At 42.5% G+C, this 121,120-nt stretch overlaps 1 protein-coding gene across 1 annotated transcript; it reads right to left on the bottom strand.

The window, feature by feature from the left end:
• Positions 1 to 6,846: 6,846 nt before the first annotated feature.
• Positions 6,847 to 84,149, bottom strand: CCN4 (cellular communication network factor 4). The gene is made up of 5 exons (XM_056522797.1): positions 83,949 to 84,149; positions 14,728 to 15,004; positions 12,747 to 13,004; positions 10,320 to 10,513; positions 6,847 to 7,644 (listed from the first exon to the last, which is right to left on the bottom strand). The coding sequence occupies exons 1-5, from the start codon at positions 83,994 to 83,996 to the stop codon at positions 7,345 to 7,347; spliced, it is 1,077 nt and encodes a 358-aa protein (XP_056378772.1). The 5' UTR covers positions 83,997 to 84,149; the 3' UTR covers positions 6,847 to 7,344.
• Positions 84,150 to 121,120: the final 36,971 nt, after the last annotated feature.

Here is a 121,120-nt window from a genome sequence, read left to right as displayed (position 1 = left end):
AGAACAGTTTGTTCCAACCGCTGAGCAGCGGAGTACCCCTTTAAAATGCATATATTAACTAAACTGCTTAAAACCAAACGGATTAAGCGTACAATTTACCGTACTTCCAAAAATTATGAAGCGCTATTTGTTATAGCCCCTAATATGTCAACTGAAACTTAGGTGTATGACAAATAGTGATATGATTTACTTGACATTATTACTCATTTTTATTTCTGTCTATTTCAGAGCACTTTTTTTGCGTGGGACCAGTCATGATGCCTGACCCATCAGGACCACATTTTTTTTTTCATCTTCCACAGAAACAGCCATGTATTTCTTCATCAGCATAGCAACATTTATGCATTTTTTCATTAGCACTTGGGTCATTATAGTTCCATATAATGGCTCCATATCTTGACACTCCGGTGTGAATGATCAGTATACCGTATATGTGGGTACATCTTTGACACTTCCCCGTTTTAGCGTGGGTCATGGAAATGTGGACATATAGGGGCATCCCTGGACGAATCACCTAGGGAGACTACTAGTCCGGTGCCAGGTAGATCTATGTCCATGGACCATACCCTGTGGCACATCCCAAAATCAGTGGCGTCGCTAGGGGGTGGCCAGAGGGGGCCGTGCTCCCCCTTGTGCCCCCCCAATTTAAAATAAATAATGCTGTCCCGACCAGTGGTGGATCCAGGGGGGGTACAGTGTGTGGCAGTGTTATATTCATTGGGTACAGTGTGTGGCAGCATTATTCAGTGGGTACAATGTGTGGCAGTATTATATTCAGTGGGTACAATGTGTGGCAGTATTATTCAGTGGGTACAATGTGTGGCAGTATTATATTCATTGGGTACAGTGTGTGGCAGTATTATATTCAGTGGGTACAGTGTGTGGGCAGTATTATATTCATTGGGCACAGTGTGTGGCAGTATTATATTCATTGGGTACAGTGTGTGGCAGTATTATATTCAGTGGGTACAGTGTGTGGGCAGTATTATATTCATTGGGCACAGTGTGTGGCAGTATTATATTCATTGGGTACAGTGTGTGGGCAGTATTATATTCAGTGGGTACAGTGTGTGGCAGTATTCAGTGGGTACAATGTGTGGCAGTATTATATTCATTGGGTACAGTGTGTGGCAGTATTATATTCATTGGGTACAGTGTGTGGCAGTATTATATTCAGTGGGTACAGTGTGTGGCAGTATTATATTCATTGGGTACAGTGTGTGGCAGTATTATATTCATTGGGTACAGTGTGTAGCAGTACTATATTCAAAGGGTAAAGTGAGTTGTAGTATATTCGGAGGGTACAGTGTGTCAGAATTATATTCAATGGATATGGTGTTTGGCAGTTTTATAATAATACTTGTTTTCATATAGAGGATCAGAATGTGCTGACATAGTGAGGAGACGTCTGGGCATCAAGTTCTTCAGTGAGAATATTTAGCTGGACTCGGCGGTATGTACCATCTGAATTAGATAAGGAAAGACTATAGAGAAGACGTCACCTGTAGTCACTGATATCATTGTGTATTGTCTTGACTGTCCCATCAGAGCTGTAGTCACTTGTAAGTTTTGCAGTAATGATGGGTGAAACAACAACTCCCAGCATAACCTCACCACTACTTAGGTCATACTGGAAGCTGTAGTTTTAAATTGTAAAAACTTCTTTAGCGCTTTCCCATTCTGTTGCAATTGGTGTATTTGATTATTATACTGGATACATTTAATAATATTGTAAGTTCTCTAATCTCGAAATTCTCTAATAGTGCCCCTCCCGAGACTAGACTCTGGATCTGCCCCTGGTCCCAATACTAGTATCGGGGCCAGGGGCGGACTGACCGGCTGGGTTAAGAGCCCGCTGCAGCTGTTGGGTATATCCCTGTGATACTCCTGGTCTGCATATCATTAGCAGAGACAGGCAGAGCAGGGATGAAGGTACCTGATGATGGCTCCGCCCCCAGCACTGGAGAGTATGGGGGCCGAGAGCTGACAGGCCTCTGGAACACAGAGCAGCTTCATGTGAGGTGAGTGATGTCCTGTGTCCTCCCTCTCTCCCCCCTGATCAGCAGTATATCCTGGGGCTGGGTCATGTGTATAGTAGCAGTCCAGAGGGGTCACTTGGACTGGTTTGAGTGGCATTGGGGCTGCTCTGCCAGTGGGTCGTTTCCCCCCCGTGGGCACTGGTGTCGCGGCGGTGGTGGTCACCGCACGGTGCTGCGCCATTTTATGCTAGGGACGTTAGGAACCCACTCTAAATCGGTGGCCTTGACGTGGCGAGTGGGCTTGTACTTTTTGATCAAAAATGTATAATAACAACCTGTTAGTTTTTGATATTATGCTGAGAAGCAATCAGATCATTATACAAGATTGTAGATGTGCGACCATGTCTGTCTTTTACCCGAATTCACACTGCTAGTTTATCATTAAACCCCATTAAATCACATGTACAGGATCTGCTGCATATTTTTGGTGCATATTTTGTGCAGCTGATTTTGCAACCCATTAGCTTCAATAGGTAGCAAAATCAGCTGCACAAAATATACAGCAGATCCTGTACATCTGAACGTACCCTAAGGGCTCATTCAGGGGTGGATCCACAGTGTATTTTACGCTGCGGATCCCCCGACAATGGACCCTACAGTGCTGCCTCCATCTGTGCCTGCTCATAACAGCAATCCTCCGCTACGAGCAGACGCGCTTTGATGTATATACTCGCACACATCATGGCCGCTCCTCCTGGTCTCTGAGCTAGGCCGAGAGCAGCCGCGATGTGTGCGAGTATAGACATGAAAGCGTGTCTGCTCGTAGCGGAGGATTGCCGTTATGAGCAGGCACAGATGGAGGCAGCACTGTAGGGTCCATTGTCAGGGGATCCGCAGCGTAAAATATGCTGAGGATCCGTCCGTGTAAATGAGCCCTAAGGACACAAGGCGTATGTGTACGCACGGTGCCTGCTCCTACTGTGTTGTATAAATCATTAGCTAGAACCCTCGGCTAATGCCAGACATCACCAATCAGGCTGATGTCCGACATAACCCTTTAGATGCCGCTATCAAAGTTGATGGTAGTGTCCAAAAGTTTTAACGCCTTAAGGACCGAGCGTTTTTCCGTTTTTGCACTTTTGTTTTTTCCTCCTCACCTTTTAAAAATCATAACCCTTTCAATTTTGCACCTTAAAATCCATATTATGGCTTATTTTTTGCACCACCAATTCTACTTTGTAGTGACAGCAGTCATTTTACCCAAAAATCTACGGCAAAAAAAAAATCATTGCGCAACAAGAATGTATCAAGATTTTAAATAAAAATGTTTAAAACTTTTTAATTAAACATGTTCTGCACAGTGTGTGTGTATGTATACATATATATATATATATGTATGTATTTATTTATGATCTATATATATATATATATATATATATATATATATACACACATGTTTTAAAATTGCCCCCCCACTTTTGTCACTGGCCCCCCATGTGCCCCCCCCCCCCCCCCCAAAATATGAATGCTGGAGACGCCACTGCCCAAAATACCCTATACGCATGGGAATGCTGTGTCTTTGCCCCGGATTGAATGATTCATTTGTGTTGGTGGAGTGCAAGTATCTCCCTTTAATATGGTATTCAAATTGTCTTGTCTACAGAATTGCGAAGATATCATTAACCTATTTTTACATTACATTGCACGGATCTATTCTTGCCCAAGATGCTGTTTGTTCAGATGCCTGACAACCAATATCTGACCATTCCACCGGTGCAATACCTCGCGTAACACATACTATGGTTTACTATGGGCGCTGAATGTTTGTAGCACGCGCTATTTCTTTGTACACCCAGTGGATTCTCTATTCTTCCCTCTGATCATACGCTAGTTGCGGCACAGCGCTCTTCCCTTGTTGCTAAGGATGCGTTGTAGCGCCATACATGGACTCGCCCTCGGACCCGGAAGTTAGCTGTCAGACCGCAGCTTCCTGGTATACCACGCCGATGCTGGCATCCTGGATCGGAGGCGTCATGACACGGTCCTAGAAGGTAATCAATGGCACCTGGAGCAGGGACACTATTATATTGTCAGCACAATATGAATCCTCTATGGCATATGGATAATTTATGTAGGTGAAGCACTGTACTATGTATACTACGCACGGCGATTGTATGCTTATATGAACAGTGATTCTTGTTTTGATTCTGCATATATTACATTTTGCCTTTGTTTTCATATGCTAAATATGTATCTGTGATGTCACCTAATTGAATAGGGGGTGTCTATAAATGCCCAACAGATATCACTTGTATTCACTTGAAAAAGCCAGCGTGAGACTGGTGAAACGTCGTCTGTTACACGTCATGGAATAAACTTTGACAGGATTCTATTCCTGTAAAAAAAAAAAAAATTGGAAACAAATTAAAAATTTAATAAATTCTGATTTTAAAAAGATCTGATTTTTTAAAATAAATTTTTAGCAAATTAGAACTATTTTTTACACTTTTTTTTTATTTTTCGTTATGAATAATTGATCTGAGAAGGTTATCACAAATGTTTAAATGTGCTTTCAAGGTGTTGTCAGGGTCTATATAAAAAATCTTGTGTGCCACAAATTACCCATCAATCCACCAAAATAATCGGAAGTGGAAAAAACCCCACTAAATTAAAAAAAAAAAAAAAAAATAAAAACCCTACATTCTGAGTAATACCGCCATACTTTTATTGAATATAAAACCTCTAGACAGAGATCAATATTTCCTCCCAAGTGATAACAATGCAGTTACATCCAGTGGCCACAGGGGGTGCCTTCTCTGATCAAGTACTGTTAACATTGTACTACTGTTTTGCAGGCTGGGACCGGGAGTTCGAGGCCAATTGATGGTCAGGGACTGTACTCTTTCTGTATAGAGAGTTGCTCCTGTCCATGTTTGTGAGGGTAGTTGTTGAGAAAAGTTTTTGAATAGTGATGTTTTAAAGGGGTACTCCGGTGGAGAACAATTTTTTTTCAAATCACCTCTGTCCATGTCAGGAACTGTCCAGAGCAGGATAGGTTTGCTATGGGGATTTGCTCCTACTTTGGACAGTTCCTGACATGGACAGAGGTGTCAGCAGAGAGCACTGTGGTCAGACAGAAAAAAAAAATTCAAAAAGAAAAGAACTTCCTGTGAAGAATACAGCAGCTGATAAGTACTGAAAGGAAATCGGTCAGCAGTGTCATCCACACTAAAGCCCTCACACAGGCTTTTAGTGCGGGTGATGCGGATCAAAACGATATGGCGTCCAGATTCGCCCAGCTGTTCCGCCTCAATTCGCCATTTTCTTTTTATGCAAATGAGAGCCTTGGGGCATGGGCGGAGCTCCGAACCGAGTTAGGGGCACACTGATGTAATTTTCTCCGGGTAGGCGCTCCACCCTGCTCATCAATATTTATGACCCTCCTCCCTACTCTTGCGCCCCCGTGTTAGTGTACGGCATATGCGCAAGAACAGGGAGGGGGGTGGAGCACCCGCCCAGTGAAGATGGGTCAGTGTGCCCCTAACTCGGTTCCGAGCTCCGCCCTTGCCCCAAAGCCCTCATTTTCATAAAAAGAAAAAGGCGAATTGCGGCAGAACGGCTGGGCAAATCTGGACGCCGTGAGTATCGTTTTTATCAGCATCACCCGTGATACAAGCCTGTGTGACAGCTTCAGTGCAGATGATACTGCTGACAGATTTCCTTGAAAGGATAAAGATTCTTAAATCGAAGTAATTTACAAATCTGTTTAACTTTCCGGCATCAGTTAATTAAAATAAATAAATAAATAATGTTTTCCTGCGGAGTACCCCTTTAAGAACTGACTAAGGCAATGGGCAAATCTTTAAGAAGTGGCAGATTCAAGCAGCTAGAAACGCCTAGGTGGAACAAGCTGTGCCAGGAGGTAGACACCCACTGTGACACGGTAGGATTGGTGACCGCTATCTGCCCCTTTGAGTATCTCATGGTTCCTCAGCTCTGGTAGAGAACCAATCATAAGAGAGCCTACAATTTTGTTGTACAACCGTGGTCTCCAAACTGTGGACCTCTAGGTGTTGAAAAACTACAACTTCCAGCAGGCCTGGACAGCCAATGGCTGTCAAGGCATGCTTGAAGTTACAGTTTTGCAACATCTAGAGGTCTACAGTTTGGAGACCAATGATGTACAACATTTAAGAGTTTTGTACAACCAAGCAGTTACCTCTAGAGCCAGTAGGGGGCGGCCATTGCATACTTATTCATACAACTCTCTCCCTAAATTGATGATATCATATTGCGTTATAATGATGTCTGATGATCACCACCCATCGATGGTCACTTTAGGTCCGCTCCTGGAACCCCAAACAAGTCCGCACACAAAGAGTCAAACAAAATAGATATTTTTTTATTTAAATTAATTTACATAAAGTCATTGACAAACAATTACCTTATCTCCTTATTGCCTTCAAAATAATTCCTAAACGAACAGAATCCATGTTGGAAATTATGATTTGACAAACAGATGTTGAGTTGACTTAGGCCTCATTCACATTGGACTCCGCTATTCGGAGTTCTGTCGGCAATCCCGTCAGGATTTTATGGGAGAAAAAAATAATGCATGCACAATTTTTTTTCTCCTCTAATCTACCGGATCCCCGACGGACCCCATTTAAGTGAATGGGGTCTGTCGGGACCCGGCAGTGTCCATTGTGTTCTGACCCGTTTCAGGGTTCATTCTGCTCAAGAAGAAAAAAAAAGAGCCAAATGGAACCTGAATGGGACGGAAGACAACGTCAACAGGGACATGCACAGACATTTTGGGGGGTAAGGGCTCAAGTAAAAAAAAATAGGGCACTTAATGAAAAAAATGTTTTTAAAAACCTTCCACATGTTAACACATCACAATTTCTGGGTTAAGGGCCCTCCGGCAGTCATGTCAGCTGAATAGGATCCACATCTCCCCACGGAGGTCCCAATCATAGGGTAGGTGAATTAAAAGGGCAGGGGTTCAAGCCCCCTTTTGAGTCTATATGTGCACGTCCCTGAACATCAATGTGAACCCAGCCTTACGCTCGAAAATAACAAAACTCTGGTCGGCCTAGATTTACAATATGTTGCTTGAAAGGAGATAATAGAAGGCGACAAGGAGAGAACAGGGCACTTATCTTCTATCATAATATCTTCATATAAAAGTGCCGTATGTCTTTTAGGTAATACCAATAAGTTAGGCAGTGGGTTATAAGTCGCAACTCTGATCCTGAGACTCAATAATGCACTTTACGAAGGTATAGCACCAAGATCAACATAGCATCTATGGATCCTTCAGGACTGAGGCACCACAGGTCTTCGTTGTCTCTCGCTCGGTTCCTCAGTTCACAATCTCAGTATAGTCATGGTAGCTTTCCAGATCTGCAAAAATGTCATTTGGTCGCCGGCAGTTCAGGTTACAAAAACAAGCATTGATCCACATGACGTTCCAGGAGACCCCGGTCCCGTCCGGGCAGTCAAACTCGACTCGGATGGTCTTAGACTTGTATGGAGTGCAGCACCTGTCATCCGAGCACACACCACAGTATTTGGGTCTGTAGGCTTTCTTACTCACACAGCCTGAAATAGTGAAGTTTTTTGGTTTGGGTTCCCGGTAGACTGCCAGACATTTTTTACCGGGCTGGAAGAAAGAAAGAAATATTGTTGTAAGTGACCATGTTATAAAATATATAAAAAAGCTCCATTATGATCTCCTGCTGTCCTTCTTCTATGGTGGGTGCAAACGTTGGGCTGTGGGGGTCCAGTGGACATCAAATGTTCCTTGAGTGGATGGAGAGGCAGCGCGCATGCTTGGCCACCACTCTATTCACTGTCTATGGGACTTCCTAACATAGATGGGTTCAGTGCCACTCCACTCACTCTAGGGACATTTGACTAATGTTCTTGTGATCAGTGGGGGGGTCCCAGTGGTCGGACCTCCACCAATCATCTAGGTATACCCTCTGTTTTGGGATAACCCCATTAAGAATTAGCCTAGGTTTATTTATTTAGTCCACCTTCACGATAGTGATCTCCATTAATCTCTTGAGGATGTCCAAACGTAGAAATGGACAGTGCACCTGCCTGGACCTGTACCATGCCATACATTTACGTCCTGTTAGTGCATTTGCTGAGCTTGCTTCATAAATAGTGAGTGATGGCTATCCACAGCAAACAGTCACTATTACTGACCATTATCATGCTGATGTTGGTCATGTAAAGCCCCCTTCCCCCACGTCCACAGCATGTTCGCAGGGTGCCCATTGGAAGCCAGAGGCCTGGGCCTCTGGGCTTGCCACTTGGCGATCTGCTAATACAGTTTGCCTCAGGCAGCCTGTACTAGAGGAACACTGATCTAGCTAATCAATGCTATGCTATGTTCAGCATAAGCAATCTACAAAGTCCCCTCGAAGAACTTTAAAGGGATACTCCACCCCTAGACATCTTATCCCCTATCCAAAGGATAAGATGTCTGATTGTGGGGGTCCCGCCGCTGGGGACCCCTGCAATATAGCATGCGGCACCCACCTGTTTCTGCTCCAGAAGCGCTGGCGGGTCAGGGTCCCGACCACCGAAACGGAAGTCCATGATGTCACGACTCCGCCCCCGTGTGACGTCACGCTCCATCCCCTCAATGCAAGTCTATGGGAGGGGGCGTGACGGCCGTCACGCCCCCTCCCATAGACTTGCATTGAGGGGATGGAGCGTGACATCACACGGGGGCGGAGTCGTGACATCACGGACTTCCGTTCCCGTGGTCGAGACCCTGACCCGCCAGCACTTCTGGAGCAGAAACAGGTGGTTTTCCACTTGTTTTTTTTTTCTGGCAGTTTTTGGATTTCTGCCACTGCAGTTTTTGAGCCAAAGCCAGAAGTGTATTCAAAAGGAATAGAACATATAAAGGAAGGACTTACACTTCTCCTCCCTTATGGATCCACTTCTGACTTTGGCTCAAAAACTACAGTGGCAGTTTTCCAAAAACTGCCAGAAAAAAAAAAACAAGTGGAAACATAGCCTAAAAAGTGTTAAAAAAATTTAAATTATAAAACAATCCCCTCCCATTAAAATTCAAATTGCCCAAATTTTTTTTTTACAACCAAACATATTTGCTATTGCTGTAATTGTCTAACCTATTAAAATATACTAACATTATTGATCCCGTAACGTGAACCGCGTAAAAAAAAAAAAAAAAAAAAAGAAAACATCAGAATTGCTGATTTTTGGTCTAATCATGCATCTCAAATGAATTTAAAAAAAATTCCATCTAAGCCAAATAAATCTACAAATAAAGGTACAAAAGTAATTCCTTAAAACAGCTCCATAGATGGGAAATTAAGAAAGTTAACTTTGACTCTTTAAAAGTAACAAAATAATACAATAGCATGTAACATGGATATAATTGTAATCGTATTAATCAACGGTGCATTTTGCCGTAAAATGCACCGTGTAAAAAATAAAAAAAAACTACAATTATGTTTCTTTTTATTTTCACTCCCCCCCCCCCCCCCCCACAAATTACCGTGGGTACTGCAAATAAGCCCTCATATGAATCTATGGATAGAAATATAAAATCATTGTATCTCTTAAAAGGCGAGGAGGGAAAAAAACGAAACCTCAAAAATTAAACTGACTGTGTCCACAAAAGATTAAAGGGGTAATCCGGCCCTAAGACATCTTATCCCCTATCCAAAGGATAGGGGATAAGATGTCTGACCGCAGGGGTCCCGCCAATGGGGACCCCCGCAATCTTGCATTCGGCACCCACCTCTTTGAGCTGCACGCCATGCTGCCAGCTCACAAACTGCCGGGTGCCGACCACAGGGCCGGAGTATCATGATGTCACGTCTCCGCCCCCATGTGACATCACCCCTGCCCCCGCTATGCAAGTCTATGGGAGTCTAAGATTGCAGAGGTCCCCAGCGGCAGGACCCCCCGCGGTTAGACATCTTATCCCCTATCCTTTGGGTAGGGGATAAGATGTCTTAGGGCTGGAGTACCCCTTTAAGCAAATAAACCTGAAGTCAATGAACTAGAGGAGGATGGAAAGGTTAAACATTTAGGAGTTGCATGAGCTCAGAAGAAATCTTTTTTTTTTACCCCGGTAAAAGCGCCACTCGTGTCTATGGTTGTGTGTGGTACTACAGTTAAATCCCCCTCAGGTCAATAACTTAAAGCTGCAGTGTCAGACAGAACCCAAGGACAAAAGTTGACATGTTTTTCTTAAACTCATCCAACATTTCAGGGACCTTTTATTTTGGACACCCCCCTTCCCCCTCCCACTCCTTATTCCATAAATAAAGCTCTGGTGCCTCATACCCGGAAATGCTTGGTTATGTCCACGTCGCAGGGCCTGGTGTTGCAGAGACGGCTTTCCTTCAAGAGCTTACACTTGTCATTGTCGTTGGATATGCGTGTAGATATTCCCATTCCGCACGTCTTTGAGCACGGGCTCCACGGCGTGGTCTGGATGATGCAGTTATTGTGCCACGATTCACTTTCTCCACCATAAACTGAAAGACAGAACAAGTAACACAAAGACTGTGAGACATCTCCAGAAGACCATCTCCAGAAGACCATCTCCAGAAGACCATCACCAGAAGACCATCTCCAGAAGACCATCTCCAGAAGACCATCTCCAGAAGACCATCTCAAGAAGACCATCTCCAGAAGACCATCTCCAAAAGACCATCTCCAAAAGACCATCTCCAGAAGACCATCTCCAGAAGACCATCTCCAGAAGACCACCCATATCCAGACCAGTTCAATCATATATTGGGCATGCTCGCCAGTCGCCACCTTCTTTGAGAAGACCAACCCCTCCAGAAGACAGAACTATTTGCTTACAGGTTGGATATGGAGAAGATTTCACCAGCTGGTATTTAAAAAAAAAAAAACTCGGTCACATGCTGAAATGAATGCGCTATCCACATTATAAATCTACAGCATATCAGTATATGTTTGCAATATGCTGTGGATTTATTGCGGATTAGCAGACTTCCCAGGATTTCCCGTCCTCATATCTCGACCTCATATCCCGTCCTTATTTCCCACCTTCATATCCCGTACTCATATCTCATCCTCATATTCTCTTCTCATATCCTGACCTCATATCCCAACCTCATATCCCCTCCTCATATCCCGTCCTCATATCCTTTACTCATATCTCCTCCTCATATCCCGTCCTCATATCCCCTCCTCATATCCCGTCCTCATATCCCATCCTCATATTCTGTCCTCATATCCCATCCTCATATCCCGTCCTCATATCCTGTCCCCATATCCCTACTCATATCCCGACCTCATATTCCATCCTCATATCCCGTCCTCATATTCCATCCTCATATCCCGTCCTCATATCCCGACCTCACATCCCGTCCTCACATCCCAACCTCATATCCCGTCCTCATATCCCCTCCCCATATCCCGACCTCATATCCTGTCCTCATATCCCATCCTCATATCCCGTCCCCATATCCGGTCCTCATATCCCATCCTCATATCCCGTCCTCATATCCCGACCTCATATCCCGTCCTCATATCCCATCCTCATATCCTGTCCTCATATCCTGTCCCCATATCCCTACTCATAACCCGACCTCATATTCCATCCTCATATCCCGTCCTCATATCCCATCCTCATATCCCGTCCTCATATCCCGACCTCATATCCCGACTTCATATCCCACCCTCATATCCCGACTTCATATCCCACCCTCATATCCCGACCTCATATCCCACCCTGATATTTCATCCTCATATCTCGTCCTTATATCTCATCCTCATATCCCAACCCTGATATTTCATCCTCATATCCCTTCCTCATATCCTGTCCCCATATCCCTACTCATATCCCGTCCTCATATCCAACCCTGATATTTCATCCTCATATCTCATCCTAATATCCCATCCTCATATCCCATCTTTATATACACGCTAGAGTTAATTTTGAAGTGCCTGGGATCTGAGTTATCTCAGATCCCAGGTTATTGTAGTGGGGTGTTGGCCATGCATTACAGCTGGCACCCACTGCCAGATGAGGAAGCACAGCCAGAGTGTCCATGGCCTCAACTGAACCCATTATTACGTACGTCTTATAGTGGTTAGAAGACCAACATTAAGATTTACCTGAACACATAGTACTACTAACATAATAATAATATTAATAAGAATAATAATCATAAAGACAACAACACTAATAATGATAATAAGAATAATAAACGTTTTTTACTTAGGCAGATGATGATCAAGCAGAGAATCTTTGCAATGCCGATCCATTTTCTATTATCCATATAACTTTACCAGGAGATATTTATTATCATTAACATTTTAATAAGATTAATTTACTCGGTTTTATGTGGATATCTAATGTATTTATGACATTTATTGAACAGAGAATGTGGCTGAAAATGTAAACAACTGTAATAAATATTTCTAACACTAGGTGGAGCTGTAGATTGTTGTGCACTATACTTGCTGGATGTTGGTCTTGGACATAATAATAGCACTCCAAGTGGTCACTCGTGGTATTGAAGGTAAAAAAAATATATATATTGTCTAGACCAGTGTTTTCCAACAGGGGCACCTCCGGCTGTTGCAAGACTACAACTCCCAGCATGCCCGGACAGCCGAAGGCTGTCCGGACATGCTGGGAGTTGTAGTTTTGCAACAGCTGGAGGTACCCTTGTTGTGAAACACTGGTCTAGAAAACATAATGAAAACATTTTTTTTTATCAGCAAACAGACCTGGAGAGGCGATGTGTCGCGGAGACGCTTTCCTAAACCTCTTGGAATCGTCGCATATCCATTGCTCGCAACATTTTCCCGCCATTTTCACCCGTTTGGGGTTCTGACACCACACCAGCGGGGGGCGTGAGTTCATACAGAGAGGGACGCAGCCTATGTCCCCGTTAAGGCAGGTGCAGTTGAATTTGCAATTTGGCTGAAAGCTCTGGCCGTTGACATACCGCACACCGTTCAGTAGACAGCCGATGCCAGTCATCTCTACAAATACACCGCAAAAGAGGAAAGAGTACGGTTAAAATCTTTATCGTCCATGTTCCCATTGTCATCAACAATTATTAAAGGGATTATCTAGGAACAGAAATATTTAACTTTTTTTTTTTTCTTACAGAAACAGCGCCACTCCTGTCCTCAGGTTGTGTGCGGTATTGCAGCTCAGTTCCTTTGAAGTGAACTGAGCCGAGTTGTAATACCACACACAACCTGAGGACAGGGGTGGCGCTGTCATTGAAAGAAAGCAGATACACACTGAGATCTACACCAAGTATTTGACAATTTCTAAGCATAGGACAAAAATTGGAACCTTGGAGGCCACGCCCCCTTGCACCAAGCCCCACATTTTTTTTTTTATTATTAATCATATTCTATTAATTGTTTTTTTAGAAAGTGACATAAGCAACTTAAAATAAATATTATTATTATTAACAACAACAACGGTAACAATAGCAATAACAACAATAATAATTATTATTTTTTATAATAATAATAATTATTATTATTATTGTTATCGTTGTTATTAATAAGAAAAATAATAACGTTGTTGTTATTATTAATAATGATAATAATAATAAATATTAATAACAACATTTTTATTATTATTATTATTATTATTATTATTAACAACAATAACGCTAATGATAATAATAATAATAATAATAAAAACAATGATAATAATAATTATTATTATTTGACTTTTTATTTTTATTTAAATTACTCCTAGGTGCAAAATTTATAATAATTCCTTCAAACCAGGGTGCCTCCTGCTGTTGCAAAAGCTGAAGGAACCCTGGTTGGGAACAAAGTGTTCTATAGATTTGATTTGGTGACACCTAGAATTATTTATGTTACAATAAATAAATAAATAAATATATCAATAAATACACAAATAAATAAAATAAATATATCAATAAAGAAATACATACAGAAATAGTTAGAAAATTATATAAAATTAGAAGAAAAAAATAAATAAAAATATAAATAAATAAATGGTGTTCAAGGATAAAAAAAACTAAAAGAATTAGAAGAATTGATCACATGACTATTACAAAAAAAAATTAGGTTGATAGGTCCTAGCCTCATTTTCATATACTAGTAATAATATGAAAAACAATAAACATGGTATGATAAAACTTAAATGGGCACTGCCTTTAAAAAATGAATGGAGGGGGATGATGTGACATCACTAGGGGGTGTGGCCATGACATCGCATCCTCATCTTGGAGGCAGCGCCCGGCACAGAATATACCCCTGGGGGCTGCACCGAGATCACGGGTGTCCCCAGTGGGGGGACCCCTGCGATCATACATCTTATTTTCTATCCTTTGGATAGGGGATAAGATGTATAAAGCCGGAATACCCCTTTAAATAGTTTCCTATAAACCTATACACTGTATCAATCCACTCAGGAATGGGTGAAAAAAAATCTGACCCTAACTCCCTTTGTACACACGGGTGGAGAATTCATTTCCTGTTCACCCCCAGACTCTGTGGTTACTTAGGCAGGAAATTATGTCAGTTGATTGACAAATGCAAGGAGGAGTCTAGGTAGTCAGGAACTGACACTTTAATAGGAATTTAATATGGTCTGACCCTCGGACACTGAGTAAAGGACTACCATAGAGTCATAGAACGACACACTAGCGCCCTCTTCTGATTCCCTTTGTTTTTAAAACAGCAATGAATGATGAATGTAGGAGATACTTACGTCCACAGACACCTACTTCGTACCTCGGCGTGTCCCTGCTGTAGTCACAGTATAACCCCTTATGCGTGTCACATGTATCCGCCTCTGTACAGTTTTCTCCCAACTGTTTTGCACATGTCTTACAACAGTCACAACCGTCTATGACCAGGCTGACCCCGGGTGGGCATATGGGTGGGTCTGGCGGGCAATCGCATGGCCATTTGCAGTACTGAGTCCTAGTGTACTCTTCGGAGACAGCAAGGACAGGTGGCGTTGTGGTGGTGTTTTGTAAAAGGACCTGCAAATAAGGAGACAAACATTTCCTTTACCATATAGGTTAAGCACACTACTGTTTTTTTTTTAACTAAGAAAACATAACAATCAAACAATAATATGTAATCCCCTTGAATTATTGTTGTATATTATGCTGTAATTACATGAAGTGTCCAGTAGATGGAGGACTGCACAAGCAAATGTACTGAGCAGTGACTTAAGCTGGGGAAGGAGGAGTTTTCTGGACATGTGCTCGTGGCCATCTAAGTATTTTCAGGTCTAGCACAGCAAGCAGAGACAGTGGACACAGAGGGACAGCCTGTGAGGGCTCCTCGATCAAGTGCTGCAGAAGCTAACAGGAATCTGCTTGCAGGATACTGCCTGTGAGGGACTGTCGATACTGCCTGTGGATACTGCATGTGAGGGAAAATGATCCGAGGGTTCAATGGTGGTGACCAAGGCAGTCCAGGCATGCTAGGAGTTGTAGTTTTGCTACAGCTAGATGCACTCTGATTGGGAAACACTGGCTTATCCTGTGGACAGTAAAAAAAAAATGAAAAAAAGTCCCACATTGTGTCTCGTATTTCCTCCTGCTTTCCATAGGCTGAAATTATCCCAACTTCCTATCTGGTTAGGACTCTCTAGCTGGGAATTCAGACAACTCTGTCTCACGCCCACTATGTGGGAGGAGTTATAGCCAACAAAGTGAAGTGGGAGGAAGGCAAAGTTGGCTGAATTCCCGGCTAGAGTTTCCTGACTCCGATTATCCATGGCAAACCAAATATACTCATAGGAAGAAGCAGCACTCTGATATACAGAAATGGTCTTATTGTGTGATTGAAGCTTTGTCTGTACTTGATGCGTGAATAAACTATGATTCAAACATGTAGGAGTGCTGGTTCTTCCTATGAGCATATTTAAAATCAGTATGACAGATGTCCCAAATTCTAAGCTTATATCTACTTGGAAAACTGTTTTTCCTCATCAATCTAGGCACATTACCACATTATATATTTTTTTTACATTTCTGAATCCTTCCCTTATTGAAGCAGAGTTTGTGAAACCCAGCCCTGGACTGGGAGCAAACTTCTGACCCTAACTCCTTCAGTACGCATTGGTGGAGCCCCCCTGCCCTGTTCACCCCCCAGGCTCTGTAGTTACTTAAACAGGAAGTGATGTCAGTTGATTGACGGATGCAAACAAAGGACTAGGTAGCAAATTTACAGGAATTGACACTTTAAAATGGATCCTAGACATCTTATTACCTATCCAAAGGATAGGGGATGAGATGCCTGATCGCGGGGAGCCCGCTGCTGCGGACCACCGCGATCATGGCTGCCGCACCCCGCTGTCATCACTGCACAGAGCAAACTCGCTCTGTGTGTAATGATGGGCGATATAGGGGCCAGAGCATCGTGACATCACGGCTCCGCCCCTAAAGAAATCACGGCCCGCCTCCTTAATATAAGTCTATGGGAGGGGGCATGATGGCCGCCACACCCCCTCCCATAGTCTTGTATTGAGGGGCGGAACGTGTCATCATGAAGGGGGAGCCGTGACGCCAAGATGCTCCGGCACCTATATCACCCATCATTACGCACAGAGCGAGTTCGCTCTTTGCAGTAATGACAGCGATCAGACATCTTATCCCCTCTCATTTGGATAGCGGATAAGATGTCTAGGGGCGGAGTACCCCTTTAAGAGTCCTACAATAATGGGCATGCTTACCATGGATCTGTGCTTGTATTGGTGGTAACTGGCCATGTCCTGTGTCCCCCACCACGCTAATGGTTTGTTTTTAGGAACTGGTTACTTCCTGTTTATGTGGCCTCCCTCAGATTACAATCCCCAGGATCCTTTGCTTCAAGGTGAGAGGGGACTTATTTCCCTCCTACACATAGGTGACCTCATAGGTGACCACCCATTGCAGCACAGCACAACCTGACACACCAGCTGTGGATCTGTGTGATGATGAATCCACATGTGCGCCGCTAATGTCATCAGGGGGCCTGGTTCACACACAACAGATGAAGCAGCCAAGCCCCCTTTAAGCACCTGACTTGTGATGTATTGTCTCGGGCTGCACAGCCAGCTGGGAAAGGTCCGAGACACCACTAATTTTGTAGGCTGCAGAAAACAAACTTCCAGGGAAGAGAAAGACAAAGAAATGTGATACCAGCCACTAAACACAGGTAAGTGAAGTATATCATGTATAACTTTGCTGTCCCTGTCTTACATTAAAAAAACAAACAAATAGAAAGCGCGGAATACCCCTTTAAAGGGGTACTCCACTGGCCAGCATTCAGAACATTTCATTCCGAACTATGTGTGCATGTTGCGGGGGGTCAGTCCCGCCACTCATGACGTCACACCACACCCCCTCAATGCAAGTCTATGGGAGGGGGCGTGGCGGCGGCCGCCACGCCCCTTCCCATAGACTTGCATTGAGGGGGCGTGGTGTGATGTTGAGTACGCCATTAACTCCGCCAAAAGAATCAACATTTCATTCTTTTGGCCGGAGTGAATGAAACGCTCATTCTTTCAGCAGGTGACTTTCCGCAGCATCATTTTCCGCCGCTGAAATTCCGCAGTATGAATGGGGGAACGGAGGACCCATTGGCACCCATGATAAATTATTGCAGCGGAGATTGCGTAGACAAGAAATTAAAAAAAAAAAACGCTCTCCTGCACTGACAGCAAGCGGAGATCTTGAAAAAAAACAAAAAAACTATATAAGTAGATTATAAACTTGTCATCACACAATGATTAGGCCTCATGGACACGTGTCCGGCTGAGCGGTGTAAATCCGGTGGCGCGGTTCGCTGGCGTCCAGCCGGTATCAGGATGAAGTGTTAACTTCTGCGCTAAGCTGCATAGAGCGACGCAGGAAATGGCCCATGTATATGGGATTATGGGATCTGTCATCTGTTCCCAGATATCCCCCCCCAGTGGTCTAGCACAGCGGTCGCTCTTTACACCCTGGCAGCGCTGTGCTGCCCCCTATGTACAGTCATATTAATAATAATGTAGTCGGTGACACATTCCTCCTCCTGTACATTCCACACACGTGAAATCATCCGGAATCACTGACACGATGACATCCCCAAATAATAGAGATGAGGCCTATCCAGCGGAGCAGTGCAGTCCAGGCAGACCATCCCCGCCCGCCCCCAACTACTCCGCACAGCTGCCTGGTCTAATAGACAAAGAGAATCCCAAAAATATCCAAAAATGTCATGAAGGGGGGAGGGGGGGGGGTAATCATTAGAAGGGGGCTGTAGAACTACAAGATTCAGCAAAAGCGTGACAAGCTGTTTCTTAATGTACTGTCAGTATTCAGATGAAGCAGAGCTCTTTGTGTTTTGTATGTAGCAAAAGTGAGTTTGTCATTTAGCAGTTTATTTCTCTTTTGCACATGTAGCAGAGGTGAGTTTCTCATTTACCTGTTTTTTTTATTTTTTATTATTTTTTTTGCATATGTAGCAGAGGTGAGTTTCTCATTTACCTGTTTTTTTAATTTTTTATTATTTTTTTTGCATATGTAGCAGAGGTGAGTTTCTCATTTACCTGTTTTTTTAATTTTTTATTATTTTTTTTTGCATATGTAGCAGAGGTGAGTTTCTCATTTACCTGTTTTAAAAAAAAATTCTTGCAGATGTAGCAGAGATGAGTTTGTAATTTAACATTTTTTTTTTTTTGCAGATGTAAGTTTGTCATTTAAAGGGGTACTCCCGTGGAAAACTTTTATTTATTTATTTATTTTTTTTTTTTTTAAATCAACTGGTGCCAGAAAGTTAAAAAGATTTGTAAATTACTTCTATTAAAAAATCTTAATCCTTCCAGTACTTTTTAGGGGCTAAGGAAATGCTTTGCTTTTTAGATTTCTCTGATGTCATGGCCACAGTGCTCTCTGCTAACCTCTGCTGTCCGTTTTAGGAACTGTTCAGAGCAGCATATGTTTGCTATGGGGATTTTGTCCTGCTCAGGACAGTTCCTAAAATGGACAGCAGAGGTCAGCAGAGAGCACTGTGGTCATGGCATCAGAGAAATCTAAAAAGTAAAGCATTTCCTCTGTAGCATATAGCCCCTAAAAAGTACTGGAAGGATTAAGATTTTTTTAATAGAAGTAATTTACAAATCTGCTTAACTTTCTGGCACCAGTTGATTAAAAAAAAATAAATAAAAAAAAAACAAGTGGAAACTTAGCCTTAAAGGGGTACTCCCCTTTAAGGCTAAGTTTCCACTTGTTTTTTTTTCTGGCAGTTTTTGAGTCAGAAGTGGATCCATAAGGGAGGAGAAGTGCATGTCCTTCCTTTATATGTCCTATTCATTTTGAATACACTTCTGGTGAGTTTATCATTTAACTGTTCCTTTTTTTTTTGCAGATGTAGCAGAGGTGAGTTTGTCATTTAAAGGAGTAGTCCAGTGGTGAAAAACTTATCCCCTATCCTAAGGATAGGGGATAAGTTTGAGATTGCGGGGGGTCCGACCACTGGGGCCCCTCACAATCTCCTGTATAGGGCCCTGACAGCCCGCGGGAAGGGGGCGTGTTGACCACCGCACAAAGCTGCGGCTGACACGCCCCCCTCAATACAACTCTATTGCAGAGCAGGTGTAGAGGAGGTGAGTTTATCATTTACCTGTGTTTTTTTTTTGCAGATGTAGCGGAGGTGAGTTTGTCATTTACCTGTCTTTTAATTTTTTTTTGCAGATGTGGCCGGGCTGAGTTTGTCATTTACCTGTCCTTTTTTTTTTTTTGCAGATGTAGCAGAGGTGAGTTTGTCATTTACCAGTTTTTTTTTTTTTGCAGGTGTAGAGGAGGTGAGTTTGTCATTTACCTGTCTTTTAATTTTTTTTGCAGATGTAGCAGAGGTGAGTTTGTCATTTAACAGTTTTTTTTTGTTTTTTTTTTGCAGGTGTAGAGGAGGTGAGTTTGTCATTTACCTGTTTTTTTTTAGGTTTTTTTTTTGCAGATGTAGTAGAGGTGAGTTTGTCACTTACCTGTTTTTTTGTTTGTTTTTGCAGATGTAGCGTAGGTGAGTTTGTCATTTACCTGTCTTTTTTTTTTGTTTAGTTTTTTTTTTTTTTGCAGATGTAGCGGAGGTGAGTTTGTCGTTTACCTGTTAGTTTTATTTTTTTTTTAGCTTTTTTTTTTGCAGATGTAGCGGAGGTGAGTTTGTCCTGTTTTTCGCTTGCTTGAGACCTCAGATAAACTAGCAGGTTTACATGTTGTTATGTGGAATAACAGATGATGTGGTGATGTTGTTGAGTAGGACAAACTCAGCTCTGCCACATTTAGTTGCAGCAGGGTAAGAGTATTGTAAAATAATGCAGTTTATTTACATGATGTAAAATGACAGGTAACACGCTGATTATTTACTGTACACCTAACTGCAGCATTTAACTTATGTTTATGTAGAATTACCCTATGTCAGTGTTTCCCAACCAGGGTGCCTCCAAAGGCTGTGGGGGCATGCTGGGAGTTGTAGTTATGCATCCTGGTCGGAAAACACTGTCTTATGTCCTCTACTCTGGTCACATCCAGAGCTGCATTCACAATTCTGTTTCACGCTTCGTTCTTCAAATCTTATTGTCAACCCCTGTTATTATAGGCAGTGTTTCCTAGCCAGGGTGCCTCCAGCTGTTGCAAAACTACAACTCCCAGCATGCCCGGACAGCCAAAGGCTGTCCGGGCATGCTGGGAGTTGTAGTTTTGCAACAGCTGGAGGCTACCTGGTTGGAACTTGACAAGAGGGACTTGAATGTGTGATTACATAATAACTCATACAGTACACTGCAATACTAAGGTAATGTATTGCAGTGTACTGTGAAATTACTAAACATCTGCTGTCCGGGCATTCAGGGAGTTTTAGTTTTGCAAAAGCTGGAGGCACACTGGCTGGGAAACACTGCATTATATTATTTTCTCAAGGTGTAGATAAGTGACGTGGTTGTGGTTGCTTCATTCTCTCCATTATTAAGACATGTGATGTGGCAGGACGGACATCTGGCCGCAGGATGTGAGAAGATCATGGATGAGCAGGTGTTTGGCAGCCATAGTATAGTGTGAATATGACCGCAGACTGATACCGAAGCCTCGCTGGATCATGTCATTATGTAATGCTGGAAAAACAAGATTCTCATCTCCCATCAAATCCCCTACAGCCACTTGGCAAATCATTCTGTGGGATAATGCTGACATCTAGAGCGGCCTGTGCCCCATCCATGGAGCAACATAAAAGGAGTAAGCACAGAGATGGACTAAGGACTAAGTCATAGCTGGGCTTCATAATAAGGAGGATGAGGGCTAAACTGAGGGCTAATAAAAGCAGGTACTAAGGAGGACAAGTGCTGGACTGAGTACTAAGGAGGACAAGTGCTGGACTGAGTACTAAGGAGGACAAGTGCTGGACTGAGTACTAAGGAGGACAAGCGCTGGACTGAGTACTAAGGAGGACAAGCGCTGGACTGAGTACTAAGGAGGACAAGTGCTGGACTGAGTACTAAGGAGGACAAGTGCTGGACTGAGTACTAAGGAGGACAAGTGCTGGACTGAGTACTAAGGAGGACAAGTGCTGGACTGAGTACTAAGGAGGACAAGTGCTGGACTGAGTACTAAGGAGGACAAGTACTGGACTGAGTACTATGAAGGACAAGTACTGGACTAAGTACTAAGGAGGACAAGTGCTGGACTAAGTACTAAGGAGGACAAGTGCTGGACTAAGTACTGAGGAGGATAAGTGCTGGACTAAGTACTAAGGAGGACAAGTGCTTGACTGAGTACTAAGGAGGACAAGTGCTGGACTGAGTACTAAGGAGGACAAGTGCTGGACTGAGTACTAAGGAGGACAAGTGCTGGACTGAGTACTAAGGAGGACAAGTGCTGGACTGAGTACTAAGGAGGACAAGTGCTGGACTGAGTACTAAGGAGGACAAGTGCTGGACTGAGTACTAAGGAGGACAAGTGCTGGACTGAGTACTAAGGAGGACAAGTGCTGGACTAAGTACTAAGGAGGACAAGTGCTGGACTGAGTACTAAGGAGGACAAGTGCTGGACTGAGTACTAAGGAGGACAAGTGCTGGACTGAGTACTAAGGAGGACAAGTTCTGGACTGAGTACTAAGGAGGACAAGTGCTGGACTGAGTACTAAGGAGGACAAGTGCTGGACTGAGTACTAAGGAGGACAAGTGCTGGACTGAGTACTAAGGAGGACAAGCGCTGGACTGAGTACTAAGGAGGACAAGCTATGGACTGAGTACTAAGGAGGACAAGTGCTTGACTGAGTACTAAGGAGGACAAGTGCTTGACTGAGTACTAAGGAGGACAAGCGCTGGACTGAGTACTAAGGAGGACAAGCTCTGGACTGAGTACTAAGGAGGACAAGTGCTTGACTGAGTACTAAGGAGGACAAGTGCTGGACTAAGTACTAAGGAGGACAAGTGCTGGACTGAGTACTAAGGAGGACAAGTGCTAGACTGAGTACTAAGGAGGACAAGCGCTGGACTGAGTACTAAGGAGGACAAGTGCTAGACTAAGTACTAAGGAGGACAAGTGCTAGACTGAGTACTAAGGAGGACAAGCGCTGGACTGAGTACTAAGGAGGACAAGCGCTGGACTGAGTACTAAGGAGGAAAAGTGCTGGACTAAGTATTAAGGAGGACAAGTGCTGGACTGAATATTAAGGAGGACAAGTACTGGACTGAGTACTAAGGAGGACAAGTACTGGACTGAGTACTAAGGAGGACAAGTGCTGGACTGAGTACTAAGGAGGACAAGCACTGGACTGAGTACTATGAAGGACAAGTACTGGACTAAGTACTAAGGAGGACAAGTGCTGGACTAAGTACTAAGGAGGACAAGTGCTGGACTAAGTACTGAGGAGGATAAGTGCTGGACTAAGTACTAAGGAGGACAAGTGCTGGACTGAGTACTAAGGAGGACAAGTGCTGGACTGAGTACTAAGGAGGACAAGTACTGGACTGAGTACTAAGGAGGACAAGTGCTTGACTGAGTACTAAGGAGGACAAGTGCTGGACTGAGTACTAAGGAGGACAAGTGCTGGACTGAGTACTAAGGAGGACAAGCTCTGGACTGAGTACTAAGGAGGACAAGTGCTTGACTGAGTACTAAGGAGGACAAGTGCTGGACTGAGTACTAAGGAGGACAAGTGCTGGACTGAGTACTAAGGAGGACAAGCTCTGGACTGAGTACTAAGGAGGACAAGTGCTTGACTGAGTACTAAGGAGGACAAGTGCTTGACTGAGTACTAAGGAGGACAAGTGCTGGACTGAGTACTAAGGAGGACAAGCTCTGGACTGAGTACTAAGGAGGACAAGTGCTTGACTGAGTACTAAGGAGGACAAGCGCTGGACTGAGTACTAAGGAGGACAAGCGCTGGACTGAGTACTAAGGAGGACAAGAGCTGGACTGAGTACTAAGGAGGACAAGTTCTGGACTAAGTACTAAGGAGGACAAGTGCTGGACTAAGTACTAAGGAGGACAAGTTCTGGACTGAGTACTAAGGAGGACAAGCGCTGGACTGAGTACTAAGGAGGACAAGCGCTGGACTGAGTACTAAGAAGGACAAGTACTGGACTAAGTACTAAGGAGGACAAGTGCTGGACTAAGTAGTAAGGAGGACAAGTGCTGGACTGAATACTAAGGAGGACAAGTGCTGGACTGAGTACTAAGGAGGACAAGTGCTGGACTAAGTACTAAGGAGGACAAGTACTGGACTGAGTACTAAGGAGGACAAGTACTGGACTGAGTACTAAGGAGCACAAGTTCTGGACTGAGTACTAAGGAGGACAAGTTCTGGACTGAGTACTAAGGAGGACAAGTTCTGGACTGAGTACTAAGGAGGACAAGTGCTGGACTGAGTACTAAGGAGGACAAGCGCTGAACTGAGTACTAAGGAGGAAAAGTGCTGGACTAAGTATTAAGGAGGACAAGTGCTGGACTGAGTATTAAGGAGGACAAGTACTGGACTGAGTACTAAGGAGGACAAGTACTGGACTGAGTACTAAGGAGGACAAGTGCTGGACTGAGTACTAAGGAGGACAAGCACTGGACTTTGTACTATGAAGGACAAGTACTGGACTAAGTACTAAGGAGGACAAGTGCTGGACTAAGTACTAAGGAGGACAAGTGCTGGACTAAGTACTGAGGAGGATAAGTACTGGACTGAGTACTAAGGAGGACAAGTGCTTGACTGAGTACTAAGGAGGACAAGTGCTGGACTGAGTACTAAGGAGGACAAGCTCTGGACTGAGTACTAAGGAGGACAAGTGCTTGACTGAGTACTAAGGAGGACAAGTGCTGGACTGAGTACTAAGGAGGACAAGTGCTGGACTGAGTACTAAGGAGGACAAGCTCTGGACTGAGTACTAAGGAGGACAAGTGCTTGACTGAGTACTAAGGAGGACAAGCTCTGGACTGAGTACTAAGGAGGACAAGTGCTTGACTGAGTACTAAGGAGGACAAGTGCTTGACTGAGTACTAAGGAGGACAAGTGCTGGACTGAGTACTAAGGAGGACAAGCTCTGGACTGAGTACTAAGGAGGACAAGTGCTTGACTGAGTACAAAGGAGGACAAGCGCTGGACTGAGTACTAAGGAGGACAAGTGCTAGACTGAGTACTAAGGAGGACAAGCGCTGGACTGAGTACTAAGGAGGACAAGTGCTGGACTAAGTACTAAGGAGGACAAGTGCTAGACTGAGTACTAAGGAGGACAAGCGCTGGACTGAGTACTAAGGAGGACAAGCGCTGGACTGAGTACTAAGGAGGAAAAGTGCTGGACTAAGTATTAAGGAGGACAAGTGCTGGACTGAGTATTAAGGAGGACAAGTACTGGACTGAGTACTAAGGAGGACAAGTACTGGACTGAGTACTAAGGAGGACAAGTGCTGGACTGAGTACTAAGGAGGACAAGCACTGGACTGAGTACTATGAAGGACAAGTACTGGACTAAGTACTAAGGAGGACAAGTGCTGGACTAAGTACTAAGGAGGACAAGTGCTGGACTAAGTACTGAGGAGGATAAGTGCTGGACTAAGTACTAAGGAGGACAAGTGCTGGACTGAGTACTAAGGAGGACAAGTGCTGGACTGAGTACTAAGGAGGACAAGTACTGGACTGAGTACTAAGGAGGACAAGTGCTTGACTGAGTACTAAGGAGGACAACTGCTGGACTGAGTACTAAGGAGGACAAGTGCTGGACTGAGTACTAAGGAGGACAAGCTCTGGACTGAGTACTAAGGAGGACAAGTGCTTGACTGAGTACCAAGGAGGACAAGTGCTGGACTGAGTACTAAGGAGGACAAGTGCTGGACTGGGTACTAAGGAGGACAAGCTCTGGACTGAGTACTAAGGAGGACAAGTGCTTGACTGAGTACTAAGGAGGACAAGTGCTTGACTGAGTACTAAGGAGGACAAGTGCTGGACTGAGTACTAAGGAGGACAAGCTCTGGACTGAGTACTAAGGAGGACAAGTGCTTGACTGAGTACTAAGGAGGACAAGCGCTGGACTGAGTACTAAGGAGGACAAGCGCTGGACTGAGTACTAAGGAGGACAAGCGCTGGACTGAGTACTAAGGAGGACAAGTTCTGGACTAAGTACTAAGGAGGACAAGTGCTGGACTAAGTACTAAGGAGGACAAGTTCTGGACTGAGTACTAAGGAGGACAAGCGCTGGACTGAGTACTAAGGAGGACAAGTGCTGGACTGAGTACTAAGGAGGACAAGTGCTGGACTAAGTACTAAGGAGGACAAGTACTGGACTGAGTACTAAGGAGGACAAGTACTGGACTGAGTACTAAGGAGCACAAGTTCTGGACTGAGTACTAAGGAGGACAAGTTCTGGACTGAGTACTAAGGAGGACAAGTTCTGGACTGAGTACTAAGGAGGACAAGTGCTGGACTGAGTACTAAGGAGGACAAGCGCTGGACTGAGTACTAAGGAGGAAAAGTGCTGGACTAAGTATTAAGGAGGACAAGTGCTGGACTGAGTATTAAGGAGGACAAGTACTGGACTGAGTACTAAGGAGGACAAGTACTGGACTGAGTACTAAGGAGGACAAGTGCTGGACTGAGTACTAAGGAGGACAAGCACTGGACTGAGTACTATGAAGGACAAGTACTGGACTAAGTACTAAGGAGGACAAGTGCTGGACTAAGTACTATGAAGGACAAGTACTGGACTAAGTACTAAGGAGGACAAGTGCTGGACTGAGTACTAAGGAGGACAAGTGCTGGACTGAGTACTAAGGAGGACAAGTACTGGACTGAGTACTAAGGAGGACAAGTGCTTGACTGAGTACTAAGGAGGACAAGTGCTGGACTGAGTACTAAGGAGGACAAGTGCTGGACTGAGTACTAAGGAGGACAAGCTCTGGACTGAGTACTAAGGAGGACAAGTGCTTGACTGAGTTCTAAGGAGGACAAGTGCTGGACTGAGTACTAAGGAGGACAAGTGCTGGACTGAGTACTAAAGAGGACAAGCTCTGGACTGAGTACTAAGGAGGACAAGTGCTTGACTGAGTACTAAGGAGGACAAGTGCTTGACTGAGTACTAAGGAGGACAAGTGCTGGACTGAGTACTATGAAGGACAAGTACTGGACTAAGTACTAAGGAGGACAAGTGCTGGACTAAGTACTAAGGAGGACAAGTGCTGGACTAAGTACTGAGGAGGATAAGTACTGGACTGAGTACTAAGGAGGACAAGTGCTTGACTGAGTACTAAGGAGGACAAGTGCTGGACTGAGTACTAAGGAGGACAAGCTCTGGACTGAGTACTAAGGAGGACAAGTGCTTGACTGAGTACTAAGGAGGACAAGTGCTGGACTGAGTACTAAGGAGGACAAGTGCTGGACTGAGTACTAAGGAGGACAAGCTCTGGACTGAGTACTAAGGAGGACAAGTGCTTGACTGAGTACTAAGGAGGACAAGCTCTGGACTGAGTACTAAGGAGGACAAGTGCTTGACTGAGTACTAAGGAGGACAAGTGCTTGACTGAGTACTAAGGAGGACAAGTGCTGGACTGAGTACTAAGGAGGACAAGCTCTGGACTGAGTACTAAGGAGGACAAGTGCTTGACTGAGTACAAAGGAGGACAAGCGCTGGACTGAGTACTAAGGAGGACAAGTGCTAGACTGAGTACTAAGGAGGACAAGCGCTGGACTGAGTACTAAGGAGGACAAGTGCTGGACTAAGTACTAAGGAGGACAAGTGCTAGACTGAGTACTAAGGAGGACAAGCGCTGGACTGAGTACTAAGGAGGACAAGCGCTGGACTGAGTACTAAGGAGGAAAAGTGCTGGACTAAGTATTAAGGAGGACAAGTGCTGGACTGAGTATTAAGGAGGACAAGTACTGGACTGAGTACTAAGGAGGACAAGTACTGGACTGAGTACTAAGGAGGACAAGTGCTGGACTGAGTACTAAGGAGGACAAGCACTGGACTGAGTACTATGAAGGACAAGTACTGGACTAAGTACTAAGGAGGACAAGTGCTGGACTAAGTACTAAGGAGGACAAGTGCTGGACTAAGTACTGAGGAGGATAAGTGCTGGACTAAGTACTAAGGAGGACAAGTGCTGGACTGAGTACTAAGGAGGACAAGTGCTGGACTGAGTACTAAGGAGGACAAGTACTGGACTGAGTACTAAGGAGGACAAGTGCTTGACTGAGTACTAAGGAGGACAACTGCTGGACTGAGTACTAAGGAGGACAAGTGCTGGACTGAGTACTAAGGAGGACAAGCTCTGGACTGAGTACTAAGGAGGACAAGTGCTTGACTGAGTACCAAGGAGGACAAGTGCTGGACTGAGTACTAAGGAGGACAAGTGCTGGACTGGGTACTAAGGAGGACAAGCTCTGGACTGAGTACTAAGGAGGACAAGTGCTTGACTGAGTACTAAGGAGGACAAGTGCTTGACTGAGTACTAAGGAGGACAAGTGCTGGACTGAGTACTAAGGAGGACAAGCTCTGGACTGAGTACTAAGGAGGACAAGTGCTTGACTGAGTACTAAGGAGGACAAGCGCTGGACTGAGTACTAAGGAGGACAAGCGCTGGACTGAGTACTAAGGAGGACAAGCGCTGGACTGAGTACTAAGGAGGACAAGTTCTGGACTAAGTACTAAGGAGGACAAGTGCTGGACTAAGTACTAAGGAGGACAAGTTCTGGACTGAGTACTAAGGAGGACAAGCGCTGGACTGAGTACTAAGGAGGACAAGTGCTGGACTGAGTACTAAGGAGGACAAGTGCTGGACTAAGTACTAAGGAGGACAAGTACTGGACTGAGTACTAAGGAGGACAAGTACTGGACTGAGTACTAAGGAGCACAAGTTCTGGACTGAGTACTAAGGAGGACAAGTTCTGGACTGAGTACTAAGGAGGACAAGTTCTGGACTGAGTACTAAGGAGGACAAGTGCTGGACTGAGTACTAAGGAGGACAAGCGCTGGACTGAGTACTAAGGAGGAAAAGTGCTGGACTAAGTATTAAGGAGGACAAGTGCTGGACTGAGTATTAAGGAGGACAAGTACTGGACTGAGTACTAAGGAGGACAAGTACTGGACTGAGTACTAAGGAGGACAAGTGCTGGACTGAGTACTAAGGAGGACAAGCACTGGACTGAGTACTATGAAGGACAAGTACTGGACTAAGTACTAAGGAGGACAAGTGCTGGACTAAGTACTATGAAGGACAAGTACTGGACTAAGTACTAAGGAGGACAAGTGCTGGACTGAGTACTAAGGAGGACAAGTGCTGGACTGAGTACTAAGGAGGACAAGTACTGGACTGAGTACTAAGGAGGACAAGTGCTTGACTGAGTACTAAGGAGGACAAGTGCTGGACTGAGTACTAAGGAGGACAAGTGCTGGACTGAGTACTAAGGAGGACAAGCTCTGGACTGAGTACTAAGGAGGACAAGTGCTTGACTGAGTTCTAAGGAGGACAAGTGCTGGACTGAGTACTAAGGAGGACAAGTGCTGGACTGAGTACTAAAGAGGACAAGCTCTGGACTGAGTACTAAGGAGGACAAGTGCTTGACTGAGTACTAAGGAGGACAAGTGCTTGACTGAGTACTAAGGAGGACAAGTGCTGGACTGAGTACTAAGGAGGACAAGCTCTGGACTGAGTACTAAGGAGGACAAGTGCTTGACTGAGTACTAAGGAGGACAAGCGCTGGACTGAGTACTAAGGAGGACAAGCGCTGGACTGAGTACTAAGGAGGACAAGCGCTGGACTGAGTACTAAGGAGGACAAGTTCTGGACTAAGTACTAAGGAGGACAAGTGCTGGACTAAGTACTAAGGAGGACAAGTTCTGGACTGAGTACTAAGGAGGACAAGCGCTGGACTGAGTACTAAGGAGGACAAGCGCTGGACTGAGTACTAAGAAGGACAAGTACTGGACTAAGTACTAAGGAGGACAAGTGCTGGACTAAGTAGTAAGGAGGACAAGTGCTGGACTGAATACTAAGGAGGACAAGTGCTGGACTGAGTACTAAGGAGGACAAGTGCTGGACTAAGTACTAAGGAGGACAAGTACTGGACTGAGTACTAAGGAGGACAAGTACTGGACTGAGTACTAAGGAGCACAAGTTCTGGACTGAGTACTAAGGAGGACAAGTTCTGGACTGAGTACTAAGGAGGACAAGTTCTGGACTGAGTACTAAGGAGGACAAGCGCTGGACTGAGTACTAAGGAGGACAAGCGCTGGACTGAGTACTAAGAAGGACAAGTACTGGACTAAGTACTAAGGAGGACAAGTGCTGGACTAAGTAGTAAGGAGGACAAGTGCTGGACTGAATACTAAGGAGGACAAGTGCTGGACTGAGTACTAAGGAGGACAAGTGCTGGACTAAGTACTAAGGAGGACAAGTACTGGACTGAGTACTAAGGAGGACAAGTTCTGGACTGAGTACTAAGGAGCACAAGTTCTGGACTGAGTACTAAGGAGGAAAAGTTCTGGACTGAGTACTAAGGAGGACAAGTTCTGGACTGAGTACTAAGGAGGACAAGCGCTGGACTGAGTACTAAGGAGGACAAGCGCTGGACTGAGTACTAAGAAGGACATGTACTGGACTAAGTACTAAGGAGGACAAGTGCTGGACTAAGTAGTAAGGAGGACAAGTGCTGGACTGAATACTAAGGAGGACAAGTGCTGGACTGAGTACTAAGGAGGACAAGTGCTGGACTAAGTACTAAGGAGGACAAGTACTGGACTGAGTACTAAGGAGGACAAGTACTGGACTGAGTACTAAGGAGCACAAGTTCTGGACTGAGTACTAAGGAGGACAAGTTCTGGACTGAGTACTAAGGAGGACAAGTTCTGGACTGAGTACTAAGGAGGACAAGTGCTGGACTGAGTACTAAGGAGGACAAGCGCTGGACTGAGTACTAAGGAGGAAAAGTGCTGGACTAAGTATTAAGGAGGACAAGTGCTGGACTGAGTATTAAGGAGGACAAGTACTGGACTGAGTACTAAGGAGGACAAGTGCTGGATTGAGTACTAAGGAGGACAAGCACTGGACTGAGTACTATGAAGGACAAGTACTGGACTAAGTACTAAGGAGGACAAGTGCTGGACTAAGTACTATGAAGGACAAGTACTGGACTAAGTACTAAGGAGGACAAGTGCTGGACTGAGTACTAAGGAGGACAAGTGCTGGACTGAGTACTAAGGAGGACAAGTACTGGACTGAGTACTAAGGAGGACAAGTGCTTGACTGAGTACTAAGGAGGACAAGTGCTGGACTGAGTACTAAGGAGGACAAGTGCTGGACTGAGTACTAAGGAGGACAAGCTCTGGACTGAGTACTAAGGAGGACAAGTGCTTGACTGAGTACTAAGGAGGACAAGTGCTGGACTGAGTACTAAGGAGGACAAGTGCTGGACTGAGTACTAAGGAGGACAAGCTCTGGACTGAGTACTAAGGAGGACAAGTGCTTGACTGAGTACTAAGGAGGACAAGTGCTTGACTGAGTACTAAGGAGGACAAGTGCTGGACTGAGTACTAAGGAGGACAAGCTCTGGACTGAGTACTAAGGAGGACAAGTGCTTGACTGAGTACTAAGGAGGACAAGCGCTGGACTGAGTACTAAGGAGGACAAGCGCTGGACTGAGTACTAAGGAGGACAAGCGCTGGACTGAGTACTAAGGAGGACAAGTTCTGGACTAAGTACTAAGGAGGACAAGTGCTGGACTAAGTACTAAGGAGGACAAGTTCTGGACTGAGTACTAAGGAGGACAAGCGCTGGACTGAGTACTAAGGAGGACAAGCGCTGGACTGAGTACTAAGAAGGACAAGTACTGGACTAAGTACTAAGGAGGACAAGTGCTGGACTAAGTAGTAAGGAGGACAAGTGCTGGACTGAATGCTAAGGAGGACAAGTGCTGGACTGAGTACTAAGGAGGACAAGTGCTGGACTAAGTACTAAGGAGGACAAGTACTGGACTGAGTACTAAGGAGGACAAGTACTGGACTGAGTACTAAGGAGCACAAGTTCTGGACTGAGTACTAAGGAGGACAAGTTCTGGACTGAGTACTAAGGAGGACAAGTTCTGGACTGAGTACTAAGGAGGACAAGTGCTGGACTAAGTACTAAGGAGGACAAGTGCTGGACTAAGTACTAAGGAGGGCAAGTTCTAGACTGAGTACTAAGGAGGACAAGTTCCAGACTGAGTACTAAGGAGGACAAGCACTGGACTGAGTACTATGAAGGACAAGTACTGGACTAAGTACTAAGGAGGACATGTGCTGGACTAAGTACTGAGGAGGATAAGTGCTGGACTGAGTACTAAGGAGGACAAGTGCTGGACTAAGTACTAAGGAGGACAAGTACTGGACTGAGTACTAAGGATGACAAGTTCTGGACTGAGTACTAAGGCTGACACGTTCTGGACTGAGTACTAAGGAGGACAAGTTCTGGACTGAGTACTAAGGAGGACAAGTGCTTGACTGAGTACTAAGGAGGACAAGCGCTGGACTGAGTACTAAGGAGGACAAGCGCTGGACTGAGTACTAAGGAGGACAAGCGCTGGACTGAGTACTAAGGAGGACAAGTTCTGGACTAAGTACTAAGGAGGACAAGTGCTGGACTAAGTACTAAGGAGGACAAGTTCTGGACTGAGTACTAAGGAGGACAAGCGCTGGACTGAGTACTAAGGAGGACAAGCGCTGGACTGAGTACTAAGAAGGACAAGTGCTGGACTAAGTACTAAGGAGGACAAGTGCTGGACTAAGTACTAAGGAGGACAAGTGCTGGACTGAATACTAAGGAGGACAAGTGCTGGACTGAGTACTAAGGAGGACAAGTGCTGGACTAAGTACTAAGGAGGACAAGTACTGGACTGAGTACTAAGGAGGACAAGTACTGGACTGAGTACTAAGGAGCACAAGTTCTGGACTGAGTACTAAGGAGGACAAGTTCTGGACTGAGTACTAAGGAGGACAAGTTCTGGACTGAGTACTAAGGAGCACAAGTGCTGGACTAAGTACTAAGGAGGACAAGTGCTGGACTAAGTACTAAGGAGGGCAAGTTCTAGACTGAGTACTAAGGAGGACAAGTTCCAGACTGAGTACTAAGGAGGACAAGCACTGGACTGAGTACTATGAAGGACAAGTACTGGACTAAGTACTAAGGAGGACAAGTGCTGGACTAAGTACTGAGGAGGATAAGTGCTGGACTGAGTACTAAGGAGGACAAGTGCTGGACTAAGTACTAAGGAGGACAAGTACTGGACTGAGTACTAAGGATGACAAGTTCTGGACTGAGTACTAAGGCTGACACGTTCTGGACTGAGTACTAAGGAGGACAAGTTCTGGACTGAGTACTAAGGAGGACAAGTTCTGGACTGAGTACTAAGGAGGACAAGTTCTGGACTGAGTACTAAGGAGGACAAGTTCTGGACTGAGTACTAAGGAGGACAAGTGCTGGACTAAGTACTAAGGAGGACAAGTTCTGGACTGAGTACTAAGGAGGACAAGTTCTGGACTAAGTACTAATGTGGACATGCAGTGGACTGAGTACTAAGGAGGACAAGCGCTGGACTGAGTACTAAGGAGGAAAAGTGCTGGACTAAGTGCTAAGGAGGACAAGTGCTGGACTGAGTACTAAGGAGGACAAGTGCTGGACTAAGTACTAAGGAGGACAAGTGCTGGACTGAGTATTAAGGAGGACAAGTGCTGAAGGACACAATCTGGACAGTTCCAGACGGGTTTTGCAGTTTTCGCCTTCATCTGTTGAATGAAATAACAGTCATATTCCACATTCCTGATCACTTCTCCACATGTCTCTATGTGAAATATTCGATTTCTAGTGACTCCTGACGGACGCGTCTCTCCGGTTACTATGGAGGCCAAATATTATCTTGGAAATCTTCCATTTCTTACATATTTGCTTTTTTAATTCTGTGGTTGAAGTGAAGGTCTCTGTATAATGTCCTGTACGGGAGACTGCGCTCACATAGCAGAGCCCAGAAAGTTATGTTCCTGTATAATACTCATCATGGGATAACTGGGGACCACCTCTGCACCCTGCTCACTCCACAGACCTGATAGAGATATATATATATATATATATATATATATATATATATATATATATACAGTGTATATAGCATTTATAGAGGCTATAGACAATCCAGCCTACTGTCATTTTAAAGAAGAACTCCAGGTTTGCAGGTTGTTGTGTTTTTTTGGCCCATATCATTCACACTCACCATCACTATTCCTACAGCACCGTCTGGTCTATTCCAGCACATCTGCATCCATGTGTTTCATTACTGTAACTGGGTCTTGTGACCACCAGTCTGACCCACAGAAAATCCAGTGTTCAATGTGTTAGAGGAAGTGTTCAGTTCTGGGTCAGCTGACCATCAGAACCCGTTGGCAGTTTCCAGACACCTCGGCTCCCAGCTCTATCTGTATACTGCTGCTGCTACTATCTCTATGGGAACAGGATACATAGTAGTTATACACCTCCCCTCCAGCTCTATCTGTATACTGCTGCTGCTATCTCTATGGGATCAGAATATATAGTAGTTATACACCTCCCCTCCAGCTCTATCTGTATACTGCTGCTATCTCTATGGGAACAGGTTACATAGCAGTTACCTCTCCTCCAGCTCTGTTTGTATAATGTTGCTATCTCTATGGAAACAGGATACATAGTAGTGATGTACCTCCCCTCCAGCTCTATCTGTATACTGCTGCTATCTCTATCCTGGAAGCATATGTAGTAGTTATACATCTCCCCTGAGGCTGTGTTCATACACCGCATTTTGCTGCTTTTTTTGTTTTTCTTTGTTTGTTAGTTTTGTATTTTTTTTTTGCCTTGATTGTGCCCAAAATCACGGCAAATTGCAGCAAAAGTATATGTGTTATTTTAACAATGATTTTGGAAAATCACAGCAAAACAGGTAGAATGCAGGGACAATGTTTGAGGATTCATGGGAAATGTAGGCAGCATTAAAAAAAAATTTCAGTGATGAAATTAGAATAAATATGGCAAAAAAACTCCATGCCTGCCACACCAGCTAAAACAGGCAAGCACAAGGTATACACAAGAACCTCTTCATTATTTTCTCTATATAAGCAAAAAAAAAAATAATGCTTCTTTAAAGGGATACTCCGGTGAAAAACATGTTTTTTTTTCTTGTTTTTTTTTTAATCAACTGGTGCCAGAAAGTTAAACAGATTTGTAAATGACTTCTATTAAAAAAATCTTTACCCTTCCAGTACTTTTTAGCAGCTGTATGCTACAGAGGAAACTCTTTTCTTTTTGAATTTCTTTTTTGTCTTGTCCACAGTGCTCTCTGCTAACACCTGATACCCGTATCAGGAACTGTCCAGAGCAGGAGAAAATCCCCATAGCAAACCTATGCTGCTCTGGACAGTTCCTTACATGGACAGAGGTGTCAGCAGAGAGCACTGTGGACAAGACAAAAAAGAAATTCAAAAAGAAAAGACTTTCCTCTGTAGCATACAGCTGCTAAAAAGTACTGGAAGAGTAAAGATTTTTTAATAGAAGTAATTTACAAATCTGTTTAACTTTCTGGCACCAGTTGATTTAAAAAAAAAATGTACCCCTTTAATTCTGATATGAATTTACAATCTAAAGTCTTGTCATCGCCATCTAGTGGTCACATATATAAGCTTGCATTATACCGTTTATGTCGATGTAGCAGACTGTCACATAAGAGTTCCATTCTGTGGGTATTCTGTACATTTTCTCCACAGGATACAGTGGCAGAATCCATACAAACACATTTTTTCCATCTGTATTTTGCAAATATGTAACACGTTCTGTTTTTATCCAGCCCGGGCCGCTCCGCGACCCATAGAGGGTGAATAAAGAAAAAAAAAAAGCTTTTTTTTTTTTTTGTTGCACATGTATCATGTTTGCATTTGAAGCTGTATCATTGCTAACTGAGCGCTGAGAATAAGCAGGGCTCAAATCCTGCAGGAACGCATGGGAACTGAGTTCCTGCACTTTTTCCACAGCAGGAACACTGTTCCCATTAGCAGGAGTCCGCCCTTGACTGAAAATCATGGGTGAGTTCTCACAGTTTTTTCCCCAGGACTTGACCCCTGAGAAAAAGGCAGATTTACGGAATTTTTGAGCGTACAAATTTTGCTGGAAAATTCCGGCGGCATTGATGCTGCGGAAATTCTAATTCTGGCTAATGGTCAAGTTCTGCTCCAATATTTTATAGAAGGAGATTCCCTAATATAGGGGGAAATGCAAAAAAAAAAAATATATATATATATACTATGACAGTGTTTTCCAAAGAGTATGTCCCCAGCTGTTGCAAAACTACAACTCCCAGCATGCCCGGACAGCCAAAGGCTGTCCGGGCATGCTGGGAGTTGTAGTTTTGCAACAGCTGGAGACACCCTCTTTGGAAAACAATGCACTTTACAAACATGATCTAGTCTTTCTGCACTTACAAACTCAGCTCTGCTGCGTATTTTCTGCTGCGGATTTTCCTACCAATGTCAATGGTTAATAAAATTAGCTGGAGAAAACAAAATACGGGGCAGGTAACCCCACCCTTAAGGCTATGTTAAAAATAAATAAATACTGCCCCCTCAGTTTGTGCTCCCTTGTCCAGGCATTATGGGAGTTGTAGTTTTGAAACAGCTGGAGGCAGATATTGGCATTTCATATTTCCCTACTGACTCCCAGTAAACATCTGGTCGCAGATTTATTTATTTTTTCTTTTGCTTTAAAAAAATATATTTTAAAAAAGTTGCATATTTTGAATTTTTGTAAAAAAAAAAATTCTGAAAAAAAAATAAAACGTAGTTATATGAGAGCACAAACTATCTTACCACATCTGTAAGCAACTCAACTGTTATGGAGCAGTGTTTCCCAACCGGCGTGCCTCCAGCTGTTGCAAAACTAAAACTGGGCCTCCTGGGAGTTTTCGTTTTGCAACAGCTGGAGGCACGCCGGTTGGGAAACACTGACCTAGTCTAAGATTCTGAAGGAAAGCTTCTGGGTCTAACGCTGAAATACTCTTTATGTCCAGCAGATGCCGCTCACCCTCTCCTTATCCCGCTGCAGCATTTCCACAGAGCAGTGTTTCCCAACCAGGGAGCCTCCAGCTGTTACAAAACTACCACTCCCAGGGAGTTGAAGTTTTGCAACAGCTGGAGGTGCCCTGGTTCGGAAACACTGTCATTCTCAAAAACCTGGATTACTTTATCTGTACTGACACATTGTACGGAATTATATGGACAGGCGAGAGATTTGTGCTTGTGATGCATGCTCTGTACTGGATACAATTGTAACAAACCGTCAGGATGGGTTTTCAAGTGCTACATAAAGCAACAATGTAGCCCCGGCCCAATGGGTGAGAATGGGCAATGAATTCAGTTGGTTATTCCATTGTTTTACATTTGAGGCCGGTGGATTATTTTTTTAGAGAAAGGGAAAACATGTCTTGATTCCCGGTAAAAGCCCCAACATCTAGTGAAAGCCCCAACATGAAGTAGGGATCTAGTGAATGCCCAACATGTAGTTGGGATCAAGTGAAAGCCCCAACATGAAGTAGGGATCAAGTAAAGGTCCAACATGAAGTAGGGATCAAGTGAAGGTCCAACATGAAGTAGGGATCAAGTGAAGGCCCATCATGAAGTAGAGATCAAGTGAAGGTCTAACATGAAGTAGGGATCAAGTGAAGGCCCATCAAGAAGTAGGGATCAAGTGAAGGCCCAACATGAAGTAGGGATCAAGTGAAGGTCCAACATGAAGTAGGGATCAAGTGAAGGTCTAACATGAAGTAGGGATCAAGTGAAGGCCCATCATGAAGTAGGGATCAAGTGAAGGCCCATCATGAAGTATGGATCAAGTGAAGGCCCAACATGAAGTAGGGATCAAGTGAAGGCCCAACATGAAGTAGGGATCAAGTGAGAGCCCAACATGTAGCAGGGATCAAGTGAGAGCCAAACATGTAGCAGGGATCAAGTGAAGGCCCAACATGAAATAGGGATCAAGTGAAGGCCCAACATGAAGTAGGGATCAAGTGAAGGCCCAACATGAAGTAGGGATCAAGTGAAGGCCCAACATGAAGTAGGGATCAAGTGAAGGCCCAACATGAAGTAGGGATCAAGTGGAGGCCCAACATGAAGTAGGGATCAAGTGAAGGCCCAGCATGAAGTAGGAATCAAGTGAAGGCCCAACATGCAGTAGGGATCTAGTAAAATCCCAACATGTAGCAGGGATCAAGTGAGGGCCCAACATGTAGCAGGGATCAAGTGAAGGCCCAACATGAAGTAGGGATCAAGTGAAGGCCCAACATGAAGTAGGGATCAAGTGAAGGCCCAATATGAAGTAGGGATCAAGTGAAGGCCCAACATGAAGTAGGGATCAAGTGAAGGCCCAACATGAAGTAGGGATCAAGTGGAGGCCCAACATGAAGTAGGGATCAAGTGGAGGCCCAACATGAAATAGGGATAAAGTGAAGGCCCAACATAAAGTAGGGATCAAGTGAAGGCCCAACATGCAGTAGGGATCTAGTAAAATCCCAACATGTAGTAGGGATCAAGTGAAGGCCCAACATGAAGTAGATATCAAGTGAAGGCCCAACATGAAGTAGATATCAAGTGAAGGCCCAACATGAAGTAGGGATCAAGTGAAGGCCCAACATGCAGTAGGGATCTAGTGAAAGCCCAACATGTAGGAGGGATCAAGTGAAAGCCCAACATGAAGTAGGGATCAAGTGAAGGCCCAACATGAAGTAGGGATCAAGTGAAGGCCCAACATCTAGTAGGGATCAAGTGAAGGCCCATCATGTAGTAGGGATCAAGTGAAGGTCCAACATGAAGTAGGGATCAAGTGAAGGTCCAACATGAAGTAGGGATCAAATGAAGGTCCAACATGAAGTCGGGATCAAGTGAAGGCCCAACATGCAGTAGGGATCTAGTAAAATCCCAACATGAAGTAGGGATCAAGTGAGGGCCCAACATGTAGCAGGGATCAAGTGAAGGCCCAACATGAAGTAGGGATCAAGTGAAGGCCCAACATGAAGTAGGGATCAAGTGAAGGCCCAATATGAAGTAGGGATCAAGTGAAGGCCCAACATGAAGTAGGGATCAAGTGAAGGCCCAACATGAAGTAGGATCAAGTGGAGGCTCAACATGAAGTAGATATCAAGTGAAGGCCCAACATGAAGTAGATATCAAGTGAAGGCCCAACATGAAGTAGGGATCAAGTGAAGGCCCAACATGAAGTAGGGATCAAGTGAAGGCCCAACATGAAGTAGATATCAAGTGAAGGCCCAACATGAAGTAGATATCAAGTGAAGGCCCAACATGAAGTAGGGATCAAGTGAAGGCCCAACATGAAGTAGGGATCAAGTGAAGGCCCAACATGCAGTAGGGATCTAGTGAAAGCCCAACATGTAGGAGGGATCAAGTGAAAGCCCAACATGAAGTAGGGATCAAGTGAAGGCCCAACATGAAGTAGGGTTCAAGTGAAGGCCCAACATCTAGTAGGGGTCAAGTGAAGGCCCATCATGTAGTAGGGATCAAGTGAAGGTCCAACATGAAGTAGGGATCAAGTGAAGGTCCAACATGAAGTAGGGATCAAGTGAAGGCCCAACATGAAGTAGATATCAAGTGAAGGCCCAACATGAAGTCGGGATCAAGTGAAGGCCCAACATGCAGTAGGGATCTAGTAAAATCCCAACATGAAGTAGGGATCAAGTGAGGGCCCAACATGTAGCAGGGATCAAGTGAAGGCCCAACATGAAGTAGGGATCAAGTGAAGGCCCAACATGAAGTAGGGATCAAGTGAAGGCCCAATATGAAGTAGGGATCAAGTGAAGGCCCAACATGAAGTAGGGATCAAGTGAAGGCCCAACATGAAGTAGGATCAAGTGGAGGCCCAACATGAAGTAGATATCAAGTGAAGGCCCAACATGAAGTAGATATCAAGTGAAGGCCCAACATGAAGTAGGGATCAAGTGAAGGCCCAACATGAAGTAGGGATCAAGTGAAGGCCCAACATGAAGTAGATATCAAGTGAAGGCCCAACATGAAGTAGATATCAAGTGAAGGCCCAACATGAAGTAGGGATCAAGTGAAGGCCCAACATGAAGTAGGGATCAAGTGAAGGCCCAACATGCAGTAGGGATCTAGTGAAAGCCCAACATGTAGGAGGGATCAAGTGAAAGCCCAACATGAAGTAGGGATCAAGTGAAGGCCCAACATGAAGTAGGGTTCAAGTGAAGGCCCAACATCTAGTAGGGGTCAAGTGAAGGCCCATCATGTAGTAGGGATCAAGTGAAGGTCCAACATGAAGTAGGGATCAAGTGAAGGTCCAACATGAAGTAGGGATCAAGTGAAGGCCCAACATGAAGTAGATATCAAGTGAAGGCCCAACATGAAGTAGGGATCAAGTGAAGGCCCAACATGAAGTCGGGATCAAGTGAAGGCCCAACATGCAGGAGGGATCTAGTGAAAGCCACACATGAAGTAGGGATCAAGTGAAGGCCCAACATGAAGTAGATATCAAGTGAAGGCCCAACATGAAGTAGATGTCAAGTGAAGGCCCAACATGAAGTAGGGATCAAGTGAAGGCCCAACATGAAGTAGGGATCAAGTGAAGGCCCAACATGTAGGAGGGATCAAGTGAAGGCCCAACATGTAGCAGGGATCAAGTGAAGGCCCAACATTTAGCAGGGATCAAGTGAAGGCCCAACATGTAGCAGGGATCAAGTGAAGGCCCAACATGTAGCAGGGATCAAGTGAAGGCCAAACATGAAGTAGGGATCAAGTGAATGCCCAACATGCAGCAGGGATCAAGCGAAGGCCCAACATGTAGTAGGGATCAAGTGAAGGACCAACACGCAGTAGGGATCAAGTGAAGGCCCAATATGTAGCAGGGATCAAGTGAAGGCCCAACACGCAGTAGGGAAGTGAAGGACCAACACGCAGTAGGGATCAAGTGAAGGCCCAACATGTAGCAGGGATCAAGTGAAGGCCCAACATGAAGTAGGGATCAAGTGAAGGCCCGACATGAAGGAGGGATCAAGTAAAGTTCCAACATGAAGTAGGGCTCAAGTGAAAGCCCAACATGAAGTAGAGATCTAGTGAAAGTCCAACATGCAGAAGGGATCTAATGAAAGCCCAACATGAAGTAGGGATCAAGTGAAGGCCCAACATGCAGAAGGGATCTAGTGAAAGTCAAACATGCAGAAGGGATCTAGTGAAAGCCCAACATGCATAGGGATTAAGCTGTGGCGTACATAGCAGAAAGAGGTCCCCATAGCAAATATTAAAATGTGCCTCCTATTATGTTATCTGATTTTGCCCCCACAAAAGAGGGGTCTGGTGTTTATTCCCCTTCTTTCCATAACCTATTGGTCAATACCCCCGACCATTAATTTGCTGACAGTGAAGTTCCCTGGAGAGAGGATTTCTGCACATTACCAATAAAATGTAATGGAACCAACTAGGACGGGGCCACCTCTCTCCAAGGGCCCCAAAGCAACCGCATGGTCTGCCTCTACAGTATATACACCCTTGGGATCAAGTAACAGTCCCAATATGCAGAAGGAATCAAGTGAAGCCCCAAAATTCAGTAGGGATCAGGTAAAAGTCCCAATATGCAGTAGGGATCAAGTAACATCCAAGATGTATTGGGGATCAAGTGATAGCCTTAACATGCAGTAGGGATCAGGTGAAAGTCCCAAAATGTAGTGGGGATCAAGTAAAAGCCCCAACATGCATTAGGCGTCTGTACAGATCAGTGGTCTCCAAACTGTGGCCCTCCAGATGTTGCAAAATTACAATTCCCAACAGTCGGGGGTCCACAGTTTTGGAGACCAGTGGTGTAGATGCCATAGATCAACTGACAAACTACTGAGGGTCCTTCTAGGAAACCATAAAGAGGCTCTATGTTGGGCACTCTATTCGGGGGCCCATATACATATGCTACGTTTGCATTCCCTATAGCGCTGCCCCCGGTGGACACTTCACTCCTGGTCAATCATCTCCAGGAGAACAACGTGGTGACTTTCCGAGAATCTCCTCTATAGATTTTACATACATATTTTTCCATACGGCTTCCCTAGATAAATCATATAGAAGATGTAGACCTGGGGGCCCCTGCAGTTCTCTTCACAACCATTGGTGTCTTTACCGTTCTCGCTCTTTTTTACGCTCGGAAGGAACATTCCTGGAAATCCACCTCTTAATGACATTACACTCTGTGGCTGCGGCGTGCCAATATATTATAGGACGTATAATTGAAATACCAACTTTTACTCTGCGTGGTAACCGACCAAGGGTGACTCCGGGACAACCGAGCCTCTTACCTGCCATCCACACTAATATTTTTACATTATTTATAGATTTTTTTTTTATACTTATACATTTTTAATTATGCATATTTTTTTTTATTATTATTCGTACATTATTATTTGTATTTTTTTTATTATTAATTTTTTTTTATTTATTCATCATTTTTGTATTATTATTATTATTCATACATTTTTTTTTATTATTTATACATAATTTTTTTATATTATTTATAGATTATTATTTATACATTTGTTTTTATTATTTATACATTTTTTTACATTTATTCTATTTTTTATTATTTATACATTTGTTTTTATTATTTATACATTATTATTTATACATTTTTATTATTATTAATTATTATTTACATTATTTCTGAAACACAAAAAAAAATTGCTAAATTGTACTAGAAGGATAAAGTAGCCAAAAGCATACACTAGTGTTTCCAGCTGTTGCAAAACTACAACTCCCAGCATGCCCGGACAGCCATTGGCTGTCCGGGCATGCTGGGAGTTGTAGTTGTGCAACAGCTGGAGGCACCCTGGTTGGGGAAACACTCGTATAAACCCAAATATATCAGAATCCTTGAAGCCTATACTAGGACATCAAATAATTTGGGGGGAAAAAAAGTAAAAAATAATAAATAATAAATAATAATAATAAAAATAATAATAATTCTTTATTTATGTAGCGCACACAGATTCCCCAGCGCCGTACACTTAAACTGTCCTGTCATTTGACACTCCCAAAATCCCCTTATACAGATTTGTAAATAACTATTACTGAAAAATTCCCAATCCTTCCAGTACTTAGCTGCTGTATGCTCCAGTGCTCTCTGCTGACACCTTTGTCCATGTCAGGAACTGTCCAGAGCAGGAGAGGTTTGCTATGGGGATTTTCTTCTGCTCTGGACAGTTCCTGACATGGACAGAGGTGTCAGCAGAGAGCACTGTGGTCAGACAGAAAAGAACAACTCAACTTCCTGTGGAGCATATAGCAGCTAATAAGTACTGGGAAGATTAAGATTTTTTCTATAGAAGTAAATTACAAATCTGTATAACTTTCTGGCACTATCTCATTGGAAAACATTCGTTTTCCTCCAGGTGTCCCCTTATCCAAATCTAACCTGACAGTAGAGAAATGTCAGAAATGTGTTTCCACCTTCATGACTGGCATCTAGAGGTCTCAGTAAATGGTGATGAGGTCAGACACAAGAAGTGCAAACAGCCTGAGGATACAGATGTATGACGTTCCCTGTCTGTTCCTTTACCACCCTTCATTACTAAGACCTCCCCACCGTGTTAACTACAAGGCAAGTAGAAGCTGCAACCTGGATGATTCCTGTCATGTCAGATGTGAGATATAGGATAATATGTTATGTTAAAATCTCCCTGTGTTATTTTCCGATCATCCGCCCTAAACGGTAGCCCCCAAATTAGTGACAGTCTCTACCCTGAACTATGTTTCAACGAGTGTAAGGGTGCATGCACACCATGTTTTCACTGTACGGGTGACGGATTCGGCTGGGGGAGGGGAAAACCGTGCACTCCCATACCCCAGCCGGACCGGTGCTGAAATCCATTGAATTTAATGAGCCGACCGGAGTTACCGTTTTACTCCAGTCGGCTCATTTTTGACCCGTATCCGGTTTTCTGAGCGGACCTCAAAACGAAGTATACTACAGACCGGCACTAAAATCCATTGACTTTAATGAGCCGACCAGAGTCACCGTTTTACTCCGGTTGGCTAATTTTTGACCCGTATCCAGTTCTCTGACCAGACCTCAAAACGAAGTATACTACAGACCGGCGCTGAAATCCATTGACTTTAATGAGCCAACCGGAGTCACCGTTTTACTCCGGTCAGCTAATTTTTGACCCGTGTCTAGTTTTCTGACCGGACCTCAAAACGAAGTAAACTACGGACCGGCGCTGAAATCCATTGACTTTAATGAGCCGACCGGAGACACCGTTTTACTCCGGCCGGCTCATTTTTGACCCGTGTCCGGTTGTCTGACCGGACCTCAAAACGAAGTATACTACAGACTGGTGCTGAAATCCATTGACTTCATTGAGCCAACCGGAGTCACCGTTTTACTCCGGTTGGCTCATTTTTGATCCGTATCCGGTTTTCTGGCCAGACCTTAAAACGTAGTATACTACGGACCGGCGCTGAAATCCATTGACTTTAATTAGCCGACTGGAGTCACAGTTTTACTCCGGTCGGCTCATTTTTGACCCGTATCCGGTTTTTTGACCGGACCTCAAAACGTAGTATACTACGTTTTGAGGTCCGGTCAGAAAACCAGATACGGTTAAAAAAAATGAGCCGACCGGAGTAAAATGGTGACTCCGGTTGGCTCAATAAAGTTAATGGATTTTAGCGCCGGTCTGGCTGGGGTACGGGAGCGCAGGATTTTCCCCTCCCCCAGCCCGATCCGGCGCCCGTACAGTGAAAACGTAGTGTGCATGCACCCTAAGAGAATCCAGAACAGCCAGACAAACCAGGTTGGTAACACAAAAGAAGATAAGGTACAAAATCACAAAAGAAAAGACAGTCAGGACACACTATGGGTCAAATCTTGACAGTAGCTAAGTACAAAACAAGAGGCAAAGGTACTGTCAGAGAATAGGTAAAGGTCAAATCACAGGAGATCAGAAAAGGATAAACCGGCACAGGGAATAAGGAACACGCGTGATGGATAGGGGACCTCTCACCTCCCCATAGGACGGCTGGCACATCAGCCAAGGACAAACAACCCTGCAACGAGGCTTATAGTGGGCCCTGCATTGTGTACTGCATGCCACCCAGCTTTCCCAGTCTCCTGAAGAGCTCCAATATGGCTGCTTTACCAGACGGATATTATCTTCAGGAGACTGAGAAAGCTGGGGAAGTACTGTAAGCCCTGCACAGTGTACTGCATGCCATCCAGCTGTCCCAGTCTCGTAAAGAGCTCCAATATGGCTGCTGTACCAGACAAATGTACTTTTCAGCAGACTTGGAAAGCTGCGTGGCAGGCTGTACACAGTGCAGGGCTCACAGTTCTCCCCTAGCTTTCCCGTTCTCCTCAAGAGATTATCTGTCTGGTAAAGCAGCCATATTGCAGCTCTTCAGGAGACTGGGAAAGCTGGGTGGCATGCATGCTTTGTGCCACTCAGCTTTCCCAGTCAATGCTATATGGACATTGTAGCTCAGTATATATTTATATAATTGTTCCCTGGGCAACACGGGGTACTCACCTAGTAGTGTCTTAAAGTACAATGTGCAGCTAAATGCGAAATTTTTTGCACTATTCACATGCACCAATGCAGCAGAAGACCTGGGTCATGTGACATTAACCCTTAGGGCATCAAGCAAAAGATAAAGTCCATCAAATAGTTATTATACAACCAACCACTAGAGACACTGTTACATTGGCCCCATAGTGGTGTGTTTCTTAACCAATGTACCTCCAGCTGTTGCAAAACTACAACTCCTAGCATGCCCGGACAGCCGTTGGCTGTCCGGGCATGCTGGGAGTTGTAGTTTTGCAACAGCTGGAGGCACCCTGGTTGGGAAACACTGCTGCAGGTTAATCACAGGAAAACACTAAGGTAAATTTCATAGAAAACCTGATGACAGGTCTTTAATGATTCGAGATTTATGAAGGACTCCATTGCCCTGATCTCCTCATAGATTTTCCTGGGGGGTAGAAGCCACATTTAGGTTACAGACATATTTATTCTGGATCTCTCTTGTGTTTTCATTGTAGATGTAATCGTGGACGTAGCGGTTTGCTATGTGCTCGGCGGCTTTGATCTGGTCCACGTGATGCTGGCGGAGTCGCTCTATATATTTTCCCTTAAATATTTGGCAGAAAAATGAAATTGTTGCCAAAAATAACTTCTTAACATGATCCATAGTGGGGCACGAGGGGGTCTGTGTGATGGACGGGAATAGACAGATAGATAGATAGATAGATATGAGATAAATAGATAGATAGATAGATATAGATAAATAAATAGATATATAGATATGAGATAGATAAATTGATATGAGATAGATAGATATGAGATAGATAGATATGAGATAGATAGATATGAGATAGATAGATATAAGATAGATAGATAGATATGAGATAGATAGATATAAGATAGATAGATATGAGATAGATAGATAGAAAGCACAAAGATATAGATGAAACATGAGTATATAGATAAAACATGAGTATATAGATAGAACATGAAAAGCTATACAGCTGTAATGCAATAAATGAAGATATGAAACTATGAAAATATGAGGTACTTAGCTTGCAAATTTGGCGCCAAATAGCGTAGACCGTCCCACCACGGTAAGGTGACCTCATTCTGGGATGGACCCTACACTATGGATATGCCTCTGTGTGAACAGTACAGCAGGCATGCAAGGTCTGAAACATCCAAGGCACCTTATATACACCTAATAGAGGTGGGTGGGGTGCAGGAGCCAACATGGAGGTAGCCACTCCCCCGTATGTGCAATACAACCAAAGGATAAATTGGCCAGCACTATTGATCCAAACTATTGTAAAAACCTGGCTTGCAGGTGCAAGCTGCTGGGCTAAATATGCAGCAACAGGAGAATACAGCAGCGCACTGCTAGCACAAAGATATAGATAAAACATGAGTATATAGATAAAACATGAGTATATGAGGTCACCTTACCGTGGTGGAACGGTCCACGCTATTTGGCGCCAAATTTGCAAGCTAAGTACCTCATATTTTCATAGTTTCATATCTTCATTTATTGCATTACAGCTGTATAGCTTTTCATGTCCTATCTATATACTCATGTTTTATCTATATACTCATGTTTTATCTATATACTCATGTTTTATCTATATCTTTGTGCTGGCAGTGTGCTGCTGTATTCTCCTGTTGCTGTATATTTAGCCCAGCAGCCTGCACCTGTAAGCCAGGTTTTTACAATAGTTTGGATCAATGGTGCTGGCCAACTTATTCTTTGGTTAGATAGATAGATAGATATGAGATAGATAGATAGATAGATAGATAGATAGATAGATAGATAGATAGATAGATAGCTAGATAGATATGAGATAGATAGATAGATATGAGATAGATAGATAGATAGATATGAGATAGATATGAGATAGATAGATATGAGATAGATAGATAGATAGATAGATATGAAATAGATAGATAGATAGATAGATATGAGATAGATAGATAGATAGATATGAAATAGATAGATAGATATGAGATAGATATGAGATAGATAGATAGATATGAGATAGATAGATATGAGATAGATAGATAGATAGATAGATAGATATAAAATAGATATATATGAGATAGATATGAGATAGATAGATAGATATGAGATAGATAGATAGATATGAAATAGATAGATAGATATGAGATAGATATGAGATAGATAGATAGATATAAGATAGATAGATATGAGATAGATAGATAGATATGAGAAATGAAAGCTGAGCTGAGATTGGGTGAGAGTTTTATTATAAGATTGTGCCATAATTCTCCTCCATATTCTGTCCATCTACATAATCGTCACATTCCCCATTGATGATGTCTATATATTCGTTTCTTTTATTTCAGTTTCCCTAATAATAACAATAATAATAGTAATACTTTCCTATCTATAAGCTTTGGGTACTAATTGTTTGCAGGACGATGAGATTCTTTAGAAGTTTTCAGTAATAAAGAACAATGGGAAATACATTAATTCCACAAGGAGAAAGAATGTTTGTTCAAATTAGAAGCACATTACAACATGCGTTATTCTAAAGGGGGACGCGCAGTCATTGGGGGAATTTATAAACGGGCGCACACTGTGTGTTTTTATTTTGCCTCAGGTAGTGATGCTGGACCCTGTGTCCTCTCACACATGACATAACCTGTTACACTTAGAATAACAAAGATCTTCTGTACTCCTTGGTATTATCATCAAAACTATAAAAACCTGAACAGAACTTCAATGGGAAACAATTGTAAGTAGACGCCGTCCATCCATCTGTCATACACAAAGCACAGAGTCACTTAGAACTAGCGCCAAAAAGCAGATGTGAACAGAACGCAAATAAGACCTGTAAGGCTTCGTTCACACTGCCGTCTGCTCCGTTATGTGGACACCATCAGCAGATCCATCCAGTTTAGTGGAGAATAAAACGGTGCAAGCACCATTTCTTCTGCGCTAAATTCCTGTAAAATTACCGGGTCACCGACAGACCCCATGCAAGTGAATGGAGGCCGTCGGGACACAGTAGTAGCTGTTTGCATCTGATCCATTAAAGGGGAACTCCATTTCTAGACATCTTATCCCCTATCCAAAGGATAGGGGATAAGATGTCTGATTGCGGGGGTCCCGACGCTGGGGAACCCCCCAAAACTCGGCTGTGGCACCCCAGACATCCGGTGCATGGGGCAAACTTCGCTCCGTGTCGGATGACTGGCGATGCCGGTCGGAGGCTCCTGACGTCATGGTCATACCCCACTCGTGACGTCACGGCTGTGCCCCCTCAATCCAAGTCTATGGGAGGGGGCGTGACTTCAGTCACGCCCCCTCCCATAGACTTGCATTGAGGGGGCAAGACTGTGACATCACGAGCCTCAGAAAATGCACCCGACGCTCTAAATGAATGTGGGGTGCAGCACAGAGATCGCGGGACCCCCACTATCAGACATCTTATCCCCTATCCTTTGGATAGGGCATAAGATGTCTAGAGGTGGAGTACCCCTTTAAAGGGGTATTCCGGTGCAAAACGTTTTTTTTTTAAATCAACTGGTGCCAGAAAGTTAAACAGATTTGTAAATGACTTCTATTAAAAAATCTTTACCCTTCCAGTATTTATTACCAGCTGTATGCTACAGAAGAAATTCTTTTGTTTTTGAATTTCTTTTTTGTCTTGTCCACAGTGCTCTCTGCTGACACCTCTGTCCGTGTCAGGAACTGTCCAGAGCAGCATAGGTTTGCAATGGGGATATCCTTTGTCAGCAGAGAGCACTGTGGACAAGACAGAAAAGAAATTCAAAAAGAAAATAATTCCCTCTGTAGCATACAGCTGCTAAAAAGTTCTGGAAGGGTAAAGATTTTTTTCAATAGAAGTAATTTACAAATCTGTTTAACTTTCTGGCACCAGTTGATTAAAAAAAATAAAAAATAAAATAAATGTTTTCCCCCGGAGTACCCCTTTAAGGGTCCGATTGACAAGAGCAAACGGCAGCGTGAACCCAGCCTAAGAAAACATCATCTTATTGTCTCATTAACATGTAAATAAACAAAACAAAAAAAACAAACGTACAGCAAAAGAACTGAAAAGAAATTTCCAAATCCCATCTCTGATTCTTGTCCAAGTGCAATGAAGGGAAATGTTATATGGCGTTTGAGATTAAATGTAATTTAATTTAGTCAAAGACAATTACATTTGTTTGTTTACTGAGATGTTACCTTATACAACAATATAAACAAAGGAAGTATGTGTATACAGCCTGGAACACTTTATACTGCAAGAGGTTTACCATGGAAAAATATTAAGCCTTAAATAAAAATTCCAAAAGGAATAAAGGACTGTGGAATGTTCTACAGTGGATGACAATTACAAATTACTATAATACTACTCCTATGTACAAGAATATAACTACTATAATACTGCTCCTATATACAAGAATATAACTACTATAATACTGCCTCCTATGTACAAGAATATAACTACTATAATACTGCCTCCTAGCTGTGAGGTTGTGTGTCTGTGGTTCTCTTGATGTCTGGAGCAAGCCCAGGGAGGGGCCACCCTGGGCGGGGAAGCTCCCCAAGCAAGGCCCAGGCTTCTCGGCCTACACTGGAGGAAAACTCCAACACTCATTCTGATATGGATGGAGATCCTAAAGTGGATTTTGTACACAGAATTCCTCAGTATGGAAGCACTACAAGTGCTAAGAAAGAAGATAAAGACTTGGATGTGAGTAAAGTAAAAGAAGAAGAAGAAAGTGTGTATGAGACAAGTGATGGTTCGCAGTCTGGCCAAGGCTCACAGTATGGGGAACAATCTAAAGATTCCAAGAAAGAAGCCTCTGTAAGAGACCACAGGTCTGCAGTTCAAGGCCATGTTGGTGCACAGGAGGTGAGGGGATCACATGTTGGTGCACAGGAGGTGAGGGGATCACATGTTGGTGCACAGGAGGTGAGGGGATCACATGTTGGTGCACAGGAGGTGAGGGGATCACAGGCAGCAGGTGTGCAGCTCCACTCTCCAGCTCAGAGACACAGGAGGACATCTCTGGAGAGACAGACCTTACAGGAGAACCTGCAGAAACAAGAGGTGGTCTCCAGCATGACCCGCTCAGGCCGCACAAGATCCCAGGTCGGAGGTTACACTGGTGAGGGGTCTATGGAGGTGACTCCTGGAAAAGCTGTGGTAAAGTCTGCTGGTGTTTGTAAAGTTTTTCCTGCTCCAGACTCTGATACAGCAGCTCATGGGTCTGATTTATTCAAGGAGCCCAAGAGAGTGTCCAGACCCCAACAACAAGGCAAAGAGACCACCCGGGCACCAGAGCTACAGCTGGCGGAGGAGATCCCTGCTCTGGTGAGGAGGATGGAGGAGCTCAAGCACCTGAAGGGTATGCTGCAGATGCAGATAGACTCTGTATACATGCTGAAGACCGCTAATCCCCAGTATAAGGCTCTCCATGATAAGAGACTGTACACACTGAGCATTGAGCTGGCTGACATTGTGAAGGAGATGGACTGTATCCTGGAAAAGTTGGGGCCGCTGGCAGAGTCTTATAGGAACCAGGAAAGATTCTCCCAATACCATCTGAACTTTGATGCAGAGCCCAGACCTGATGTGGAACCGGACATCACCCCGGAGGAGCCCCAGCAAGGGACAAGACCCCTCATACAGCCCGCACGGTTCTCTTTCCAAGATGGCGAGAAACAACAGCCACAGGAACCTGCAGCTGGGCCTGAGCAGGAGCAGAGACCATCAGAGGCACCACAAGTCCCAGAAGTCCCAGTTCGTCAGCAAGACATTGGACATTTTGAAGGTGATGGGGTAATGGAGCAGAGCTCTAATGTTGGTGCACGGACTGGGGGTGAGGACTGTGATAATGTTGGGGCACGGACTGGGGGTGTGGACTGTGATAATGTTGGGGCACGGACTGGGGGTGTGGACTGTGATGATGTTGGGGCACGGACTGGGGATGCGGACTGTGATGTTCCTGAGGGGTCGGTGGCTGGAGGGGGTGCACAATCTGTGTGGGATGTATTATCTGATAATGATATAGAGGTGGATGGGGAAGTTGATGTTGTACACAATACTGTGCAGGATTTCCCCCCTTTACCCACAAGTACTTCAGCTGTAGCAGGGCCCCCTAGAGTAGACCCCAACCCTGTAAGACAGGACACAGGTACCCGCCAGGTTCCTCCTAGAAATGCCTGGAGCCGTGGTGCTCCATCCTTCACCTCCAGCGCCAATTACACAGGCCAGGCATTTAAAAGGAGGAATGTGGTGCGATTTCGGCACAGAGGTGCCAAGGAGGAGCTCCCAGATAGGAGGTTTGTGGTGAGGGAGCTCCTGTGCCACCAGATGGGGTTTGTGCCAGCGGACATCTTGGCAGTAATAAACCTTCCAGATAGACAGGGCTATGATGTCAGCTTTAAGCTCATGTCTAATCTGGATAGGTTCTGGTCCAACTTCCCCAGGTTCAGAGACAGAGATGGATGGAGTAAATTTAGTTTTATTCCCATATCCAAGCCAGATACCGTCATCATAAACATCATCTTCTGGAATGAAGCTGTTCCTCCCCAGGACATTGTGGTGTGGCTCCGCAGACATTGTGACCTGGTGTCTGATCTCACCAAGAACAGAGATGATGACGGTATCTGGACTGGAGGGTGGAAGGTCTTGGTGAAGCTGCGCCAACATGGTAATATCACACAACATCTACCCAACTCCTTCTTCATTGGGAGGGAAAAGGGCGTCTGCTTCTACCCCGGTCAGCCCAGAAAGTGTTTTAAATGTGGCAAACCTGGGCATCTGGCAAACGCCTGTACAGTAATAAAATGTAATTTGTGTGGTGAGACTGGTCATCTAAGTGGCGATTGCCAAAACATCAGGTGCAATCTATGCGGTGAGATCGGTCACCCTCACCGGGACTGTCCCAATGCCTGGCACAACATCTGCCGGGAGCTTCCTGATGAGGACCTAGTGGCGGGGGCAGAGGCTGTAGAGGAGGAGGCTTTGATGACTGGTTCTATAATAACAAGACAGGAGGTCCAGCCAGACAAGCATAACACTGCACCAACACCTCAGCAGTCAGAGAGAGCACAGGGGGACATGGAGGTTGTGCCACAGGACCAGCAGCAGCCGGGGGTATCCTCTTCTGTGTCTCCATCTTTATCTGAAGAGAATAAGACCCAGCAAATAAAAAGAAGGAAAAAAGACACGTCCTCCCGTAGGCCCGAGAATGGCTATAGTACTGGCCAAAGTGTAAAAAAAAAGATTAATAATGGGGCAGGAGTGATGGTGGTGTCCAACAGATTTGAGGTTTTGTCAGAATCTGATGGAGATTTAGACATTGAATTTAAAAAAATAGAAGACGACTGTGACGGTGACACGAGGGACCAACCCCCAATAAAAAGAAAACCACAGACTGCAAAATCTAATGTAGAGTCAGACATGGAGACAGGAGGTGGACAACAGGACTCAGATTCTGACTTATGATGATGGGGATCAGGTCTCTGCTCTTTTCCTTGTGCTATGTTATCATGGCTGGGTTTACTTTAAAACTTGTTTCAAGTAATGCAAACAGTATTAAAGTGAGGAGGACACGACACATAGTCTATGAGCATCTACAATATCTGGACGCAGATGTCATCTTTTTGCAGGAGACGCGCCTGACTACATTGGGACACTTACGTGAGGCTGAGAGGGAATGGACGTCTGGGCCTTCTTTCTGGTCACTGGCTGTGGAACCTTATGCCGGGGTGGCCATACTGTTTAACACCATGGATGTGACTATACATAGGATGACAGAGGTCATCATGGGAAGGTGTCTAATCCTGGAGATCACTATCCATGGTAGAAGGCTCCGGCTCATAAATATCTATGGCCCACAGACAGTGGCAGAAAGAGTCCAGTTGTTTGAAGAGGTCAAGCCGTATATGTTTACGTCTGTTCCTGTAGTCATGGCCGGGGATTTCAATGTCACTAGAACATCAGGTGACAGGTCCTCAGGTAGAGCGGTGGCCAGGGACTCCAGAGTCCTGAATAACATGATTTTACAGGCTGGTCTGAGTGATGTGTTCACATGGGGTGGTAGAAAGCCAAAACTCACGTACTCATGTTCTGGCAGGAGCAGTAGAATTGATATGGCGTTTGTGAGTCCTGCAGAAATGGTCAGTGAGATGTGTGAGAAAGTCGTCCCATATTCAGACCATATGGCCTTGGTTTTCTGTCTAGGAGCCGCTAAGCATCCAGATATTGGTAGGGGATTATGGAAGCTAAACTCCAGTATCTTGGAGGATGACTATGTCCAGAAATGTGTTCATTCCCTCATACAGGGTCAGCTAGAGAGGGTGGACTTCTATGATGATATGGCCGCCTGGTGGGAGGATGTCAAGGATGAGATCAGAACCCTCTTAAAGAGACTGTCCTTTAAAAAGGGGAAGAGTAAGTATGGCCAGTATCTCAAGCTGCGCAAAGAATTGGAGTCACTATATTCGGCGGGTGGGGACCAACAAAGGATTGACCGGCTGAAATCTGAGATAAGGCAGTATCAGTACAGCAGGTATACCTCCCTGGTTCTTGAACGTGATTATGGGTCTTTAGGGTCTCCTGATCCCTTTGAGAATTGCCGGGAGCGGGTGGCAAATAAATCTGTCACCGGTCTCACTGACTCCCAGGGTGTTTTGCAGGAATCTCGGGAGGGTATCCTGGGGGTGGTGAGATCGTACTATGCTGACTTGTTTCAGAGGAAGGTTTTGGATAGAGACAAGATGACCCAATTCTTGGAGGCGACTCCGCTCCCTGATACTAATGATTTGGACTTTTCTCCTTTGACAGCAGAATTGACGGTGGCGGAGGTCAAAGAGGCCATTGATAAGTTACATCTGAAGAAGGCACCAGGTCCAGATGGGATAACAGCAGAATTCTATAAGACATTCAGAGACCTCTTGGCTCCAATCCTCGTGGATGTTTACACAAATTGTCTAGAAAGTCACCTGATGCCTCCATCCATGAGAGTGTCCTCGCTGATTCTGCTGTCTAAAGGTAAAGAGCCGAGTGACATCAAGAACTGGAGGCCGATTGCCCTCTTGAATGTCGACAGGAAAATTCTGGCAAAAATCCTGTTTTCTAGGTTAGTTTGTCTGTCCCCGGCACTGTTGGCAGGCTGTCAGTATGGCACAGTAAAAGGGCGGAACATCTCTGGGGCAGTGATCTCCATAAGGGAGATGTTTGAGAGATGTAAAGCCCTGAGGTGTGGGAGATATGTTGTGAGTCTTGACCAGGCTAAAGCCTTTGACAGAGTAGATCACGAGTATCTATGGGCCACTTTGTCAAAGTACGGTATTCCGGGACAATTCATCGATTGGCTGAAGACTTTGTATTGTGAGGCCAAGAGCTTTCCTCTGATCAATGGTTGGCAGGGTGACACCTTCAGGGTTGAGGCGGGGGTGAGACAAGGTTGCCCACTGAGCCCGCTGCTGTATGTATTTGCCTTAGACCCGTTTCTGAGGTCACTGCAGGAGTGTGGTTTTCAGGGGGTGCCGGTCCCCCACTGCCTGCCCCTGAGTGTTGTTGCCTATGCGGATGATGTGACTGTAGTGATATCTGAGCCTCGTGAGGTGGAGATGTTGTCTGCGGCCATCAGAAGTTACTCGGAGGCCTCAGGGTCTCTGGTCAACCTTGAGAAGAGTCAAGCTCTCTGGATATCTGATTCTGATCCAGACTTTGATCTGCCCCAATTTGTGAGAGCCTCCTCCTATATTAAAATCCTAGGGGTCAAATTCGGGAGGGACGATAATGCCAAACTAAATTGGGAAGAGAAGTTGGAAATCGGAAATGCAAAGGTTCAGCGGTGGAAGAACTGGAGGCTGACCTATAGAGAAAGGGTTAAAATGTTGAAGACTTACCTGGTCCCCGTCTTCTTATATGTCTCTGTCGTTTTTCCTTTGCCAGAATCTTTTTCCGCTCGGCTCTTTAGCCTGTTCTTCCAGATGTTTTGGGGGAACAGGTTGAACCCAATAAAAAGAGGGATCACTTACCTACAGAGGAGAGAGGGTGGGTTGGATATGCTGAATCCAAGGGTGTTCTTTGACTCCATGTTTCTAAAAGTAAATTTTGGTTGCCTGGACTCAAACAACAGCTCCCTGTGGGCGAATAGTATCAGGGACTGGATATTGCCTTTTGCAGAGTCTTGGGTGCGAGGCGGCAGTCTCAAGAGGGGGAGATGGACGCGTGACTACCTCCCCCCGTACCTGGAATACGGGCTCAGATGTCTGAAGAGATGGCGCATTGAGAAGTCCTATATAGAGAGCAAGTCCCGTAAGGACCTTTATGTCAGGGTGTGTAAGTCCTTCTTCTGTTTGCAGCCAGCTCTGAGGGACTGTACGACTGCCATGTTACAGGTCAGCCTGAGGCTCCTGAATAGTGTGAGGCTACCGAAAAAACTCCATGACATCGCGTGGCTGTCCTTACACGGGAAACTGTTTGTCAGGGGAAATTTAAGATACCTAAGTGTGTCTGATCGCCAGTGTCCCCTGGGGTGTCAGGAGGAGGAGACAATGGCGCATTTTATATCTGAGTGCTGGGGAGGGCGACACATATGGCAGACTATATCCGGAAAGTTAAAGATCCCGAGACTACAGACCCTAAAATACCCGGAAATCATTTACGGTGTACCATCTACTGTGAGTGGCATTGACCAGGAGACCTTATACATCATCATATCTGTCATAAAGTATTATCACTGGCACACCAGAACCAGAGTCTCCATGTACAGCGAACCCTTCCATGATAGGAGAGCAGTAGACCTGATCCTGACAGAACTGAGGTGGATAAAATGTTTGGAGGTCAGGAAGGATGAAAAAAATCGTTCATTATGGAGGAACGTGTATATATAGATTGATTCGCCTTTATGGCATATATATATATATATATATTATTATTATTTTTCTCCATTAGAAGCAATGGACTCTTTCTAAGTTATTATTAAGTTTATTTTGTATTACAAGTGTATGATTTGATATTTGATTATTATTTTGTTGTTATTTTTTTTTGGTCGAATAGACTGTAACATTTCTGTTTGTTTTTTATTAATAAAAATTGCCTCCTATATACAAGAATATAACTACTATAATACTGCTCCTATATACAGGAATATACCTACTATAATACTGCTCCTATATACAAGAATATAGCAACTATAATACTGCCTCCTATATACAAGAATATAACTACTATAATACTCCCTCCTATATACAAGAATATAACTACTATACTACTGCTCCTATATACAAGAATATAACCACTATAATACTGCCCCTATATACAAGAATATAACTACTATAATACTGCCTCCTATATACAAGAATATAACTACTATAATACTGCTCCTATATACAGGAATATACCTACTATAATACTGCTCCTATATACAAGAATATATCTACTATAATACTGCCTCCTATTTACAAGAATATAACTACTATAATACTCCCTCCTATATACAAGAATATAACTACTATACTACTGCTCCTATATACAAGAATATAACCACTATAATACTGCCCCTATATACAAGAATATAACTACTATAATACTGCCTCCTATATACAAGAATATAACTACTATAATACTGCTCCTATATACAAGAATATAACTACTATAATACTGCTCCTATATACAAGAATATAATACTATAATACTCCCTCCTATATACAAGAATATAACTACTATAATACTGCTCCTATATACAAGAATATAACCACTATAATACTGCCCCTATATACAAGAATATAACTACTATGATACTGCTCCTATATACAAGAATATAACTACTATAATACTGCCTCCTATATACAAGAATATAACTACTATAATACTGCTCCTATATACAAGAATATAACTACTATAATACTGCTCCTATATACAAGAATATAACTAATATAATACTATCTCCTATATACAAGAATATAACTACTATAATACGGCTCCTATATACAAGAATACAACTACTATAATACTGCTCCTATATACAAGAATATAACTACTATAATACTGCTCCTGTATACAAGAATATAACTAATATAATACTATCTCCTATATACAAAAATATAACTACTATAATACTGCCTCCTATATACAAGAATATAACTACTATAATACTGCTCCCATATACAAAAATATAACTACTATAATACTGCTCCTATATACAAGAATATAACTACTATAATACTGTCTCCTATATACAAGAATATAACTACTATAATACTGCCCCTATATACAAGAATATAACTACTATAATACTGCCCCTATATACAAGAATATAACTACTATAATACTGCCCCTATATACAAGAATATAACTACTATAATACTGCCCCTATATACAAGAATATAACTACTATAATACTGCTCCTATATACAAGAATATAACTACTATAATACTGCTCCTATATACAAGAATATATCTATTATAATACTGCTCCTATATACAAGAATATAACTACTATAATACTGCTCCTATATACAAGAATATAACTACTATAATACTGCCTCCTATATACAAGAATATAACTACTATAATACTGCTCCTATATACAAGAATATAACTACTATAATACTGCTCCTATATACAAGAATATAACTACTATAATACTGCTCCTATATGCAAGAATATAACTACTATAATACTGCTCCTATATACAAGAATATAACTACTATAATACTGCTCCTATATACAAGAATATAACTACTATAATACTGCTCTTATATACAAGAATATAACTACTATAATGTTGCCATCTAGAATAAAAATTATCCATCTGAACAGCTTTAAACCATGGTGTATAATTTTCGGAGGCCGATCCTGGAGCAGGCGCTGGAATGTTCCTGTGATCTCAGTATTTGTGCTGTAAGTATTTCGGGCCAGGAGAGAGCTGGTAATTATGTAAATATAAGTCAGACTATAACAGTCGCTGACTACAGCCCGGAGCGGAGCCTGTACGGTACAATCCTATAGATGTGGTGCAGGGTTTCCTGCCAAGTCCTACTGTGCTCTCAGGTCTGTGAAATCATTTATCACAGTCGGTATAGGAAGCTGATATGTCGGGAGCGTCACCTAGTGAATGTAGTAAATGATAAGTCTTGAGACTGCGGGTAATAGGTTACCCTACTATTTATATCAGTGTTTCCCAACCAGGGTGCCTCCAGATGTTGCAAAACTACAACTCCCCAGCATGCCCGGACAGCCTTTGGCTGTCCGGGCATGCTGGGAGTTGTAGTTTTGCAACATCTGGAGGCACCCTGGTTGGGAAACACTGATTTATAGTATAGATTTAAATATTAAACCATTATAAGGTGTAAAGTACTTTTATTATTATTATTATTATTATTATTATTATTAATTATAATAATAATAATAATGTTTATTATTAAAAAAATAGTAACCCCCAATGAGCGTCCATTGAATGCCCCCAATAAATAATACCCCCATCAGTGTGCAGCATGTGAACAGTGCAGGCAAGATGTTTCCCATCATGCAGCCATAGAACTTAAAGGGGTATTCCAGGCCAAAAAATTTTTTTTATATATATATATATATCAACTGGCTCCGGAAAGTTAAACATATTTGTAAATTACTTCTATTAAAAAATCTTAATCCTTCCAATAGTTATTAGCTTCTGAAGTTGAGTTGCTGTTTTCTGTCTAACTGCTCTCTGATGACTCACGTCCCGGGAGCTGTGCAGTTCCTATGGGGATATTTTCCCATCATGCACAGCTCCCGGGACGTGACATCATCATTGAGCAGTTAGACAGAAAACTTCAGAAGCTAATAACTATTGGAAGGATTAAGATTTTTTAATAGAAGTCATTTACAAATCTGTTTAACTTTCCGGAGCCAGTTGATATATATAAAAAAAGGTTTTGCCTGGAATTCCCCTTTAATGATGAATTCATAACTATACGAAGCCACCCTATTGGCCAAGATTTACGATAGCAAATCCACCAAAATTTTAGAAAACGCTACTCTGGAACAGAAGGCTTTAAAGGGGTACTCCGGTGGAAAACATTTATTTTTATTAAAACAACTGGTGCCAAAAAGTTAAAAAAGCTTAATCCTTCCAGTACTTATCAGCTGCTGTATACTACAGAGGAAGTTATTTTCTTTTTGGATTTCTTTTCTGTCTGTCCACAGTGCTCTCTGCTGACACCTGTGTCCATTTTAGGAACTGTCCAGAGTAGCATAGGTTTGCTATGGAGATTTTTCTCCTGCTCTGAACAGTTCCTTACATGGACAGAGGTGTCAGCAGAGAGCACTGTGGACAAGACAGAAAAGAAATCCAAAAAGAAAAGAATTTCCTCTGTAGTGTACGCCGCTAATAAGTAAGTAATTTACAAATCTGTTTAATTTTCTGGCACCAGTTGATTTAAAAAAAAAGTTTTCTACCGGAGTACCCCTTTAAAACGAAGAGGAAACATTTTTCTTCTATATAAAAAAAACTTAATCCTTCCAGTACTTAGCTGCTGTATGCTCCAGAGGAAGTTGTGTAGTTCTTTCCAGTCTGACCATAGTGCTCTCTGCCGACACCTCTGTCCATGTCAGGAACTGTCCAGAGTAAGAGCAAATCCCCATAGAAAACCTCTCCTGCTCTGTATAGTTCCTGACATGGACAGAGGTGTCAGCAGAGAGCAATGTGGCCAGACTGGAGAGAACCACACAACTTCCTCTGGAGCATACAGCAGATGATAACGTTTTTCCACCAGAGTACCCCTTTAAGTCATCCATCACTGAAATTATTTCACAATGCTGCCTACATTTCCAATAGATTCCTTTGGCTGAGGGTGTGGTGTATGATCATTTGCAGCTGGGCACTAACTAAGCTGCTGGTGCTGAAGACAAGGTCAGTTCACATTGGCCCTGATTTACTAAGAGTGTTGTGTAGGTTTCTTTGTGGGTTTTAATTCTCTACAATTTATTTTTCCACAGTATTTACTAAGGTTTCCCTACATTTTGCCTTTTTTTTATTTATTTTTATTTTTTATTTATTTATTTAATTTTTTTTACACGTTCTGATCTTTCGGGGTTTCCTCAGCTCAAATCCACCACATTTTCTGTGAAAACCTTAGTAAATATGTTTACTTTTTGTGAAAATGTCGGGGCACGCCCCCTTTTTGGTGGACACGCCCCTTCCCCACTTTTTCCGGGGGGTTTTCTTAGTAAAATGAGGAGTTGGCCAGGTTTTTTTTTTTTTTTTTTTTTTTTTCAATTCTGGCGCAAATGCTGTCGCAGACACAATTTCTGGCGCAATGTGCCAGAATCTGGCGCACAAGGCAACAAAACATGTCGGGTTTACAATAGTAAACCAGTTCACATTGTTTGCAGTTTTTTGAGTGTTTTCTTACTCAAACACAGGTGATGATGTCATCCTGTAGTTCACAGGAAGTCACCTGATCCAGGATTGACCATTTCCTCTGACACATTGAGCTTTGTGATTTTCTGTGGGGTCAGACCTGATGATCACATGACCCAGTTGCAGTAATGAAATGCAATCATTTATTGCTGGATGTCTTAAAGGGGTTATCCAGGAAAAAACTTTTTGATATAGATCAACTGGCTCCAGAAAGTTAAACAGATTTGTAAATGACTTCTATTAAAAAAAATCTTAATCCTTTCAGTACTTCTGAGCTTCTGAAGTTAAGGTTGTTCTTTTCTGTCTAAGTGCTCTCTGATGACACCTGTCTTGGGAATCGCCCAGTTTAGAAGAGGTTTGCTATGGGGATTTGCTTCTAAACTGGGCGTTTCCCGAGACAGGTGTCATCGGAGAGGATTTAGACAAAAAAGAACAACCTTAACTTCAGAAGCTCATAAGTACTGAAAGGATTAAGATTTTTTAATAGAAGTCATTTACAAATCTGTTTAACTTTCTGGAGCCAGTTGATATATAAAAAAAAGTTTTTTCCTGGATAACCCCTTTAATGTAGACTGGCTCCATTATGAGTTTTGCTATGGGGCTCTATGGTTTCTTTCTACTTCACCCTGACAGTGCTCTGCCCCCCCCCCTTCTCACCTCTATTCTGTACCCCCTTCCTCCATCCATTCTCCCCTCAGTATTTTAGGCATACACTCAGGATGGGGATTTCTATTCTTCTTGCACACTGGCCTCTTACTTCCTTTATATTTGCTCTAGTAAATGGAACCATATGTAACTTGTTCTGTGTTTCTTGTTACATTTGGTTACAATGTGATTTATTAAATAAATAAATAAATAAATGATAGTAATACAACTAGAATACATGGGAGGTGAACCCAGGACATTCTCACAATGTAGTAAACACATGAGAATCAGCATTCTCAGCCAATCAGTGTACAGGGATCTCCTGATTCCCAAGCTCTGATTGGCTTGTTATAATAGTTTGGTTTGTATTTCTCTTTGGACATTTAGTTAGGGATTCCCAGGCCACATGACAATTTCATACTTTGGTACAGTGTTTCCCAACCAAGTTGCCACCAGCTGTTGCAAAACTACAACTCCCAGCATGCCCAGACAGCCAAAGGCTGTCTGGGCATGCTGGGAGTTGTAGTTTTGCAACAGCTGGAGGCACCCTGGATGGAAAACAGTGCTTTAATAGCTGGGATATTACATTAAAAAAATTCATATGGGCTGCACTTGCCTGACTATTAATATATATATATATATATATATATATATATATATATATATATATATATGTGTATATATATATATATATATATATATATATACACATATGTAAAAAAATAATAATAATAAAAAAAAAATAATATATATATATATATATATATATATATATATATATATCAAATAAATATAATATATATACATGGATCCAGTTGACCAGATCGTCAGTCCAGTCTAAGTCAAGCTTTAGGGACAATTGAAGCATCTGACGGGCCCCATAGCCCCTAAGGATAAAGATGTGAAGATCCTCAGGCCACATTTGTCCATAATAGTCCACCCCGGCGGTAAGCACCGAAATTGGAAATCCTGTTGCATAGCAACTCAAGTCAGTGTTGATCAGCTCCCATAAAGTCAAGTCAGAGTCGGTCAAGACTACAAGTCTCAGCAAGCCCTTAAACGCAACTAAGGTTTCTTGTCTCATCCACCGCTAAAAAGTAAGACTGTACCGCCTAAATTACTATCTTGCAATTGTTCCCGGTAAAGTTACAAATGGTTACCTACAAGCTGGTATTTGAGGCTTTATTTTGGAGTGTGGTGGGTTAACACTTCTGGCGTCACGAACATTCAGTGTAGTCACATCAGCCACAAGTCGACACTACAGGCCAACCATAACCTCACCACACAAATATGACCACATTATTTCATCATCATATAAATCATCAAAAATAAATAACAAATTGCAAATGAGCAATTAATAACTCTTGGTTTGCGGTGCACAACAGAGACACCTGCTGGTGAGGGGGAGTCAGTGCAGCTCACTTTCAGCTTGATGTATCCCGAGAATTGTTGGGTCCTCTGTATTTCAGATCATTTCCTAATCTTAAGATCTACTTCAGTCCTTGGATGACCGTCTTGTAAGCGAATCGTATAATTCATTTCCTAGATACAAATCTCACTTCGCTACAAAGTATTTCTCCAGCTTTACCAGTGACGGAGGCCAAACCGCACATTCATGTATCTCTGTTAAGCTGTTGCAAGTGTAACACAGCTGTGACCCTAAAATACAGTAACCGCACCGTATTAAAGGGGTACTCTGGTGGGAAAAAAACTATTTAAATCAACTGGTGCCAGAAAGTTAAACAGATTTGTAAATTACTCTTATTTAAAAAATCTTAATCCTTCCAGCACTTATTAGCTGCTGTTATGATCCACAGGAAGTTCTTTCCTTTTTGAATTTCCTTTCTGTCTGACCATAGTCCTCTCTGCTGACACCTCTGTCCATGTCAGGAACTGTCCAGAGCAAACTGTCCATAGCAAACCTTTCCTACTCTGTACAGTTCCTGATACGGACAGAGCACTGTGGTCAGACTAGAAAGAACTACACAACTTCCTGTGGAGCATACGGCAGCTGATAAGTATTGGAAGGATTAAGATTTTTAAATAGAAGTCATTTACAAATCTGTATAATTTTCTGGCACCAGTTGATAAAAAAAAAAAAAAAAAAAAGTTTTCCACCGGAGTACCCCTTTAACGACCGTGGATGTGTATACTAGGTCTATGTACCATTAACAGGGCATGGCGTGGGCTCCCGATTAGAGCCCGTGTCATACCGACCGGCCCCCAGATGATTCTTGTAGCTTGGGGTCGGCATTAAAAGCCGGCATGCGGCAATTGCCGCAGCCGGCTTTTAACCCTTTAGATGGCCGCTGTCAAAGCTGACAGTGGTGTCTTAAGGTGTCTTTTTCCCGTCCCTGGTGGTCCAGTGGGGTGGAACACCCCCCCCCCCCCACAGTGCAATAGCAGGGGGTCGATCAACTGCTGAGGTAGCCGGAAGGCTTACCTCTTGTCCTGCTGCTGCTCAGACAATGAGATTTTTGGGTAAAATTACTAATTTTGTTACAAAGTAGAATTGGTGGCGCAAAAAAATAAGCCATCGTATGGATTTTTAGGTGCAAAATTGAAAGGGTTAGGATTTTTAAAAGGTAAGGAGGAAAAAACGAAAGTGCAAAAAAAAGAAAAATGCTTGGTCCTTAAGGGGTTAAAGAAGACTACTCCCTCAGAAGACTTTATAAAAACTGCCACACCCATTGAATTAATCAAAAGTCTAATTTAATATCCTAATTATTTGAGCCTATTTTTTCCTAGATCTTACAGAACTACAACTCCCAGCATGCACTGACAGCCTGTTAATGGCAGGGCATGATGGGAGTTGTTATGCAACAGCTAGAAACTCACAGGTCGGGGAAGGCTGATATACCTCTATGCTACTTCTTGCACCATTACCAAAAAGCACTGCGCCAGTTTTAAGCCCAACTGCACCCTCAAAAAACTTCTTTGCATTAAAGGGGTTATCCAGGAAAAAACTCTTTTTTTTATATATCAACTGGCTCCAGAAAGTTAAACAGATTTGTAAATTACTTCTATTAAAAAATCTTAATCCTTTCAGTAATTATGAGCCGCTGAAGTTGAGTTGTTCTTTTCTGTCTAAGTGCTCTCTAATGAAACCTGTCTCGGGAACTGTCCAGAGTAGAAGTAAATCCCCATAGCAAACCTCTTCTACTCTGTGCAGTTCCCGAGACAGACAGAGATGTCAGCAGAGAGCACTGTTGTCAGACAGAAAAGAACAACTCAGCTTCAGCAGCTGATAATTATTGGAAGGATTAAGATTTTTTTATAGAAGTAATTTACAAATTTGTTTAACTTTCTGGAGCCAGTTGATATAAATAAAAAAAATAAAAAAATTCCTGGAATACTCCTTGTTTGATGGTTTCTGAAGAATTGCCTCCATACCGTCAAATCCATCCCTTTTTATCTATTTATTTATTTTTTTATAACCCCATGATGCAAACTAATGTGGCTCCCCGGCTGTGGTAGGACTACAACTCCCATCATACCCAAATTTCCCACGAACGGTCAGATAACTTGAGTTTCTATAAAGTAATTTAAAGGGGCAGTCTTATTTAAAGGGGTACTCCGGTGGAAAACTTATTTTTTTTTATTTATTTATTTTTTTAAATCAACTGGTGCCAGAAAGTTAAACAGATTTGTAAATTACTTCTATGAAAAAAATAAAAAAATCTCAATCCTTCCAGTACTTATTAGCTGCTGAATACTACAGAGGAAATTATGTTCTTTTTGGAACACAGAGCTCTCTGCTGACATCATGACCACAGTGCTCTCTGCTGACATCTCTGTCCATTTTAAGAACTGTCTAGAGTAGGAGAAAATCCCCATAGCAAACATATGCTGCTCTGGACAGTTCCTAAAATGGACAGAGATGTCAGCAGAGAGCACTGTGCTCGTGATGTCAGCAGAGAGCTCTGTGTTCCTAAAAGAAAATTATTTCCTCTATAGTATTCAGCAGCTAATAAGTACTGGAAGGATTAAGATTTTTTAATAGAAGTAATTAACAAATCTGTTCAACTTTCTGGCACCAGTTGATTTAAAGAGTACCCCTTTAATAGCACTATGGTACAGTATTTTAAGGTCACTTTAAGTGCTGGAGGCAGCACTCTGGTTGCAATACACTACTTTAACGGATCGGACAGTGACTTACAGGGCGTCACCTATAGGTGGCGGTATTGAGACAGTGAAATAGCTATTTTGCATCATTCTCAGATTCCTTCGGCTATCAGGGCATGATAGGAGTTGTAGTTTCACAATGCTGAATTAATTGGTGATGATGATGATGGACCATTTCAATAGGTCAAAGGTCATAGAATGTTGCAATATAGCTCTCACACTACATCGCCACCTACAGGCGAAGACCTGTAAGTCACTGTCCGATCCATTAGAGCAATGTTTCCTAACCAGGACGCCACCAACTTTTATTGCTAATATTCAAGATATCTGGATTCTCATCCACTGTTTCTTTATCAAAAAGGCCACTCCCACTTTTCGGGCACTTTTTGTTTCCAGATTTCGGCACAACCCATTTCCCATCAGTAGATACCTAGTGTTATGTGTTCCCACCATAGAGCTGCATTCACAATAGGATCATTTCCTGTTTTTCCACATTCACCTGGTCTGTACAACAATCCCCTTCACCTTTTGTGTTTAGAGCTCGTATGATATATTTTGTTACACCTTTGCCCACCCCACCCCACCCCACCCCCCCCTCCCCCACCTATATTTATCACAAGAATAAGGAATTCTACAAAGAGGGGGAATACTTCAAAAAGGTTCTTAAAAAACAAAAGTTCTGCAGACGTCTGGTTTGTTATAATAACGCGTTTTGGGCTGAAGTTCTCTATTTGCTAAAATACATATATATATATATATATATATATATATATATATATATATATATACACACACACACACACACACACTTTTGGACAAATTCTAGGTACATTTAAGAAATTATTTTATCCATTTTCATATACATTTTTATATATTTTCTAAACATTTTCGAATCTTTTTCAGATGATTTTTTTTAAATACAATTTCTACTCCCAATGAGGATCAGGGCTTTGTTATTTTACAGACGCAAAATGCCAAATTTGCTGCAGAACATTAGCGATGAATGGTAAAATTCTGTCTTCCTGCTGCCACCACTAGAGGGAGCAGGGGAGCAGACTGTATACTGTTTGTACATTAAAATTAATAGAAATGCAGTATGCAGTTAATAGAAATGCAGTTTTTAAAGGGGTACTCCAGTAAAATCTTAATCCTTCCAGTACTTATTAGCTGCTGAATACTACAGAGGAAATTATATTCTTTTTGGAACACAGAGCTCTCTGCTGACATCATGACCACAGTGCTCTCTGCTGACATCTCTGTCTATTTAAGGAACTGTCCAGAGCAGCATATGTTTTCTATGGGGATTTTCTCCTACTCTGGACAGTTCTTAAAATGGACAGATATGTCAGCAGAGAGCACTATGCTCGTGATGTCAGCAGAGAGCTCTGTGTTCCAAAAAAGAAAACAGAATTTCCTCTGTAGTATTCAGCAGCTAATAAGTACTGGAATGATTAAGATTTTTTTAATAGAAGTAATTTACAAATCTGTTTAACTTTCTGCCACCAGTTGAGTTAAATAAAAAACAAAAGTTTTCCACCGGAGTACCCCTTTAACTACAAGTGCCATAGATCCTTGTTTTTAAGTATGAGGTCACTTTCCTCCCTCGCACACATCAGCCACCCCACCCATTAAAACACAAATGAGCTGCATTCCATGCAACAGACCATTGTTTTCTAACCAGGGTGCCTCCAGGGAAAAATACAATTAGTTGCAGAATGATCTCCCTCCCACCCAGCAGTGGCTCCACCCATTGAAGCAGGACAGGCTCCCTCTGAGCACCTGACTAGTGATGTAATGTCTCGGGCCTCTCTGCAACCTAGGAAACCCTGAGACAACACTCATTTTGTATGCTGAAAAAAATAAAGTGAGGGGCAAAAATCACATAAGAATTGTGAGACCACCATGAAACATAGGTACAGACACTATATTATGAACTGTACTAATTTTACACCCCCTGTAGCATAGTCAAATAAAATAAAAAATCCTAGAATACCCCTTTAACACTTCAGCTGATCATACAGGTGTATGGGACAATCGGCAGAGATAGCAGTGAGCAGCTGTCTTAGGCTATGTTCACACTGCGGAATTTCTGAATGGAATGCTGCCAGAAAAAAATCCAAAATTCCCCCAAAAATGTACTGCACATTGCATTGATACTCTGCATTCCGGATCCTGCAAAACACATTGTACCTGTCTTAAAGGGGTACTCCGCTGAAAAACATTTTTTTTTTTTATCAACTGGTTCCAGAAAGTTAAACAGATTTGTAAATTACTTCTATTTAAAAATCGTAATTCTTTTATTTTTGAATTTCTTTTCTGTCTGACCACAGTGCTCTCTGCTGACACCTCTGCCCAGATCAGGAACTGTCCAGAGCAAGCTAGGTTTCCCATGGGGAATTTTTCCTACTCTAGGCAGTTCCTGACATGGACAGCGGTGTCAGCAGAGAGCACTGTGATCAGACTGGAAAGGAAATTCAAAAAGAAAAGAACTTCCTGTGGAGCATACAGCAGCTGATAAGTACTGGAAGGATTAAGATTTTTAAATAGTAGTCATTTACAAATCTGTTTAACTTTCTGGCACCAGTTGATTTAAAAAAAAAATATGTTTTCTAGGGGAGTACCCCTTTAACGTCATTTAAGTCAATGGGACTCTGAACTCCAGCTAGAATCTGTGTGTTGAGCGCGCAGAAATTCTGCAGAAATTTCACAACATTTTTGCACATTATCAGTAAAAATAAATTCACAGCCGGCTTTGTAGTATGGAATACGAGCGAAATCGAAGAAATTCCGCCGCGTGAACATAGCCTTACGTGAATGGCCGACATATAGATGTTAGAGCAGTTTCGAGCAGAGATCTTATCGCAGCTAGAACGTTGCGGACTCCTCATTATACAGCGATGATGCTTATTTACATAACACCAAACAGATCCTTAAAGCTGCAGAAGTGGCTGCTGAATTCTTCCTATACCTGTGGTGGCAGATAACATCACTCGCCTTGGGCCACACATTCCTCCTCCGCCGCGCGTCTTTTCACGCTCTAACCAATTCGCTTTTTTCTCACTAAACCGTAACCTTTGGGAAGTGTTACCAGCATGAGGCGCGACAAACAAGTTTTTAGGTTTTATTGTGTCTGGAGGTGAAGTTAAATTTTGCAGTGACCCATTGTGGCATCTGCAGCCCCCCGGGCACCATGACTTCATCACTGAGGAGACGCGTCGGTTTTAATGCATGTGCACCTATATACATGTAGCTGCAAAGAGTGAGCAAATGCAAAGATTAAAGGGGTACTCCCGTGGAAAACTTTTTTTTTTCTTTTTCTTTTTTTAAATCAACTGGTGCCAGAAAGTTGAACAGATTTGTAAATCACTTCTATTAAAAAATCTTAATCCTTCCACTACTTTTTAGGGGCTGTATACTACAGAGAAATCCAAAAAAGAAATGCATTTCCTCTGATGTCACGGCCACAGTGCTCTCTGCTGACCTCTGCTGTCCATTTTTAGGAACTGTCCCGAGCAGCATATGTTTGCTATGGGGATTTTCTCCTGCTCTGGACAGTTCCTAAAATGGACAGCAGAGGTCAGCAGAGAGCACTGTGGTCGTGACATCAGAGGAAATGCATTTCTTTTTTGGATTTCTCTTTAGTATACAGCCCGTAAAAAGTTCTGGAAGGATTAAGATTTTTTAATAGAAGTGATTTACAAATCTGTTTAACTTTCTGGCACAAGTTGATCTAAAAAAAAATAAAATAAAAAAAAGATTTCCACGGGAGTACCCCTTTAAGACAATCTTTCCCAACCAGTGTGCCTCCAGCTGTTGCAAAACTACAACTCCCAGCATGCCCGGACAGCCGAAGGCTGTCTGGGCATGCTGGGAGTTGTAGTTTTGCAACAGCTGGAGGCACACTGGTTGGGAAACACTGGACTAAGATGTAAAAATAATTTCCAGATATGCATGGAAACATTTTCTATGTAGTAGCTGTCTCCTAGAGTGCACCATTAAAGGGTTACTCCAAGGGAAAATAAATGTTTTCAAATCAACTGGTGCCAGCAAGTTAAACTGATTTGTAAATTCCTTCTATTTGAAAAAATCGCAATCCTTCCAGTACTTATCAGCTGCTGTATGCTCCACAGGAAGTTGTGTAGTTCTTTCCAGTCTGACCACAGTGCTCTCTGCTGACACCTCTGTCCATGTCAGGAACTGTCCAGAGCAGGAGCAAATCCCATTAGCAAACCTCTCCTCCTCTGGACAGTTCCTGACACGGACAGAGGTGTCAGCAGAGAGCACTGTGGTCAGACTGGAAAGAACTACACAACTTCCTCTTGAGCATACAGCACTGGAAGGGTTAAGATTTTTAAATAGAAGCCATTTACAAATCTGTGTTTCCCAACCAGGGTGCCTCCAGCTGTTGCAAAACTACAACTCCCAGCATGCCCGGACAGCCAAAGGCTGTCCGGGCATGCTGGGAGTTGTAGTTTTGCAACAGCTGGGGGTACCCTGGTAGGTAAACACTGGTATAAACAGTATTCCATAATCTCCTCCTAGAGTTGGCTACAGGCAACAAGAATTTTATCACATCAAGGGAATCTGTCAGTTCTTTATTATGCTCAGAGCTGCATGCAGACATGTCCAGCTAGCTGATTGTGTTGAACTATGAAGCTCAAGTGTCATAGAAGCGGTGCTGGGCTGCAGCATGCATGCCTCCTCTCTCCACCACCCCTCCATGACTCCTCTCTCCACCACCCCACCATGCCTCCTCTCTCCCCTACCCCTCCATACATTAATCAGTAAAGGTATAGAAGGGTGGGGGAGATGCCTCCTTGACACTTTAGCTCTGAGCATGATAGAGAGCTGATAAATTCCCTTTAACTAGACTGGACATTTAAAGGGGTACTCCGGTGGAAATTTTTTTTTTTTCTAATCAACTGGTGACAGAAAGTTAAACAGATTTGTAAATTACTTCTATTTAAAAATCGTAACCCTTCCAGTACTTATCAGCTGCTGTATGCTCCAGAGGAAGTTCTTTTTTTTTTTTTTTTTTCTTTTCTGTCTGACCACACTTTCTCTGTATTATACAGCAGCTGATAAGTACTGGAAAGGTTATGATTTTTAAATAGAAGTAATTTACAAATCTGTTTAACTTTCTGGTGCCAGTTGATTTAAAAAAAATAGTTTTCCACTGGAGTACCCCTTTAAAGGGTTACTCCGCTCCATTGAGTTGAACATTGAGTTGAGTTCCGAACGCTGTGTGCAGCCTTCCGTGTTCACGCCCGCCCCCTCGGGACATCACGGCCTGACCCCTCCATGAAAGTCTATGGGAAGGGGGCGTGACGGCCATCACGCTCCCCCTCCCATACACTTGCATTGAGGTGGCGGGCCGTGACGTCACATGACGGGGTGTGACGTCACGAGGGGGCGGGCGTGAACACAGAAGCCCGCACACAGCTTTCGGAACTCAATGTTCCGAAGGCTGGGTAGCAGAGTATCCCTTTAAAGGAGAAGTCCAGTGGTGACTCAGTGGTGAACAACTTATCCCCTATCCTAAGGATAGGGGATAAGTTGCAGATCGCGGGGGGTCCGACCGCTGGGGCCCCCTGCGATCTCCTGTACGGAGCCCCGACAGCCCGCGGGAAGGGGGCGCGTCGACCTCCGCATGAAGCGGCGGCCGACACGCCCCCTCAATACAACTCCATAGCAGAGCCGAAGCGCTGCCTTCGGCAATCTCCGGCTCTGCCATTGAGATGTATTGAGGGGGCGTGTCGGGCGCCGCTTTGTGCGGGGGTCGACACCCGCTATCTGGCCGGAGAGCCGGGGCCCTGTACAGAGAGATCGCAGGGGGCCCCAGCGGTCGGACCCCCGCGATCTCAAACTTATCCCCTATCCTTAGGATAGGGGATAAGTTTTTCACCACTGGAGTACCCCTTTAAGGCTTTATGCCAGCAATACGACTAATACACTGCAGACATTCTACCGGCACTCTCATAGACGGCACTGCAGTCCAGCGGAATCCTACCCAAAGTATAAACATTTTTACTCTCATGGCGGACGTCCAATCCTCCCGCGGCATTCGCCTGATGAGATTCCACATTGTGCACAGAGCAGCAATACCCCACTGAAAACAATGGGACTGTGCTGCAAGTGGAATTCCGCAGCGCTAGTGGAATGTCCGCAGTGTGAACGAGCCCTTAACCTCCCATCATGCCATGACAGCCACAAGTTGTCCTGACGTGCCAAGAGTTGAATTTTGCAGCAGCTTTAAAGCCACAGGTCAGAGATCACTGCCTTCCTATATAAGCCGGATGCTCCACAAAAGTCTCAACCTGGAAGCGACTTGTTTTGTTGCTTATTTCTAGGTGTGGTTGGGGTAGATGTGCTGGTTGGTGCCTGTTTAACGCCATAAAAACTATTCATAAAAAAGCAAATTAAAGAATAATGTGAATTCTATTTAAGAAGTAAGAAGTTACTTACTGAGAGTATTAATGAGTTATAAATAAAAAATAATAAAAAAATAAAAACTTAGAGGGGTATTCCAGAGGAAATAAAAAATTCCAACCAATTGGTGCCAGAAAGTTATACAGATTTGTAAATTACTTCTATATAGAAATCTTCATCCTTCCAGTACTTATCAGCTGCTGTAAGCTCCAGAGGAAGTTGTGTAGTTCTTTCCGGTCAGACCACAGTGCTCTCTGTTGACACCCATGTTTGTGTCAGGGAATGTCTAGAGCAGGAGAGGTTTGCTATGGGGGATTTGCTCCTACTCTGGACAGTTCCTGACATGGACAGAGGTGTCAGCAGAGAGCACTATGGTCAGACTGGAAAGAACTACACAACTTCCTGTGGAGCATATAGCAGCTGATAAGTACTGGAAGGATGAAGATTTTTAAATAGAAGAAAAAAAAGGATTCAGGCCCAAGCAGTATGGCCGGTACTGCTGTCAGGGACCCAGACAAAACCTGCTGCATGCCACTACCGTTTGCTATCCGTCACCATCACAATGATGGGCCAAAAGGTCAGCTCCTACTCTGGAGGACTCATTTCTACCATGTATACCTGAATGACTATGCATTTTAATGGGCATTGTGTAATACCACAATTTACCAGTAGTGGCCGCTGCATTAGAACAATTCAGTTGCAGCAGGTCCCTCCTGCACTGATCGCAGTGATTAGGAGATTAGATTGTCCTAAAGCAGTGTTTTCTAACTAGTGTGCCTCCAGCTGTTGCAAAACTACAACCCCCAGCATGCCCGGACAGCCTTTGGCTGTCCGGGCATGCTGTGGGTTGTAGTTTTGCAACAGCTGGAGGCACACCGGTTGGGAAAGAGTGGTCTAGACTGGCATGAAGCATGGTCTAACTAAAAGAATACCTGTCATGATCTTGTTATAATTTTATAATCCTCCCAGTTCACTGCCCCCATCATGATAAACCTCCCCCTGCCTTTATTTTTATTATTTTTTAGTTTTCTACCTTGATATTGCTCTGTATTTTCTGCTCAGTCTCAGTCAGAGTCACAGACTGGGAAGGGGCGTTCCCCAGCAGGCGTGACATCATCTGAAGCCATACAGGGGAGAACTTTCTCCCTCACTTTGCTACACACAGCCCAGAGCAGTTCAGTGTGAGATGAGCTATGATTGGCTAAGGCTGCACACACATCCCCTTAGCACTCCACACTACATTTCCTTTCATTTCCTTTGATTTTGGACTAGGCCGCCAGGAGTCCAAAGTCTGTGCAGGAGATGGGGGGAAATGTGCTCTGGACAAGTGGGGAGACACCTAGTGGCAGCTTTTTTAAACCCAAATAAAACATACAAAACTTCATTTTTTTTAAACAAAGTACATTAGAAAGATTTCTTATTTACCATAAGGAGTGCAATAGCAAACATTAGTTTTAATGATAGTGCCCATTTAACAGACGATGCATGGGTAGTGTGGGTAAAGTGTTGCATGGCATATAAAAGCATCCTGGCATCTGAGCAGGGGATTTGGAGCTCTTTACCAGGATTGAGCCATTCAGGACAGTTTTCGGGACACAGGAGCTGCTGATGGGGTCTGCAGATGGTACACTGGCACATCCACCGCTCAGTCTTGTTTACCTTTCAAAAACCCATATGGCTCCTCCGTCCTCCCCGACATCTGGCGCGCTCCGATGCCGTAAATCCGGCAGGAAATTAATGGGCACCTGTGATCGGCGCGTCCTGTGAGGCGACGCATCCAGAACACTTTGTTTCTGAAATTCGCTGCCATCTGGACCAGGTGATGCCCGCCGCGACTTCTCGGCATCCAGATGTAAAGTCATGGGCTCCATACTGGGGGGGGGGGGGGGGGGGGGGGATTGGACATTCACCTGCACAATAAGGAGCTGTGAGGGCGGCCACCAAAACGGCTGAGGGCCACAAAAATGACAGGATAGATTAGCCCATGCACAAAGCCCCTACCTGCCTATTGTCTCCATCTCCCCTCCTACTACTACAATGCCTTCCACCTAAATTCTATCTCGATGTTCATTTGTTCTCTATGGAGTGGGGAGGGGTAGGCCGCGAGCAGAGGTGTAGCTTTTGGGCCCCGATGCAAAATCTGCAACAGGGTGCCATATGCAAATTATAATACTGGTCTCTTATGGGGCAAATGTGCATTGGGGACCCCTTAGGCACCAGGACCCCGATGCGACTGCTGCCTCTATAGCTATACCCCTGGCCGTGACAATCTTCTGGCAGTGAGGTTTCAGTATCAGATCCGTGAGGGTCCACATGAGTTGAATGAAGGAACTAGAGCGCCTCATCCCTTTTATTAGTTTGTCCAATTTGCTTTTTTTCCTCCCTTTTTTGGTTTAGTTCCAATACACACAAAGGGGATAAACATGTGTATAGCAAAACATGTGTTACTGCAATCCTTTCCTGTGAGAAATACTTCATTTTCTAGAAAAATGTCAGGGGTGCCAACATTTATGGCCATGACTGTATGTGTACGTGTGTGTGTGTGTGTGTGTATATGTGTACGTGTGTGTATATGTATGTGTATGTATGTATGCACCAACTCCAGAAATCACTGCACCAATCAGGTCTTGAATCATGAAGAAAGCTGGAAGTTTTTATTCCCAAATAAAGTGCAACGTTTCGGCAGCAGTAGCCTTTGTGTGTATGTATGTGTACATGTATATGTGTACGTATGTATATGTGTATGTGTATGTATGTGTGTGTATGTGTGCGTATATATGTGTATATGTGTATGTATGTGTGTATGTATGTGTATGTATGTATGTGTATGTATATGTGTATGTGTGTATGTATGTGTGTATGTATGTGTATGTATATGTGTATGTATGTATGTGTGTATGTATGTGTATGTATGTATGTGTGTATGTATGTATGTGTATGTATGTATATGTGTATGTATGTATGTATGTGTATGTATGTATGTGTATGTATATGTGTATGTATGTGTATGTATGTATATGTATGTGTATGTATGTATGTATGTGTGTTTATGTTTATGTATATGTGTGTGTATGTATGTATGTATGTGTGTATGTATGTGTGTGTATGTATGTGTGTATGTATGTATGTATGTGTATGTATGTATGTATGTGTATGTATGTGTGTTTATGTGTATGTATATATGTGTATATGGTACGTATGTATGTGTGTTTATGTGTACGTGTATATGTGTATATGCTCCAGCATAACTTACAAATGGTTGGAGATATTGCGATGAAACTTGGTCAATAGTCACTTATATGTAAACTAAAAACATAGTAGAGTTAAACTAACCCTATCCCACCCACATATGTCTATGTGACTTCCTGTACATCTACTGATCGTGATACTCTGGGGCTGCAGAGATTGTCTGGGACTTTTAAACAACCTTCCCACTGTCTGGTAGGGGCAGAGAATAGTAAGTGTGGGGGACAGATTATGAGGATGGCATATGAGGTCGGGATATGGAGAAAGGGATATGAGGTCGGGATATGGAGAAAGGGATATGAGGTCGGGATATGAGGTCGGGATATGGAGAAAGGGATATGAGGTCGGGATATGGAGAAAGGGATATGAGGTCGGGATATGAGGTCAGGATATGAGGACGGGATATGAGGTCAGATATTGGATGGGATATGAGGTCAGATATTGGACGGGATATGAGGTCGGGATATGAGGTCGGGATATGAGGACGGGATATGAGGTCGGGATATGAGGTCGGGATATGAGGTCAGATATTGGACGGGATATGAGGTCGGGATATGAGGTCGGGATATGAGGTCGGGACATGAGGTCGGGATATGAGGTCGGGATATGAGGTCAGGTATTGGACGGGATATGAGGTCGGGATATGAGGTCGGGATATGAGGTCGGGATATGAGGACGGGATATGAGGTCGGGATGTGAGGTCGGGATATGAGGTCGGGATATGAGGTCGGGATATGAGGTCGGGATATGAGGACGGGATATGAGGTCGGGATATGAGGTCGGGATATGAGGTCGGGATATGAGGTCGGGATATGAGGGCGGGATATGAGGGCGGGATATGAGGGCGGAATATGAGGGCGGGATATGAGGACGGGATATGAGGTCGGGATATGAGGACGGGATATGAGGTCAGATATTGGATGGGATATGAGGTCAGATATTGGACGGGATATGAGGTCGGGATATGAGGTCGGGATATGAGGACGGGATATGAGGTCGGGATATGAGGTCGGGATATGAGGTCAGATATTGGACGGGATATGAGGTCGGGATATGAGGTCGGGATATGAGGTCGGGACATGAGGTCGGGATATGAGGTCGGGATATGAGGTCAGGTATTGGACGGGATATGAGGTCGGGATATGAGGTCGGGATATGAGGTCGGGATATGAGGACGGGATATGAGGTCGGGATGTGAGGTCGGGATATGAGGTCGGGATATGAGGTCGGGATATGAGGTCGGGATATGAGGACGGGATATGAGGTCGGGATATGAGGTCGGGATATGAGGTCGGGATATGAGGTCGGGATATGAGGGCGGGATATGAGGGCGGGATATGAGGGCGGAATATGAGGGCGGGATATGAGGACGGGATATGAGGACGGATATGAGGACGGGATATGAGGTCGGGATATGAGGTCGGGATATGAGGTCGGGATATGAGAACGGGATATGAGGATGGTATGTAGGAAGCATAAAAGAACCCTACGTAACATTTCGAGTAATTTGTTGCCAACCCCATAACATCAACCCTGAATATTTATACACAAAATATAGTAGCACATTCTTGTATAGTGCACCCTCCCAAGAAACCCCCGCCTGCCGGGATCCCCGCCTCCCCCGGGATGAGATGACAGCAGCAGAATGACACTAGTATACGGTATATATGTCATCCCCTCAGGGAGAGTCATCCTCAGCCATCACTGAAGTATGTGCAGCTCCATCTCCTATACCTGCCCTGATGGAGGAAGGGAAGGGGGGTCCAGGGCCAAGAACACAAAGCCCCAGAAAACTCTGCAGCCAAAAATACAGGGCAATGTGGGGACTGAATTCATCCTGATAAGAGGAACCCGAATCTCCTGGTGCGCTGGGACTGTACAATAAATGAGTGTTCTCCTTCCAGACACATAACTTGTTTCCTAAAGTTGTTTTCTCTCCCCCCCCCCCCCCCCACCTCCTTTTCCAGCTTGAAGTTTCTGCCACGTGTGTTGAGCCTGACCCAAAATATCCCAAATTTTCTTTTTTCTTTTTTTTTTTTACAAAATGAGAGAACCCTGCACATCTGTAGCACTTTGCATAGGAAGAAATGTAATTGTTGCAACTTTTATAGGATGGGCTTTTATATGCATCCTCCTATGTACAAGTATAACAGTATACGCAACAGAGCTGAGTTTGTCATTAAAGGGGTTATCCAGGAAAAAAACTTTTTATATATATATATATATATATATATATATATATATATATATCTCCACTGGCTCCAGAAAGTTAAACAGATTTGTAAATTACTTCTATTAAAAAATCTTAATCCTTTCAGTACTTGTGAGCTTCTGAAGTTAAGGTTGTTCTTTTCTGTCTAATTCCTGTCTGATGACACCTGTCTCGGGAACCGCCCAGTTTAGAAGCAAATCCCCATAGCAAACCTCTTCTAAACTGGGCGTTTCCCGAGACACGTGTCATCAGAGAGCATCAGAAAAGAACAACCTTAACTTCAGAAGCTCATAAATACTGAAAGGATTAAGATTTTTTAATAGAAGTAATTTACAAATCTGTTTAACTTTCTGGAGCCAGTTGATCTATAAAAAATACGTTTTTTTCCTGGAATACCCCTTTAATTCTTTGAGCAGTAAGTTTACCTGCCGTTTTTCCAAACCAGGGTGTCTCCAGCTGTTGCAAAAGGCTGTTCAGGCATGCTGGGAGTTGTAGTTTTGCAACAGCTGGAAGCAGTTTGGTTGGGAAACACTGATTAAGTATCATATTATGAAAGTAATAGTATGTACAAGTATACAGTATATGCAGTATATTTGAGCACTAAGGTTTACCTGCCGTTTTTCCAAACCAGGGTGTCTCCAGCTGTTGCAAAAGGCTACCCGGGCATGCTGGGAGTTGTAGTTATGCAACAGCTGGAGGCACCCTGGTTGGGAAACACCGATTTGGTATTGTATTATGAAAGTAATTGTGTCGTTAATTCTTTGAGCAGCAAGTTTACCTACCATTTTTCCAAATCAGGGTGCCTCCAGCTGTTGCAAAACTGCAACTTCCAGCATGCTGGGAGATGTAGTTTTGTAACAGCTGGAGGCACTTTGGTTGGGAAACACCGATTAAGTATCATATTATGAAAGTAATAGTATGTACAAGTATACAGTATATGCAGTATATTTGAGCAGTAAGGTTTACCTGCCATTTTTCCAAACCAGGGTGTCTCAAGCTGTTGCAAAAGGCTGCACGGGCATGCTTGGAGTTGTAGTTTTGCAACAGCTGGAGGCACCCTGGTTGGGAAACACCGATTAGGTATTGTATTATGAAATAAATAGTATCGTTAATTCTTTGAGCAGTAAGTTTACCTGCCATTTTTCCAAACCAGGGTGCCTCCAGCTGTTGCAAAACTACAACTTCCAGCATGCTGGGAGTTGTAGTTTTGCAACAGCTGGAGGCACTTTAGTTGGGAAACACCGATTAAGTATCATATTATGAAAGTAATAGTATGTACAAGTGTACAGTATATGCAGTATATTTGAGCAGTAAGTTTACCTGCCATTTTTCCAAACCAGGGTGCCTCCAGCTGTTGCAAAAGGCTGCCCGGGCATGCTGGGAGTTGTAGTTTTGCAACAGCTGGAGGCACCCTGGTTGGGAAACACCGATTAAATATCGTATTATGAAAGTAATCGTGTTGTTAATTCTTTGAACAGTAAATTGCCCGGCAATTTTTTCTAAACCAGAGTGCCTCCAGCTGTTGCAACAGCTGGAGGCACTTTGGTTGGGAAACAGATTAAGTATCATATTATGAAAGTAATAGTATGTACAAGTATACAGTAAATGCAGTATATTTGAGCAGTAAGGTTTACCTGCCGTTTTTTCCAAATCAGGGTGCCTCCAGCTGTTGCAAAACTACAATTTCCAACATGCCAGGCTGTCCGGACATGCTGGAAGTTGTAGTTTTGCAACAGCTGGAGGCACCCTGCTTGGGAAACACTGATTAAGTATCGTATTATGAAAGTAATAGTATCATCTGTAGAACTGTCATTGTCTTTATAGGGTGGGCTTTCAAGCACATCCTCCTGTGTACAAGTATATATGCAGCAGAGCTGACTTTGTTGTTAACTCTTTGTGCAGTAAGTTTACCTGCAGTCCTATAGGTAAGGTAGTGTTTCCCAGTCAGAGTAGCTACAGCTGTTGCAAAACTAAAACTCCCAGCATGCCTGAGGCTGTCCATACATCCTGGGAGTTGTGGTTTTGCAACAGCTGGAGGCACCCTGCTTGGGAAACACTGAGGTAAGGTATCAAATTATAATAGTAATGCAGCTCTCATATCTTATGTCTTCGCAACCTGTGCTTTTATAGTTGAACAACTACAACTCCCAGCAAAAAAAAAAGGCATGCTGGGAGTTGTAGTTTTGCAACAGCAGAAGCACCCAAAGTTGAGTAATCACTGATTTAGATGATCCAATGTGCCCAGGACTGATGGTTCACTGACACTTCACAGGAAGCAATGGTAACGTGGTCACAATGTTGCAACTGATTTTGATGCTGCAGAGTTGAGGCAGTGATTTGGGTCACATCAAGATCTGTAGATTCGGATCCTATGTCCTTGAGCAGCGTTTCCCCAACCAGGGTGCCTCCAGCTGTTGCAAAACTACAACTCCCAGAAAAAAGAAAAAAAAAAGCATGCTGGGAGTTGTAGTTCTGCAACAGTGGGAAGCCAATGTGCCCAGTACTGATGGCACACTAACGCTTTACATGGCACAACGATAACAGAACCAAAATTATAATACAATTAATGAGTATTCTGCATTGATACATTTGTTGCAACTGATTCCGATGCGGCAGAGTTGAGGCAGTTATTTGGCTCGCGTCATTGAGCAGTGTTCCCAAACCAGCATGCCTCCAGCTGTTGCAAAAATACAACTCCCAGCATGCCCGGACAGAACAATATAACACAATTAATAAGTATGCTGCATTGACAACTGTTGCAGCTGATTCTGATGCAGCAGAGTCGAGACAGTTACTTGGTTCATATCATTTGCATTGTTTCCAAACAAGTATGCCTTTAATTGTTACAAAACTACAACTCCCAACAGGACATTACACTAAAATACAAATATGTATGCAACATTGATATATTGTTGCAGCTGATTCTAATGCAGCAGAGTTGGTGCAGTTATTTGGCTTACATTATTGAGAAGTGTTTCCAATATAGTGTGTCTTTAACTGTTGCATAACTACAACTCCCAGCATGCCTGGACCATACAATATAATACAAATAATAAGTATGCTACATTTGATACATTATCTCAACTAATTCTGATGTAGCAGAGTTGGTGCAGTTATTTGGCTCACATCATTGAGCAGTGTTTCCCAACCAGTGTGCCTCCAGCTGTTGCAAAACTACAATTCCCAACATGCCAAGACATTAAACTAAAATACGAATAATAAGTATGCTACATTGATACAATGTTGCAACTGATTCTGATGTAGCCAGTTATTTGGCTCAGGTCATTGTGCAGTGTTTCTAAACAACTACAACTCCCAGCATGCCCAGACATTACAATAAAATACAAATAATAAGTATGCTACATTTAATGCATTATCTCAACTAATTCTGATGTAGCAGTGTTGGTACAGTTATTTGGCTCACATCACTGAGCAGTGTTTCCCAACCAGTGTGCCTCCAGCTGTTGCAAAACTACAATTCCCAACATTGCCAGGACATAAAACTAAAATACAAATAATAAGTATGCTACAATGTTGCAAATGATTCTGATGCAGCAGAGTTAGTGCAGTTATTTGGCTAACATCACTGAGCAGTGTTTCCCAACCAGTGTGCCTCCAGCTGTTGCAAAACTACAATTCCCAACATTGCCAGGACATAAAACTAAAATAAGAATAATAAGTATGCTACAATGTTGCAACTTATTCTGATGCAGCAGAGTCAGTGCAGTTATTTGGCTCACATCACTGAGCAGTGTTTCCCAACCAGTGTGCCTCCAACTGTTGCAAAACTACAATTCCCAACATTGCCAGGACATAAAACTAAAATACAAATAATAAGTATGCTACAATGTTGCAAATGATTCTGATGCAGCAGAGTTAGTGCAGTTATTTGGCTAACATCACTGAGCAGTGTTTCCCAACCAGTGTGCCTCCAGCTGTTGCAAAACTACAATTCCCAACATTGCCAGGACATAAAACTAAAATAAGAATAATAAGTATGCTACATTGATACATTATTGCAACTAATTCTGATGTACCAGAGCTAGTGCAGTTATTTGGCTCACATCATTGAGCAGTGTTTCCCAACCAGTGTGCCTCCAGCTGTTGCAAAACTGCAATTCCCAACATTGCCAGGACATAAAACTAAAATACAAATAATAAGTATGCTACAATGTTGCAAATGATTCTGATGCAGCAGAGTTAGTGCAGTTATTTGGCTAACATCACTGAGCAGTGTTTCCCAACCAGTGTGCCTCCAGCTGTTGCAAAACTACAATTCCCAACATTGCCAGGACATAAAACTAAAATACAAATAATAAGTATGCTACATTGATACATTATTGCAACTAATTCTGATGTAGCAGAGCTAGTGCAGTTATTTGGCTCACATCACTGAGCAGTGTTTCCCAACCAGTGTGCCTCCAGCTGTTGCAAAACTACAATTCCCAACATTGCCAGGACATAAAACTAAAATACAAATAATAAGTATGCTACATTTAATGCATTATCTCAACTAATTCTGATGTAGCAGTGTTGGTACAGTTATTTGGCTCACATCACTGAGCAGTGTTTCCCAACCAGTGTGCCTCCAGCTGTTGCAAAACTACAATTCCCAACATTGCCAGGACATAAAACTAAAATAAGAATAATAAGTATGCTACATTGATACATTATTGCAACTAATTCTGATGTAGCAGAGCTAGTGCAGTTATTTGGCTCACATCATTGAGCAGTGTTTCCCAACCAGTGTGCCTCCAGCTGTTGCAAAACTGCAATTCCCAACATTGCCAGGACATAAAACTAAAATACAAATAATAAGTATGCTACAATGTTGCAAATGATTCTGATGCAGCAGAGTTAGTGCAGTTATTTGGCTAACATCACTGAGCAGTGTTTCCCAACCAGTGTGCCTCCAGCTGTTGCAAAACTACAATTCCCAACATTGCCAGGACATAAAACTAAAATACAAATAATAAGTATGCTACATTGATACATTATTGCAACTAATTCTGATGTAGCAGAGCTAGTGCAGTTATTTGGCTCACATCACTGAGCAGTGTTTCCCAACCAGTGTGCCTCCAGCTGTTGCAAAACTACAATTCCCAACATTGCCAGGACATAAAACTAAAATACAAATAATAAGTATGCTACATTTAATGCATTATCTCAACTAATTCTGATGTAGCAGTGTTGGTACAGTTATTTGGCTCACATCACTGAGCAGTGTTTCCCAACCAGTGTGCCTCCAGCTGTTGCAAAACTACAATTCCCAACATTGCCAGGACATAAAACTAAAATAAGAATAATAAGTATGCTACATTGATACATTATTGCAACTAATTCTGATGTAGCAGAGCTAGTGCAGTTATTTGGCTCACATCATTGAGCAGTGTTTCCCAACCAGTGTGCCTCCAGCTGTTGCAAAACTGCAATTCCCAACATTGCCAGGACATAAAACTAAAATACAAATAATAAGTATGCTACAATGTTGCAAATGATTCTGATGCAGCAGAGTTAGTGCAGTTATTTGGCTAACATCACTGAGCAGTGTTTCCCAACCAGTGTGCCTCCAGCTGTTGCAAAACTACAATTCCCAACATTGCCAGGACATAAAACTAAAATACAAATAATAAGTATGCTACAATGTTGCAACTGATTATGATGCAGCAGAGTTAGTGCAGTTATTTGGCTAACATCACTGAGCAGTGTTTCCCAACCAGTGTGCCTCCAGCTGTTGCAAAACTACAATTCCCAACATTGCCAGGACATAAAACTAAAACACAAATAACAAGTATGCTACATTGATACATTATTGCAACTAATTCTGATGTAGCAGAGCTAGTGCAGTTATTTGTCTCACATCACTGAGCAGTGTTTCCCAACCAGTGTGCCTCCAGCTGTTGCAAAACTACAATTCCCAACATTGCCAGGACATAAAACTAAAATACAAATAATAAGTATGCTACATTGATACATTATTGCAACTAATTCTGATGTAGCAGAGCTAGTGCAGTTATTTGGCTCACATCACTGAGCAGTGTTTCCCAACCAGTGTGCCTCCAGCTGTTGCAAAACTACAATTCCCAACATTGCCAGGACATAAAACTAAAATACGAATAATAAGTATGCTACATTGATACATTATTGCAACTAATTCTGATGTAGCAGAGCTAGTGCAGTTATTTGGCTCACATCATTGAGCAGTGTTTCCCAACCAGTGTGCCTCCAGCTGTTGCAAAACTACAATTCCCAACATTGCCAGGACATAAAACTAAAATACAAATAATAAGTATGCTACAATGTTGCAACTTATTCTGATGCAGCAGAGTTAGTGCAGTTATTTGGCTAACATCACTGAGCAGTGTTTCCCAACCAGTGTGCCTCCAGCTGTTGCAAAACTACAATTCCCAACATTGCCAGGACATAAAACTAAAACACAAATAACAAGTATGCTACATTGATACATTATTGCAACTAATTCTGATGTAGCAGAGCTAGTGCAGTTATTTGGCTCGCATCATTGAGCAGTGTTTCCCAACCAGTGTGCCTCCAGCTGTTGCAAAACTACAATTCCCATTATGCCAGGACTTAAAACTAAAATACAAATAATAAGTAATGCTACATTTCTACAATGTTGCAACTGATTCTGATGCAGCAGAGTTGGTGCAGTTGTTTCCAAAGAAGTGCGATTCCGGCTGTTGCAAAACTACAACTCCCAGCATGCCCGGACAGCCGAAGGCTGTCCCGGCATGCTGGGAGTTGTAGTTTTGCAACAGCTGGAGGCACCCTGGTTGGAAAACCTTTCCATAGAGTAATGCAAACCAATGCAACACTGCTACATCTGATGTGGGACTCACCTGACCAATGCTGCTTGCTGCTAGAATCCAATATAAGAGCCACCTCATCACTAGGAACCAGTGTTAAATACATTGATCGGAGGCAGAAGGAATTCTCCTGGATACAGAATATCTAGTGACTTGGTATACCAGGCAGTCCCAGTTCACGCATGCAGTCCCAGTTCACACATGCAGTCCCAGTTCACACATGCAGAAAGCTAGTTATGTCCTTTTGTCTCACTCTTTTTTTTTAAAGAGACAGGTCTGACGTCAGATTTAAGACAAGCCCTGCAGATCCCCTTTTGAGACACTTCGCCTGCCTCCCATTCTCTCCTCCCCACCTCCTGCCATCTCTTAAAGGAATAGGGAAAAGTCATTGCTGCGAAACCACAGAGACTTGGTGAAATGTAAGATGCCCCATGTGTCTGCTACTGATTCATCTGGAGACAATACCGCCTCCACTGACCTACTGCCGAAAATATTCGCCAACCAACTGCACCGCCAAAAACATGAATATAATAATCCTTAACCCTTATGATGGCGAGCGGAGAGGGAATAGAATGATTGCTATACAGGGAAACCTGCGTCTGGTCTTTTATGGAGGTGGTCCTGTCAAAGACGACAGTATACAGAAGGCTGGTTATCTCCCCACCTGATCCATAGTCCACTTTAAAGGGGTATTCCAGGAAAAAACTAATTTTTTTATATATATATATCAACTGGCTCCAGAAAGTTAAACAGATTTGTAAATGACTTCTATTAAAAAATCTTAATCCTTTCAATAATTATCAGCTGCTGAAGTTGAGTTGTTGTTTTCTGTCTGGCGACAGTGCTCTCTGCTGACATCTCTGCTTGTCTCGGGAACTGCACAGAGTAGAAGAGGTTTGCTATGGGGATTTGCTTCTAAACCAGGTGGTTCCTGAGACAGGTGTCATTAGAGAGCACTTAGAAAGAAAAGAACAAAACTTCAGCAGCTCATAAGTACTGAAAGGATCAAGATTTTTTAATAGAAGTCATTTACAAATCTGTTTAACTTTCTGGAGCCAGTTGATATATTAAAAAAAGTTTCCTAGATAATCCCTTTAAATTCATTCCTGAACCCCAGCATGGCTCAGCTTTCCCTATTATTCCTGGTTCCCTGCATGGCTCTCCTTCTACTCTTTGTCCCATGCACATCTCCCTTCTCATTCTTAGTCCTATACATGACTCTCCTCTTATTCCTAGTCCCATGCATGTCTCTCCTCCGTTACACATCTCCCCTTTCATTCTTAGTCCCATGCATGGCTCTCCTGTCCTTCCTGGTCCCAATCATGGCTCCCCTTTGATCCCTGGTCCCCAGTATGGCTCTCCTCTTATCCCTAGTCCCATGCATGGCTCTCCTCCATTGCACATCTCCCTTCTCATTCGTAGTCCCATACATGGCTCCCCCCATTCTGAGTCCCATGCATGGCTTTCCTGTGATTCCTGGTCACATGCACAGCTCCACTCTAATATCTAGTCACATGCACGACTCTCCTCCATTGCACATCTATGCTTTTATTCTTAGTCTCATATATTTCTCCCCTGTCATTCTTAGTCCCTTACATTGCTCTCCTCCATTCCATGTTCCACTATCATTCTTAGGTCCATTCATTGCTCTCCTAAATTGCACAGCTCCCCTCTCACTCTTGGTTCCATACAGGACTCTCCTCTCATTCCTAGTCCCCAGTATTGCTCTTCTCTAATCCCTAGTCCCATGCATGGCTCTTCTTCATTGCACTGCCCCCCTTAAACTTAGTGCCATACATGGATCTCCTCCTCTGCACAGCTCCCCTCCTGATTCTAAGTCCTCCCCCATTGCACAGCTACCATCTTATTCTTAGTCCCATACATTGCTCCCCTTCATTGCACGGTACCCCCCTTTTTCTTAGTCCCACACATAGCTCTCCTCCATTGCCCGTCTCTCCTCTTATTCTTAGTCCCATACATGGTTCCCCCTCATTGCATGGTACCCCCCTTATTATTAATCCCATCCATTGCTCTCCTCCATTGCACTTCTCCACCTCATTCTTAGTCAAATGCACATCTCCCCTCTTATTCTTGGTCCCATGCGTGGTTCCCCATTTTAATTGTAGACCCAAGAATGGATACAATAATCCCAAGTGCCAGTATTCCCCCTTATTTCATTCTTAGCCCCCAACATGGCTCCCCAGCTCCTTCCTGTCCCAATCTCCTTAGCTCATTCCTAGCCCCAATCTCAAGATTACAAGTCCATCTCCGGAGATCTAGCTTTCCCTTTGTCCACAGTGCACAACATTATCAAGAAGTTTGCAACCCATGGCACTGTATATAATCTCCCTGGGCGTGGACAGAAGAGAAAAACTGATGAAAGGTGTCAATGCAGGTTAGTCCGGATGGTGGATAAGCAGCCCCAAACAAGTTCCAAAGATATTCAAGCTGTACTGCAGGCTCAGGGAGCATGTGTCAGCGCGAACTATCCGTCGACATTTAAATGAAATGAAACGCTATGGAGGAGACCCAGGAGGACCCCACTGCTGACACAGAGACATAAAAAAGCAAGAATACATCTTGCCAAAATGAACTTGAGTAACCAAAATCCTCTAGGGGACAGATGAGACCAAGATAGAGCTTTTTGGAAAGCCCATCATTCTACTGTTTACCGAAAACGTAATGAGGCCTACAAAGAAAAGAACACAGTACCTACAGTGACATATGGTGGAGGTCAGTGATGTTTTGGGGTTGTTTTGCTGCCTCTGGCACTGGGGGCCATGAATGTGTACAAGGCATCATGAAATCTGAGGATTACCAATAGATTTTGGGTCGCACTGTACAGCACAGTTGTTACGCCGAGCGCTCCGGGTCCCTGCTCCTCCCCGGAGCGCTCACGGCGTCTCTCTCCCTGCAGCGCCCCGGTCGGTCCCGCTGACCGGGAGCGCTGCACTGACATGGCCTTCGGGGATGCGATTCGCACAGCGGGACGCGCCCGCTCGCGAATCGCATCCCAAGTCACTTACCGTCTCGGTCCCCTGCTGTCATGTGCTGGCGCGCGCGGCTCCGCTCTCTAGGGCGCGCGCGCGCCAGCTCTCTGAGACTTAAAGGGCCAGTGCACCAATGATTGGTGCCTGGCCCAATTAGCTTAATTGGCTTCCACCTGCTCCCTGGCTATATCTGCTCACTGCCCCTGCACTCCCTGGCCGGATCTTGTTGCCTTGTGCCAGTGAAAGCGTTTAGTGTTGTCCAAGCCTGTGTTACCTGAACTCTTGCTATCCATCTTGACTACGAACCTTGCCGCCTGCCCCGACCTTCTGCTACGTCTGACCTTGCCTCTGCCTAGTCTTTCTGTCCCACGCCTTCTCAGCAGTCAGCGAGGTTGAGCCGTTGCTAGTGGATACGACCTGGTTGCTACTGCTGCAGCAAGACCATCCCGCTTTGCGGCGGGCTCTGGTGAACACCAGTAGCCTCTTAGAACCAGTCCACCAGCACGGTCCACGCCAATCCCTCGCTGACACAGTGGATCCACAACCTGTAAGCCGAATCGTGACAGTAGATCCGGCCATGGATCCCGCTGAAGTGCCGCTGCCAAGTCTTGCTGACCTTCCCACGGTGGTCGCTCAGCAATCGCAGCAGATTGCCCAACAAGGACAGCAGCTATCACAGTTGACCGCCATGTTACAGCAACTTCTGCCTCTGCTACAGCAGCAACCATCTCCTCCGCCAGCTCCTGCACCTCCTCCGCAGCGAGTGGCCGCTCCTAGCCTCCGCTTGTCCCTGCCGGACAAATTTGATGGGGATTCTAGACTCTGCCGTGGATTTCTGTCTCAGTGTTCCCTGCATATGGAGATGTTGTCGGACTTGTTTCCTAGAGAACGGTCTAAAGTGGCGTTCGTAGTGAGCCTTCTTTCAGGAAAGGCCTTGTCTTGGGCCACACCGCTCTGGGACCGCAATGATCCTGCCACAGCCACAGTCCAGTCCTTCTTCGCTGAGGTCCGTAGTGTCTTCGAGGAGCCAGCCCGAGCTTCTTTTGCCGAGACTGCCCTGCTGAACCTGGTCCAGGGTAATTCTTCAGTGGGCGAGTACGCCATCCAATTTCGTACTCTTGCTTCCGAATTATCATGGAATAACGAGGCTCTCTGCGCGACCTTTAAAAAAGGCCTATCCAGTAGCATCAAGGATGTGCTGGCCGCACGAGAGATTCCTGCCAACCTGCAAGAACTTATCCATTTGGCCACCCGCATTGACATGCGTTTTTCTGAGAGACATCAAGAGCTCCGCCAGGAAAAAGACTTAGATCTCTGGGCACCTCTCCCACAGTATCCGTTGCAATCTACGCCTGGGCCTCCCGCCGAGGAAGCCATGCAAGTGGATCGGTCTCGTCTGACCTAGGAAGAGAGGAATCGCCGTAGGGAAGAAAATCTTTGTCTGTACTGTGCCAGTACCGAGCATTTCTTGGTGGATTGCCCTATTCGTCCTCCACGTCTGGGAAACGCACGCACGCACCCAGCTCACGTGGGTGTGCCGTCTCTTGGTTCAAAGTCTGCTTCTCCACGTCTCACGGTGCCCGTGCGGATTTCTCCTTCAGCCAACTCCTCCCTCTCAGCCGTGGCCTGCTTGGACTCTGGTGCCTCTGGGAATTTTATTCTGGATTCTTTTGTGAATAAATTCTGCATCCCGGTGACCCGTCTCGTCAAGCCGCTCTACATTTCCGCGGTCAACGGAGTCAGATTGGATTGCACCGTGCGTTACCGCACAGAACCCCTCTTGATGTGTATTGGACCCCATCACGAAGTGATTGAGTTCTTCGTCCTTCCCAACTGTACCTCTGAGGTCCTCCTCGGTCTGCCATGGCTCCGGCTTCATTCTCCCACCCTTGACTGGACCACCGGGGAGATCAAGAACTGGGACTCTGCTTGCCATAGGAAGTGCCTCTCCCTCCCTCCCAGTCCCGTCAGGCAAGCCTCAGTGCCTCCTCATGGCCCCCGTCCTGGTGACACACTGCCCCGTGCCAGGCTTCGCCCTCTGCCCTCCCTCCACATTCCCACTCCTGCTGTACTGCCTGCCGTTGAGGAAACCCTCCATTCTTTCCCGGTGTCCTCGTCCCAGGTAAAGCAGTTGTCGGACAAAAAAAGGGGGAGACCTAAGGGGGGGGTACTGTTACGCCGAGCGATCCGTGTCCCCGCTCCTCCCCGGAGCGCTCACGGCATCTCTCTCCCTGCAGCGCCCCGGTCGGTCCCGCTGACCGGGAGCGCTGCACTGACATGGCCGTCGGGGATGCGATTCGCACAGCGGGACGCGCCCGCTCGCGAATCGCATCCCAAGTCACTTACCCGTCTCGGTCCCCTGCTGTCATGTGCTGCCGCGCGCGGCTCCACTCTCTAGGGCGCGCGCGCGCCAGCTCTCTGAGACTTAAAGGGCCAGTGCACCAATGATTGGTGCCTGGCCCAATTAGCTTAATTGGCTTCCACCTGCTCCCTGGCTATATCTGCTCACTGCCCCTGCACTCCCTGGCCGGATCTTGTTGCCTTGTGCCAGTGAAAGCGTTTAGTGTTGTCCAAGCCTGTGTTACCTGAACTCTTGCTATCCATCTTGACTACGAACCATGCCGCCTGCCCCGACCTTCTGCTACGTCTGACCTTGCCTCTGCCTAGTCCTTCTGTCCCATGCCTTCTCAGCAGTCAGCGAGGTTGAGCCGTTGCTAGTGGATACGACCTGGTTGCTACTGCCGCAGCAAGACCATCCCGCTTTGCGGCGGGCTCTGGTGAACACCAGTAGCCTCTTAGAACCGGTCCACCAGCACGGTCCACGCCAATCCCTCGCTGACACAGTGGATCCACAACCTGTAAGCCGAATCGTGACAACAGTGTCAGAAAGCTGGGTTTGCGTCCGAGATCTTGGGTCTTCCAGCAGGATAATGACCCCAAACATACATCATAAAGCCCCCAGAAATGGATGACAACAAAGCGCTGGAGAGTTCTGAAGTGGCAGCAATGAGTCCAGATCCAAATCCCACTGATCACCTGTGGAGAGATCTTAGAATTACTGTTGGGTAAAGGCGCCTTCCAATAAGAGAGACCTGGAGCAGTTTGTAAAGGAAGAGTGGTCCAACATTCTGGCTGAGGCCAATAATTTTGTCCAGACCATTTTTGGAGTTTGGTGATATTATGTCCAATTTGCTTTTTTTCCTCCCTTTTTTGGTTTAGTTCCAATACACACAAAGGGAATAAACATGTGTATAGCAAAACATGTGTTACTGCAATCCTTTTCTGTGAGAAATACTTCATTTTCTCAAAAATTTTAAGGGATGCCAACATTTACGGCCATGACTGTATGCCCTCTTGTGATAGTTTTTCTTCTTTTAAATCTCCTCCTTTACTGTATTGATTCCCTTTATGTATATAAAGTCTCTATCATATCCCCTCTGTCTCTTCTTTCTTCTATACATGTTAAGGTCCTTTAACCTTTGCTGGTAAGTTTTATCCTGCAATCCATGTACTAGTTTAGTATCTTCTCTGAACTCTCTCTACAGTATCTATATCCTTCTGGAGATACGGCCTCCAGTACTGCGCACAATACTCCAATTGAGGTCTCACCAGTGTTCTGTACACGGCATGAGCACTTCTCTCTCTACTGCTTATACCTCTCCCTATACATCCAAGCATTCTGCTAGCATTTCCTGTTGCTCTATTATATTGTCTTCCTACCTTTAAACGGATACTCCGGTGAAACACTTTTTTTCTTTGTTTTTTTTTTTTGTTTTTTTTTTAAATCAACTGGTGCCAGAAAGTTAAACATATTTGTAAATTACTTCTATTAAAAAATCTTAATCCTTCCAGTACTTATTAGCTGCTGAATACTACAGAGGAAATGTTTTTCTTTTTGGAACACAGAACTCTCTGCTGACATCATGAGCACAGTGCTCTCTGCTGACATCTCTTTCCATTTTAAGAACTGTCCAGAGTAGGAGAAAATCCCCATAGCAAACATATCCTGCTCTGGACAGTTCGTAAAATGGACAGAGGTGTCAGCAGAGAGCACTGTGCTCGTGATGTCAGCAGAGAGCACTACTGTGCTCGTGATGTTGGCAGAGAGCTCTGTATTCCAAAAAGAAAAGAATTTCCTCTGTAGTATTCAGCAGCTGATAAGTACTGGAAGGATTAAGATTTTTTAATAGAAGTAATTTTCAAATCTGTTTAACTTTCTGGTACCAGTTGATAAAAAAAAAAAAAAAAAATTTCCACCGGAGTACCCCTTTAAGTCTTTTGAATTAATTACTCCTAAATCCCTCTCCTCAGATACTGAGGTCAGGACTGTGTCAAATATTCTATATTCTGCCCGAGGGTTTTTACGCCTCAGGTGCATTATCTTGCACTTATCCACAATATAACATGCTCAAGACTGAAAAAGTTGCAGCTCTCCGGTAGGTGCAAGGAGGAATTTCTTTATTCTTGAAACATCAAACAGGAACAGACATTCGTAAAATCGGGAAAAGACAGATGCTGTATTGTACTGCATTAGATTCCACTTGCCAGAGTTCTGACCATTCTTCTAGTTTTCCTAAATCCTTTTCCATTTGGCGTATTCAAGAATATAACTACTATAATATACGATAAAGAAGAAATAGGGACGTCACTCATCGGGTTGCATTGTAAAAACATTCTTTATTTGCTTCGGTGCAATAACAGGGAGTAAAATCGGACGATCTTCCAGGGACGCAGCTAGTCAGCCGTTAGCTGGGTTACAGCTGTTGCACGTGCGCCTGCACGCTTCGTCAGACCTGGCCCTGGAAGATTGTCCGGGTATACTCCCTGTTACCGTACCGATGAAAATAAAGACGTTTTTATACTGCAACCTGGTGAGTGACGTCCCTTGTTCCTACCTTTGATGTATGACTACTATAATACTGCTCCTATATACAAGAATATAACTACTATAATACTGCCCCCTATATACAAGAATATAACTACTATAATACTGCTCCTATATACAAGAATATAACTACTATAATACTGCTCATATATACAAGAATATAACTACTATAATACTGCTCCTATATACAAGAATATAACTACTATAATACTGCTCCTATGTACAAGAATATAACTACAATAATACTGCTCCTATATACAAGAATATAACTACTATAATACTGCTCCTATATACAAGAATATAACTACTATAATACTGCTCCTAGGTACAAGAATATAACTACTATAATACTGCCTCCTATATACAAGAATATAACTACTATAATACTGCTTCTATATACAAGAATATAACTACTATAATACTGCCTCCTATATACAAGAATATAACTACTATAATACTGCTCCTATATACAAGAATATAACTACTATGATACTGCCCCTATATACAAGAATATAACTACTATAATACTACTCCTATATACAAGAATATAACTACTATAATACTGCTCCTAGGTACAAGAATATAACTACTATAATACTGCTCCTATATACAAGAATATAACTACTATAATACTGCTCCTATATACAAGAATATAACTACTATAATACTGCTCCTATATACAGGAATATACCTACTATAATACTGCTCCTATATACAAGAATATAACTACTATAATACTGCTCCTAGGTACAAGAATATAACTACTATAATACTGCTCCTATATACAAGAATATAACTACTATAATACTGCTCCTATATACAAGAATATAACTACTATAATACTGCTCCTATATACAGGAATATACCTACTATAATACTGCTCCTATATACAAGAATATAACTACTATAATACTGCTCCTATATACAGGAATATAACTACTATAATACTGCTCCTATATACAAGAATATAACTACTATAATACTGCTCCTATATACAAGAATATAACTACTATAATACTGCCTCCTATATACAAGAATATAACTACTATAATACTGCTCCTATATACAAGAATATGACTACTATAATACTGCCTCCTATATACAAGAATATAACTACTATAATACTGCTCCTATATACAAGAATATAACTACTATAATACTACTCCTATATACAAGAATATAACTACTATAATACTGCTCCTATATACAAGAATATAACTACTATAATACTGCTCCTATATACAAGAATATAACTACCATAATACTGCCTCCTATATGCAAGAATATAACTACTATAATACTGCCTCCTATATACAAGAATATAACTACTATAATACTGCTCCCTATATACAAGAATATAACTACTAGAATACTGCTTCCTATATACAAGAATATGACTACTATAATACTGCCTCCTATATACAAGAATATAACTACTATAATACTGCTCCTATATACAAGAATATAACTACTATAATACTGCTCCTATATACAAGAATATAACTACTATAATACTGCTCCTATATACAAGAATATAATTACTATAATACTGCCTCCTATATACAAGAATATAACTACTATAATACTGCCCCTATATACAAGAATATAACTACTATAATACTGCTCCTATATACAAGAATATAACTACTATAATACTGCACCTATATACAAGAATATAACTACTATAATACTGCTCCTATATACAAGAATATAACTACTATAATACTGCTCCTTTATACAAGAATATAACCAATGATTTGATGGTTTTATTGTGACAAACATGGCGGTATTAGAATTCTCAGTATATATTTAATATAAATAGCAATATATAGAAAATAGGGGAGGCTCCTATCTGCTAGTTACCTTGATCCGAGCACCTGAAATGGCACCTATACCCACGGTGTCGGAAAGTAAAGTGATTAAAAGGAAAATTGAGGCTCAGGATCTTGAATACTGAATAGACATTTATTATTTAATTGTTTCATATATGTAATGTGCTCCGTGACACACAGGGCCCTTGTGGGTCAGCGGGGACACAAAATACAATTTAATAAATTATAGAATTACATAGATAGCATAGAATACATTATAATATAAAAATATAAATATATAATAAAATCCAATCAATATAAAAGCCACACGTCTGTGGATATTCCAGCCTGTAAGAATAAAATAGTGGCGCACGTGTCTTTTGAATAGAAACGAATATGTGAAGTGCAGAATTGTGCTGTTCAATGCGCTGTGTGTAGAATGAGTGGTATCCGTTGGCAACAATGTAACAATGTAGCAATGTCTGGTATACTAGCAGTGTTTATGAGCAAACAGTAGCAATGTTAAGTATACAGTACTGAGGAGCTGAAGGATCGATTGCCGCTTAGAGACTCGGCCGTCTCATATGGATAGCGGTGATAGTGGGCTTCAATGATGGGGGCTGCAGCGCTTCAATGATGGGGGCTGCAGCGCTTCAATGATGGGGGCTGCAGCGCTTCAATGATGGGGGCTGCAGCGCTTCAATGATGGGGGCTGCAGCGCTTCAATGATGGGAGCTGCAGCGCTTCAATGATGGGGGCTGCAGCGTTTCAATGATGGGAGCTGCAGCGCTTCAATGATGGGGGCTGCAGCGTTTCAATGATGGGAGCTGCAGCGCTTCAATGATGGGGGCTGCAGCGCTTCAATGAGCCGAGAATTTCTCCAAATCGTGTAAAATGCGCGGAGAGAATGTTGACATTCTCATTCCTATTATGTGTGGCATATGTTGATAGAGACTCAGCCGTCTCAGAAGTTACAGCAATAATAAAAGATCCAGTTTTTTTGAGTCTGTACAGGTAATCCCCGATGCGGTCAGAGGGTATGTGGCGTCCTCGTGGCCGTGGCAGTGCGCATAAGTACCTGGGGCTTAGCGGATGCCGTGTAAGCGCAATAGCTGTATTCCAATATAGAGGCTGGATATATGTGGCGTTGGTAGCGGAGCTGGACGCGTTTCAAGTCCTCCATAGGACTTTTCTTCAGCAGCTTTAAGAAGAAGTCTCTTAAAGCGCTGCAGCCCCCATCATTGAAGCCCACTATCACCGCTATCCATATGAGACGGCCGAGTCTCTAAGCGGCGATCTATCCTTCAGCTCTTCAGTACTGCAAATATACTTAAAGGACAATTGCAGTGGTAAACATTTCTATATGCCCTGGCCTCAAAAATAAACAAAATAAACTCATACATACCTTCCTACGAGCCCCCGTTGGTCTGGCACAGGCCTCACGGTCCGGCAGTGCTGACATCATTCCACTTCCTGGGGACGGGGACGCCGCAGAGCCGTCGGCGTTTCATCGGCCATAGTGATGTCCCGCCCCGGCCTGTGATAGGCTGAGCCCACTGTCATGTAAGAAGCCGGCCAGAGATCCTTACATGACAGTGGGCTCAGCCTATCACCAACCGGGGGCGGGACATCGCTATGGCCGGTGATACGCCGACGGCTCTGTGGCGTCCCTGTCCCCAGGAAGTGGAATGATGTCAGCACTGCCGGACCGTGAGGCCTGTGCCAGACCAACGGGGGCTCGTAGGAAGGTATGTATGAGGTTATTTTGTTTATTTTTGAGTCACGGGAATATAGAAATGTTTACCACTACAGTTGTCCTTTTACATTGCTACTGTTTGCTCATAAACACTGCTAGTATACCAGACAATGCTACATTGTTACCATAAAATAATTGTTACATTGTTGCCAACGGATAGCACTCATTCTACAAACAGCGCATTGAACAGTACAATTCTGCACTTTACATATTCCTGGAATATCCACAGACATTTTGATATTTTGATATTATAATGTATTCTATGCTATCATTGTAATTTTATAATTCATTAAATTGTATTTTTTGTCCCCGCTGACCCACAAGGGCCCTGTGCATCATGGAGCACAATACATATTTGAAACAATTAAATAATAAATTTTCCTTTTAATATATTTAATATAAGCCACAACGTTTACGTACTTGAACAAATAGTTAAACATTACATAGATACAGTACCGAAACAATCCAGACTATAGTCGGAGGCCCCGTTCTGACGATGACAGTTTTCAGCCTGTGACTGGATACAGGAAGCCATTTGTTTTTTGACTTCTTAATAAAATTTCTAATTGATGCCAAAAATCTTGAGAAAATTAAACATTTACATTTCGGTATGCGATGTATTTCAGCTCTAAATAGAACATCTCTGGAGCTTGTCCCTGGTCCAAGAACATGACAAAAATGTGGTAAGGGGGTAAAATACTAAAGTTCAATAACACAAACTAAAGGTCACATAGAAGAACGTGATGAACACCACATCCAGAGGGTCCTAGCAAATCATTACAGCAGTGTTTTTCAAACAGCGTGTCTCCAACTGTTGCAAAACTACAATCCCCAGCATGCCCGGACAGCCTTTTGATATGTCACGCAGAACGGTTGGAGGCAGTGTCAATGCTGAGAACCTAGCCACATACCTGGCTCCTTAAAGAGTACCTGTCACCAAACTAAACTTTTAATGTATTGTTCCTATTGCTATTTACTTGCTGTTAAAATTCTCAACCTTTATATGTTTTTTAATGTGATTTAAAAAGTGTCCACTAGGTGGCTCTGTTCTGTTCCTTGCGCAAGTCAAACAGTTAGTTTGGTCTCCTCCCGGCCTGGCAGGAGACCAAACTCAGGAAGTGTGTGCGGGGCATGGAGAGGCACAGCTCTCACAGGGTTCAGTGACATTGCGCCTGCTGGGGAACGCCCACTCTCTCCTGCCGGGAGCTCACACAATGTGAGCAAGGGGAAAGGTGTGATACACAGCTTTTTAAAGCTTGAAAAAAAAATATTTAAGGGCAGAAGGGGTGTTAGGGAATAAAATCTGAGTTAGTTTACAAAATAGGGTTTGATGACAGGTACTCTTTATAGATTGGAGTTGTAATTTCTTTTAAAACACCAGCCGGTGATTACTTTTGCTTGACCTTTCACGGTATGTAGGCGTTTGACAGATTAACAGGTACAAAATAGTACACTACTTAGATGTACGTATGCAGCATGCACTCATGAGGGCAGAAAAATTTGCTACTATAAGCCTAAAAACTCAGTAAGTTTTTTTTTTTTCTTTTAAACCAGCAGGTGATAACTTTTGTCTGTCCTTTCTCAATATGTAGGCACTTGACAGGTACAAAATAGTACACTACTTAGATGTACGTATGCGGTATGCACTGATAAGGGCAGAAAAATGCACTACAGTACCCTTAAAAATATATATTTTTGTAAAACAACAGCAGTACACAACAGTGCTGCAGAGAAAAAAACGCTGTTGCACATATTATTAGGAACTGACTGCTGTGTATAATACCGTCTACAGACTAGTATAACCAGCAGACCATTTTTTGTGGAACAAAGACACAGAATTGTGCTGAAAAATTCTTCCTGCCTCCTCTGCTAAGGTTTATGAAGTTGAGGCAGCTTGATGAAATGTATGAGGCAACACACAGTTATCTGCCCCTCTCTGTAATACTATGCTGGAGAAAGTGACTGGGAGGTTATTGTCTGCAGTAAAAATCCTTTTCAGTGAAAAAAACACGACTCTCCATCCACGAGAACGCTGATGTGACTAGGAGGATGTTAAACACTGCTGGACTGCGCTTTTCTCTGCTGTAACACAAACAGGCTCTGCGCCCTATGATCCTTCTGTAGTGTATTATAATGAAGGGATAAGCCGGAATTATGGCTGCCGATTACATAGGGCTGTGACATCACAGGGGTGACTGGCTGCTGATAGGCTGCATCCTGCATGTGATTCAGGGTCATCCCACCTACTTCCCTTTCCCTTCTTGCCTTCCCAGCATCCCTTGCCCCATGTACTGACATGTGGATCCACCATTTTAGATGCCCTGGAGTCTGGAACGCTGTAAAATGGAGTTTAAAGGGGTACTCCGGCGCTTAGACAACTTATCCCCTATCCAAAGGATAGGGGATAATATGCCTTTTTGCGGGGGTCCCGCCGCTGGGGACCCCCGTGATCTTGCAGACCGCACCCCATTTAAAATCAGTCCCCAGAGCGTGTTCGCTCTGGGTCTGATTACTGTTGATCACGCCCCCCTCAATGCAAGCCTATGGGAGGGGGCGTGACAGCTGTAGTTATAGTAGTTATATTTTTGTACACAGGCGGCAGTATTATAGTAGTTATATTCTTGTATATATGAGCAGTATTATAGTAGTTATATTCTTGTATATAGGAGGCAGTATTATAGTAGTTATATTTTTGTATATAGGAGGCAGTATTATAGTAGTTATATGCTTGTATATAGGAGGCAGTATTATAGTAGTTATATTCTTGTATATATGAGCAGTATTATAGTAGTTATATTCTTATATATAGGAGGCAGTATTATAGTAGTTATATTCTTGTATATAGGAGCAGTATTATATAATAGTTATATGCTTGTATATAGGAGCAGTATTATAGTAGTTATATTCTTGCATATAGGAGGCAGTATTATAGTAGTTATATTCTTATATATAGGGGCAGTATTATAGTAGTTATATTCTTGAATATAGGAGCAGTATTATAGTAGTTATATTCTTGTATATAGGAGGCAGTATTATAGTAGTTATATTCTTGTATATAGGAGAAAGTATTATAGTAGTTATATTCTTGTACATAGGAGGGAGCAGTATTATAGTAGTTATACTCTTGTATATAAAAGCAGTATTATAGTAGTTATATTCTTGTACATAGGAGCAGTATTATAGTAGTTATATTCTTGTATATAGGAGGCAGTATTATAGTAGTTATATCCTTGTATATAGGAGAAAGTATTATAGTAGTTATATTCTTGTATATAGGAGATAGTATTATATAGTAGTTATATTCTTGTATATAGGAGATAGTATTATATAGTAGTTATATTCTTGTATATAGGAGCAGTATTATAGTAGTTATATTCTTGTATATAGGAGCAGTATTATAGTAGTTATATTCTTATATATAGGAGCAGTATTATAGTAGTTATATTCTTGTATATAGGAGCAATATTATGGTAGTTATATTCTTGTATATAGGAGTAGTATTATAGTAGTTATATTCGTGTATATAGGAGCAGTATTATAGTAGCTACATTCTTGTATATAGGAATAGTATTATAGTAGTTATATTCTTGTATATAGGAGCAATATTATGGTAGTTATATTCTTGTATATAGGAGCAGTATTATAGTATTTATATTCTTGTATATAGGAGCAGTATTATAGTAGTTATATTCTTCAATATAGGAGCAGTATTATAATAGTTATAATCTTGTATATAGGAGGCAGTATTATAGTAGTTATATTCTTGTATATAGGAGCAGTATTATAGTAGTTATATTCTTGTATATAGGAGCAGTATTATAGTAGTTATATTCTTGTATATAGGGGCAGTATTATAGTAGTTATATTCTTGTATATAGGGGCAGTATTATAGTAGTTATATTCTTGTATATAGGGGCAGTATTATAGTAGTTATATTCTTGTATATAGGAACCGTATCATAGTAGTTATATTCTTGTATATAGGGGCAGTATTATAGTAGTTATATTCTTGTATATAGGAGGCAGTATTATAGTAGTTATATTCTTGTATATAGGAACCGTATTATAGTAGTTATATTCTTGTATATAGGAGCAATATTATAGTAGTTATATTCTTGTATATAGGAGCAGTATTATAGTAGTTATATTATTGTATATAGGAGCAGTATTATAGTAGTTATATTCTTGTATATAGGAGCAGTATTACAGTAGCTATATTCTTGTATAGGGGCAGTATTATAGTAGTTATATTCTTGTACATAGGAGGCAGTATTATAGTAGTTATATTCTTGTATATAGGAGCAGTATTATAGTAGTTATATTCTTGTATATAGGAGCAGTATTATAGTAATTATATTCTTCTATATAGGAGCAGTATTATAGTAGTTATATTCTTGTATATAGGAGCAGTATTATAGTAGTTATATTCTTATATATAGGAGGCAGCATTACAGTAGTTATATTCTTGTATATAGGAGCAGTATTATAGTAGTTATATTCTTGTATATAGGAGCAGTATTATAGTAGTTATATTCTTGTATATAGGAGCAGTATTATAGTAGTTATATTCTTGTACATAGGAGCTGTATTATAGTAGTTATATTCTTGTATATAGGAGCAGTATTATAGTAGTTATATTCTTGTATATAGGATCAGTATTATAGTAGTTATATTCTTGTATATTGGAGCAGTATTATAGTAGTTATATTCTTGTATATAGGAGCAGTATTATAGTAGTTATATTCTTGTATATAGAAGCAGTATTATAGTAATTATATTCTTGTATATAGGAGCAGTATTATAGTAGTTATATTCTTGTATATAGGAGCAGTATTATAGTAGATATATTCTTGTATATAGGAGGCAGTATTATAGTAGTTATATTCTTGTATATAGGAGACAGTATTATAGTAGATATACTGAGACAGTAAAGAAAAGGATGAGATGTCACTACTGAAAGTCCTTTTATGCAAAATAAACCGGGAGTATCCCGTGCAGGGAGAGCTGCCATCCGGGGGACAGGGGTGCAAGATATTTTAAAGAAAGGAAGACATCTGTGTAGAATCCAAGTAGAGAAAATTCACATCTGCACTCACCTGTTTAAAAACTGTACTTTATTTCATCATCTTCAATAAAAAGAAAGCCGGCCTGGTGGGATTGGGAATGGAGCACAACAGCCTATGCTATGCGGGCGGGCAAACAGCTGGTTTCGCTGCAAAAACCGCTGGCCTCCTTATAGTAGTTATATTCTTGTATATAGGAGCAGTATTATAGTAGTTATATTCTTGTATATAGGAGCAGTATTATAGTAGTTATATTCTTATATATAGGAACAGTATTATAGTAGTTATATTCTTGTATATAGGAGACAGTATTATAGTAGTTATATTCTTGTATATAGGAGCAGTATTATAGTAGTTATATTCTTGTATATAGGAGCAGTATTATAGTAGTTATATTCTTGTATATAGGAGCAGTATTATAGTAGTTATATTCTTGTATATAGGAGCAGTATTATAGTAGATATATTCTTGTATATAGGAGCAGTATTATAGTAGTTATATTCTTGTATATAGGAGCAGTATTATAGTAGATATATTCTTGTATATAGGAGCAGTATTATAGTAGTTATATTCTTGTATATAGGAGCAGTATTATAGTAGTTATATTCTTGTATATAGGGGCAGTATTATAGTAGTTATATTCTTGTATATAGGAGCAGTATTATAGTAGTTATATTCTTGTATATAGGAGCAATATTATGGTAGTTATATTCTTGTATATAGGAGTAGTATTATAGTAGTTATATTCGTGTATATAGGAGCAGTATTATAGTAGTTATATTCTTGTATATAGGAATAGTATTATAGTAGTTATATTCTTGTATATAGGAGCAATATTATGGTAGTTATATTCTTGTATATAGGAGCAGTATTATAGTATTTATATTCTTGTATATAGGAGCAGTATTATAGTAGTTATATTCTTCAATATAGGAGCAGTATTATAGTAGTTATATTCTTGTTTATAGGAGCAATATTATAGAAGTTATATTCTTGTATATAGGAGCAGTATTATAGTAGTCATATTCTTGTATATAGGAGCAGTATTATAGTAGATATATTCTTGCTTATAGGAGGCAGTATTATAGTAGTTATATTCTTGTATATAGGAGCAGTATTATAGTAGTTATATTCTTGTATATAGGGGCAGTATTATAGTAGTTATATTCTTGTATATAGGAACCGTATAATAGTAGTTATATTCTTGTATATAGGAGCAGTATTATAGTAGTTATAGTCTTGTATATAGGGAGCAGTATTATAGTAGTTATATTCTTGTATATAGGGGCAGTATTATAGTAGTTATATTCTTGTATATAGGAGGCAGTATTATAGTAGTTATATTCTTGTATATAGGAACCATATTATAGTAGTTATATTCTTGTATATAGGAGCAATATTATAGTAGTTATATTCTTGTATATAGGAGCAGTATTATAGTAGTTATATTCTTGTATATAAGAGCAGTATCATAGTAGTTATATTCTTGTATATAGGAGCAGTATTATAGTAGTTATATTCTTGTATATAGGAGCAGTATTATAGTAGTTATATTCTTGTATATAGCAGCAGTATTACAGTAGCTATATTCTTGTATATAGGGGCAGTATTATAGTAGTTATATTCTTGTACATAGGAGGCAGTATTATAGTAGTTATATTCTTGTATATAGGAGCGGTATTATAGTAGTTATATTCTTGTATATAGGAGCAGTATTATAGTAGTTATATTCTTATATATAGGAGGCAGCATTACAGTAGTTATATTCTTGTATATAGGAGCAGTATTATAGTAGTTATATTCTTGTATATAGGAGCAGTATTATAGTAGTTATATTCTTGTATATAGGAGCAGTATTATAGTAGTTATATTCTTGTATATAGGAGCAGTATTATAGTAGTTATATTCTTGTATATAGGAGCAGTATTATAGTAGTTATATTCTTGTATATAGGAGCAGTATTATAGTAGTTATATTCTTGTATATAGGAGCAGTATTATAGTAGTTATATTCTTGTATATAGGAGCAGTATTATAGTAGTTATATTCTTGTATATAGGAGCAGTATTATAGTAGTTATATTCTTGTATATAGGAGCAGTATTATAGTAGTTATATTCTTGTATATAGGGGCAGTATTATAGTAGTCATATTCTTGTATATAGGAGGAGTATTATAGTAGTTATATTCTTGTATATAGGAGCAGTATTATAGTAGTTATATTCTTGTATGTAGGAGTAGTATTATAGTAGTCATATTATTGCACATATGGGATAGTATTATAGTAGATATATTAAAAAGTAAAAGGTTGAAAAGTAAAACCAGAAAGTCTCTCAAATCTATTAATTATTCTGCACTGTACTGTGTTCACTCATAATATCTTGGCTTCTTAGAAACCCAAAATACAGTAAATTCAGATTTAGACAAACATTTTAAAGAAGTGAGGGCTTGTATTGATGATTAGTATATAATTATCTTCATTTTAAAAGTTTTCCTCTTTCTAGTGATCTTGGCCATTTTAAGGTCACCTTGGACCAAAGAATATGTAAGAAGAGATGTTGTTCCTCCAGGGTTTGGATTATAGAAGTTTAATGATGTTGGCCAAGAGCAGCTGACCCTTGACCCCCAAATAAAAAGAATGTAAAAAATGACATATTAACACACTCTATGGTGAATGTTGTTGTTTTTTGTTTTTATCTTTATTTATTTTTATAAATTTATAAGTTTTGGAGATTTTTTGGGAGTTTTGGAGATTGTTTTCCCTTTCTGTACACAAAAACATTGAAGTATCATCATTTCTCCAGTCACTGGAGCTGTTACAATAGATAAACTTTTTATATGTGGCTTAGTTTTCCCCTGGGGTGGGTTAGCCAAATGCCCTTTTTTATTATTGGAGGGAAGGCTTGCAATGACAGCTCTACTGTAGTTCTAGTGTTTTCCAACCAGTGTGCCTCCAGCTGTGGCAAAACTGCAACTCCCAGCACGCTGGGAGTTGCAGTTTTGCAACAGCTGAAGGCACACTGGTTGGAAGATCGCACCCTGTTCAAACTACACAGCTGAGCTATACTTTTTAAACATGTTCAATAAGTAATTAAATAAAGGGATGCATTTATTTTTTAACCCTTTCTCTGTTTGTTTAGAATTTTTGGTTCAAATGGATATGACATTTAAATATTGTTGCGATATGATATAAATTGCAATATGCTCATTGTTTATTATTGATTATAAATTATTGTTATTATAGAATAGCATTGTTCATTATTTAATATTGTTTATTGTTATTTATTATTAATAATAATGATTAGTATTATTAGTCTTATATTATTCTTATTATTATCATTTAATTGTTGTTATTATTATTATTATTTATTTATTATTATTATTTTTTTATTATTATTATCATAAATTTAACCTCTTCTGTCAATATGCCTTTGGGGCCTTAGTGACCAAGCAATTTTTTCTCTTTTCAATTGTCACCTTTTAAGTTCCGTAACTTTCTTTTCCTTTCCATCGACAAAGTCATGTGAGCACCTGTTTTTTGTTCTTTTTTTGGGGGGACAACTTGTAGTTTTTAATGCCACAATTTTGGGGTTCATATATCTTATTGGTTCATTTTTATGAGCTCTTTTTTTTTTTTTTTTTGCTGGTCAAATGGAGAGAAAAAAAGGGATTTTGTCATTCATTTTATGCACTGTAAATTACGTTGTTAACCCTATAACAAAAATAACATCATAGCTTTATTATGTGGGTCAGTACCATTAAAGCGATACCACATTGATGTAGGCTTTGTTACCACATTGCCAAAATGGAAACATTAAAAGAAAAAATTATAATAATTAAAGGAGTATTCCAGGAAAAAAACTTTTTATATTATATATATATATATATATATATATATATCAACTGGCTCCAGAAAGTTAAACAGATTTGTAAATTACTTCTATTAAAAAATCTTAATCCTTTCAGTACTTATGAGCTTCTGAAGTTAAGGTTGTTCTTTTCTGTCTAAGTGCTCTCTGATGACACCTGTCTCGGGAACCGCCCAGTTTAGAAGAGGTTTGCTATGGGGATTTGCTTCTAAACTGGGCAGTTCCCGAGACACGTGTCATCAGAGAGCACTTAGGCAGAAAAGAACAACCTTAACTTCAGAAGCTCATAAGTACTGAAAGGATTAAGATTTTTTTTATAAAAGTAATTTACAAATCTGTTTAACTTTCTGGAGCCAGTTGATATATATATAAAAAAACGTTTTTTCATGGATAACCCCTTTAACCCCTTAATGACCAAGACAATTTTCACCTCAAGGACCAGGCCATTTTTTTATTTTTTGCGTTTTCGTTTTTTCCTCCTCGCCTTCTAAAATCCATAACTCCTTTATATTTCCATCTACAGACCCATATAAGGGCTTGTTTTTTGCGTGACCAATTGAACTTTGTAATGAAAATTTTTTTTGGGGAGGAAATTTAAATGAAAACCAAAATTTTGCACATTTTGGAGGGTTTTGTTTTCCCACTGTACAATTTACGGTAAAAATGACATGTGTTCTTTATTCTGTGGGTCAATACAATTAAAATGATACCCAGGGCTAGATACTTTTATATTTTTGTACCACTCAAAAAAAATCTAAAACTTTTTGTACAAAATCAGTAATCTAAAATTGCCCTATTTTGACCACCTATAACTTTTTTATTTTTCCGTATATAGGGCGGTATGAGGGCACATTTTTTGCGCCATCATCTGTACTTTTTTTTAGATACCACACTCGCATATATAAAACTTTTAGATTATTTTTCATTAATTGTTTTTTGAATAAAATGTGACAAAAAAGCAGGATTTTTGGACTTTAAAATCTTTTTACGTTTACGCCATTCACCGTACAGGATCATTAACATTATATTTTGATAGTTCAGACATTTACGCACGCGGCGATACCAAATATGTTTATTAAAAACATTTTTTTACACTTTTTGGGGTAAAATGGAAAAAACGGACAATTTTCATTTTTATTGGGGGAGGGGATTTTTCACTTTTTTTTTTTACTTTTGTTTTTTACATTTTCAACTTTTTTTTAAACACTTTTTATGTCCCCATAGGGGACTATCTATAGCAATCGTTTGATTGCTAATACAGTGCAGTGCTATGCATAGGGCACAGCACTGCTCAGTATTATCGGTGATCTTCTGCTCTGGTCTGCTCGATCGCAGACCAGAGCAGAAGACTAGAGATGAGCGAACTTACAGTAAATTTGATTCGTCACGAACTTCTCGGCTCGGCAGTTGATGACTTATCCTGCGTAAATTAGTTCAGCCTTCAGGTGCTCCGGTGGGCTGGAAAAGGTGGATACATTCCTAGGAAAGAGTCTCCTAGGACTGTTTCCACCTTTTCCAGCCCACGGGAGCACCTGAAGGCTGAACTAATTTATGCAGGAAAAGTTATCAACTGCCGAGCCGAGAAGTTTGTGACGAATCAAATTTACTGTAAGTTCGCTCATCCCTACAGAAGACCCGGGAGACGGCCGGAGCAAGGTGAGGGGACCTCGGGCTGTCATGCGGGATGATCGGATCCCAGTGGCAGCGCTGCGGGCGATCCGATCATCCAATCAAAGTGCCGCAATGCGGCAGATGCCGAGATCTGTATTGTCGGATGTCGGCCATTACGGGCGGGTCCCCGGCTGCTGCTTGCAACAGGAACCTGCCGTGTATGACGCGAGCACCCTTCCGATGCTCGCGGTCATACACAGGACGTAAATGTACGTCCTGGTGCGGGAAGTCCCGCCAAACCAGGACGTACATTTACGTCCGTGGTCATTAAGGGGTTAAGGTCTCCACATTCCAAGACATGTAACTTTCTTTTCATTTTTCGCCTGGTGGCGCTTTATAAGGTCACATTTTTGACGGGAAAACTTGTAGTTTTTATTGGTACCTTTTTGGAATACTTATGACTTTTTAATTATTTCCTCTTTCCGTGTTTTGCAGATATATACGCAAAATCAAATCCACCAAAGGAGATTTATCTAAAACATCAGAATCCAAATCCAATAATGATGAAGCCTTTGGCTGTCCGGGCATGCTGGGAGTTTTGCTTTTACAACCCCTGGAGGCGCCAAGGTTGGGTAACACTGGTTTAGACAGTTGGGTGATGGTACTTCTGAAAGTAGGCGCATTGGCTGTGGAGATGCTGACGGCCCTCATTTACCAAGCTAAAACCCACTCGTTTTTGTCGGGTTTTTCCAAGTTATTTTGGTGCATGGCGTCTGAGACACTGGCCCTCATTTACTATTGCAAACCAGACATGTTTTGTCGCATTGCGCCAGATTCTGACGCATTGCACCAGAAATTCTATCTGCGCCAGATTGTGCGCCAGAATTTGCACCGGAATTGAAAACCCCCGACTAACTCTACATTTTGCTTAGAAAATTCGAAAAAGGGGGCGTGGCTGTCGGAGAAAGGGGGTGTGGTCTCCGCAAAAGGGGCGTGTTCACGACATTTTCACAAAAACCCAACATATTTACTAAGGTTTCCACATAAAATGTGGTGGATTTGAGCTGAGGAAAACCAGACAGATCAGAACGTGTGTAAAAAAAAAAAAAAAGCAAAATGTAGGGAAAAGTGGAAAATGTAGGGAAACCTTAGTAAATACCGTGGAAAATAAATTGTAGGGAATTAAAACCCACAAAGAAACCTACACAACACTCTTAGTAAATTAGGGCCAATGTGGGACAGTGTGCACAAGGAAAATCCAACTAACCCGACATTGCATTGTGAAAGCCGAAAAGGGGCGTGGTCTGCCAAAAGGGGAGTAGCTGTCCCAAAAAGGGGCGTGGTTTCACAACCCGACCTATTTACTATCGAATTCACAGAAAATCCTGTGGATAAATGGAAATTTCCACCTAGAAAAAGCTGCTCAGAAAATGTTCCCGACTTGTAAATCTGTGAATTCCCTTAGTAAATAGAGAGGAATCCTACAAAACAACATTTCACCCTAATAAAAACCCTACACTCTTAGTAAAGGAGGCCCTATATGTCTACTGAGGTGCCGGTGGAGGGTGCAGTGTTGGTTGGCATCATGGGGGCCCATGGAAGTGGAGCCATTTCTCCTCCAATATGTGAGTTATAAATGACTATCTTCACCAAAATCAGCTACTTTAGGCACATACTGTATTATATTTTAATAAATACATAGTAAAAGTAAAAATGCATGCGGGACGTCTTTTTCGTCAGTGATATATTTGTATTAAGTATCACAGGTGACATTGATTATCTAATAGGAATAAGAAGGAAAAGATTGGACGTTTTTTCCGTATGGCGCCTGCGCCATACGGAAAAAACGTCCAATCTTTTCCTTCTTATTGCTATACAGTGACCCCTCGACTTATGATGGCCCCGACATATGATCATTTCAACATATGATGGCCTCTCAGAGTCCATCGTATGTTGAAGGCAGCATCGACATATGATGCTGCTGTGTGTCGGGGCCATCATACAAACAGCTATCTGAGAGCGCTGACAACTTCAGCAACTGACAGATAGTTGTATAATGTGCCCCGTGTGCCCCGTTCTGCCTCCTGTTACTCACATGCTGTCCTGCTAACTCATACAGGCTTCCACTGTGAGCTCCGTGTAAGCCCCGCCCCCCAGTGCAGCCATAGCCAATAGCCTGCAGCATCTTGCTGCAGGCATCCAATGAGCTGCTCCCCTTCCTTTCCTATAGAGCTGTAGTCGGCAGGATGGTAATGGAGGACATTCTGTCCCCCCTGAAGGTATTTAAAGAACTGCACAGTACTGTATGCAATGTCACACATCACATACAATACATATATACACACTATACACCCCATACATCAATGTTTCCCTATCAGTGTGCCTCCAGCTGTTGCAAAACTATAACTCCCAGCATGCCCAGACAGTCAATGGCTGTACATGCATGCTGGGAGTTGTAGTTGTGCAACAGCTGGAGGCACCCTGGTTTGTTAAACACTCCCCATACACTCCACATACAATGGTCATCCCAGAACCAATTAGCAGTTTCCCATAGAGATAAGTATTCAACATACAATGGTTCCGAGGCCCCAAAACCAATTACCATTTATACATAGACCTATGTACTCGACATATGATGGTTTCAACATATGATGGTTCTCCTGGAACCAATTAATATCATATGTTGAGGGACCACTGTACTTCTGCACCATTACCTGGATGTTAGGGTGAAGGACGCCGAGGCTGCCACCCGATTTGAACTACAGACTACAGCGAGTCTATAGGCGATTCAAGGTGTTGTGCCCTCAGCACAACTACTTACGGTAAGGCGCATTTAAAGGGGTACTCCGCTGTCCTGCTTACGGAGCTCTGCTCCCCAGCGTCCGGAAGTTTATTGTTCCGAGCACTGTGTGCGGGCTTCTGTGTTCAGGACCACCCCTCATGACGTCACGCCCGCCCCCTCATGCCATCGCACCCCCTTCCCATAGACTTGAACACGGAAGCCCGCACACAGCGTTCGAAACAATAAACTTCCGGATGCTGGGGAGCGGAGCTCTGGAAGCAGGGCAGCGGAGTACCCCTGTAACCGTGCACGCACTACCCCACCTTAATAATACTCCACTAGGAGCGCACCTCATTTTTTATATTTCTTATTGACTATCTGATGACATTTTCCCTCATTGATTTGCTGACCAGCCATGATGTCACGCTGCTCAGGCCCCTGTATCGCCCGTCATTACGCACAGAGCGAACTCGCTCTGCGCAGTAATGATGGCGGGGTGCTGCAGCGGCGATCCCCAGGGTCCCAGCAGCGGGACCGCGGCGATCTAACATCTTATCCCCTATTCAAAGGATAAGGATAAGATGTCTAGGGGCGGAGTACCCCTTTAACTCAATAAGATGGTCCATTGGCACAGAAGACACCTCTGTGATTAATACATATGGGGGGAGATTTATCAAAACCTGTCCAAAAGATAAAGTGGCCCAGTTGCCCATAGCAACCAATCAGATCGCTTCTTTCACTTTTAACAAGGCCTCTGCAAAATGAAAGTAGTGATCTGATTGGTTGCTATGGGCAACTGGGCCACTTTTACTTTGCACAGGTTTTGATAAATCTCATGACTCATGTTAGGGCTACTTTACCTGATACCCTGAGGGGGGCAATTTGAGGAAAATAAAAGAAAGTGAAGATATATCTGGGACTGGGTCAAAGTGGGGACTCTACGTAAACTACGGTTTTAGGTCCGGTCAGGAAACCGCATACGGGTCAAAACTGAGCTGACCGGAGTCACCGTTTGACTCCGGCAGGGTCGTTAAAGTAAATGGAGTCACGGGCTGATCCGGCCGGGGTATGGGAGCGCCCGGTTTGCCCCTCCCCCCGCCGGATCCTCCACCCGTATGTACAAAACGTGGTGTGAATGCACCCTAAGAGAACCAAAACATGACGCCTGGTTTTATGCCAATAAAAGTGTAGTTTTTCAGAAGTCTAGGTGACTTGGGGTCTACCCATGAGCGCTCGGGAGGATCCTGGAGTATTCTGATTTATTCCCTAGTTTAGGTTATTGAACAGAGTAAGGCTGCATTCACACCACGTTTTTGCAGTACAGTTCCCGTATACGTTTTCAATGTGAAAACCGTACGGAACCGTATTGAAAACCGTATGCCAAACGATGCATCCTTTTGCATCTGTAATGCGTCTTGTACGGTTTTGTCAGTTTTTCTTCCCGTACCCAAAACTGTAGCCTACCACGGTTTTTGGTCCGGGTGAAAAACTGTATTAAACCATATATGTTTTTTTTAAACATGGGAGTCAATGAGAACCGTACAAAACCGTATGTGCGTATGGTTCCATCCGGTTTTCACTGCACGGTTTTTGAGTTTGCACAGTTTTTTTCTCTTGGAATTTCAATCAAACAAGTGAAACTTTATTTAAAATGGAGTGAAAAGTTAAAAATGTATACGGAATGTAAACGAAAACTGATGGAATCGGACATTTTTTTTCAAACCGTATACGGGTTAAAATTTGTACACGTTTTGATACAGATTAATCCAGTTTTGATGAATCTGTTTTTCATCAAAAACCTGATACGGGAACTGTATTGCAAAAACGTGGTGTGAATGCAGCCTTAGAAGGGAAGAATAGGAATGAACTATTGGTTATTGCTCAAACAAAAAAAGATATGAAGGGGTTGGTAGATGGAGAGCGATGCTGGAAGGTGCAGCACGGGGGAGAGAGCTTTTATTAGTAAATGGGTTTCTAATGCCATTCTTTATAAGTGATGAGCGGCATTGCCCATATTCGAATTCGCGATATTTTGCAAATATATATATAGACGAATTTTCATCCTATATTCGTGAATTTCGCGTATTCGTTATATATTCGTATATTCGTGTATTCGCGGAAGAAAACAGTGAGGGCGAGGGGGCATCTTTACTATTGGTTGCTAGGGATGTTGTTGCTAACCTCTGACAAGTGTATTTGCATCATTCTAATTGGCCCACAAGTGAAAAGAAGGAATATGTGAATATTCACATATGCAGAAAAAAGTGAATATTCCTAATTTCGAATATATAGCGAATATATTCACAATATTTGCCACTTCGCCAATTTGCGATATTGGGGATAAAAATTCGAAATGCGAATATTCACGCCCAACACTAGCCTTTATAACTATTTGACAAAAATATTCACATGGGCCAACATTTATCATTGTCTTTAGACTGGTTTTTGTGTCAAGAAAAGCTGCAGAAAAGGCGCAAGCAGGGTTTATTTGCGCCTTTTGGTTTAAACATTTCTGCTGATTTTGAGTTGCAATCCACTGATTTTGGCAATACACCTGATATGGAAGGGATTTATGAACGCCGCCTTTTTGTGAAAAGGTGCAAAAAAGGCGCAAAGCCACTGAAAAGTCTCAGTGGCTTAGCTTAGCTTTTTGGTGTATGTGAAGAGAGAAATTTCAGAAAATGTGACCTCCACAAAATGTATCAAATGCTCTGTGACCATTTAAAGGAGATCTGTAGTGCAATATAACTTATCCCCTATCCGAAAGATAGGGCACAAGTTATAGATCGCAAGGGGTCAGAGCGCTGGGCCCCCGGGATCTCCTGGACGGGGACGCAGCAGTATGCTGGAAAGGGGGCGTTCCATCCCCGCATGACGCGGCGGCCGACACGCCCCCTCCATGTACCCCATAGAGATACATGGAGGGGGCGTGTCTGCCGTGGCTTTCTGCTGGGGACGAAACTTCACTTCCTGCTGACTGCCACGGACCCATCCAGGAGATCCCGGGGGGCCCCAGTGCTCGGACCCCCGCAATCTATAACTTATCCCCGATCCTTTGGATAGGGGATAAATTATTTTGCGCTGGAGTACTCCTTTAATAAATCTGATGCTCTTACACATTATCAGCACTCAAAAAAAGTGCTGAAAAATGCTTCACTTACACCTACAATGATAAATGCTTCACTTACACCTACAATGATAAATGCTTCACTGACACCTACAAAGATAAATGCTTCACTGACACCTACAATGATAAATGCTTCACTTACACCTACAATGATAAATGCTTCACTTACACCTACAATGATAAATGTTTCACTTACACCTACAATGATAAATGCTTCACTTACACCTACAATGATAAATGCTTCACTGACACCTACAATGATAAATGCTTCACTTACACCTACAATGATAAATGCTTCACTTACACCTACAATGATAAATGCTTCACTGACACCTACAATGATAAATGCTTCACTTACACCTACAATGATAAATGCTTCACTTACACCTACAATGATAAATGCTTCACTTACACCTACAATGATAAATGCTTCACTTACACCTAGAATGATAAATGCTTCACTTACACCTACAATAATAAATGCTTCACTTACACCTACAATGATAAATGCTGGTCCAAAAAGCTAAGCTAAGCCTGGGCTGGGGTTGTTTTAGAGGCTTTTCACAAAAAGGCGCAGTTCATAAAACCCTTCCATATCATGTGTATTGCCAGAATCAGTGGATTACAACTCAAAATCAGCAGAAATGTGTAAACCAAAAGGCGCAAAAAGGCGCAAATAAACCCTGCTTGCGCCTTTCTTGCGCCTTTTCTAGACACAAAAAAACAGTCTAAAGACAATGATAGGTGTCGGCCATGGTGCGTACATTTATGATGGATAGGGTATCCACCTTTCTTGCAAACATAAAAAAATACCGGCCATGCTAATTTGCAAAATTAATTATATATGCGTAACATCACAGAATACACATGGGGGGGGGGGGGAGATTTTGTCCTATTCTGACCCCTCTAACTTTTTTATTTCTCCTTATTTGGGCCTGTATGAGGTCTCATTTTTTGCTCCTTGATCTGTAGTTTTTAAAGGGGTACTCCGCCCCTGTCATCTTATCCCCTATCCAAAGGATAGGGGATAAGATGTTAGATTGCCGCGGTCCCGCTGCTGGGGACCCCGGGGATCGCCGCAGCGGCACCCCGCCATCATTACTGTGCGCCATCGCTCTGTGCGTAATGACGGGCGATACAGGGGCCAGAGCAGCGTGATGTCATGGCTCCGCCCCTCATGACATCACGGCCCATCCCCTTAATGCAAGTCTGTGGCAGGGGGCGCGACGACCGCCACACCCCCTTCCCATAGACTTGTATTGACAGGGGCGGGCCGTGACGTCACGAGGGGCGGAGCCGTGACGTAACGATGCTCCGGCCCCTGTATTGCCCGTCATTACGTGCAGAGCGATCTTGCTCTGCGCAGTAATGATAGCGGGGTGCAGCAGCAGCGATCACCGGGGTCCCCAGCAGCGGGACCCCGGCGATCTGACATCTTATCCCCTATCCTTTGGATAGGGGATAAGATGTCTAGGGGCGGAGTACCCCTTTAACGGTACCATTTTTGTTTTGATGGGACTTTTTGATGACTTTTTTTTTTATTAAATTTGGGAGTTGCAGTTAGTTTCTAACTACAATTCCCAGCATGCCCTGATACAGCCTGTGGCTCAGCAGCTGCCCCAAACGAAAACTACAACACCCAGCATGTTGGACTATATAGTAGTATATAGTATAGGTCAGTGTTTTCCAACCAGGGGTGCCTCCTGCTGTTGCAAAACTACAACTCCCAGCATGTTGGACTATATAGCAGTATATAGTATAGGTCAGTGTTTTCCAACCAGGGGTGCCTCCAGCTGTTGCAAAACTACAACTCCCAGCATGCCCGGACAGCCAACGGCTGTCCGGGCATGCTGGGTGTTGTAGTTTTGCAATAGGTGGAGGCGCTCTGGATGGGAAACACTGGTATAGGATATGGTGCAACATACTGGGAGTTGGAGGATTGGTTGGATAAATACCGGACATTGCATTGCTGGTATTTTAAATATAAAAATACCGGCATTGTTGCCAAAATACCGGCCAGGTGGCAACCCTAATGATTGATTGAAGTGGGATCAATTTGTTTTGGGGGCCCCTTTTAATAAAAATTTAGAGTAAGGCAAGATTTCCACTCCTTTCTTTTTCCACCTGCAAAAATGCCTGGAAAAAAACACAGGGAAAACTGTCACCATTTTTTCCTGCATTTTGTCAGTTTTTCTGATGTTTTTTTCTGGTGTTTTTGCTGGGGTGTGGAAACTTTGGCAGTATTTCACTGCCTTCGGGGTACCACTCTGTGGGTCGGATCACCTCACTACTGACCTCAGTCGGCAATATAGTATTCATAGGTGCACAGTGCACCAATGTATATTATACAGGAGCCGGGACTCCCGTCACCATACTAACAGGAGTCCCTGCTCCTAGTGGGCTGAGCTGTGCCTGCACAGTTGATGCTGAGCAGGAGATATGCATTGTATATTTATTAATTTACAGTAAAAACAGGAATGTGTATACATTGCTACTTAAAGAACAACCAAACTTCAGCAGCTGATAAGTACTGGTAGAATTAAGATGTTTTAATAGAAGTTATTTACAAATCTGTTTAACTTTCTAGAGCCAGTTGATATGAAAAAAATAGTTTTTCAGCTGAGTACCCCTTTAAAGGGATACTCCGGTGGAAAACATTTAATTTTTTTTTTTTTTTTTTTTATCAACTGGTGCCAGAAAGTTAACAGATTTGTAAGTGACGTCTCTAAAAAAAATCTTTACCCTTCCAGTACTTTTTAGCAGCTGTATACTACAGAGGAAATTCTTTTCTTTTTGAATTTCTTTTTTGTCTTGTCCACAGTGCTCTCTGCTGACACCTGATGCCCGTATCGGGAACTGTCCAGAGCAGGAGAAAATCCCCATAGCAAACCTATGCTGTTCTGGACAGTTCCTGACACGGACAGAGGTGTCAGCAGAGAGCACTGTGGACAAGACAAAAAAGAAATTCAAAAAGAAAAGAATTTCCTCTGTAGTATACAGCTGCTAAAAAGTACTGGAAGGGTAAAGATTTTTTAATAGAAGTAATTTACAAATCTGTTAAAATTTCTAGCACCCCAGTTGATTTTGAAAAAAAAAAATGGCTCTAGAAAGTTAAACAGATTTGTAAATTACTTCTATTAAAAAATCTTAATTCTACCAGTACTTATCAGCTGCTGAGGTTGGGTTGTTCTTTGCTGTCTGACAACAGTGCTCTCTGCTGACATCTCTGTCTGTCTCAGGAACTGTCCAGAGCAGGAACAAATCCCCATAGCAAACCTCTTCTTCTCTGGACAGTTCCTGAGAAAGACAGAGGTGTCAGCAGAGAGCACTGTGGTCAGACAGTGTTACATTCTTATACTGGTCAAATTTCATTTGACACAGTCACCATTGGAGAGGAATAAATTACACACTTTACGTCAAATTTAGTAAACAATCATACATTTATTTTAGGCTCATAGACAATATGGCAAACAGAACAAACTAGTAAATCTTATGTAAATAACAGTTCTTGCTTAAGTATTACAATAATAACATTAGGAAATGTAGGCATGTTCTCAGAACCATCTCACCAACTGAGGGCTATGTGGGCTGGATCCATCATGGAAAGTTCATCTAAGATGGCTTCCTCCTTCATCAGACTGGTCTGGCTCCACCTCCTTCCTCTTAGCTTGGCTTGGCTTACTTCAATAGTCTTGCTTCATGATGTCCTCCTCGTCCTCCATGGATGAGGCTTCCTTAATGATGATGCCTTAATGATGCTTCCATTATGATGCTTCCATAATGATCTTTAATGATCCTGCAGTCTTCTTAAATACCATACTTATGGGTGTGTTCTTTACATATGTGGGCGTGGTTATACTACGCCTTATATCCATAAATATACTTGTCTCTATATATCTCCTCCTAGTGGGTTGGATTGAGTATATCTTTAACTTAAGGGTGTATACATTATGTCATGCTTAACTTACATACTAATTGGACATTAGTACCCTTCCTAGAATAGTATACTTATTCATACCTCAGCAATTCTATCTATAGTATTCAGCTATAGCTTAACTGTTCCTAAAGGTCATGGCATCCATTTTAGGTTTTGACTCTTGTCAGCCATCTTGTATACCCTTGCATAAGTTATATTGTATATTAATCATTTTAACAGACAGAAAAGAACAACTCAACTTCAGCAGCTGATAAGTACTGGTAGGATTAAGATTTTTTTTAATAGAAGTCATTTACAAATCTGTTAAATTTTCTGGAGCCAGTTGATATGATTTTTTTTTTTTTTTTTCATGAAATACCCAATTAACTGTAAGCCCTTGTTGGACTAAACTGGCTATCTGGGAACTGGGGTTATAGTTTGGCAACACCTGGAGGCTCCCTGTTTGGGAACACATTAGTCTATGGGTGCTCTCCCCCTAAATGCACTAACCCATTTTTCGTGTTAATTATGACGAATTTGGTGCACTAATTCCATGATTGGCTTTTTTCTCCCTAAGTCAATAAAATGGTTAACGAAAGCTTTTGGGTGGGGGGGGATGTTTTTTGTAATTAAAATCTTTTTCTCAAAAAATTTTTTTATTTTTAACATTACTTTTCTGCCATTACTTTTTGCATTTTTGCCCCCAAAAAACAAGTGGAATCTTAGATTAACGGAGGTAAGAAATAATCTGGGCAAACATAGATTTTACCCATCCTTCCCTGTGTGCCATAAAACAGTAATGTTCTCTTCCTACATTGACTTAGTTCTGGACACCTTGGAGCTAGAAATAAGGCAGCGGTCATGTATTGTAGCGTGAGTCATCCGGTGACTAAACTGTGCCGCGATCTCTCCCAAAAAATCCCAACTGGACCTCTCAGGATTAAACCTATTTATACTGACCTAAATGTAAGAAGAAACAAGATTTAGTCAGGCGCTGCTTTCTTTTGAAACTAGCAGGAGCACATCGTCAAGTTAAGGCTGTCACAGCATGCTGGTTATTGTAGTTACTACTATGTATGTGATCAGTTCATTATATGGTACCATACTTACATTACATGGTACATTAGCAAATTTTTACAGTAAACTTGTGGATTCGCCGGTTTACTGTCACAAAAGAGTTAAGCTGCGCTGCTGCGCAGCGCAACTTAACTCTTTTGTGTCAGCAGACCAGCGAACAGAACGCCTTCCAAACGTTCACATGGGAAGTTTTCACAGTGATTCTATCATTGATTTCCAGTATTTTCCGGAATAATAGCTTTTTTTTTACTTTTATTTGTAAATTTCAAAAAGGAAAAAAGGCCAGTAGCAGAAATGTATGGGATCAGTTCATTCTATGGTACTGTACTTATAAATCAGAACAAATACACTGATAAATGTATATCTCTTATAACACAGGGATCAAGTCCTGGGAAAGCAGCGCAACTTAACTCTTTTGTGTCAGTGAAGAGAACACCTTCCAAACATTCACACATTGATTTCCAGTGTTTTGAAGAAAATTTTTTTTTATTTATTTATTGCTTTTTTGTAAATTTCAAAAAGGAAATGTATGTGATCAGTTCCCTATATGGTACTGTACTTACAAATCAGAACAAATACTCTAATAAATGTATATTTCCTATTATACAGGGGTCAAGTCCTGGGAAAAAGTGTGGAAACTCTTGAACCAAACCTTTGAACGTTGCTATATCCGGCCAACCAGAACCTGGCAATGTCGAGGCTGAGCTGTTAGCTGACAGACTCGGGTACAACTCTGCCCAGCACGGAAGGAGTTACTTAGCGCTGACAGGCAGGGCTGCTCAAGAAGAGACCTGGACCAGCGACAAGATGGTAAGTATCACTCTTTTCACTGTATACATCCATATAGATGGCTGTTTAATGTGTACACCCTCTCCCCCCGCAAGGAGTTAACTAGCACTGCCCAGCAGCGTTAATTGACTCCTTCCTTACTGGGCCAGCGCATAGCGCTCAGCCCAGCAAGATGTTACAGTAAACCTGCTGGTTTGCTGCCACAAAAGAGTTAAGTTATGAACTTTGATAGATTTGTCCTAACCGAACCTGGCAATGTCGAGGCTAAGCTGCGCTCGCAGCTGACTGACTCGGGTAGAGCTCTGCCAAGCAAGGAAGGGGTTAATTAGCACTGACATCATCCTTTAAGGCGGGCTGCACAAGAAGAGTCTTAGACCAGCAACAAGATGATAAGTGTCATTCTCTTCACTTTATACATCCATATAGATGGTTCTTTAATGTGTACACACTCTCTCCGCAATGAGTTAACTAGCACTGCTCATCAGCGCTAATTGACTCCTTCCTTGATGGGTCAGCAGAAAGCGCTCAGCTGAGCAAGATGTAACAGTAAACCTGTAGATTTGCTGGTTTACTGTCACAAAAGAGTTAAGTTGCGCTGTGCAGCAGAGAAAATTAGCTCTTTTGTGTCAGTAAACCAGGAAACAGAACACCTTCCAAACATTCACATGTGAAGATTTCACAGTAATTCCATCATTGATTTTCAGTGTTTTAAAGAAAAGTATATATTTTTTTTGTTGCTTTTCTGTAAATATCAAATAGGAAAAAAAGCCAGTAGCAGAAATGTATGTGATCAGTTCATTATACTTTGTTCAAATACTTTGATAAATGTATATCTCCTATTACACAAGGGTCAAGTCCTGGGAAAAAGTGTGGGAACTCTAACCAAACTTTTCAACATTGCTAGATTTGGCTTAATAAAACCTGGCAATGTCAAGGCTGAGCTGTCTTTGCAGCTGACAGACTCGGGTACAGCTCTGCCCAGCAAGGCAGGAGTTAATTAGCGCTGACATCATCCCTTGAGGCGGGGCTGCACGCACAAGAAAAGCCCTGGACCAGCAACGAGATGGTAAGTATTACTCTCTTCACTGTGTACACCCTCTCCTCAACAAGGAGTTAACTAGCACTGTTCAGAAGCGCTAATTGACTCCTTCCTTGGTGGGACAGCGCATAGCCCTCAGCCCAGCAAGCTGTTACAGTAAACTTGCAGCAGCGCAATTTAACTCTTTTGTGTCAGCAAACCAGTGAACAGAACACCTTCCAAACGATCACAGGTAAAGATTTCACAGTAATTCCATAATTGATTTCCAGTGTTTTCAAGAAAAAATGTTTTTTTTTGCTTTTTTTTGTAAATTTCAAAAAGGAAAAAAGGCCAGTAGCAGAAATGTATGGGATCAGTTAATTCTATGATACCGTACTTACAAATCAGAACAAATACACTGATAAATGTATATCTCCTATTACACAGGGATCAAGTCCTGGGAAAAAGTGTGGAAACTCACCCAAGATTTCCACCCAATGGCTGGTCCTGCAGGACTCCAGCTAATGGGAACAGTGTACCTGCTGTGGAAAAAGTGCAGGAACTTTGTTCTCATGGATTTCTGCAGGACTAAAGCCCTGCGATTACCTGTATATTACCTTTTATAAAGAATTCACTTCCAAAAATGCAAAGTGCAAGATCTGAGCAGACATCGAACATGAACTGAATCCTTTGCTGCCTTTAGGAGCCAAACACAGTCAGTACAATTAGATCACTAATGGTGGCCATGGAGGACTAGTAAAGGCCTCAGGTTGTTTCTTCTCCATCTCACTCAGGCGGCCATGATGATTTCTTCCAACTGCCCTTTATATCTGCAGGGAATGGCGGCCCATGAGTGTACAAAACAGCAATAATGTCCTCACTTAAAATGCCCCAATTGTGCCCCCACTCACTAGTAATGCCCAAACGTTATCCCTACTCATTAATAATGCCCCCTGTGCAGGCTTTTATAAGGATATTTGCCACTCTAGGTGAAAGCTAATTTTTCCACCCCTTGACTCCGTCCATTGGCTCCGCCCTTTGACATGCCCCACCTTACTACTGGGGTGACACACTGTGCAAACCTCCCCCTCATGGGGTGGATGTGGAGGTGCACACAATCTCAGGACCTGCCTGTCTGATCTCGGAGGTGGCACTGAGCTCCTCCAGCAGGCTGAAGAATGCAGATTATTATGGTACTGGGTGGTGATGGCTGGGCGGGGGCTTTGGATGAGTGGCGGGTGCTTTAGATGCTGGCTGGCTAAAACTTTCTTGCAGCAGGCAGAGCGGCGCCCCCATCAAGAGGGCACTCTATAGGCAGAACCGGCCCTGCCCATATGTACTAGTTATGTCCCACTGTGGCCGAACAGAAAAAATAAATAAATAATACTCACCTAGCCCTGGTTCCCACAATGAATGGAGCGGTTGTTCCACTCTTCAGGCCGGAAAGCCACCAGTTCGGGAACCCGGGCAAATGTAATTATGGAATCTTATTTCACTGGCTGGTCTGGGGATCACATGCTGGCGGCTTATAGGCTGTAGGCATAAAGTGCCTGCAGCCTATGAAAGTGAATTGAGAGCTGCAGCTGAGGAGGTGGTCACCCAGAGATCTGTGGCCCTGGATGCCCAGTGCCAGCAGCAAGATACAAAAACATAAAAAAAACAAAAAAAAGAACAGAACCTCAATGACTCACAACTCCCCTTTAGACGCTCCTGGGAGATAGCCATAGGGCGCTCGTTAACGGACGTGGAGTGGGCGACAGCAGGAAGGTGGTGCCATGCAAAATCTATATCTTGCAAGGCACAGGAAACGAATTATAAACTCCTCACGCGATGGTACAGAGTGCCAGAGCTCTTTCACGCTTCTATCCCTCAGTGCCAAATGTATGCTGGAGATGTAGGGCCCCTATCACTCACATTTGGATTGATTGCCCTTCCCTGTCCTGCTACTGGTCTCAAGTGTTAGACACCGTCCACCGTATAACGGCGGTCCGCTTGACCCTTGACCCGGCTACCCTGCTTCTTTCAATCTTACCTAGCTCGGTGCCTAGAGGCACTAGGTCCTTACTGTGCTTCCTGTTACTAGCGGCCCGAATGGTAATTCCCCGTCTCTGGAGATCAGCTGTACCACTGACCCTTTTGTCTTGGCTTCAGGAAGTGGCGTATATGCATAAGATGGAGGAGCTCCTTGCAGACTCTCGTGGCTCCCTTCGCAAATATACAGCAACTTGGTCCCCGTGGCTGACATTACTCAACTTGACGGATTTCATGACCCTGCACATACAATCTCAGGTAGTTGCTCCCTAATTATGCTCTACCCAGACTAGGTTCTCAATGTATACGACGGGTGTTTTGGCCTTGTGTGGAGTTCGGTGGGCCCGGAGCTGAGATCGCCTTGGGATAGTGAGTTCTTCATTTGAGTGAGTGCTGTGGGTCTTGCTCTTCTCTCTTTCTCTCTGCCTATTTTTGTTTTACTCTCTCTCCTCTCCTCTCCTCTTTTTTTCTTTTTCTTTTCTC

The sequence above is a fragment of the Hyla sarda genome, chromosome 5, assembly GCF_029499605.1.
Source record: "Hyla sarda isolate aHylSar1 chromosome 5, aHylSar1.hap1, whole genome shotgun sequence".
Lineage (NCBI taxonomy): Eukaryota > Metazoa > Chordata > Amphibia > Anura > Hylidae > Hyla > Hyla sarda.
This window is presented reverse-complemented; position numbering and strand designations above follow the sequence as displayed.

Coding starts and splice junctions, on each gene's coding strand:
- CCN4 (XM_056522797.1), bottom strand. CDS start 83,996: ATGAGGTGGCTCTTATATTGGATTCTAGCAGCAAGCAGCATTGGTCAG. Junction 15,005..83,948: donor CAGCAAGCAGCATTGGTCAG/GTGAGTCCCACA, acceptor CCTTATTTGCAG/GTCCTTTTACAAAACACCAC. Junction 7,645..10,319: donor ACATAACCAAGCATTTCCGG/GTATGAGGCACC, acceptor TCTTTCTTCCAG/CCCGGTAAAAAATGTCTGGC.